At 40.2% G+C, this 144,179-nt stretch overlaps 2 protein-coding genes across 2 annotated transcripts; one reads left to right on the top strand and one right to left on the bottom strand.

The window, feature by feature from the left end:
- Positions 1 to 32,240: 32,240 nt before the first annotated feature.
- On the bottom strand, positions 32,241 to 33,288 carry GPR65 (G protein-coupled receptor 65; the record flags this gene model as incomplete). Its single annotated transcript, XM_082485661.1, has 1 exon — positions 32,241 to 33,288. The coding sequence occupies one exon, from the start codon at positions 33,286 to 33,288 to the stop codon at positions 32,251 to 32,253; it is 1,038 nt and encodes a 345-aa protein (XP_082341787.1). The 3' UTR covers positions 32,241 to 32,250.
- A 14,350-nt stretch (positions 33,289 to 47,638) lies between these two features.
- Positions 47,639 to 77,570, top strand: GALC (galactosylceramidase; the record flags this gene model as incomplete). The annotated part of the gene is made up of 14 exons (XM_082485433.1): positions 47,639 to 47,747; positions 49,147 to 49,286; positions 51,521 to 51,559; positions 60,739 to 60,869; positions 64,114 to 64,269; positions 66,369 to 66,493; positions 67,673 to 67,800; positions 68,265 to 68,354; positions 69,643 to 69,732; positions 70,072 to 70,216; positions 70,749 to 70,929; positions 73,695 to 73,858; positions 75,605 to 75,681; positions 77,427 to 77,570. The coding sequence occupies exons 1-14, from the start codon at positions 47,654 to 47,656 to the stop codon at positions 77,568 to 77,570; spliced, it is 1,704 nt and encodes a 567-aa protein (XP_082341559.1). The 5' UTR covers positions 47,639 to 47,653.
- Between the last annotated feature and the right edge of the window lie 66,609 nt (positions 77,571 to 144,179).

Genomic DNA, 144,179 nt, shown 5'->3' with positions numbered 1-144,179 from the left:
TTTTCCCATCCTTTATAGGCTTTCCCTCATGACCGTCACTATAATATTTGAGCACATTACCCACCTCCCAGTCAGGCGCCAGTGGTAGGATTGTGGAGAAGACAAATGGTCACACAGACATAATTGTCTTTGTGTTTTGTTGCATTTAAAGCTGCTATTTTGTTCTTACAGTTTAATTTCATTATATAATTCAGATCTGAAACACTAGCCTGCGAGTTTCCACTGGAGTGTGCTAAAAGGGTATCTGATTTCCCGTCTGTTTCACCCGCCTGCTTTATAACCGCCCAACAAAAACAGAAAATTAAGGATACGGATTTTGCAGCACAATGGCGGGGAGAAAGCTAAAACACTAAATGTGCCGAGGCTTCTTTGCTTATGTGAAATCAGGCATGTCCCTGCCCGTCGGCACGGGCTGGGGTCTGGAGCAGCTGCGAGTCACCTGCTCGACCTCCAGCCCCGCACAACTACTTACCCTACAGTCAGCGCTAACATGTTGTGACGGAAGGGTCACAGGTGAGATAGGAGACCTTTTTTTCCTAATCCAGGATAAATTACCTTTCCAATAACACATGGGCACAACCTTCAGGGCGTCAGGGTTTAACCGCGAAGATTATGTTATTCAGAATGCAGAAATTACAGAAGCAACGACACACAATTCATTCAAATAAGTGCATGTTTTCTAAGAGGGATGAATACTGCACCTCTGCTGGAGCCCAGCTGGAGTTCTGGACACTCATGAAAATCAGGCTTTTTATGCTTGAAGAGCAACCACAAAGCAAACCCAGGCATACTGAGCACAAATGCCGCTTTGTAGAGAAATGAAAAAACTTGGCTGAAATTTCAACAACTCAAGAATGAGATTTTTCTTTTGATGGAAATTCAGTAATTTTTGTTGGTGGTTTTCTGCCTCAGACCTAAATTAAGGATGATTGTCATTAAGCTTGACTAGATGTTTTCTGGCTACTCTCTAGAAAGGCAATTAAGACCCCTAAAAAGTGTTAGCACATGTGCAAAACACAATTCTAAACTCTAAAAAGGCTCCTACTAGCACCAGATAGCCTTTGGTCAAACACTATTTTTTTCTTGATGAGTTTTTGCTGTGTTAAGAAATGATCCCTTAGCCTTTTTATTCTGAAGGAGACTGGTTCAGAAAGGCAAAGTATTTCTCAGTAATTTCAGAATGTTTGAGCTCTACAACTTCTTTAACATATTCTTTTGGCTGCAGTTAACACTTAGGTGAGTCTCATTTTCTTATTTATCGGAGTATTACACAGTTTTCAATAATCTTTTCATAATACTGAAGGTTAGAGCACAGGGAGTTTCGTAATCTTGTGTGCTGTTTATCTGTACCTAGACAGTCCCAGACCATCTGCCAGGATTGCTTTTCCTTGATTATGGATCAGAACAATTATAGTGACAATGAATAATCATTTGCTATGATAAACGAGGAGGTGGATGACTCAAAGGACTAGTAATGCCTAGAAAACAAGGCTTGACTTCCAATTCACTGATTCAAATGCAGCTGGAGCCATGATGGACCAGGAATCAGGCCCAACTATTTCTTGGGGTACCATATCTTTGGTGGCAACATGGACAGTGGGAATGAGTGCATCCCCCGCAAGTTTGCTAAAGACCTCAAGCTGTGTGGAGCAGTTGACATGCTAGAGGGAAGGGATGCCATCCAGGGGGACCTGGACAGGCTTGAGAGGTGAGCCTGTGCAAACCTTATGAAGTTCAACAAGGTCAAGTGCAAGGTGGGTTGGGGCAATCCCAAGCACAAATACAGGCTGGGAGGAGAATGGATTGAAAGCAGCCCTGAGGAGAAGGTCTTGAGGGTGTTGGTTGATGAGAAGCTCAACAAGAACCAGCGGTATGGGCTCAGCCCAGAAAGTCAACCGCATCCTGGGCTGCATCAGAAGAAGCATGGCCAGCAGGTCAAGGGAGGTGATTCTACCCCTCTGCTCTGCTTTTGTGGGACCCCACCTGGAGCACTGCATCCAGCTCTGAGGCCTCCAACATAAGAAGGACACGGATATGTTGGAGTGAGTCCAGAGGAGGGCCACAAAGATGATCTGAGGGCTGGAGCACCTCTCCTATGAAGACAGGCTGAGAGAGTTGGGGGTGTTCAGCCTAGACAAGAGAAAGCTCCGAGGAGACATAGCAGCCTTCCAGTACCTAAAAAAGGCCTACAGGAAAGATGAGGAGGGACTCTTTATCAGGGAGTGTGGTGATAGGACAAGAAGTAACGGTTTTAAACAGAAAGAGGGAAGATTTAGATTAGGTATTAGGAAGAAAATCTTTACTGTCAATGTGGTGAGACACTGGAGCAGGCTGCCCAGAAAAGTTGTGGAGGCTCCATCCCTGGAAGTGTTCAAGGCCAGACTGGATGGGGCTTTGAGTAACCTGGTCTTAGTGGGAGGTGTCCCTGCCTATGGCGGGGGGGTTGGAACTAAATTATCTTTCAGGTCCCTTCTGACCCAAACCATTCTATGATTCTGTGATATGGAATAAGCTTGGTCATACTATTTTGGCTGTTGTGGCACTTTATGAGAATGGGTGGAAGAATGAGAAAAGAGTCAACAACCTCAGGACAGATTCAAAATCAAATTAAGGTAGATAAAACAATTTGAGGAAGGATTATGTATACCTATCTCTGTCCATCGTTTGCTGTCTCCTGTTTTTTAACTGAATGTATTAACATGCCAGGGCATGGGGTGATATGCAACCCACCATCAGACAAATATATACCAAGATGTCCCCCCACCCTGCAAATTATGACATTTTACTGAGTAAGAATACATTTAGGCATTTTTATTATCTAGCTTAGCAGAAAGGTATTGGAAATAGAAGGACGTGGAGAACGGACTTGTCGTTATAATGAGTTAAAGCTGCCCCGAGCCTGCACTTGTCCTGGGAGACAGGCAGACTAGAATACAGTCCTAATGCGGGCACCCAAAAATGCCTTTAGCCTGACCTCTCTACACGTATGAGAGCTGCAGAAAGAAAAGAGCTGTGAATATAGCTGGCTGGAGTTGCAGCATTGCTGCAGGGCGAAAGCACCAGGCTGGGCAAACGCCTGCCTTGGTGGGAAGGGTTGTCTGATATTGTTGTACTTCAGGAATTAGATCTCACGCATTGCTCTCTTTATCTCCTTTATTTTTTTTTTTTTTCCTCCCTTTAAGATCCTATTGTTAAGCCAATCGATTCCCTTGCCTAAGAGAAAGTCAAGGCAGAAAATTAAATTTTGTTTTCCCTGGGTTTCTGAGCAGATGCTCCAGCTGGCATTTTGTTAGCGATCCGTTTAAATCTGAACCCAACCCTTTTTGCCGTCAATCAGTGGTTGGCAGAAAGATTACAATAGTAACGTTAAACATCCAACTCCATGGCAGTAATGTGACGCATCAAGAAAAGGACTGCTCCTAGTGGCCATGGAAAAATGTCCAGTATTGAAGTGTCTCTCCTGGCACACATGGGAACCAGACAACCAGGCTGAGACTGCATCTGCTGAGAACCATTAGCAAAGCAGCTGAAATACAAGCGTAATAGAAGAGGCAGTGGGAAATCAGTCCTTGCAAATGGTTATGAAAATAATAACTATTTATACACTTAATGTATAAGCTTTCATCTGCAGGTCTCAAATGGTTTTATAAACACCGATGAATTAAGTTTCAATGCACCCTTGTGAGATATTTTACTCCCATTTTGCTCCCATAATTAACGCATAAATAAATGCACAGGAGGCTGAAGTGATCTGGCGATAGGAATGCTGTAGGTTTATGTGATGTAGTATAAAAATAAGGCCTAATGGTCCCAGCTCTCTGCACCACAGTCATCACATCTTCGGGCTTCCAAGGGCATGAGTTAATACACTCAGGGCTTGTCAGTTTATTCAGCTGCCCATTCCATAAAGGATGGAAAGAAACAAGGGAAATTATTAGAATTTCTGTGCAACAATTACAGATTATATTCCCATTGATTAACTGATGGTGAGCTAGGTGCATTTGTTTTCCTGGTTACTTAAAGAGCTATTTCCCCATGCATGATGATCTCTCTTATCCCTATTAAAAATACGGCCAGAGATACCTCTCCGAAATTGTTTAGAAACTATGCAAAGGTTAGAGAGAATTATTATATATAATGACCAGCAATTTCAACAGGGAGTATGGAAAGAAAAGACTCAGAGATTTATACTGAAGTCCTTTCTTCTTGAATTCTCACTGGCTCCAATGGATTTCAGGTTTTGAATAGCTACAGAAAAGATCTATTATAGGATGTCTCATTTTTGATCTAGCAAACAGGACAAGTCCTTATTCTTTGAAAAAATCAACTCTGAGCAAAACCGAAATCAGCTGTCTTCCAGTAAACAAACTCTCTTTTCCCTTTAATGATTGCTGTATATGTAAGGAAACTGTTATATCTCTGGTTTTGATTTTTGGTTCAAAGCTCTGGTTCACTTACAGGTGCTTTCCCCATCCTTCTGAATCGTTTTGTAGAGAGGACTTTGAAACAAGCTAAAATCCAGTTGGAGCAAATAACTGGCAAAAAATGCTGCTATCTTTTTCCCTTTTTTTTTTCTTAAATCCAAACTTCAAAAGATCTTTTTCATATTATAGCAAGTTTAAAAAATTGGTCATTTTACAGAGAGAGAAATGTGCTTTGTCTGTGGTTTGCTTTGTTCCCTCTACGGTTGTTGAAGGTTTTGTACTTTATCACCTTACCTGCTGCAGTTCAGGGTTGCTGTCTCTCCAGAACAGCTCTTTGAAAGACAGGTCTGATGATTCTATATGCTGTTTCTCTAGTCTTAACTCTCCTGCTGTTTTCCTGATTTCAGTAGAGTATTCCTAATTTACATCACTGGGGAAGGAGGAGTGGCTGGAAATGACAGCAGGGGGTTACAGGTATGATGGGCAGCTCATTAGCCCTTAATATCAGCTCTGCATCTCACTGACAGTCTTCGCTTTCTGTTTGATTCTGGACTTCAGTCCTAATCATGTAGAGCTTATCTTTAATGTGTAGATAATTAACAACAAGCACCGACTTCTCCCTGAGAGGGACAAAGCCCTGCCTTCTGCACAAGTAGCTTTGATTACAGTACACAGGGAGAGAGAAATTCCAACATGCACAGTTTGCATTGCACTGTCTTTCTCTCTTCTTCCTTCTAGAAAAGCAGGGATGATGTTAATAATTTTATTTTTAATGTTATTTTTCTCCAGTTTCACTTCCAAAATATTATCTGCTCCCACGCCCTTCAAAGCTTTATCAAACCTATACACATAGAAATATCTGCTTCTAGAAATGTGAAATGTCTTTTGGGGGAGATTGTCAAATGCATATAAAGGATTTAGAAGCACAAATTATTGGGCTTTTGAAATGTTTGACTCCTGTTTTAACCCTGTTTACTTATATATCTGGCAGTTTTATACAAGGCAGTACTTTTGTTTCAGTTTCTTCAGAGGTTGTCAGACTGGCCACTGAGAGAGCTGTCAGTCAGCTCAGATGATGGCACATATGGCAGACTTGTTAGTGTATTTGAAAACAAGACCCATCCCAGATCTTTCATATATTAATCTTTTTTCCACTCCTTTACTCGCTCATGCCACTGAATACTTTCCTTGACTCTCTCTTCTTCAGCTGTGAGAGCCACTGTCATGAGCACAAGGCTTAAAAAATAAGCTCTTACCTTGCTGGGTTCAGCGATGTATTAGGAAGCAGGATTTACTTGGTAAGGTATACCCTCATTACATATTTAACTGGAGAGAAAGGCTGGACTGGCCTCACATCGTTCTTTGAACACCCCCAGTGGAGATCCCTCAGTTACCGTGTCTCCGTATCTATATCTGCTTCTCCGTGGTGCAATATTCTCTCATAGCCAGTTGTGTCACTTGGTGGAATAGCTGTCATTCTGGGTGCAACTGGGGGATGGCTAGTGCAGGACTTCAGCTGTTCAAAGTCAGCTTACCTTCACCCTTTCTGCAAACGGAACTAGTTCTGAATGAAAGTAGCCTTGTGGATTGTTTGCGTTGTAGGTAAGTAAGACTGCGGCCTTGTTTGAACATACTCCTTCAGTCAAGTAAATTAGCCTGAACACAGAGTGTTTCCCAACGTTGGTCACAGGTTTCCCAGATATATGCCAAGGGATTGAAGTTTAGTCCAGGAGAGACTCCTATTTAATTGTATATTAATAAAATACATCTTCAGTGCTGACAGGGATAAATAACGAGCAGCTCTGCCTGCAGGGTAATTAGGCTTTATATGATAATGTGCATAAACTGATGAAGTTTTCTAATTACTACATTTCGCACACGCAATTAGAACTACAATGTGAACCTGAAAAAGAAACTGATTGAAAAATCCTTTTTGTGGCTGGAGCTTGGTGGGAAGTTTTCTCCAGCTCAGAGTGGCAGTGGCTGGCCAGTCTATGCTTCATGTCTTCATGGTTTCCTCCGTGGTTGTGTAGGATGAGATCGCAGCCTTGGATCTCTTTTGTCTGATAGTTTCCCTGCCAGGGAAAGGACCTGGAGCATTAACAACATCCTTGAGTTCATCTGCTTTCTCCATCTTTTTTTTTTTGGAGTTGTGCCTGTAGGTATTTTATTAAAGGTTTAAGGTTGTTAGAGGGGCTTGGGGAGATTTTTTATGGTGTGTGTAAGAGGGAACAGGTAACTCCGTGGATGTTTCTGTGCCTCCCGCTGTGCAGGCAAGTTCTTGGAGCTCATTTGTTCTCTTCTGGTCTTACGTTTCTACTGTCCCAGCATCTTTTAAATTGACATGGAAAGGTTTTCACATGTTTATGTGTCACAGAAAGCTGTTCCTGAAAGTAGAGTTTTTATAGGGGTTTCGGGAGTCTGAAAGGGAGAAAACAAACAGAAAGGGGACTGTGAATAGCAAAATGTACAGCTACAAATTTTAGATAGCAGGCACAAGCCCTTCTGAGATGCCATGATACAGGGGATGCTTGTGTTAAAATAAAGTGCCCAGGGCAAGAAAGCAAACGGCAATTTCTCTATTCATTGTAGGAACTGGACTTCCAAGGAGGTGAAGTAATTGAAATCAGACACTATTAGCCAGAAGGAAAAGAATAAATCACTAGCTGGAGGAGAATGAAATGACAAATGGATGGGAGTGCTGGGGAATAGGCACAAAAGTACAACTAAAATGACGACAACCACAACAAAACATAAAATCTATAGCGGTTCTACAGCCAAGTTTTGTGGGTGGAGAGACATAAGATAATCTTGGTTTAATTATTTTTAATAATTTGGACAGTTGGTTTCTGACTACACGTTTGCTACTTTTATTTTGCTAGTGCTTACTCACGCTTGTGGACAGATCATGGAGAACATATTTGGAAAGTCTCTTCTGATGTCAGTGAAGTTTCTTTGATTGGATAGGCAATGTGTGTACCTGAATAACCACCAGTATTTTCTATACATGTAATAATTTAATTCTGTTGAAGACTGTGGCCATTTTGCAGCATTGTTGTGTGTTCCAGACTTACATCTCTACTTCAAGCTGGGACTTTTTTTAATGGAAGCTGGACTCCAGACTTTTTAATCTGAAATGAGTTCTGTTTAGACTGCAAAATGCCTTTTATGATAAGAAAACATGAAGTAACAGAAGGCAAACTTCTCCTCAGTGGTAATTCGTACCTACAGACTCCACTATTTGAACTGCTGTAGTTGTTTCACCAAAAAAACCCAAATCCCAAACCCAACAATATCCATGTTTAAAGGGCATTATTTAGATACGCAAAGGCTGATCTGACACAGCACAGCACCTTCTACTAAAAGTGTTTTTCTCTGACATGTTTTAAACACAGCATCACATAAAAGTAAATACTTAACCTTTTGTCTCCTTCACAGGAGCCGGCATAAAGCATTTAGCATATACTTCAAAATCCTTTACTGTGCAGATTCTCCTGAATCTCAGGTGAATGCCCTATTTAATTCACAGTCAGCAATCTTACTGGGGAAACCAGCTCGTCCACGCTTTGGACCTCTGACTTCTGCTGTAACTATTCAATCTGTCTCTCTGTTTCTGCATGTGACATCTTCTGCCCTTTCATTCATTCCAAATAGGTTTTCTCTTTAACCTTGGGGTACCAAAACATTTCATTGTATTTGAAAGTAATGGCATTTGGTAATTGGCGATGCACCAAGTGGTAAAGGGCACCTCCAGTAATTTACTTGAATGCTGTCTGTACGAAGGCTGAAATAATTTGATTCTTCAGTGAAGGGGTATGAGCATACTAACAGTGGCTTCCGAGCCATTAGTATAAAGAGGCTGATAGCAGGCTGCCTTGGCTCTGCGCTTTCCCTTTCACTGCTGTAGTTAAAGTTAATAATCAACAGCTATTGATAAGGAGGATAAGCAGTAAAGGTTTAAAAGGGTTTAGGAGGACTTTTCACGGTTGTTTTTATTGGCTACGCTATATAGTAACATTACTGTAACTCTACATTTCAATATTTAATTAAAAATAGGAGCTTTTAGGGTTATGAATTACCCTAACTTTCTGTCTCTATATTTGAAAGTTCAAAATGTTTCACATGATGAAATTGTAGCTTTCTGGCCAATCCTAAGTATTACCTGTATGCACACATGGCAGAGGAAGAAAATGAAGTATAAATTTATAAATTTGTGTGTGGATATGAGTGGATACAAAAGGCAGCGTGTACAAGCATCATTGTGGATTAAAAGGCAGTGTAAGCCACGGGGCTGTGTAGAGGGCTGAGAAAAATTAAAAAGCACATGATGCTTGAATGAAATTATTGAAATGTATGGTTGACCATATGACTTTACATGAATTGTCTAGTGTGTCTTAAGTTTCTCCTTCGAAATGGAAATGATGGATTCATTCTGTGGAGCATTTTGAGCTCTTTATATATTTGTACCAGGCAAGGAGCGACAGGCAGAACAGGGAGTCTTGCTAGCTGCTATTATTTTCTTCTGTTGATATAAAAATGTAAAGATTCATTTTGACTCAGTCTATCATTTTTAAGTTAGTCTTGTTCACCTTAGTAGCCATTAATATCTAATAATTATCAAAAAATAAGCTAAGTATATGTTTTTGTTAAGGTACGGTGAGAATTCTTTGCCTAAACAGAAAAAGAAGGGAATAAGGAGAGAGGCACAAGTACGTGAAGCGACTTGCATAATGATCTGGCTGAGTACCCCCACCAGAAATAGATGATGTTTCTAGATAAATATTTTGATATGCAGTGCTTTCTCTTTTTTTTTTTTTTTTTTTGGTCTACTATTTCTCATTCAGAACAATTCTTACTCATTTGCATCTCATTATACAATGCTGATGGGCTTCTTAGTGACAAGAATTGCATAAGTCTGCAGGTTCAGCAATAGTTCAGCTGTACAGACAGACATTCGTTCATTCTTAATGTCATTAGTTTGGGTGACATTTGGCTTTCAGTGCACGTTATTCATGCTCAATTATGGTGGAATAGATAAAGAATTGGAAGACATGATCCCTTCCGTGTTCCTGAATGAAGAGTCATTGTGTCATGCTTATAGAGACTGAAGTGTCATCCAAGTGAATTAATTATAACATTCTGTTTTCCAATTCAGTCTGGCAATTATTCCCTTTTCAGAATAGTCAGCTTTGATTTTGTTTACAGATTTTGTACAAACTTTGCAACAGACCCATAACTGTGTCACCAGTTCACTGCCTCTTTGAGGGTATAGGGAGACAGCTGTGTGACTGTGGAGGTCACAGCAGCGTTGAGCCTGGAGGGGGGGGCTCCATTCCCTGCCATTGCCTGAGACCCTCAGGGCAAGTCTATTTATCTGAGTCCCGGATCAAATTTCTGAATATAGCTAATGAATGAGGTACCCCAAATGGCTCTGGTTCTCAGTCTTTCCAGTTCTGAGATCTTAATCTGTCTGTCTATAGTGCATAAGATCTACTTCGTGGAAGTGATAGCTGAATTGTTTTTCATAAAGCATTTTGAACCATTCATGCTGGAGTCTATAGGGCAAAAAAAGCTGAACGTGGCTCATGTCTATCAATGTGGATATATGGAAATAGTAACATCATTTCTTGTTAGACTGAAGTTCGTTTTTAAACTCATAACAGTGTCTTGCAATGTTGCTATGAGAGTTGTCTTCAAAGTGCAGCTGAATTTCACACATGCTGCCAGGGCGCCTTTATCCTCAGCTCCCTCAGAATGACATACTCCCGTGCTAACACATTTTTGGCCTCCACATCACAACTTCAAAACAACCCTGTCCCTTTGAATATTTTAAGGTTAATATCAACTATATTTTTTCCTTCTGTAAATCTAGATAGAGTAAGATATAACAATCATTACCACACTTTTCCATTACTGGTATATCTCCAAACTAATCCTACAAATAACTAGTACTAAACCTTGAAGTACTCAAGACAAATTCAGAGCAGGAATAAACAGGATCTGGGTTTACATATCGTTACAGCAAGTCTGAAACTTGCTCTTACACTTCTTTAGTGTCCAGCATAGTTTAACTAATGGTGGTCTTGAATCAAAGGTTGGATGGATGTGTGCATATAGGTGTACGTGTATGAAAGAAACTACATTATTTCTATCAAAAGATATTTCATTGGATTTTTCAAGAGGAGTGAAGAACTGCAGGTTGAGGGAGGAATTTTTTTTAATTGAAATATGTTAAGTGTCTCATGGTTGTTCAGTGAATTAATCCATCATGATAGTGCTGTCTCTGGGGAAACTTTGAAAGCTATTACCTAGAAACTCAATGAAGATCAGTTATCTCCTACCAGCTGCACATGTGCAATACGTTTACAGAATGGCAAGAACGTGTAATGGAAATAGTGGCACAGATAGGGTTTTTTCTTCTCCTTCATTATATCAATCATAGTAATCAGCTGCTTCTTTCTGTGTCGTAATAAATGAACGATGAGGAGAAAATGCTTTGAATACAAGGAGAGATGCTGTCTTGCCGGTGTATGTCCCTTTGCTATTTGATGTTGAAGTAACTTTACAAGTCTTTACAAGTGTGCCATCAAGAGCAATCTCAAAGCAAAGAAGGTCCCTTACTCTCTAGGTTCCTACCACAGAGCAGACTTTCTCTGATGGCTCAGCCAAAAGCTGTGTCTTGGGTTTGCTTAATCAGCAAGTGCTGCTAATTGCCAGCAATGGCAAAGCACGGGGAGATTCAGAGCCCTGAAGAAAAGATTTTTACAGGTGAAGGAACAGCATGAACTGCTGCAGAAGTGATTCTTTTAATGATTCATGTATCTAATGATTATTGTTATTAATGATGATACAGTGCTTAGAGCCATTAGTACAAATGTTAAATAAATGCAGGGCAAGCACTTTTTTTACAGCCTGGAATTACACAGTCTAAGGGATATTCATAACTAGAAATCTGCATTGTAAAAATATGCATTATGATTGTTACATCAGTTAATTCTGCGAATTTGTCTCATTTCTGGATTTGCTTATAAATCTTAATTAGCCACTGTGGAATTGAAAGCAAATAAGACATTACAGAAAAAAAATTAAAAGGTTTAGATAAAATCTGTTAAATTATGAGAATGAATTCTGTCACTTATCAAGAATAATCAATTAATTGACTTTAGTTCTTACCTCAGCCAAAGTACCCAAAGCACATTTTAGTCGTGGTTTCCAACATTCAGAGCAAGCTGGCTTTGTATTTGCATGGAGGCAAGTACCTAAGAATGTAGAGTCTTATGGAGATGCCATCAATATAGATAAGGCAAGGAAGCTGTGAGTTTGGCAATGATGTCCTACGTCCTCTGAAGTTAGATGGGCAAGTGTCTTAAAAAATAATTTGCTTATATAAAATGTAGACCAGCTTTGCCACTTTCAGCACTGAGGTGTTATATATACCAGCAAGTAAATATACAGTAACTGGTTCCTTTGAAAGTTTTGGGGTGTGGATGGGAGAAATCCCACCACCAATGAAGAGATCATCAAAATAACTGAAGAAATGCTCACCCTCAACAGAACTGGAAACCATTCGCTATATTCAGGGCACCCATCTGGATACCAGCACACACGCCACTCCTCACATTCAGGAGAAGCAACCAGTCTAAGAGAAAACCCGATAGCCCAAGGGGAACCGGCAGCTGCCAGTACTGCAAGACAAATGGAAACTCATGGAATGAGTGAGAGGCCTGGAGACCCACCATGCCCTTTGATTCTGAAATGCCTCGCCCCCCCCGCGCGTTAGCCTATAATATATTGCTCAAAAATACCCCGTAGCTCCAAAATAATCTGTTTCTCCTGCTATCTATTATTATAAATAGTCATAGTTATAGATCACTCATTGCACATACTGAGCCTCATGTTCTTTTTTTTTTTTTTTTTTTGCTGCTCTTGGTATTGAGTTACTGAATGTCAGCAAGTAGTGGCTGTACCTGTGGTACTGAGGGAGCAGCAGGAATGAAATTTCTCCAAGGCACAGCTGTTCTCCCCTTCATGTTGCACAGAGCAGATAAAGCACAGTCCTGTGCCAGCTGTGCAGGACAAGGGACAGCTTCAGCTCCTACAGCCACCCTAGAAAATCTCTGCTTGCATTCAGGATGAGTGGGGAGGATTAACCGACTCAAGGGCCAGCCCAGCCTAACCTGCTTATCTAGTTCGCAGCCTTGTACACAGAATTTTTACTGGAAAAAAATGGATTATAGATTTCTTGAAACCGTCTTGCACCATTTTAGAGGCTCCAAGTGACAGTGCTGCTGCCTCGGGAACTCAGTGATGTTTAAATGCCTCTGTCACAAAGAAACTTTGGCCTTTTTCGTATGTGACTGTCAAACTGCCCCTTCTAAGCCACTTGGTCTTGTGATGCCTTTCTGGCTAGCCAGGCAGAGAAGCTGCCTTCTGTCACACACACGTTTTCAATGTTTAAACACGTAAGGAAGTGATCAAATTACTCCTCAGCTTTCTTTTTGGGGTAGTCCAATATATTGAATCCTTGTGATGTGCAATATGGTTATCTAGCCCCTGGATAATTTTTGTGAAATTTAGACTGTGTAGCAGAAAGCAATTCACATCTTTTAAAACTTGACGCGCAGTTAAGATTTTATCATACAAAAAAAGCAGCAGAGAGATGCTTCTTTCCTATTGTGGACTCATCTGTGCTTCGCTACAAATAAATTAAAATCTCTGTGTTGACTGGTGTATTGCCAAAATGTCATATCTGTTGAACGTCCCATTTATTTAGCCTTAGTGTTGCTCATTAGACTTGCTCTCCCTAGGAATTACTCTGCCATAGTTAGCGGTACTAACAAAGATTTGGATTATACCTCAGGTATTGATTTCCAGTCAAACCAAGAGGAAATGCATTATTTCACAGTTATGCCTTCTCTTGTGTTACTAATGCAGACTTAAACTTTAGCCTTTTTTACCTGAAAGGTCAGTAATTTAGTAATGTCAGCTAGCCGGCTCTTTTCTTATTAGCTCATTAATATAACAAAGGGCAGCTATATCCAGAATGGTTATTATGGAATATATGTTATGCCCATCTGTTACAGTAGGATATCGAAAGCCTAGAGAGGATGATTCATAATTCTGAGGCAATGTCCTACAGACAGTATAGAGCACGGTGGCAGATGGAAAAAGATGGGTCCAAGCAGATGGATCTGGGTGTGGTTCACATCGCACATACTGGTTTACACTGGGGCAGAGCACCGGGGCTAATTTCTCGCCAGCAGGAACAGCCTGCAATGTGGCACTTGGAGCAATCACCGGTGATTACCAAAATAATTCCGCTGAGAAGGCAGGTGGGCTCACAGCGCTACGTACCCCGTCCCGAGCACCAGCAGCGCAGCTGCACGGGAATAGCCAAGGGCAGTATTTTACTTCCAGAATAGCATGGCAGAGTGACAAATTACGTAACGTGTTCCGGTATGACTGCTGATGGTGTCTAATGTTAATTTTGGATTGACTGATGGGGCTTCCCAGATGCCCACAGTCACCAGTCAAAAAAGTCATTCTGCAGTGACAGTGAGGTGACAAGCACATTGACGGCAGAATGTACTGTACCGTATCATCGACTGAAATGGTGATTAATACAGGAATGCCAGAATTTGCATGAAGAATGCGGCTCTTAGTAATGCTAAAGATTATAGTTAGATTTGCAATACAGTTTTTTCAAAACAATGTAGTAATACTTGAGATACTCCAAAAAAGCAGCCGAACCAGATGAAATCTTAAGCAATGACACTGTTTTGGAAAAGTGAATCACACTGATCAAATCCTATTTTCTATTTAAAATTTGAACTTACTAATATCACAAGTGCTACACATTCTATGAAATAGGATGTAGCCCAGGTCTCACCAAACTCACGAGGTATCTCTGCTCACAGTCCGATGGGAGCGAGCTCACGCCCTGTGTACACTGATATTGATTTCAGGAAGGCAGTTGCTCCATGAAAAACAAATTTACAAGCTCAGAGAAGATGATGAGAAATTGAAATAAGTAATATAGCTTACTACAGTTATTGTTAATCACTTCTCTAACCTGATTTCTGTTCAATTCACAAATTGCACTAAGTCTGGGTTTGAGAAAGGAATATTCCTGATGTACCTTCTGCAGGGGGTTTCAGGCAAAATTCGGTTCTGGGTAACGGTGTAAGTTTCCAGTAAGCTCACTTAATTGAGTCTTTCCACTTAGAACTACATTTTCATGCTTTTCTTTGATCTGCAGGTGGGAACTATCAGAATTCACCGGGTATAATTTAATCAATAGCGGGGTTTGGCAGTACAAACATGTGAATGGTCATTTCAACAGCCTTCCGGAGCCCTGTGAGGTTATTTCTTCACCACCATATCTACCTGCAAAGAGACAGCTTGAGGGAAGAGAGAAGTACATTTGAAATACGCCCGAAAGATACCTGCGCCCACAGGATGCCCGCAGAAGCCTGTGCTGGGGCCCAAGGGTACACCACGATTTAAGAGGCGTAAGTTCGGCACAGGCCTTGTGCGTGTTTGACAGTTCTCTCCCTAACACGCACAGAAAGAGCTCACATGTTGCTCTTTCCTCAGTGCAGGTCGCAAGAACCCATTTCTGCGAGGTCTCAAGGGTCTGTCAGGAGCTCAGCAGCCTCTGTTCCTGTTAGCACCATGTTGTCTTGGAGCCTGCTCTTCAAAGCATCTGGATAAGGTATAATAAATGACTTAACAGGATTTCAAGGACCTCTCAGGATCTTGGCAAACAGACTTCAGCTGGAGCCTCAGATGCTCAGAACAACTCAGAATTGTCTTGTAATGAAAAACAGCATTGTAAAATAGGCTTTACTCAATAACTTTGCACACTGACAACAGCAGTATAAGGTTCAAGAGACGTTCTGAAACCAGGAGGCAGGTGTATGTTGGTTCTACAGTCACATTTTGTACCTTCCTCCCTCCATTCCCCTTCAAGAGGATTTTTATAGCTACATTTCCCATTCTGTACCTTCTTCCTTTATGCCTATATTATAAACCCCATCGCCGCGAGCTGAAGAAATCAGCTGTCTAGCAGCCTTGTCTATTTTAGGAAATCGAATGATTTACCTATAAACAGAAAGGCACATGTCTGCAAGGTTCATCATAGTAAGCCTTGTGCTTCTAATAAAATATTGATTTCCTCTCATCCAATAATATATGTCTTCAATTGGCTTGATCGGGCACGCTGCTATTTTTTCACAAGACACAGCAATCAACAAAAGGTCTTCTTAGAATATGAATGTGCTGCTCGTTTTTTTTTTTTGATTTTTTTTTTTTAAAAGATAGTATATTCATACGCAGCTTTGAACAGAATGTTATTACAGATAGATGAATCCCTGCAAGGCAAATACTGTTGCCATACCCAAGGGAAACACAATTTTATTTTTACACTTAGCTGAATTAATTTACTGAATTGGTGCATGCTATAGTTAAAGGTCACTACGTACACATAATTTCTAATAGCTGCAACTTTTTATGTGAATTTTCAAGTGCCAGAGATATAGAAAAATGAAAGCCAGGCTGACAACAATGGGATTCTCCCATTCTGTGCTGAGTTGAAGACTTCTTTCATACCCTCTTTATAAAGGTCTTAACACCTCGTACTAAAACTTAATACTTTTCCACAAATGGCTGATAGCAAGGAAGAAATACAATTATCTCAGGACAAAGCTTCTTTTCAGAGCTCTGTATTGTCTGCTTGGCATCAGTTTTCTATAATACTTGATATTAACGTGACATATATAACATGTATATAATCGGGCTACTTGCTGCACTGTATTCAGACTCCGATCTTATATCTTTGCTGTAGGGGGTGTATATCCACATGTGGTGACTGACCAACACAGCCGTAGCCTTTTTTTACTGTTTGGTACAGTCACTGGTAACGCAAATGCTATTGGCAGCAGCAGTTCGCTAATAATGAATACAGAAGAAAAATGGGTATTTGGGAAAGAATGGGCATTAAAATCTATGTTTTTGTATTCATTAGAAAATAGAGACTGTGCTGGTGACGTGTAGTTAAGATGTCGTGATACCGGTTAGGTAGGGGTGGCCATGCAATATAGGATCTATCTTGTCATGTTTCCCCATAATTCAGGAAAGGGAATTTTATTGGCTACAGTAATTCTATGCAAAGCCACATTCCAGCAGTCTTAGGTGTCTGTCACTGCGCATGTATACCTGCACGCATATGCTGCTCCCCTCCCCACCACATGCAGTGCGTCCTCAAGAAGAGATGCCTGACACAAGAAAGGAGCATAACACCATCCCAGAGCGACAGCATGATAGGAGAGGGGAGAGCGTGGGCATAGCGACTGGCACAGCAGATGCCTTAAGCAAAAGTCCTGTATGTGGGTTCATACGAATGGCAAGTACAGCTATTGCTAACACTAATTACATAAACAGACAGCTCTGCACAGGATCGGGCCTGTGCGTTCCTTTAGTATCTGTTTCATTTGATCACGCTTCCACAAGACCAGAAATTTCAGACACCTTCCTTACTGACAGAACTTTCTGGCACATTCTGTCTTGAATGGCATACAGTGAAAACATTTGGGATGTCTGTTTTTCTTTTGGTGAATTACACAACCGCTTGTTCTTGAAGAAGTATTGTGCTAGTGGGAACAGGTAATGATAATAATAATAATAATAAATAATAATTATGTTGGTAGCCTTACCAAAACACATTCTGAGATTAAACGTGGTTCCCACACTTCAAAGAGTCTTGCAGTCACAGAGCCTGAAGCTGAAATCGTGTTTGCTTGCCAAGGATTTATATTCCCAGAAGCTGAATGTACCGCTAGTCCTCCTGACCCATTATCGATTAGTTCTATTTTTGTTGCTGATAAGCGTTGTTGGCATTGTTTACAACTGCAGACCACGGTGGAGTCAATACTGATTGAGGCGAGAGCATGTATCCTCCCTGCGGTCAGCTCTGGCACAAATTGCTATTCCTAGATTGCAAAAGGGAAGGATGAAGGACATTTTTCAAGGTTCTTGAAAAGGAAGTATAAATTGAAGCACTCAAAAGCCTCCGTTACCTTCTTTTAATTCCCGATTTCCTTACTTTGTCTGATTGACAGTGTGAAAATGAGTTTAGTCTGCAGGTAGGAATGACAAAACAATAAAGCAAAATCGTGTGTGCATTTTTAAAGCAATGCCCTGTTTTATGGAAAACACAAATGCCCACAAAGGAGCAGATGCACTAAAACAATCTGAGGACACACAAACACGTGGGGTACTGAAGGAGGGGTTATAACTGGATGGTTGCCTCCTCTTCCTCTTGTTTATTGGACTGGCTAGGGGAAATACTGAGTTTCAAGTTCTTTTATTCTCAGAAGACTTTGGTAACTTTAATTAAAGGAAGCTTTAGCTATGAGTGGTAACAGACTATATGCATACAACGCAATTCTGGAAATTTCTGTGTGTTTCTGGTGGTGCTCTGAGACCCTCTGACAGAAATTGTAGGCGGAGTATTCAATACCAGCTACGGGATCTAGAGATAGTGCCAACACATCTTTCATCTTTGCTACCTACGTTCTCTGCTGTCATGAAAGGACAAGTTCTGTCATGGCTCAGACAAGCGCTGTCACGACTTGGTATCTGAAGTCCCAGCGTGGAAGCAGAACAGGTTAGTGGCAGATGTCACCGATGTGTCAACAGATGAAGCACCCTCAGAAGCGGCAGCTCCTGAGCCTTTCCAAAGCTTCCTGTGGGTGTCCTCACTACTCACCATAGGAAGTTCTTCAGCTGTGTGTGCAGTGCTGTCCACGTGTCCACCCCACGGCGGCCTGGCTGTCCTTGTAACTGCGCTTCCTTGGCAAGCTGTACTTAGAGGATAAACAAGCAACGATGTGCTGACTCCTGAGGGAGATGGAAAGGCTTTTTGTGGATCCCGCATCAAGCTCCACGGTCAACAGCTCAGACAACTTTTAATTAGGTATAGCTCTTCTAATCCTTCGAGCGCCTCATCGCAAGGCTTGCATATCTATGAAAACATTTCAAAGCAAATAAATACATTTAATACTTTTCTCGTTGCTAATCATATCTGAGAATATGAAGAAAATTTCTCAACAATGGAAGCTGATTATAGATTAGCCAGCTTAATGATAGAAATTTCTTCATGTGGGACTTTTGAAATGAGACTAATGAAAAGACAGTGGGGAACAATTCCGTGGGAGAAGGGGATGATGGAGTCGTGTCATTATTAATTAGTGCTATTGTAACTCAAGATCTGAAATGTGGATATTTACTTTTATTTTTAAGAGTCTAGATGTAGATCTCATATTTATATGTTAGAAAAGCATTATTGACTCCTTAATTAGGTTTTCAATGGATTAATGAGGTTTTTGCCAGTGAATCTAGCTTATGCAAAACTAACTTGTACTGATATTCTCACAGCCTGATTCATGGCTGAATTTCTAAGCCATGGTTTCATTTGATACCCTAGCTTTTGTTAAATGTCTTTTACCTTAACTATCACTGCAATTATGCATTTCCTAAAATTCTCTTGTGAACTGTATATCAGTCTTTGCTGAGTCAGCAAAACTAGTGGAAGACTCTGAGCCCAAGAAAATTATACTCAGTAGATGGTGCAGGACAAAGAAATTTATTTTTTCATTTTAATGCAAACCCGCCTCATTCTCTGGCAATTCTTTTTTTTTTTCTTTTTCCTGCTTTTCATTGCACAGAGGAAAAAGCATCCTCTTTTAAACAGATAGTTGTTATTCCTGCCCAACATAGCACCCCACAGTTACTCATACTGTGTTTATTCCCATATAATTATTAATATGATGTAAGGGCACAGCAAGAGTCTTCTCATTATCCTTCCCAAATGAGAGCAAAATGAACTAGCAGCGAGCTCCCAAGGGCTAAAGCGGTGTGTGGGAGAACAGTATGGTGCTAAAAGGTGAAGGATCTGTCCCGCTGGCCCTCTGAGGATGCATATGACAATTTTCCAGTGAGCGTGCACCAAGCAGAGAGCTGAGAGGCACTGAGCATTTACAAGTTGGAATCTTTCCTGAAATTAAAGCCCGACGTGAGCTGATGGAAAGAGCCAGAGCTCCTCACAGCAGCAACAGGAGGCTTTACTATCTGAAGGCGAGCTTCGTAATACAAGTAAAGCTGCCCGGTTCCACTGAAAATATCTTCTCCTTATGCCCAAGATTCTTCCTTTTCATTTAAATATGAAAGCAGATTGAGAGCTTTAGGTGGGTTTCCTGGCAGACCACAAAATCAATTGAATAATCTTCTTTTTTAGTTAAACAGAAAAGCAAAAAAATTGACCGTAATGTTTTGTCTCAAATGGGAATGTTCCGTTGTGGATTTGAGTTTTATAATAGTACCATCTCCAAAAATATTAGCAAATTTTATAAAGAGGACACTCTTTCAAATAATCTGGCGTGCTTTTTTTTAGAAAATGCCAAAAGAAAGCAGTAATGTTTTTACAAATGTTGTCTTCTAAGTTATTTGGCTTAAATTGATATGAACTCATATTTTTTATTAATATATATTCATACATTTTAAAAAATAAATATTTTCTTTTGCCTATCTCCAAAAAAGGAAACACGTAAGAAACAGCAACAGTTACATTGCTCCCCCCCCCCAAAAAAAAAAAGCTACAAAAATAGGACTTTGGGGAAAGAGAGTTGGGCCAGACTGGAATCCTTGTAACCAAACTGGTACTAACTGGAACTGCCTGAATTCAGAGATAAACCCACTGACAAGCTGAAAAAGTAGAGGTAGGTGAATGCGGCTCCAGGACCCAGGGACATCCCAAACATGAGAGGATCACAGGTTTCTCAGAAAACACTTAATCGAGTCAGTATTATGTCTAAAGCCGTATTTTTCTGAGCAAAGATGATTTATCTGTGTATAGGAATTTCTTGAAATTCAGCGTGAATTTAGATCACGGTCACAGTATTCTAGGGTAAGGTAAAGACATGATGTTTGTTCTAATAAACAGCTTTTAATGTTAAACCCACATTTTGTAAGTTATTTCAGCTGTACATTAAGAAGTTCTTCAGAGAAGTAACTACCAGGGACAAAAATAACCCAAATAACAGGAAAAACAAAAAAGGGGAAAAAGCCCAGAAGGCTGCAGTAAAAAAGGAACCTGGGTTACATGACATCAGTTTGTTTTGACATCGCATGTACTTGAGACTTCATGGTGGTGGGTGCTGGAGTTCATTCAAGCTCTGAGAAAATTCTCCTGAATCCTGCTTGTGGCTTTCATTGTGGTAAATGTGTCCTTTCTGACCCAGCCAAAATACTGATACCTAGTGAGTTTTCAGGTTTTTTTTCCCTTCCCCAACACTTCCCTGTATTGTGCAGTGGCTCAGGGCTGCTTATGTTAGTCATAAAGATGTGAGGAGCTGAGCAGAGATCACTTTATAAATAGTCTTCTGGACATATAAAGGAGCAAAGTGGAGCAATATAGAAGAATGAACTTGGGAAAAAGGCAAAAGAAAAGATGGGAATGGATGTCAAGGACTAGTGAAATTGAGGCAGAAGGAACAGGAAGAAGAGGAGCCTAATATTTCATATTGGATAGACTTGTACAACTTAACTTCTTTTTTTCTTTGCTAAATAATATTTAAATACACGTAATTGAACCAGCAAAATGAGTGCTGATGGTGTACTACAGGACATTATTTGCATTTTAGTGGCCAAGTATGTCCTGATAGCAAAAAGGGAAGTACACAATGTTCAACGCAGGGTTTATTAGCTTTAATTCCTTGGTTTAGTTTCAGATATTTGGACTCACCTCAGAGTATCCCATTATTGAAATGTCATTTTTTCATATGAATAATATAGCTTAGAATAAAAACTGAGCACACAGGAGCAAAGTTAATAAATGCTGAGAATTTAATTCATTCCATACTGCTTCCTGAAACACATAAATCACTTTGAAAAGAAGACCAAAATTGTTCACAACGCTGGCAAATTAACGAATATTTTGACTTCTAGGGTTCAGAAGATTCATGGGTGTCACTGAAGTAATGCAAGAAGCTTGTGTAGTTGCTCTTTTGTCTTAATACACAGAAAGAAGAAAACCATGACTATAGCAAAGGAAAAAGGAATATTGATTGTAGCTACAGGGAAGAGAAGAAAGGAGCAGCATCAGCTAAAACTGTACCTGGCCTGCTGTAGTGGTTCGGGCTGCAATAAAGTTCATTTTCTTCTTAGTAGCTTGCCTGGGGCTATGTTTTGGATTTGTGATGAGAACAGTGTTACTAACAGAGGGATGTTTTAGTTATTGCTGAGCAGTGCTTACACAGCATCAAGGTCTTCTCTGCTCCTCACCCTGCCCCACCAGCGAGCAGGCTGGGGGCGCATAAGAGGCTGTGAGGGAACACAGCTAGGAGAGCCGACCCCAACTGACCAAAGGAATATTCCATACCATATCATGTCATGCTCAGCAATAAAAGCTGGGAGAAGAATGAGGGGGGGGGAGGGGAGACGACGACATTTGGAATTACAGCATTTTGTCTTCCCGAGGAACCACTACACGTGATAGAGCCCTGCTGTCCTGGGGATGGCTGGACACCTGCCTGCTGATGGGGAGTGGTGAATGAATTTCTGATTTTGCTTTGCTTACGCGTGGCTTTTGCTTTCCCTATGAAACTGTCTTTATCTCAATCCATGATTTTTCTCACTTCTACCCTTCTGATTCTCTCCCCCATCCCACCAGGGGAGACTGAGCGAGTGGCTGTGTGGGGCTGAGCTGCCCACTGGGGTTAACCCACAACAGCTGGTAATGGTTACCAGGAGGAGCAGGCCTAGTCCTTCTGGGAAGCGGATATGGTGAGTGTAAAGCACCTGAAAAGCTTTAGTCTAATGTGAGCCCCTGGGAGAAAAGGGGGAAGAACTAGTACTGCTCAGGACATGAAGCTGGATGCTGCAGAGACTGAAGAAGTGATGTGGAAGAACACAACTGCAAGGTCTGGTCATTGAGAGAACACGCTGATGAGAATGATTTATTGTACTTCAGGGAAGTGAATGTCTGCAAAGAAATGAAAAGGTAAAGCATGAATCTCTTCAGGGGTGTATTCTGTTGTACTTGGAGGCTGACAACCAGAGAGCTGGAGCCTTGGGAACTCACCCGCTATAAATGCCTGAGGAGAGGAGCTGACCCGTTGCAGGGTGAGTTTGAACTGCTGGTGAAGTGTCATACGTGTGCTGGTGTGATATATCAAATACGGTGTCTTAGCAGACACAGGGGAGCTTTAAAGCAGCTCTGAGTGAGCACTGGTAGTGCCCTGGAACTGGTGCCAGTCCCAAGAACAGAGCTCGGCTAGGACACGAGAAGGAAAAGGCTAATGGGATGAGTTTGGGATTGAGGGGCTCATCAGGCTACAGGCTGGCAGAGCCTGCTTTGTGTAGCAATATAGATGCCTGTTGCTTGTCTATGTATGTACAAATTTATACTGAAATAAATACGGGTAACAAATTAAATCAAATAATAATTAATTAAATAACTAAACAAAAAAAAAGTTGTTACAAAGAAAAGTAAGCATGAACCAGCAGTTATTAAATCCAGGCTGGAAGAAAGCTCTCAAAGCTCAGTGTTAGGCCTTTTGTTTTGAGGTCCCTGGTCTAATGAATCACAGCCCAACGGCTCAAGGCAGAGGCTGAAAGGCTTCTGGTGGCTCACCCCAACTTCACGGGAACTTGGGGCACAGTGGCCAGCTCTGTTACCAGGCTCCCTTTTCTTCTGTATAAGAAACAAGTCTTTAAACTAGGATTTTTATTTTTTTTTTCTGCTTTTCTAGAAAGCCTGGCTAAACAGGCCAAAATCGCCACCTAGTGAGGATAGTCTCTCAGCTCACTCATTTCAGACAGTCTGCTGTAAATACAATTGAGACAATCATCTCTATGTAATATTTTGCTGCACTTCTTTGACTGAAAATACTCCGTAATACTTTGCAAGAACAAATCAAGCATTTAAGGAAAAACTACTTTTCTGAGGTGACAGGAAAATGCCCGTTTTCCTAAATATAATGCATATCCGAACATAGGGATTCCTACCATCTCTTGCTGCAATCGTTAAGCTGCTTACTTTAATGACTGTGGAGTGTATTTACAGGGGTCTCGAGTAGTAAGCAAACTTAACACCTGCACTGGGTTTCTTATGCCTCCTGCACAGGAGTTCTCCGAGTTCTTGGTTGTGGTTTCTCTGAATGAATTGCTAAAAATAAATAAATTGCATAATTGGCTAAACCCCAAAGAAGTATCCAGAAGCGGTTTCACTTGTAATATGTCTGAACTGAACACGCAACAGAGAAAAGATAAACCTATGCGTACTCAGTTAGCAATTTTTTGCAAAGGCTTCCAGTTAAATCCGTTTTTCAGGTTCCTTTGGCTTCACCTGAGTGACTGAACAGGAATCTGTAGTCTGCAAAACTTTTCATAGCTAGCAAATAATTCTTGAAGTTTACTCTTTTCTATTGTTTCTACCCTAACACACTTTGTGGGTGGCTTCCTGTTACAGTGAAGAAATAAACTGATTGTTAAGCTATAAATAAATGCATAGCAAACCGCAGTTAAGATTTTATTAAAAAATAATGACATTTAAAACATACTATACTTTGGATCCTTTTTTTCCCCTCCTACATTTAGGCATTTAAAATTCACACTGTCAAAACTCTTTGTGCAGTGATAAACATGAAACACAAGAAAAAGTAAGAGAAAATACACAAGAACCTCCAGACGCAAGAGATGTGACTTTCAGATAACCACATGAAAAAATTCTAAAGAAGTTATGAGTATAAATAACAGTGAGACAGGAAGGATCACTTTTTTTTCTCAAATGAAGTTATTTCCCTTGACTCCCCTTTGTAGAGATGGAGATGTGGTGCTTACTGCTGACATATTTCTAATCTTTTGGAAACTGCCAGGCTTACCTAAAGTCAAATTTTGAATCTACTAGTCATGTAACAGTGATCCAAAAAAAACTTCAGGCCTGAATTTTTCCTTTCCAAGAGGAGCTAATTTTAAACTGCTAATGCTACTGCCTAAATTTATTTCCTGCTTTCCACACAAAAAAAAATCATCTCCTAAGTTGAACACAGACTTAGTGATGAAGTGTACTGCTCAAACAGAACACGGGAAATTACAATGGCTGCAAATTTCAATGCAAATTTAAATGTTGAGTCACTGGCAATGCCTTCAGAATACATTGCAGTATCTTACTACTTCTGTTATATTAGGAGGACTGATAGTGATATGTGGACTGGATTGAGGCACTGTATTGTGCACCAACAGCCATACAGATTGGGAAGGAAGACTGGTACTGATAGCATCAAAATAGGTGTCCAAGAAATTACATCCTGTGCTTCACAGATTTCTGGCACTAAGTCTGTAACAAATATGAATGCAGTATTGTTTCCCTGTACAACATCTCAGTATCAATCTTTTTCTTAGATTGGTTATGCTACACAGAACCTGTAGTAGGTTCACGTATGCTGACTGAGCTGCCAGACAGTGACATGTGCTCGTTCTCTGTGTGCCAAAAAAGAGAGCTCACTTCTGCCTGCATGGGGTTACCATGAGTATATCAGCAATCATAAATAACTTGACTATTTCTGGGGTTTTTCTGCTGCGCTGCGTTCTGAAAATGAGCAGAAACTTTAGTTTACTGAGGATTATTTCTTGTGTTGCACTCCATGAAGATAAGCAAAGAAGATGGGTGAAGCCATGTGTTTATTCCCTCATTCTGAGAACAGAATGAATCTCAGGAATTGCTTCATAGATATTTGGCATAGTTAAAGTTCCTCTTGCCCTCTAAGTATTGGGGCTTTTTACCTTACTTCCCATTCAGGGGTCCTTGGGTCTGCTAAGGTGAAAAGATACCTCAGAAGACGAGTTGCCATAAGCCAGCCCACTTTGTGAGACCCTGGAGATGTTATCTGTGAGACACGGTGCTTCAGACTAGGATATTAGTAGGAACAGTGGGGTGTCAAGGGAAGAAGAGAAAAACAGTGGGGAAGAGCTGTGTCCTGAGGCCATTGGCTGTCCACTCTGACACCCAGTAATCATCTGTTGTGTGTCTGGGTGGACTGCGGAAAGCTGAAGTGGAAGAGACTGTAAGAGTGGAGCCAGGAGGGTGACCTGATGTTGGTGCTGTACTGCTTTGGCTCAGTTTTCCATCTGGCATCTACAAGTCGTCTATTCAAGGCAATACGAGGCGAGGATGCATTTTCACTGAAGTTGTCTTTTCCAACCCTACCTTTTTTCTTTGCGTCCATTGGAGCGCTGACACTAGTCTCTGCAACTTCCCCAGAAGAAGTCAGTTGTGCCTCCTCAGTCTCATCAGTTAATTTCATTTAAGGATGTAAGCCTAAAGGATTCTGACCACACCACATTTGCATGATAAACTGCATCTTCCTCATGGTGTTTCTGCACAGATATAATTAAGTGTGTGAAACAAAAGACAATGTATGGACCTCTCCTTTAGACTGTAGCTTTCTGGATTCAGTACTTGTCGTGACATCTGCTAAGGTACCAGCTGTCAGATGAAGGAAACTGCAATGACAGTTTTTTCAATAGCTCAATATATCCCTGAGATAGGGCTGGGATCGAGACGCAAATAAACTCTGTGCTAAAATGCTACAAATTTGAAACAAGATTGTTCCTGGTTGTAGTTCTTCGTGTCAGGTTGGAAAAACAGCCATCGTTTTGCACATCTGTTGTTAAAAGGGAGGAAGCTTTTAAACAGTGAGAAAAGACAGGTAAAGTCAAAGTTCTACAAGAAATCAAAATAAAGCTTCAGCTGGGATGGAATATAGTACAAATTTGGGGATATTAGGACCAGCTCTTGGGAAAAGGTTGTGAAAGTTGTGGCACATTGCCTTTCAGATGAGATACTGAAGTTCACTTATCATAAGCAACATCTAGGTGATCTGAAAAACCAAAGAGAAAACCGTGACAAGGCATGAGCTGCACCCCTATCTTGTTTACTTTGCGTTCATATGTAATGAAGATAAAATGAAATGTGATGTTTTTATATATATTTATACATGATTGGACACTAGTACAGTATCTGGGTGTTCTTTTACCCAATCTGTCACCACCTCAATTGTTCATCCAGCAACAGATCTTGACTTTACAAAGAAAACAAAATGGTGGAAAATAAAAGAATCTTTTGTCCCTGGTATTGAATCTATAACCAAATAGTTGCTATAGCAATAACATCTCTCAAAATACTAAATTTAAAGTAACAGCTCCTGAGAATACCTCAGCTCTTGTGAGACCATCTTGGGGGTTTTTTTCATTCTCTCATACTCCATTTGTAGAAGCTGGGAGTCTGTGCTCCTGTCACCAAGCTACTCAAAGTTAATATCAAAAACAGAACAAAAAAAGGGATTGACCTATTTCCACACTTTTTTTTTTTTTTTTCAGATATTTCATGCTTCCCACTGTTTCAGCTTTCCCACTCCACATTAGCGATGTGATTAGTATGTATGTGTGCACTCTGATGTTCAGTGAGATGCTATGGGACACGGGTCCTAGCTATGCTGTGCACAGGCTGGACAGAGGCTGTAGGTGGTACCCTCTGCTGACAGTGCCTCTGGGTTGGCACAGATGAGGGTCTGACTCTCTTTTGGGCGGTGTCTTTGTAATTCACCCGGATCGGGCTTCTTACATGCCATTTGATACAGCCTTTTCTTTACTGTTTTCTGTTTGGTTTTTGCTGTTGTTGTTTTGGTTGGTTTGTTTTTCGTTTTTTTTTTTTGTTTGTTTGTTTGTTTTTCCCAAAGCCCCAGTCCAGAACAGATTTGATGTTTTCCTAGGATATTACAAGATTTAGGTGAAATAGCTTGGTTACTTTTAATTCATAGCTGAGCAGCCAAAACGTCCCTGTGGCAGCTTAGGCTAGCAATTTATCAGTAACAGCCCTTGTGGTGCAGCACAAAAGAAAAACCTTTACGATAATATGCACATGGTGTTTCACTCTCTTTCCCCTTATCAGCACCAGAGCATCGCTTATCAGATGCTGCCTTGGATCAGCGCAGTCGGGGGACTCTGCAGAGTAGGCGGCTTTGGGCAGGGGCACGCTGCCATCTCGCAGGGTTCTGGGACCACAAGGAGCTGTCATCTCATGCAGAAGGAAAATGCTGGCAATTGGCAGCACCGGCTCGTGGGTGCAGCAGCTGCCCCTGGCTCCTGCTGAGCTCAGCGCTGCGCTTTCCTTCCCCGCAGCCTTGTTCTGCGCAAGCAGATCTTCTGCCGTTGTGGTCGCGCTGGTGGTGAGCGCCCTCATACTCTCCCCCCATGCTCTCTCTCTATGCTGTGTCGAGGTGGGGAGCAATGGAACAGGTTGCTCCTCAGAACACAGAGAGCTACACCGATGACGACACTAACGAAACTGGTAAGTAATATGGAAAGTGGCACATGGCTAAACTATGGCCCAATGCTCCCTTCTTTACTGGCATTAAATTAGGACTGACATCGCTGAAGACTGTCACTAGACTAATCAGAATTACTTTAGTAGTAGCGTAATTTTCCGTGAATGGAAACAGGAAGTGGAATATATTAATCTTATAACTCAAATTCACACTTCCTTTCATCTTTCTCAGTGGGTCTGAAGTTAGACTTGTTAGAGATTAAAAAAAAAAAAAAAAAGAGGCTATGCAAGAATCTGTGTTAGCTTCCTACAATCGTGCGAGTCAGGACTGACCCCACTGACATTAACAAAGCAAAGCTGCTGTGTAGCTACATCAGAAAAGAATAATGATCTGCATCACGAATGCAGTGATTCAGGTTGTGGCTAAGATTCCAGGAAAAAAACAGATTAAATGAAGTCTGAAATTCCACCAGCTAGGTCACCGCAGTCCACTGCAAAGCTCCCAACTTACAAAGCTGAGCTGTATCTTTGCTGGACTGGTGGCAGCTGGATTCTGCTTTAAGTGAATTATTGACATATGAATTCACCTCTGCTGTTATTATGCTGACAATCATTTGCCACTGACATTTCATACCCTGTGGATATTAACTACATTACCATCACAGCCCTTTTAATTATCCATATTCTTATTGTATAGATTGGGAAGTGAGATAGGAACTACAGTGACTCACTGAGGCCGTACATTAATGCTTTTAGGCATTGTCTGTGAGGAAAATGGAATTTGAATACATGCATTTCTTCTTGCCACTAAACAGACATTCGGATTTTATAAACTTTTCTGTGAGGATTGTCCTTGCTTTGGGAAGAGTTCCTATGAATTTGCACTTGTTTTTTGCCCGTAGAGCCATCAGGAATTCTAAGTGGAATATTCAATCATAATAATACACAGTGTGGATTGGAGCCGGGATGAAGACATTTACTTTTCACTATGCTGTTTTTGCATAGTGAAAAGTACTTCTGCTGTCACACTGCAATTTTAAAAAGAACATAGATGTTCACACTCATATGGTAAATTCGGTCCAGCTGGGACAAACAAATTTGGAGAGAATAAAAGAAATGTGTAAATTTTTAGTTATGTAAGACTAATGAGGTAAATACATAAATGATTGAAGTACAGGACACTGTAGCCTCTACATCTAGAAGTCTCCTCATTTCTCCAGTGGGTTGTGATTTGAACACAAAGACTGAGCGTTTCAGACCAATCTAAGGGATTAGGTACCTACATTTCATTATCATAAAGTGATGGGATCTTGAACTTAGCTGAGCTTTTTTTGTGCAGCCCAGCCTATAGGCCAGCCAGCCTCACTGGTTTCCTTCATCCCAAAGTGCATCTTCAGCAATGCAGGGGGGGTAATATAGGAAATTAAAATCTTCCACACACCAATGTAAGCCAGTCCAAGCTATGGCTTTCATGTGCATTGGTGGAATACTAAAAAGTATAAAATCCCAGGGTCAAATTTTGTGGAAATGAAGCTCTTGGCACAGGGTCAGGGCCCTAAGTTTACCAACAGAGTCTGCAGTCTCTTCTCCCGCCTCCCTGGGGTTTGACTGCCTGTGTGGAGGCCAGTGCTGACATGTTGCAGCTGTGCCCGGCCTCGTACCTTGCTCATCCTGACCTTGCCCTCCTGACTTGTCTTCCCGGCTCGACCTCAGACCTGCCTCATCACTATAGATTTGTCTGGTGAGCACAGAGATGTTGGCCAACACTGGTTACCATCAGCGCTCCTGCTCTGTGTGCCTCACTGGGGTGCCGTGGTACTGCGTGGCTTCTCAGTGAGGATGCTGCCCAGCCTGCCTAGCTGTCACCCTCAGCTCCTGGCTCCCTGTCCCTTGCAGAGCAGCCAACCCTCACTACTCCCTGAGGCACAAGTTAAATTTGACTCGGTTTTGTTGCTTAGTTTTAGTTTTCATTATTCTTTATTCGAAATAAATTAAAAAACCTCAACAGAATTAACTTTCCATCCTTTCTGGTGTGTGAAAGGTCTAGAAATGAACCACTGAGTTGTTTTTTGGGTTTTTTTTGTTTTTTTTTTTGTTTTTTTTTCCCATGAACTTACAGTGAAGCTAGGTTCTGCTTTTATTCCAGCACTGCAGTGAAATTTCAGATTCTGTTGCAAAATACATAGGTCAGCACAGGGACAAATCTGGGCTGAAGTAACTTGCACTGCTGCTTGCATGCTTCTTCCTTCATAATACATAAGAAGGTATTACAGAAAAAAAAAACCACATCAAATCAAAACAAAATCCAGCAAATGGAAACAAAGAGGGGAAGGGAACATACTTGTTTAGAGGGAAGGCAACAGCCACAATAGTGACATACACAGTTCACAGGATCACAGGACAGTTCTGGTTGGAAGGGACCTCAGGAAGCCTCTAGTCCAACATTCTGCTCAAAGGAAGATCAGCTATGACACCAGACCAGGTTGCTTGGGACTTTGTTCAATTGGGTTTTGAAAACCTGTCAGGATGGAGCATGCAGAACATCTCGGTGTAACCTGCTCCACTGCTTGGCAGTCCTCGTGGTTCAAAAGTTTTTCCTTATATCAACTCTGACCCTTCTTGCTTCAAGTTAGGCATGTGATTTCTTGTCTTGCTGTGTACTCTTCTGAAGAGCTTGGCTCCATCTTCTCAGTACCCTCCTTGCAGGTATTGCAAGGCTGTCATTAGATCGCCCAAAGCCTTCTCTTCTCTGGGCAGAACAAGCCAAGCCTCCTCAGCGACTCAAGTTCCCCTCTCGGAACGTGAAATTAATTGAAAGTATAAATAGACACAAACAGGAACTCATGAAAACAATGAAAGTGGCTCTTTGTAATGGAAAAATTTTGTAACTTATGCACAAGACAGATTTTCTCATAAAGATTTCCATATTGCTTGTGACCACTGTATACTCATCCTCCAAGTATAGTGTCAGCCCTAGAAGCATGCTGGTCAAAATCTTTCCACTACACACACTTGCTAGAGGGGGATTTTTTAGATGGAAAGGAATTTTTTTTCCCTGTGAAACTGGACAACCACCTTAACCAAACATTCTTCCTGGCAAATGAATAAAAGTGAAAAGGTTGTGAGAGGAGAAAAAAAAAAAAAGACCTTCTGTGGTGTTTTAGCTTTTTTCAGAGGGTCGAGTGCCTGCTGGGAACCAAGCAGCCATCGCAGGGGCCTGCGCAGGAACAGGTCCCTGAATTAACGGCTGTGCTTTTGCTTTGTGCTAACTTCAACCCTTTCAAACTGTGGGTTCTTTTGCTGCCATACTTACTTTTTGCTGGTACATTTGCATTCTTTGCTGGTTTGTCAGTATTGCTTGTTGGTTTGTTGTTTGATTTTTTTAAAACTGGCAGGCTGAGAGCCCTGGAACCTCTAGCTGAGGCCTCCAGGTGCAGTTAAGTAAATGGGTATAAACCTTCTTGCTCCATTGACTCTGCAAATGTAACCACACTCCAGATTTCAGTCATAATAAGCAAGGCTAAAGGCTGGTCCTTTATGTTGTGGAGATGTGAAACCTCACCTTTCAATCCTTCCTTTTCCTCCCTGCATATATCAGGAAAAATTTCACCTGAGTTAAACCACTGGTGGCTATAATTTGGTTCCTTATAGGCACCTGAAGTCATGAATCTTCAACTGTCCGAAACCCAGTATTGATATTGTAATGAAACTGTATGACATATAGTTATACATTAGAACATACATTTTCCAAAGTAAACAAAAGCTGAAGCCTTAAGAGCAGGTAAGTACCTGTCCACACATGGGAAATCATTTTAAAAAGTGCCTGATGTCAGGGGTATGCTAAAGGAGAACTTGAGTTGTTACTGAAACACAGGAACCATCATAGCAGCATAAATTACACTGTGAAATTAGAAAGATTTACCACCCTCCCTCTGTCTGCTCCTTTGTCAATCATGTGAATGATCTCCATGTGTGTGTGTACTTTATTCACTTCTATCGCAGTACTGATTTAAAAAAAAAAAAATCCCTTTGGGGGATTCTTCCCAGCTAAGCTTTAAGTTTTTACTAAAGCTGGAAAACAAATGACGTGGTTAAGAGGACTTCAGCCTTCCTCCAGCTGAGTACATGTATGCCCAGGACATGGGCTCGCTAGCAAGCTGTGACAGGAGGCATTGCTGGGGGGGATTCTCAGTAGTTTTGTCAATGTGTCATGGTCATCTTTCTTCACCGTGTCATTTATTGACATTGATTTATGCACAATGCCTGATTTAAAGATACATATTGATGCTCATTGAGTTCATTGACTCTGTAATAAGTTCTTATTAGCTCCAGATACTTAGATTAGTATCTGTGACTTTTGTGGTATTTCCTAGGTACAGACTGGAGAAGATTTTTTCTTTCTTTCCCCTTTAGGTTATCCAATTTTACTTTGAATGTGCTCGCTCAGGCATTTCTGACAGTCTCTGTTTCACAGGAAGCTCTGTAGGTGATCAGTGCACTGCTCTTTGTAGCAGAGCTGCACAGAGCGTGGTGTTGCGCTTGGTCTCCCTCACATTTTCGTAGGCACAAGCAACACCTGAGCAAATTTAGTATGTCTGTTCGTGCAGTTTCACTCACAAAGCAGTAAAGAATGGGATCAGCAATGCAATTCAAACTTGTTAAGGCCTGTGTGATTCTGTAAACCTTATACATCAACTGCAAAAGCCGTGGGTCAGCGGTGTAAGGTTCTTTGATGCTGCGAATAAGCAGCATAACATGATAAGGAGTGAAGCAAACAATGAAAGTAACTGTGATATTCAGAATAAGTTTCCTCACTTTTTTCTTTTCTTCATCTACCGTGGCTTGATTACACCTTACTACTTGGTAGATTTTATGGTAGCAAAACATGATGATTATCAAAGGCACCAGGTACCCTGAGCATATCCGGAATAAATTTATCCCTGCCTGCCACCGTTCCAAGGGGTATTTATCATAGCATAAAGTATGATTAGTGAAATTGCAAGGATCATTGAATACTTCTTTGTTGACCAATATGGCTGAATTCAAGACGCTTTCCAGAAGCCAAACAATTATGCTGACAATCAATGAAAACCTTCTTGTGCGCAAGTGCTGGAGCTTCAAGGGGTGAACTAACGCCAGGTACCTGTCGACAGAGATGCAAGCAAGGAACGCGGTGCTGGTGTAGAAATTCATATACATAAGGAAGGCAGAAATCCGACAAAGCAAGGCAGAGAGCCTCCAGTTATCTCCATTCCAGGCATAATCAATCCACAGAGGCAGAATCAGAGAGTACAAAAGGTCAGCCAGGGATAGGCTGAAGAGGTAGACTGCTAGCTCATTCCTTTTCCTCACCTGAATGCAAGATGCATAGAGGGATATGCAGTTGATGGGAACACTGATTATCATCACAATGCTGTACACAAATGGAAACAAATACTTATCCAGCGTGTGATCATCATGGCACTTAGAAGTGTTGTTCATTGTCCACCCTGAGTAGTATCTTTGGGCTAAGTCCAGCCTGGATGCAATAAAAAACCCTCTGTAGTCTGATGGGTGATCATCTGTTAGTTCTTCGGGACCTGGTTGGTAAGATTCCAGCCTTCTGTTACCAAAAAGGAAAAACGTTAGCTATAACATTTTTGTTTGTTTGTTTGTTTGTTTGTTTGTTTTATGGGCTTCTTGATAGGTGTCTTTTTTTTAGAAGAAACTGCATAGGAGAGCAAAGCTTTTAAACACTCCTGAAGTTAAAAGTGTATAGGAAGAGGGACCCAAATGCCTATGGTGGTTAAGGTCAGTCAGATGCAAGCTTCCACAGCAGAAGCACAGTCAGATGCAAGCTTCCACAGCAGAAGCAGGATAACCAGGTAAGACATTTCCAGAGGTGTAGGGTCCTGCAATTCCAGGTGTGTCTTGTGGGAGAGTTGAAGGAGATCAGAAAGTGCACCACAAGTAACAGAAGTGCACTTTCTATTATTCTGGTGAGCAGAATAGGCATTTTGGCCATATGAATATGACAGATTTCTTATCCACAATAACCTCCTCCCCTCTAAGGCAACGGAGAGGCAAGGACAGAAAGACAGGGATTCAGGTATCACTAGATGTTGGGATCTGCTCAGAAGAGGAGAATGTGGGCGTCGGCAGCTTCAACATGAAAATACCAATAAAATAGTAGCCTGACTAAAGCAGTGGGACTGGAGGAGTTGTGTGCGTGAGCCTTAGAAGCACTTAGAAGAGCTGACCTTTTGAGTAAGAAAGGGTGTGCAATCATAGCTATGAGACCGCCGGTACTCACTGATTATATCACAGCTCTGACACTCACTAATTCTCTTCTTCAAAGATCTAATTGATAAGTTCAGGAAATACGAGAATGAGGAATATTTGTTGTGGTCCAGTTCTACTGCCAAATACAGTAACTGCTTCAGAGACTGCCTGTGATAACTAATCTGTGGTTTGAGCCCAGACTGTCAGCAGAGGAGGTGAAGAGGTTGTGGAATGAGTAGATTGCAAGATAGCTCTGTCTACAACTGTTCCCACATAGGAAACTGCTCAAACTGAAGACAACCTGGGTGCAGGGATTTTCCCATGTCTTAGGCAAATTCATTCTGCCTTTTATGAGTTTGATGTGTGTGTGTGTAGGTTTGTGGGTTTATCACAGAAACCCAAGTAGGTTTATTGCCTCTGTTGAGAGGTTATTATATGGATCTCTTTTCCATGAAAAATAAACTTTCATGCATATTCAGAAAAAAGGGAACAACGACAAAAATAGTCAGAAAGCACATATTTCATTTTACCAGCCACTGCTTTATTTGATCAAGTTGGCTAACTTTCCACAGTTAAAGCTAAATTCATTCACAGGCTTGAAAGACAAGGAAAATTCTTGAGAAGGACTGGCCAATTTGGTCCATTGAGCAGGTTTACTTATATGACGACTAATTTAAAAAGTGCAGTGTCTATATTTAAGACAAACATGAGATGTCTGCTTTTCAGTGTGGTTTAATAAAACCACATGGTAAATAGGTCATCATAAGCTTACCGGTATAGATAAGTATCACAAATTAAAATTCTAGCACTGGAAAAGTGGATCCCAGGGTTTTGCTGACCCACTTCTCACCAAAAGCAAAGCAAACACATGCAGACTAACCAGATGAGTAAAAGATAAAATACCTACTTCTTCTAATACATTTTAGCTTTTCTTTTCCTATGACAGGTCTCTTCATGTCTAGTAGGGAAATGTGCCCTTTCAGAAGCAGTGTATGAGGCAGTGTTTACAAGTCACATGACTGAGAAACTGGAATTCCTTCTCCCTCCCCCACAAACTCTTTCTCCATTGTTAGTTGACTTGTATTACAGACTCATCATCCTTACAATCTCTGGACTCGTCTCCAAGTTACTCACAACAGCTCCTCTCACAGTTATCAGCTCTTTCATATCTACTCACAGACCAACAGCCAGTTTCTTCATACCACCCACCTTTTTTTCTTCAGCTTTCTCTTTTTAGCTTGGTTTCTAAAAGTTTTGCTCTGTTGATATCATTGATCATAACGTAAAACACTTGTCCTTATATTGTACTTATCTGAGTAAACAATATGTTCTTTGGGGCAAGACCTTGCCGTGCTCTTCTGTCACCTGCCTTGAGGAACTAATATCTCAAGATATAACTGGCTAATGGCAGGCTGGGACACTGAAGATGGGATTCAAAGAAGGGAGTTGAGACCACATGAAATTTGCCACCTCGGCAATTTTTTTCTGTCCTTCGTGTTCACAGGTCACTGTACCCCACAGTTTTATTTTTAACCAGCATCTTTAATAGTTTCTAGGAACAAAGCCCTGGAAGCTGTCTACAATTCCCCAGGTAATCCATGTCCCAGCTCTGATGACACATTGATGCTACTTATACATGGACATGCTTTCAATGAGAATAATAACAAGAAGTGTGTCACTTTGGCATGTATTGATGACCTATACTGAAGTGTGTCAACGAGCCAGCAAATGCAGTATACCACAATGCATGCTGCAGTTTCTTACACAGAAACATAAAAGCAGAAAGCATTGTTTTCTTCCGATTGCAACACATTTCTTTATCTCAGGGGAAGTGGTCCATATCATAGTTCCTTGCTTAGTTTTTTTCTGAAAATTAGGACTACATAATGCAAAATGATTTGTCTTACCTGAATGCATGATCTGAAGCATTTTCAGGTTTTCTCTCAGCTACTGAGCATACCTGCTGCTTTTGCCCAGGAGGATGATATTGGCTTACAGCTATCCTAAAACACAATGTTTGATAATTTTCCCACTGATTATTATTTTTTTCTAAAAACTATCGAGGAATTTCTGTTTAACAATATAGTCTAATGGTTTGACTTTCATGGTCCAAACCCATTGTAACTAATTCTCTAAACTTGTGACTTATTTTACAGACTTGTTTTGGTATCAGATGTGTTTCAAATGAAAAAAAAAAATCTCAACAGTAATTTTATCTTTTAGCCACATTATTCAATGATTATCATTGTCCCTGTCTCTTTGTCATTTTGCTACAGGAAACCTGCTGTTCAAGAACTGAAAAAATCAGTCAGACATAAAACTTAAAGAAATGGACTAGTAAATGCTACGCTTCGAGCAATGTATGCAAACAAGCCTGTAAAGGAACCTTGTGAAAAATTTCTGGGGAAAAGTACTAATTACACATTGAATTTGTATTGATGCGTTTCTATGGTATCTTTTTCAGATTCAAAGACAGCTTTATGGGGTCTCTCCATTTATGGCATTTTGAAAGTAACAAAGTAAGTACAAAGTTATACTTTCATAAGCACAAATACAAAATGATATTCCATATTCTTATCTGTAAACAACTTTCTAAGGGAAGAATGGAATAGTTTTTTTATTTTTCAGATAAATGAATTCTGCTATAGTTTGGGAAATTAGGAAAGATGAAGATGACTGTACGGATTTTGTGTTATTAACAGAAAAGTTTAGTCAGTAATTAAAAAAATAATAAATCTTCTATTAGTTAATAAACACCAGTTTAATTTTGGAAACATCTGCAACTGATACATTTCACCCTTTATTTCAAATTCAAGTTCATAACAGGGTGAGTTGCTGTAAGCAATATTCATTATAATGTGGTAAGATTTTGTAAGTACTTTGTTTTTTACTTAAGTTTCAGGCAAAGAAAAAATGTGTGAGGTAGTGCAGTAGCTACTGTACTGGTGTTAGTGTATATCAGCCATAAGACGGATGGACAGAAAGTTTTCCTGATTTCTTTTTTCTCTCAAAGCAATTTCAACAAAGTCGATTGCTTTGCGTTCTCAAAATAAGTTATAGTGCCAAGCTGATTTCCTGAAATACAAGGAATACAAGGACCTTCCATAGCTGGATAGTTTTTTCTAATGAGCAGATGTCAAAATTAAATTCTGAAAAATTTCACAGTTTGGGAGAGTTGAAATACGCCTTTCAGTAACATGGATATTTTTGCTTAAAATTAACAGCATTTTTCCTCATGCAACACTAAATTTCACTCACAGGTCTCCATAAGATTCTACAGAGACTCAAACAGGTCTAAAAGAGATCAGTCTTTTAAACTTTGAGATACACTTTATAGACTTTTATAGAGCATAACAATTTTGTTAACATGAGCAAATAGAAAAAAAAAGCTATGATTTTTAGGATGTAGGCTGTGTAAGTGAGTACTATTTTGCTATATCTTTATGCGCATCATGTTTTCCTCTATGCATACAGAATAATGCTGTACAAAATATTTTCATGTACATGATACTTGGTATTCTAAGAAGCTACTTTTAGCATTGCTAAGTTTTAACTATCGTCTATATTCATATAAATAGCACTGAGTACCTTCTTAGTGCCATAAAATATTAAAGAACAATAATAGAAGAGTTATTGGACCCCCCTGTGAGGCCTGAGGCATTTTTTGCGGTGAAGGCAGGAGAACTCAAATCCTGAAAACTTAGCCCCAAATACTGTTCTTCTCCATCCTTCCCCCCTCTCCTAAGCAGCAGGTGTTTTGATCATGGCAACCATTATAGAAATGAATCAAGCTGGCATGTCTTTCTTCAGTCTTTTGATGTCATTTGCCCTTCTGTCTCACATTTCACTCGTGCTGGGAATGAAACACTCCTCCTCCCAAAACAATCTTTTCCAGCCCCTTTTGTGTCCCTTTTTGTTCTATGATGTCAGCATCACATTAAGGGAGAGCCAGACTCAAATCCGCACCAGAACATAAGTTGTGTACCTGGCTTCTTGGATTTTGAACACTTACCTAGGCAGCCATGTGTCCCCATGTAGCAGTTTGACAACGATGCCATCAGTAGTGTAACCCGTGTCTGCTTCTGAGAACTGCTTCATCAGATATAGTAACAGGAAGCTGCTCTTGGATACACCAATGAGGCAACAGCTCACATATCACTCATTTTTTTATTTATGTAATGTTTTTTTAGATCTTGTTAATCTAAACTTATCCACGGGAAAAAAGATAACATAGTTATGCAGAAATACACACAAAGAATGGTACCAGCCTTGGTAAATCTAGGAATACTTTTAGTAAGTTTATAAAGTTTTATTGAAAACATTGCATAATTACATGAGTGGAGTATATTTACAAACCTCTTATCTAGGACACAATACATTCTGCAGAGAAACAACTCCACAAAAAAAAAAAATACTGTGGAGTGTACATGTATTTATTTGTGTTTACTTGTATATGTTCAAAACATAGGGTCCTTTTTGACTGAAGGACTTTTCACTTGCCTTTTCCAACAATTTATCACAGAATCAAATAAGAATCCACCTAAGAAGAGCCCATAAAAATCTATCACAATGACTTTAGGAGTTTGTGCAAAAAACAATTAATTATTTTCACAATTTGTATTACTGTGTTTTGGGGTTTTTTTTGCCTGCTGATGGAAGTTTGTGAAGAGTTCTAGTTAACAAAGGATAACAGAATTTTATACACTGCAACAGGTTGCGCATTTATATAATTTCATATAAACTGAATCGGAGGTTGGATGTAGCTTTCACAGGAGTGATTCTTTTAAAAGATAATTCTGTTCAATTAGACAGATGGAAAATTGTTACATGAGCACAGTTTCTCTTTCCCCTCTGTGATCAGAATAATTTATTGTGGGCTCTGATTCTTTTCTTAAATTCTGTTTGGAACGATTCAATTCAGCTTCTAAAAAAACTGGGTACAATTTCCCTTTAAATGTACATCTATTGGGTAAAACAAAACCTACCCTGTTTGATGATTCAGATGCTAAGGAGAAATGAAACAGATGAGCAAATTTAAAAGCTCTAAAATAGGACGTACTGACTTCCTTGAGAACAATATCAGGCATCTCTATAATATTTCACCACTGGATGCAGAGATTTGGTTCCTTCTCTTTTCCAGCCAGAGTATGACTTTTTCATCCACAGTTTTTCTACTGATGCACTTGTTATATGAAGTCTGAATTATCAAATCATTCTATTTGTGGCCATTCCTGAACTGGTATGATAGCCCCCTCCAGTTTGATGAAAGGGAGACTTTCCAGCCACTTGGTTACAATAATTTCTATAATAAATTTCAGTCAAACATTTATTTTCACTGAGGGAAAAGACATTAGACAAAGACCCATTTTATCACTTTTTACTTGCCTTTTCCTAACATGGTACCTACTAAGAACGATGTCTGGTGAGCTGGTTCCGCTGCTCTGTTGAGGGTTCCTATACTTCACTGAAGAAAAAGCAGTTCTTATGATTATCAGAAATAGAGAAACATAGTTGATACATTTCTACAGGTCTTCACTGTAACAATTGATAGTGGGGCTGAAAGATCAAAGGAAACAAGAGGGGGCATGATGCATTTTATACATTCTGGAAGTAAATCTATAAGCAAAAAACATATGCCTATATGGAACAATTTAATTTCTCATGCAAGCAGCACAGTTTCCTAGGCTTGTTTTGAGATCTGGACATACATGGTATCTCAAATCCGTCATCTCGGAACAACAGGTGTTCTTTGGGTTGGCTGAGATTAAAGTACTATCAAGAAAGAACAACTGAAATAGAAAAGCGTTAACAGTGGAAAATTATCTTATCTACAAAAGAATCAATGAATAGTAATTTTATTGGTTATATTTGGGCTTACAAAGGGTCCAGATCACATGTCCTTGGGTCATGGACAAAGGTGTACAGAAAAAAATGGGTAAAAAGCAGGGCTGAGATTCCTAATGCAGAATAAAGGTCCTCAAAATCCTACCAGAATATCTTCTTTGCACCAAAACAGCTTCTAAGAATGCTTTTCTATACTGACTGAAAAGGGGAGGCACTCCGTACATCATAGGATGGAAATATGAGTTTTGAAAGCTGACACTTTTAGGCTCCGATGAGGGAACAAGAGACTGAATTCCAAAGCTGAAACCTTCTACCCGGAATAAATTGATGCATTGATTTAAGAAATTAACCAATTAATAATTCATAATAGTTTTGCAGACCTTCCAGGTGTGCAAAGCTGTACAGTCTGCTGGAATGAATGTGAATTAGGACCATGAGCATAATTCTACCTCTGCCACTGACTCACTGTAGCCTTGAGGAAGACACTCTGCTCTTCTGCATTTAATAATGACATCGTATAGCTCATTTGGGTGTGAGCAGGTTCATTAGTTAATGCTTGATATTGCTGTAAAGTGCAAAATGTTTCATGAGTGTTTGGTATTGTTATTAAAAAAGAAACAAACAGGAAACGTCAGTCAGATAATGTCATCACTGAGGCATTAGATCCCTCAATGACACGGACAAGAGAGGCAGCGGCTCGAATAACAGCATTCCTTATGGATAGAAATGTGCAAAACCTGGGCTTTTCCACAGCTGTAACACACTGCCCACATGATGTCAGCCACTGCGTCTCCCAGTGCCTCATTCCTCCTTCAGGCACATAGAGCATTGCCTCTGTAAAACACCGAGGTCGGCAGACAGACAGTTGCCCTTTAAGGAGTTTTATAGGAGAATGAAGCTGATCGCCGGCCTCCTGATTACTTTTCCTCTGAGCTGAATGCTTTCATGGGCTGCAGTCTGAGGGAACACCTCGGCTATCCTCATGGAAACGTTTTAACATGTGGCACAGCACCATCTCAGCTGGTCGCATTTTCACGCAGCTGCCCTGCAGCGCGCCCCGGGAAGGCTCGTCCAACCCTGCTAGCGCCACGGGTCAAAACCCACTTTCAGGATCCCCCTCCCGGGTCCTGCCCACGCAGCAGCTGCGGATTGTACTGGGGTCAACTGGGATTCCCAGGGAAACCAACCGGTGGGGCTGCCAGCACCCCTCTGCGGGGCAGGGCCTCTCCCGGCCTGGCCCTGTGCCCCAGGGCCGCTCCCTGCCGGTTCCTCTGCAGGCAACCAAAGGTCTTTCTTACGACGCGCCTCAGGCGCTGATTTTTGCCCACTTTGCGAGGGATTTGGTGGCGGACCGAGGGATGTGGTGGCGAACCGAAAGCAGGGCACAGGCAGGACACCGGCTGCTGGCGAGGACCTGGAAACGAGAGGTTCTCTGGGGAACACCATTCCCCTCCCAAGAAAACTGCCATGCCTTGCCAGAGGCCCCGAAAAAGCAGCCAGTTTGGCGTTGCTCTCGCAACCCGGCCGCTCGTACTGCACTACACACAATCTCCCCGTGTGCTCCCAGTGAAACCCCGTCCCGCCGGGACGCCCACAGCCCGCCTCGCCTCGCCACGCAGCCAGGCAGCTTTCCCACACCCAGGATGGCTCCGCAGTAGCTTCGCTCGCTATTCACTGCCCAATTCCAGCATGGCGATACGCTTCCCACTAACCGTGACTTGCCTTGCCCTTTCTCAAAATGGCAACCACTAACTTCAACCCGGAGGGGTGTACGGGTGTGTGCGGTGCGTGCCCGTAAGGGCTTAAAGCCTTCCCCTCTCTTCGCCTTTCCCTTTAGCAAAATGGCGGCGAAGGGCTCTCACGCCCCACCCCCCCAGGTGATGTCACGCGGTCACGTGACGGGGGAGCTGGGCAGTGGCGAGTTGCTGTAGGGACGGGGAGGCGCGCCCGGGACGCTGTCGGCGGAGCGGAGCGGGTGGGATGGGGTGCGCGGCTCTGCTGTGGGGCTGGCTGCTGCTTGGCTGCAGCTGGGGCCTCGGACCCCCCGCGGTCGGTGCCGCTGCGCTCTCGACGGCCACCTACGTGCTGGACGATGCCGGCGGGCTGGGCAGGCAGTTCGACGGGATCGGGGCTGTCAGCGGCGGCGGGGTGAGCGGCGCCGGCTGGTGTGTGTGGGGGGTCCTCCGGTGCTGTGGTGCTAATACCCTCCTCGGGGCGGCGGTGGCGACGGACGCTTGGGGGGAGGGTTCCGTCAGTGGGTGTGTTTGGTGGCTTCGGTGCAGGCCGTCAGGGTGACGGTGGGGCCCGGGCCGGGGGCTCTGAGGGGAGCCCTGGGCGCTGGGGGGGCTCTGACGGGAGCCGTGAGAGGCAGGGCGGGGGGAGAGCTCTGAGGGGAGCCCAGAGGGCTGGGGAGGGGGGGTGTGCCTCTGAGGGGAGCCCAGAGGGCTGGGGGGTGGGGGGGTGTGCCTCTGAGGGGAGCCCAGAGGGCTGGGGGGGGGGGGGTTGCCTCTGAGGGGAGCCCAGAGGGCTGGGGGGGTGTGTGTGTGTGCCTCTGAGGGGAGCCCAGAGGGCTGGGGGGGTGTGTGTGTGTGCCTCTGAGGGGAGCCCAGAGGGCTGGGGGGGTGTGTGTGTGTGCCTCTGAGGGGAGCCCAGAGGGCTGGGGGGGTGTGTGTGTGTGCCTCTGAGGGGAGCCCAGAGGGCTGGGAAAGGGGGGTGTGTGCCTCTGAGGGGAGCCCAGAGGGCTGGGAAAGGGGGGTGTGTGCCTCTGAGGGGAGCCCAGAGGGCTGGGAAAGGGGGGTGTGTGCCTCTGAGGGGAGCCCAGAGGGCTGGGGGGGGTGTGTGTGTGTGTCTCTGAGGGGAGCCCAGGGGGCTGGGGGGAGGTCTCTGAGGGGAGCCATGAGAAGTGGGGTGGGGGGAGAGCTCTGGGAAGAGCTGTGGGGGTGGAGGGGTAAGGGAGATTAGAGTGGGGCTCTGAGGGGGAGTCCTGGAGGCCCTGAGAGGAGCTGTGTGGGCAGTGGTCCTGGCTGCCAGGAGATTTGGAGCTGGGCTCTCCTTTGTGCCTGTCCTTTGGCTCTTTCTTGTCAGGCTGCTTAGGGATGCTGAGGGCCAGCCACATCCTTGGTGCTGTTGGAGGAAAGCTAAGCCAGAGTGGATTTTTTCTGTAGTGGGTCTTCCTAGCTACTTGTTTCGATGAGTTTTAAAATGTTGGATGAGCCAACAGCCAGTTGTATGCTTTCCTGTGGTCCAGCGAGAAGAGCCATTAGATCCTGTGAGCTCTTACCCATTCTTGGACCTGCATGGCCCGTGAGCTCCCATTGCCTTTGGTGTACGGTGAACCAAAGCAGGGAGGTTCAAGTGGAGCAGTAGAAATGGTGCTGGGAGGGAGCCGTGTTTTGCTTGCGATAAGTTTGTTAGATCTCTTTGTTTCTCTATTTTTCTGGACTGTCTTTGTAGTACATGGCAGTTACCCGGAATACAGGGCAATTGCAATCTACGCAACCAGAAATGCACAATTGAAGGGTTAGAACAGAGTTTTTGTAGAGGCTTAGCTGAGTTCCTGGTGCTATAATTATTTTTGTAGGTTTATTAGCTATGTGAAAGTCCTAGACTGACAAACTGGGATGTACTTACATATTTGAAAGTTAGGTTTTCATATTATCATGTTTTATTTCCATTTTAGGCCACATCTAGACTCCTGGTGAACTACCAAGAACCCTATCGCTCCCAGATTTTAGATTATCTGTTCAAGGTAAAGTTGGTTCCACTACTACAATGATGTCTAATTTTATGCAGAATTTCTTATTGTGTAATGTTGGAACTCCTATAGTATATTCAGTAGTACTTGAAATTAGACAAATCCCATTTTGTAAAGCATCTACTTTAATGTTAGTTTTTATCAGAAGCTTAAATTTTAGCTGTTGTTTTTGACAGCCAGTATGTTGTTCAGAAGCCTGTTTCTTCAAATTATTATGAAAATTCATTTTATGTTTTCACAAGATGTTGTAAAAATATGTTTTCAACATATTTTGATCATCCATGTTGGCATAAAGAAGACTAAATAGCTTTTGTGGCTAAAATGAGGGGTTTAGCTGTTCCTAGCAATTGCAGGAAGTGGGTCTTTGAGGAATTTTGACTTTTTTTTTTTTTTTTTGAGTACAGATAGATTCACAGAGTGTGAAAATGACTGTGCAGACTGCATCATTTCAATAGCATACCTATTTCAAACTAGTCTCAAGTGTAAGTGCAGTTACTCTAGCAGGTGTGTGAACGTTACTGGTTTGTAAGCTGCTTTAGTTAGCAAGTGTAACCTGTGGAGTTACCCAACTTAATATATGGTAAGATTATTGCACTGGACAGTAATAACTTGTTTTGGTACTGTAAATTACTCTGCTGGAAGAGGATGTCATGTCACTTTCAAGTAGTGTAATCCAGATGGCTGGAGGGGAATAATTTACTGTGTAGTTTAAAGAATTGGTTGTAAAGGGTAGAGTAGGGCATAATGTGTGATTGGGGGATCAAAATCCATGTTTTTGGAGACTGAGGCTGTGTGTTACAAATATGAATTTTCTGAAGTAATCAATAGGCATATGGTAAAAGAAAATCTAGCTGAGAGATCACGATTTTCAAAGAATTTTTCACGTGTTCTTTCACTAAAACCTCTTAAGCTGTCATGAGATACCTGGGGGGTATACCTTGTCTCATTCTTCTTGTCTTTTAATGTCAGTCAACTTTCATGATTGGGATGGGAAAGCAAATGTGTTAGAAGTTTAAAATGTCAGGAGGAGAAATGGTAAATTGGGAATATTTACTTCTTATTTAAAAACAAAAAAAATCCCAAACTTGTAAGCCAAGCAACCTATTGTCTATGCAGCATATTTTTTTAAATCAAATTGCATTCTTGCATCTTAAAACTTTTTTTGGATGCTAGAATTATACTTGGGTAATGCCATGAAGGAGACCAGCTCATTAGTGGTTATTAAAATAATGAGCAGTTGTAACTTCTGGCTTGAGCAACTCTTAAGCCACTAATGGCTGGAAGAACATACTAGGAGTAGGATCACCTGTATGAGCTTGAATATTACATTCTGCTCCACCAGTCAGATGCCAGGGGAAGAGGATAGTAGACTAGGTGGCCATTTGTTTTCCACTGTGATGTTTTTTTTTCTCTCTTGCCTTTCTGTCTGTAGTTAGCAGATTATTTCTGACCCGCATGTATGCTCTTTCACATAAGGAGTGTAACCCTTTACACCAAAGAATAAATTATTTGCAGAAATATTAACTTCAATAATATTATTTTAAAAGAAAACAAACTTGACTTCCAATAGCATTAAAAATACTATGTTCCTCATATAGCCCATATTCTACTTTAAGAGCGCTTCAGTATTTTCTTGAGCATAACCTTTTTATCTGCACAGTTGGAGAGAAGTGTCCTTAATGGTGCAAGAGTCAGTGAAACTGACTAAAGATAAGCGTACTGTTTATCTTGCTCAATTTCCTTTTGAAGAAGAATTTTGTGTAATCTCCCATTGCATCTGTGATGGGTGTTTAAAAAAAAAAAAGTACTGAATTTTTAGCATCCTCAAAATTGCACACATTTATTACATTCTTCTTGTTAACAGCAGGCTTCTGTTTGTTTTTCTGTCTCTTTTTGTAGCCAAACTTTGGTGCTTCTTTACATATCCTCAAAGTAGAGATTGGAGGTGATGGACAATCAACAGGTATGGATTTTGCGTGAGCAGAGTTTAACTTCTCATTGCAGTGATGCTGTAAGTAATGTGTCCTCTGCATGTCACTTTAGCTGAAGCATGGAGATGCATTCTGTAGTTGTCCTGATGTTGCAGTACATAAACAATGTCTGCTACCTTGTAAAAGAGAAATTCACACTAACATTCTGGAGCTGATTCTCAGTATCATATCGTTAACAGGTTGAATTCTAGAGCAGATCAGTTCTTTTGTTTTTTTTTTTTTTCCTCCCCAAGATTAAGGAAGCTCTAGTAGCTTTCTGAATTGCAGAACATTTCTCAAACACCAGTTTTGCAATACAAGCTGTAAAACTTATGTAGGACTAGGTGGTTTATGTCTTAAAAGTATGAAAATACAAAGACAGCTGGTCAGAAGCAATTATGTTTCTTTGGTTTAATGAGCTGCTACATTTCACTGGACTGGCATTGTCTGACAGTAGGCACTTTTTTTTTGGCCACAATTGCAAATGAAAATATCTTGGTGTAATTTGCCTAGGCTACTATATTTACATATAGGAGAAACTGTGTAGTAACTGCTTGTGATTGGAGGCTGAGAAGCAGTAACTAGACTACAGTTTGTATCTTCCCTGCTTCCCCCCCCTCCCCCCCCCAAGTAAATCTTGGTCACATCAAGAATAGGCTTAAAGCAGACTCAGTTACTAAACAGAAAGCATAGCATCAGTTTTTCTGGCATTTTATACATTTCTTTAAAATGTCTGTTTCTGTAATTAGATACTGTTTTTCGTTCTTTGGTTTAGGTTCCTTAAGAAAAACTAACATGGTGAAAAGTATTATACTGGGATTAAGAGCTCGGTATTTGGTAAATAAATTGCTGGTTAGAGGAGAATGGAGTTGTCTTCATGCATGCACAGACCTTCTTTTCAAATGCTCTTGCTGTTGGCTAAGGAGAATGTTACATACTTGTTTGATGGCTTTCCAGATTTTAAAATGACAATGATAAGATGCACATGTCTTAATGCACTAGACTGCAGCTCTTATTCTGATCTCAGAGGTGTGATCAGAAGTCTTAAGTTTGGAATATAATTGTTGTTCTATGTCTCTGACAAATAGAACCTCCAAATAGTAAGGTGTTAGTGAGGTCAAAAAAAGAAAAAATCAATCCTATTTTCTGTAATGAAATGTGCTGTTTCAGCATGATTCTTAAAAACAAAAAAAGTCTCATCAGAAGAGATCTCTGGAGCAATTAGGCATATAGTTTAGCATAAGTAATTGTTGCAATTGCACAAGTTATTAATTGACTTTTGTGTGTAATGACTTCCCATGCAACACTGATTCTTTCACACCTTTCTAGTTTGTTTACCTTTGCCTGAGGGAATTCAGTGTGTAGTCCTCAATTCCAAAAACTCTTCCTGCAATCACAGAACAGCACAGAAATTATAAACCAGATCTTTTACTATAAAAATAAAAAAAATAAATCTCTTTCCTGTCACTGAAAAACTTCATGGCAATTCCCTTCTTTTCTGTCTCTGGACTTACCTTGCACAGGAGAAACAAACTATAACAAACGATAACCTTATTTTGTGTGCCTTTTGGTTTAGATAAAACCCGCCTTTACAAGTGGTTGGGTTTTGGGTTTGTTTTTGTTCCCTTCTTGGTCTTAGTGCTGTATCTTTCTTAGTGGTTTTTGTGACCAAAATAACCATGAATATAGATTTAGTATTATCATAGCTAGGGATAGAAAATGCCCGATAGCTAATAACATTCTGATGTTAAAAGCAGGCATAGTCTCTTAAAAATGTTAAATTTATGCTAAGTTAATATATTAAGAATGAAGGGTGGTGAGTCTTGTGTATTCCCTCCCACTACTCATTTTGCTTTGAAATACATACCAAAGAACGTGTGAACCATGTTGGAGATATGTGCTTACATACTATGTCAGTGAGCAATACAGTTGTAACACTGTGTAACAGTGTATGACACAGAAGATAATTGTGAGTTACCCGTCTCTTTCCTTCCTAGATGGTACTGAACCCTCCCATATGCACTATGAAAATGATGAGAACTACTTCCGGGGCTATGAATGGTGGCTGATGAAAGAAGCTAAAAAGAGGAACCCCAAAATTAAACTGATTGGTAAATTGCTTCAAGCTTTAGGATTTAAATGCTTCCCCCCCAACTAAATTACATATCTGACCCTTAATTAGCCTATTAATTTTAACGGGCAGATGTTTTGATGTTGCAGTAGACAAAGTAGAATCTCTAATATTTAGTAAGCTTGCCTTGATGCTTCACTTAAACTTACTATGTTTTACTTTGTTACAGTAGCACAACATTCTTGTGTTGTGCTGGTGTAACTAGTAGCATAGGATCATTTGCTCGTGTTAAGTAACATTAATGCTTAGACTGTGTCACAGTAATGAACATAAATGATTTATCATGAGATGAATTTCTGAATAATAGAGTAAAAAAGTTGGGAGGGATAAAGTAAACTTACAAGAAGTATAAATCTGTAAATCTTATATGTGCTAATGTCAATTATATGTTCTTATTACAAACCAATTGCCCCCTCCCTGCTGTAGTGGTTCTTGTGTTCTGATTTGTCTTATGTATGTAGCTCAGTTGTGACAGGACTTTCCTGTCTCCCTGTTTTGATCACGGGTTGTGTGTGTGCTGTGACTGTAGAAATGTGGAACCCTAGATTTTAATTGAAACACTTTACAAAATGTATTTCACATGAAACAAGGTAAGAAATGTATTAATTAAAAAGTATCTAATCCTCCCTCTTCCAGACATCAGGCTTGCCATACCTAGCCACAAGGCATGACTTGGTGCAGGATTTGCTAGTCAGGTTCTGTTAGGCACTGTGACAAGCAGTAAGCTTACCATCTATGGCTAATTGTGATTATTAATAACCTCTCTCTTCCCTCAGATCAAGCTTTCAGCAAAGGAAGGAGGGTTTGCCTTTGAATTAGCCTATGGTGTCTAATACAAAATCAGTTGAAAACTTAGCAGGATCTGCTTAGGTTAATTTGTTGTTCTGATTTACTACAAAGTCCAGTAAACAGCTGAGACTCAGAAATGCTTTTTCATGCTCCTAATCTCTCTTCCTCTATTATGATCAGATCATCACTTCTGAAGTTCCTATTCAGGACGCTAACAATTTTTGGTGTTCAGTTTTGATCTGTTGTCTATAACTTTATAAATCTTTATCCTAAAATCTTTGGAATTTTAAACCTGTTTGAGCTAGTACCACACAACCGAAAGGTTGCATGTAGTCAGTTCTTCTCAGGTATTGAAGGTTTTCTAGCTTTAAAAAAAAGGCAACTATTAATATTTTTGATCACAATATATAGTAGAGCATTATGTCCAGTTAAGTAAGTTGTGTTTCATTGTCTTCACTGGAACTATGTGAATTTGAAGTGCATATCTGCTCCTCCATTTTGGTTAGAACAAATTACAGCTTGCAATTGAAGCTTACTGTGTAATGTAGACCAACCAATCTTATTCGTTTGTTGTTCTTCTCTCTTTCCAGGATTACCTTGGACATTTCCGGGATGGATAGGGAAGGGTGAAAACTGGCCCTATGACTATCCAGATGTCACTGCTTACTATATTGTTTCTTGGATATTAGGAGCTAAACTGTATCATGATTTGGACATTGATTATATCGGGGTCAGTAAAGCAAAATCTCCTGTATTTTTTATCCATCTTCATTCCTAACATCTTGGTCTTGTCTCTCTTTGTTGAGTACTGGAGGAGGGGAATGCAAAGAGAAATTGTTTTTTCATTGTAGTTTTGGCATTTTCTGTTGCAAAGGGAAAGGCAGAAGTTATGTTAATTTACAGTCTTTCTGCAATATTGGCCATTAAAGCAGAACCAGTGTAAAATGGCTAGTCTCCTGTCTTCCCATCTCTAGAACAAAGTTACCAGAGAATTTGAGAATTCTGAAATCTGTTTAAGTCTTGGGCTTGTCATTTTCTGCCTTGCTTGTTCTGCTTGGGTTTCAGCAGTTACCAGCTACCAAAAAGCATTAGTTAAGACAGAGTTTGTGACAGTCAGCTAACATGACTTCTTGGCATAAAGTATAGTTGCTGTTTTGCTGAAGGGCAGTCCTCTACAACTTCTTCCATTTTTACCTGCATAATTTATAGTAGATAAAGGTGCATGTGTTAGAGTACATTGTAACTAACTTACTGTATTACACTGCAAAATATGGAAGTAGTGAACAAATGTCTGAGAAAAATGTCATAATTTGGAGATAAGAGAGAAGCAGACAATCTGGAAAAACACTTTTCAAGTTCATTATTTGACTCAGATTCAACTATTTATTTTTTCTTCTGATTAAGAAAATGTGTGGCTAGGATTCCTCTAAAATCAGTCCTATACTTATTGAAACACTTATTTTGGACTTTTAAGTGCTTTGATATGAGAGAGTTGTTAACTGCACAAAAGCAGAAAATCATGTCAGCAGTCCAGAGCAAAACTTCCTAAACTATGGTTCCTATCCCTCAAAGGAAGTCTGACCTTTCTGCTGTAATGTGGGAAGGTATACGAGATGTATATCCCTTCTGGAATGCACCCCCCTTGATGTTGCTGACTTATTCCAGCTGTGTCAGTCTTGCCCTTTGGGTAACACAGTGATGCTTCAGCAATTCAACTGGGGGGATAGGGAGAACACCTGCTATTAAACTTTCTCCTTGCTATGCTCTTAGAGTAGAAGGTGAGTTCAGCACTTTATATATTTGAGTAGTGTCTGGCTTCTGTGTTGTTACTTCACAGTGATTGGCCTTCTGAATTTTATATTTCTAAGAAAAGGGAATTTCTGCTTCTTTGGGAAATGTGGTGACATTGCATATTGTCTGATTTCTTTGCGGGTATAATCTGAAATACAGGAAAGCAGTTTCTGTGAAGGCTCAGAAACTGTCAAAGCCTTTTAATGCAGTTCTGATTCTACATTGTTAGCCTCTACTGCTCTTTTGGTTTATAGCATGTGTTATATATCATGATTTCCTTTATGATGAAATAAGCCTTTCAGTAAATAACTTTTTGCTTGGCTCATTTCTGAAGTCGCATATTAGCACTTACGGAAAGATCTAGAAATATCAAACTCAAACGGACACATCCCACCTGCAAGAAACTGTCTGCTTGTACATGATTGGGTAATCTACACCTACAGGGGGATACCTTCACCTTTACTGGTGAATGAGTCACAATGTTCATGTTGTGGTTAGAAAAAAAATAAAGGTTTCTGACTATGCATTTTATTGGCCAGGGTATTTGGTAGAAAGGAAGACCAGCATTCCTGCTTTTGAATCTTGAGCTGTGTTTAGCTTAAACACTCTTTCCATAAAAGATGGAAAATCCACAACAACAGAAATGAGATCGTTTTATGTCTGTTTACTTAAACTATGCTGGGTGTTTCTTGTATTCAAGTATGGATTTAGTCCATACTGAGAAAGAACTGGGATTGAATAGCCCTCTGAAACTGTAGGCAACTGTAACTTATTCTAGCTCTCCTGTGTCAGTGTATGGCAACAGGGTCCATTCATTAGGACCACATCCTGAAGCCACAATGTTTTCTAACAAACTGTAGACCCATTAGTAGTAATGTTGTGTGTAACACTTCTACCATTGTAGAGCTCAAGCAGCTCTAGAGTTCTTTACAGCAAGAAGGCAATCAGTAGACCTTAGAGATAGATAATCAAGCAGCTATTTTGAACTTGCCTACAGAATTTTCCCCTGAAGAGCTGATAACAAAACCAATCGGAGCACTTTCCTCTAGCAAACTGAAACCATGGAGTTCATTAATGGATTGTATAATTTTACATATACGTAAATAATTTCTTTCATTATGCATTGACGTATCCTGATTTTTTTCTAAATGGCTTTTTGCTTTTCCTTTATAGATATGGAATGAAAGGGCATTTAGTAGCAAATATATTAAGGTATGTATTTTTTCTTATTTCTCCAAAGTGAAATGTTTGTCTTTGTTATCATATGTAGACAATTAGCTTTTCTGAATTTGCCTAGAAAAGGGACCTTAATCCTGCAACTATTTCACTTACTGAACTCTGTTTCTTGTAGTTGCAGGCATGGAATGCTAACAGGATCAGAGCTCCAGATCTTTATTTGTGTGTCTGAAACTGTTATTTTGAACTTTAAGTGTGTCAGTGTATGTCGAATGTTTAGGACCTCTACATTTTAATGGAAGTTCCAGTTGATGCTACTGAAATCATACAAGTTCATCATCTTTGTACTGACCTGGATATAGTTATAAGTTCAAGATCTAGAAATAGTTAAAATTCTGTAGCAAAGTTCCAGTGGATATAATACCCTTAAATTTTTGCTATAAAATTCCAGGTTCTTGTTTTATGGAAAATATAATAATGGCTCTGTGGTTTTGGTGGTGCAAAATTCAGTACTTCCTGTTCTAAAAGAGTTTGAGGAACACAGTATTTCACATAACCAACCTTAACGTATTTCTAATATCTCTCACTGCTGTCTGCCCTTGCTGCCCCCTTGTCCTTCTTTGAAAAGTCACTTCTATTTGTTACATTATGTTGCAGTGGAATCTTAAGTACAAGCTTCTGCTTTGTTCATTTCCTTATTGCTGCTTTGAGGCTAAGAAGCATTAGCATTACCTCTTCTTATAATTAAATAGAAGTTAAATTGAGTGTGTGAAAAACTGCTGATTTTTTTTTTTTTTTTTTTCAGAACTAGGCAGGGATTGGATCCTATCTGCTTAAAATTAGTCAATTAGTGGCTATTAGAAAAGTTTCAGTTCTTACAGTTTGTGTACACTGGATGAGGTTAGTCACATCGTTTGTCCTTGGCAACTTCTGTAGTTTTTTTTTTTTTCAGTGATTAGTTTTAGTAGAATGATACAGGAAATGGTGTACAACAGTAAAACTTGACATTGAATTAAGAGCAAAAAAGTATCTTTCATGAGGCTGGTGTATATAAAATTCTGCCTACTCCTGAAAACTGAGAATGCTGTCCTATAAAATGTTTCTTTTTAAAAGTATATTTCCTAGAATGTAGAATTAGGTGAATACCCTTATAGCTGTTTCCTATGATTTATGCAGTGCTTTGACTGAGGGAGGGCAGGAAGCACTGGCAGAAAGCCCTGTGCTGATCATACACCTTGTACAAAGAAACAGGAATACCTTATATCCAGCTTTATGGGTTTCTTGGTAACTTAGTTTCCAAGTTGTGTCACATCTTAGACCAAATTCTGTTATCTATACTTCACTCCACAACTAATGTCATTAAAGGTATTTTCTAGACTCTCACTTTTGTAGGCTGCGAGGCCATTAGTTCCTTTTGGACACAGAGGTTTGGCACTAGAATTTTTGAGTGACTTACAAAATCCCTTCCAAAGAAAACACAAATGCACTGAAGTGTGACAAGGCAAGATATCTGGGCATGTCTGGCAACATGTCTTGTTTCTTTGGGTATGTTAAGTAACAAAATGCTGGTGGATGTGTAGATGCTTCAGATTTTCTAGTGAAGCTACTTAAGTCCCTGTCTAAACTTGTTCAGTGGGTGTGCTTAGAATCCTCTTAAAATATCCCATCCTAATGTGTGTTCAGCACAAACCATAGCCTAACTTTTATTTAAAGCTAGGAAACAAGTTCATACGGTGCACTCTCTGCTACAAAAACCCCTCAGGAACCAGGAGTTTTCTGTTATATTTAGCCTCAGGTAATGTGGATTCCAGGCTCTTCTTTTTCAAAAAGAATAGTGATTCAGTAATTGGGTATAGGCTAACAGAGAAATCACTAAGTTTACTAGTAGTCTTCTAAAGGATAATCCTAAATTATGCTGATAGGGTAGGAAGGGGAGGGGTGTGTGTGTGGGGACTTCAAGTAGAAATCTCCAGTTGTTCAGTATATATGTTATAGAAACAAAACTAAACAGAACTGAAAACACTTGTTTGCAGGCTGGAATAAAACAATGCAAGTAAGATGGAAGATAAATAGTGAGTTGTTGTTTTTTTTTTTTTGCTTTTTTTGAGCTGTAAGTAAGTATTATTTCTTCGCTGACTAGATGTTATGTTGCTTGGCATGCCTATGAGACTGAACCCTTTGTAAAAAGAATCACCAGAGAGAGAAGGCAGATCTTATTATAAATAAAATACTCATTTCCCTAATTTCACTAATTGGCTCTCTTTTTAAAAATTGGGTTTCTGGCTTTCTGTATGTCTTGTAAGAAATAGAAATGTTCTGTTTTGCTCGGTCCTATGTCATGTCACCTGGAGGCTTTCTCATCTGCTTGTCTTGGCTTCCTAAGGTGGGGAGAATGAATGTGGAGAACAAACCATCAAGTATAGGTGCAGCATTCTACTTATTAGCTTTTTAAATGCTGTTGAATTGGGACTAAGCTTTTGGCTTCTAGAGCTATATATTTAGTTTAAAATTTGGTCTTAAAATCACCCAAATATTTGCTGAAAAGTGTCAGCCTTCCCTCCCTTCCCTCCCTTTCATTTTTTCTGTCTCTTATAAATTCTTATTCAAGAAGATCCTATTCTTCCAATTAGATTTTTAAATACTGTCATCTTTAAATAACCCTATAATTTAAGGATTATCTGTATGTAAACATGACTACTGGTTGTGGGGGAACCATTCTGCATATGTTATTATGGAATGCATTTTGAGTGTCTACAGTTCTGTGTCATAGAATCATAGAATTGCTGAGGTTGGAAGGGACCTTTGAGATCATCAAGTCCAACCACTAATCTACCCTGACTAAACCACTTCTAAAACACATCCCTAAGTACCACATCTACCCTTTTTTTAAACACCTCCCTCCCTAGGTAGCCCATTCTAATGTTTAATAACCCTTTCAGTGAAAAAATGTTTCCTAATATCCAGTCTAAACCTCTCCTGACATAACTTGAACCCATTTACCCTCGTCCTATCACTTGTCACCAGGGAGGTCAGCCCCCACCTCTCTACAACCTCCTTTCAGTACTTGTAGAGTGTGGTAAGGTCTCCCCTCAGCCTCCTCTTCTCCAGGCTAAACAACCCCAGTTCCCTCAGTCGTTCCTCATAAGATTTGTCCTCCAGACCCCTCACCAGCTTTGTAGCCCTTCTCTGGACATGCTTCAACACCTCAATGTCCTTCTTGTAGTGAGGGGCCCAAAACTGAACACAGCCCTCGAGGTGGGGCCTCACCAGTGCTGAGTACAGGGGGATGATCAGTTCCCTAGTCCTGCTCACCACACTATTCCTGATACGGGCTAGGATGCTGTTGGCCTTCTTGGCTACCTGGACACACTGCTGGTTCATATTAAGCTGGCTGTCCACCAACACCCCCAGGTCCTTTTCTGCTGGGCAGCTTTCGAGCCACTCTGCCCCAAGCCTGTAGTGCTGCATGGGGTTGTTGTGACCCAAGTGCGGGACTCGGCACTTGGCCTTGTTGAACCTCATACCATTGGCCTCGGCCCATTGGTCCAGCCTGTCCAGATCTCTCTGCAGAGCCATCCTACTCTCAAGCAGATCAACAAGCCCGCCTAGCTTAGTATCATCTGCGAACTTACTGAAGGTGCATTCGATCCCCTCGTCCAGATCACTGATAAAGATTAAAGACAACTGGCCCCAGTGCCGAGCTCTGGGGGATACCACTTGTGACCAGACACCGACTGGATTTAACTCCATTCACCACCAATGTCCTTGGTTCTTATCTTTCAACATGGAAGTTCTGCAACCTTTGTAGTCATGTTGTTGTTCTGAACGATCTCTGTTTCAGCAGTTTTCCCAAATGTCTAGCTAGCTAGGAAGATTTAAATTGCAAGGACCTTACTGTTAATATTTCTGCCATTGTCAATTTTTCTTCTGGTAAACTTCATGCTTCGAAGGCTTCAAGGAGCTGAACAGAACTTCATTGCTACTTTTCTTCTTCTTAATAAGTTTTAAGTCCTTTAGATCTAGGCTTTCATTGTCACCAATACTTGGACTTCTCATTGTGTCTATGCATCAAAATATAAATGTTCCCTATTCTCCTTCATGTTGCTGGAGGGCTATTACAAGAAATTGTTTAAGGATTCATGCCTAATGATCTTCAAATTGTTGGAAAGGTCTTTCTTATGCATACATACAGCACATAGTATATCAATCCTTTGTATCCAAGATTGAAAAAAGGATGTTAAACTGTGGACTGACATCCTTTTTCAGATGCAACTGTACATGGAAGCTGCTGAAAATACTTTTTGGAAGTTTTTTTAAGTGTTCAGATAAACCATGCTTGTATAATACCAGACCTGTATAAGCCAGGTTCATTCTTAACTGTTAGACCTGGGTATATTTTGCCCGTGTATATTTTGTTGAAGAAGTTCCACAGGCAGATGTGAGACGTTTATCATGTTTGACAGTGAAATAGTAATGAGAAGCTGGAAAGACAGAATAAGAATTCTGTTCTGCTGGCATGTTTGAATTCAAAGTTGACTGCTCTCAGTTTTGTTGTAAATATGGAGTTCCAGTTTCATGCATTAACTTCCTGAAAATTAGTGAGATATGAGAGCCAAGTAGTAGGTAAACTTAGATATCAGACACTTACAACATCAAGGATATTTTTGTTCAGTAAAATAGCCTGTGAAAAGAATGCTTAGATGCTCTTCACTTGAAAAGAACAGATGTTTGGCAAAGATTCCTGCTTTTGTAGAGAACTGCATGTTTACAAGGTCTTTTCTGTCTTAAAAACTCAATCAAAGTTTTCTCAACATACTTTTTTTGGGATCAGGGTAACTTTCACATCTGATCACTTGTGGAGATATGTCTACTTCCACGTTCCATCCAGTCATCGCTTTAAGATCAACTTAATGTGACTGACTTTATGATAAGTCCATTACTCATATGTAATGAATTATGTGCATGCAATGGATGGAGTCAGTATGTTGAGAGTGTCTGAGTGAAGTACATGTATGCACATGGGGCATCAAAAGTAATCCAAGTGATGAGAAGCCCATTTTTGTGTAATGGCTATCTGAATGTCATAGATAACCCTTCAGTGTTAAAAATACTTATCATTAACTTTGTCTTAGTTGTCATTATGTCTCTCCTTTGAGATGTGACAACTTTTCTTACCCATCTGGATCTGAAGACAAATGCTTCTACTGATTCCTCCTACAGTTCTTAAATTGTTTTCAGTATAAATTTTCATGTTGCCTGGTTGATGAAGGCTGTGCTTTAAGTCGTGTTATCTGTTACTAAGGTACTTCGACAATCTTTGGACAGACTGGGTCTAAGGAACATTGGCATCATCGCTGCAGATGGAGATTGGAACGTTTCAAAGGAGATGGTAGTTGATCCCTATCTTAATGATGCTGTTGAGGTAGTCGGGTAAGTGTGGGAGAAGGGAGAAGTTTTAGACACTGCTTATTGCTTCATTTCTGTAAGTCTTCATCTCCATTTTGAGAAGTCATATACTCTTATTTCATACTTCCTAGGTAACCTTACCACTCTTCCGTCATTTCTTTCAAGTGTTCAGTTAGGAGCTGTATTTTAGGCTTCTTAGCACTAGTGAATGACAGGAGACTTCTAGCTAATCTGCATGTGCATCTTCAAAGTCAGAAAAACTTTAGGACTGAATTCTTGGTCTGCAATCAGTTTTAATTTCAGGTGAACTTGAACTTTCACACCAGAACTTATCACTCTGGGACTTTCCATGCTTGCAGCATTCCCTGTTATGCATCCTTTGCTTGAGATTTTTCTGGTCATGTCCTAAAGCTAGGAGTTCTGTTTGTTGCTTATACCTGATAACACATAGTATTAGAAGCACGCACACAGACAGTGAAGTAGAAGTAAAAACAAGCATCCAAAGTTTGGTTTTAAATTAGTACAACGATCTCAATTTTAGCAGCTAAGAATGCCCACTGTTGTAGTTCTAGCAGATGGCAACTTGATTGTTTGCTCGCGCTCGTACTCCATAATACACTTTCTTACTACCTTGCATCTGTCAACTGGCTTGGTAATTATTCTGCTGCTCTTGCTTTTTTGGTAATCTCTGATTTCTCAAAAGTACAAATAGGTTTTCAAAAATTATGTCATTTCCACTGAGAACTTGCTCTATACGTGCGTAAATTGTTCACTTGTATTGCATTTTTTTAACTTGCTTACCTCTGTTGTTAACTTTACTGTGATAAGAACATGCTTGTGGTCCCTAGTGTACCATTTATCCTCATCTATACGTAAGAGGGTGCGATATGCTCGTAATTGTTTAAACTAACGCATGGTTCAAATGTTATAGCTAGTCAGTTAAGCAGGGATTTTATAAAGAAACTGCGTATCTGTTGAGCTTAAACACTGATCACCTGGACGTGGCTGCCTGATAAATACCAATTATAATGCCAGCATTGGTTTTAGAACTTGCGACTTAGGTTAGGCAAGATATGCACCTCAGCAAATTATAGTCCATTAGGAAATGTTTTAGTTATGATTTCCATGCCAGTGAAACTTACACACTCAGTGCATTCATTGTGAGTGCTTCTTATTTATCTAAGAGCTTGACAGAATCAAGGCTAGGAGTACCTGGTTTTGTTTGTAGCCTTTAGGACCATGGATTTGTTTTAGATGTTTTTTAAGATGAAAGTTCTTTTTGTCAGAGGTTTTTCTTGAATGTGATACAGATTTTTCCCCGACACCCCCACCCTCACTAATCACAAAAAATGAAGAGTTAGGAGAACATTTCCTGTGCGATAGTGTTGTTATCTATCAAGAAATTAAGGTTAGTACAAAATGAGAACACCATGTTTCTCAGCCAATGCTGACTTTAAGGCACCAACTACCAGAGTTCTTGCTGACCTAGAAAAAGATAATAGTATTTAGGTGTCTGTCCTTCAAATGCATGGGTTCAGAAAACTGCTGAAAGTACACTCTATCTGTATGTCTTTGAGATAACAGTGTCTAGTTGTTTGCAAAATCTGTTAGTCAATCTGTTTTCATAAATAGTCTTAAATTCATTTCTCAGAAATCCTTTCCTGTACATTATACAGTATAACCCTCTCTGTGAGGTTTTTCTTAGTTCTTGTATTTTGGAATGGAAACCTGGGATTAAATTTACATTGTTTTATTTAAAAATTATCAAGATAATTGAAATGATTGCTTTGGCATCCATTCACAAAAAGTAACTGACCTTTCCATTTCTTTGTGTTTCCTTTCATTTTCTTTTTTCCTTTCCTTTCTTTTTCACATTAGATAACTTTTACCTTGATACCATTGCTCCCCATGGAGCTCTGTCCCTCCCTAAAATACTGTTTGCAATCTGAAGCATATCTAAAGTAGATTTAAGGTAAAGCTTCTATATCTGTATTTTTCCCCTCTGTATTTGCTGTCTGCTGTCTTGTGATTTGAAAGATAGAGGACTTCATATTTTCTCATTAGAACAAAGGCTACCCAGCTATTATCATTCAGTGTGTTTCAATTTCATTGGTTGAAGGAGTGTTTGTCTTGAACATATTGCTTGCTGTCATTTCATACTAATGAGCTGCAGCACTTGCATTTGAAAACAGAAATTTTGTTAGAAAAGAAAAAAGCCTTTGTCTGCTACTAAATCAAATTACTTAGTATTCATGAAGTGGTTGAAAATTGAAAAAAAAAATTGCAATATAGTTAGCTCAAGTTTTAAACAGTGTTATATTATGCTTCTTTATTATGTTTGCAAGACCATGTTCACTACTGTCTTCCTATGATATTTTGATGGGTGCTATTTCTGTGTTTTTTATAGCATATATTCCACTGATTTCAGCTTGCCTGCTCAGGTAGTCAGCTTGTCATAGAAAGAAATAGTGTTTGTCAGGCATGATTGGCCTTTGCTAAATTCATGCTGCTGTTCCCAGTCATTCTCCTATCCTTGTGCTTGGAAATGGCTTCCGGAAAGACATGCTCTATAACCCTCCTGGGGACTGAGACTAGATTGATGGGCCTGTAGTTTCTCATGTCCTCCTTCTGGAAGACAGCCATTAAAACCGTTTTTCTCTGGTCATTAGGAACCTCCTCTAATTGCTAAATGCTTTAGCCTTTGTACATACGTTAAGTCTGCAAAACAAACCCTGCCTTATTCTAATGCAAGATGTATGAGGAAAATGCAATACAGAAGTAATACTAACATTGTGTTCAGACAAAGTTCTTAAGACTGTGGGGCAGGAAATCTTGATGTTTTAGGTTATTGTCAGACTGCACATAAGCTAGTTCAGACTCTGATCTGTGGAAAAAAAATCTTGCCGCACTGTTGCCTGCAGGTAGTGTTCCCTGTTAGAGAAGATTATATATGGTAGAAATATACAGGTTGATTTGAAGGTAGTTAGCCATTTGATGTTATCTGAATTTACAAGTAGAGCAAATGCTGTTTAGGGGACCTCTGGACTTCAAGAAACTACATCGTTAGGCTTGGTCTTGTGTGACATTTTAGATTTGTTTAGTTGACGTTCAAGGCTTTAAAATGTCTCTAGGGAACTGTACAGTGGTTGCAATTTTAAAACTTGGAATAAAACACAGTTGAGTAATAAGGTGTGTACATGTCTGGTGTTTCTCGTTTCTTGTGTTGGTTGTGTTTAGGAAGAGCTGATCTCATCTGCATTGCTTCACTGTTAAACTGAAATAGTTTATTAGCAGGGAGAATAGGGGAAATCAACTCCTTTGCTTAATTAAATGTTTGATGTGCTTTCATAAGGTTTTTAAGTTATAATTCAATTGACCTTGCCCTGTTTGTGGTCCTTGTAGCCTAACCTTCAGCATTGTAACATCTAACTGGCTGATCTGCAAACAGAGTATCTTGTATGAAATGTGGTATGCTTTGTCTTTAACTTTATCTGCAGATTTGTGTGTGTAAGAAAATAAGAACCAAATGTTTTTCATTTTTCCCTTTGTCATGTGCTTTGGTGTTTGGCATGGTAGAGGAAGAAGATGTCCTTCTTTGAAGGCACTTTGTGCTTGACAATATCTATTACATTTTGTTTTATGTAACAGTTGTTTGAGTAGAAACAAGAATTGGAACATTATTTGTTTTGAAATATGTTCAAATGGTGCTGAAGAAGATGCCTTTCCCAACACAAATTTTTAACAATTTGGAAAACATTTTTTTTTATTTCTTCCTTCTCTCTGTTCTTTGCTTTCCTTTTTTTTCAAAGCTGTTGAGATACACATTGGATAAGCATGGTCTGCAGCAGGTGAGGATCATAGCCAGCGATAGACTGTGGGAGCCCATTTCCTTTGTCTTGCTGCTTGACTCTGAGCTCCACGGAGTGGTCGATGTGATTGGGTAGGGGGTTCTCTCTTTTTTTTTTTTTTCTTGGTAGTTTGTTCATAGTTTGTCTTCATCTTGCTTATTTATAACTGGCAGAGCCAAAGCGTTACTTCTTTATACCCTTACCTGCAATGAAAGGATTGATACTATAATATTTCTTACTAACCCACATCAAATCATCCTGGCTGTTGTCCTGGTGACAGCCTCAACCCTTTAATTGAATCATGAGTCTCCTATCATGTGGAAGATTCCTATTGGCTGTGGTTGAACTTTTGATGAATTGAAGGGTTTTTGGACAAAAACGCTTTAGCTTTACAGCTTTGTATACAGCCTTGTATTACTGACCTCCACTGGTCTGTTACAGGAATGGGCATGATCCAGAAATGAATTTGGGCTGTGATTCTTTTTTTTAGTTACAATAATGTCTTGATTCTTAGTTCCCATTTTGTTTTGATGAGAAGGTTGTGTTTGGAAAGCACGGAACCAACTCACTTGTTTTTCTAGTTCTGGATTTCATCATATGGTGCTAGTATTTTGCTAAAGTAGAAGACTAAATTTGAGATTGATTACTGACTTGTCTGCTGAATGGATATGCGTCTAAGACTTGTGCATTAACTTTTCTTTTTATAATAGCTCTAAATTTTAATTATTAGGTTCCATAAACTTGCCTGACCCAAACACATTCTTCAAATGTGGCTGTTCCTTGCTTCAGTTTGAGTCTTTTTCATTTATCTTTATATGTCTGACCCATAGGAGGTGTAGAAATGAAGGTTTTCCCTACAAATAATATGCAGTCAGTGTCCCCCACAAATCAATCCCTACCCCTATTCTGAACAACAACAAAAAAAACCTGACTTTTTTTGCAAGTGGAGTCTTGGATCATTTGTGGATCAACAAGTGAAAGCAGAGTTAAACCAGTTATATTTTTGCATTCTATACAGTTGGAGACCAGGCTATTCTGACTGTACGTGTTGAAAATTTACACCTCCCCACCCCCTTGTTTTTCTTGCTGTTAACAGAAAGAAAATAGGAAGTGTTTAGAAAGTGTCAGTGAGTTTAGAGTAACAACTTTCATTTTCACCTCATATAGATTTAGTATGCCATTAGGTGACAACTCAGTCTTTTTGGTTAGCAGCATCAGTGTTCATAAACAGATCTGTTGTAAACACACATTTGGTTGAATTTAAGTGTCACAGAAAACCAGACCTTTTAAAGAAATTTGCTAGACCTAATTATGCCCAAGTTAACAATGTAAGTAAAACAAGGTGATGTGACATTACTCCATGATAGAATCATGCTGTGGTGCCTGTAGTAGTGGTAATGCAAACTGTCCCAAGTCCCTCCCAACCCTGTGTGCTGACGCAGACTGAGAAGTAGGAGAGACAGTGTTGTTAGCTGATGATTTCTGTTTTCTACAGTTTGAGAACTAGATTTTGAGGTTTACATAGGTAGTGCTTTTCTGCAAAGCTTCATTGTAGTGTATTATATAGACAGACCTTTTTTAAGATTTATTTTATTTCTACAGCCTTGTACTGATGCATGAGAGAAAAATGGTTGAAAAACCTGCTATTTCTATCCTGATTTTCTCCTTTGGACCATTGCTATATGTAAAACAAAAAAATAACACAAAGGTTTTTATTTGTTTTTTAACTAATTTATCCAAATGAAGTCACTGTGGGCAGTTGTGCAAAGCAGCATTTGCAATCCATAAGTAGAAGAACTTTTCTTAATTAATGTTACTTTCTTAATATAACTAATCTAGTTTAGCTGACCTATGCAGGCAACTGTGGATTTTTTTTTCCATTGGAGTTGTATTGCTCCACCATCTACTGTATAAAACATGCTCAATCTCAAAATAGTTAATATTTTAAGAATACTAAGTTACAACTCTAACAGCTAGAGACCCTGATGATGAACCAGCTATCTGCTGGTTCCAGAGAGACTGGAAGAAGGAATGAACAATGAAGATATTTCTTTAGTAAATGACAGTGGTTTGAAGAATTAAAACACTGATAGTAATAGCTGTTGGTAAATTCTTCTCTTGCAGTGATAAGAGGTTTAAACTTATGTGTCACTTTTGTTGTAATTCTGTTCCTACTATTACTTTTTCTCCACCAATATCGTTCTTCTTCCTCCTTTCATGATATATGTCACTTTTTCCTCTCTCTTTCAAATGGTCTTCTGTTATAGTGTGCCTGACTCTCTGCTCTTTTGAGCAGAGAATTCAAAGTCCTACTGCTTCTACTGAAGCATCACAGCTTTAGGAATGATGCATAAACTCTACTCCAGTTCATCTTTTCAGGCAACAAGAAAGGTAGGTGTTTAGGTGTCTGCAGTTTTTCCTGAAACATTAATCAGGATACTCAAGTCCCCCCAAATGGTAGTGGTCCTTGAGTGGACCAATTATTTCCTGAGGGTAATTGGAGTATAGTTGCTCCTTTGTAGGAGTTTTAATTTCCAGTAAGATTGTTTTCACTACTGAAGGAGCAGAGCACGCTGTTCTGAACACAGCTAATCTCTGTTCTTTGCAGCACACCTTTTGTTAGTTGTTGAGGCTGTAGAGTGGCACAAGAAGTCTGAAAGAGGGCAGTAGCATGATCTAGTCTTTTCTTTAAATATAAATCTCATAGAGTTCAACAAATCAGCACATACTGGGTGTGAAAGCCTTCACTATAATCTGATAGCAAATGTTTATTTTGTGCATTTGGGTGGGCCTTTTTAAAGTATATACTCTATTCTGCTATTAAAAGTTAAAAAAAAATTGTGTACTTATTTTAAAATAAGTTAGTTCTCATATGGAATAGGAGATACGCACTCTTTAGTCATGTCTTACTTTTTAAGGACTAATCTAGATATTAACGAAAGTAAAACAAAACCCCTTGGTTAACAGCAGTGTAAGTAAAAAGCAAATATAGTGTGTTCATTAGCAAAACCAGAAATTGCATCTAACAGCAGAGGAAAATGATTCATTTCTCAACTGGTGGTGAAACTGTTTTACCTGATTGCGTACCAGTGGGACAAAGCAAGAATGTTGTAAGTGTGTGGGCTTTAAGTGAAGCATAACTGTCAATAAAGATACACTGAAGGAGTCTGCCTCTAGAACCTGTTTGTTTTTCCTGGAACTTTAATCCCACTTATCATCCCTATTTTTTCCAGTTTATTTTCCTAGCTTTTTGTGAAACATTGCTTCTATTTGTACTTCCAGGCTTTGATTTTTCTTTTTGTGATAAGTGCTCTTTCTTTTTAAAATATTGTGTAGGGCTCACTATCCTGGAACAAAGACAGTGCCAAATGCTTTATTGACTAAGAAGAAACTGTGGTCTTCAGAAGATTACAGTACTTTCAATGATGAAGTAGGTGCAGGCTGCTGGGCTCGGATCCTGAACCAAAACTATGTGAATGGAAATATGACCTCGTAAGTGTTGTACGCTCTTGCTCGCTTTCACAATTTCATATGTAAGAATTGTTTCAGCTACTATATAACACAGCCATCTGCTATGGCAATATAGCAGGTAAACTGGAACTCTCTCCACTGTCAGTCTGAATTCAAATATAGTAAGGTATGAAGTGTTGTCTTTACCTCTTTCTGGGGTAGAAGTCCCCCAAGTTTTAATGTATTCTTGAGTTACTGTTCCACAGTGTCCAATGGCTTATGCAGCTGAGTTCAGATGCCTTTGAGACTGATGATATTTGTTAAAAAGGGAATGTTCTTAAGAAGAACTAACAACATGAAAAACATTGGTGGAAAATAAGAATAAAGATAATCTACTGTATTTTTCTTAGGGTCTTTATCAAGTTATTTGTTTTTGGTAGACAAAGTAGGTGCAGATGTCATTATGTAGTTTTTCCATACAACCTCTTTCACAGAATCCATTCTAAAACTTACTGTAGTCTTTTGATATGTTTACTGTTTCCTGCACATTTTTTTTCCAAACTGAAATCTGGAAGAAAGCTGTTCTATTTATTGGGAAATTACATAACTCGCAGTTTTAGAAGAGAATAGAAAACACACTTAGATGTTTCCAGTGCAACAACTACTAATCTGAAAGCAAAAAAAAATAAAATTTAATTAAAGACAATGTAGACATGGTGTAATCATAATTGTTCAAAGTTTTTAGGTTTTATGTAACTTCATTTTGGAACAATAATATAAATGTATTTTGTCTTAAATCCTTGAAACAGAACACAGCACTAAACACTTGGATACTTCTAAAGGGAAGTTTCTTGAGTCACGTGGTTTCTATGAATCTTCTGTCTACTCTGCAAGCTGAAATTTTGTAACAGATGAATAATTCCTATGTGAATTCCTGACCATTCCAGTTCCTTCTTGAGTCTCATATGCTTTAATATCTTGCCTTTGGGTTTTTCTTCTCCCATTTTTTTTTTTCATTTTGACAAGCTCTTTGTAATGATATATGCCCCATTTGTTTGGCAACCTGACAGCAAGACCTATGTATTGTATTTAGAAATTACTGTGGAATAGTTCCAAGTCCATATATCCAATATTGATGTTGTCTTGGCATCAGACTTCCTGATGAAAGGCATCTTATCTTTCTGCTAAGCTCATTTCCTTTGAACTTGAGTTCCCTACATTCCTTTTCTAAGTTGGAAACTCCCCAGGACAAGTTTAATGTGAACAAGTTGTTGAGTTTACGACTCAAGAGTTGTTTATTTTATGGGCAACTTTTGTAGGATTTCAGGATCACTTCTGAAATGCATATATAGTGTGATAAATCTATGGCAATGACTTTAGAATACAAGGCCTTTGCACTCATCTGTATGCAATGGCAGAACAGCATGATAGCTTTTACTTTCTACATAACTGCTTTATTAAGCTGCATTTCCATACTTATGGTGCGCAGGTCTTAAGTTTAAGGTCCTAGCAGAAGGTTTTCAGTGAAGACCAAATCAAAAGACCTGAAGTAATTAACCTTGTCAGTGTCCTGACAACTTCTTGAAATGGCAACACCTCCCAGAGGATGGCTGGTTAGTGTTGTTATCTGTTTGTTGTTTATATGGATAAAGGAAGGATTTTTTATTTTTTTTTTTCCAGTGGAACTTCCACTCTCTCACCCTTCCATCCCCACCTCCCTCCCAAAACATAATTACCAGTAGCAACAACCAGCCAACCAAAAAAAACCCCAAACCACCTCAACGAAAACCCGTAAACCTTGATAACCTATTTTCCCCCCCTTCAAAACAGGAAGAAAAGTAAATATGAACGGAATCTTTAACCCTCAGTGCACATTTCCTTTAATGTGCAACTTTTTATGGTGATATAGCCAGAGAAAGTATCATCAGTTTTGTAAGAAGTTCTCAACACTGGAAGTCGATTTGTTTTATTTCCCTCTCCTGTGTTGTGTGTTGTTTTTTTTTTTTTTTTTTTTCTCCTGTAGCCAGAAAGATTTTTTTTTTTTTTTTTTGTGTGCTGGAGAAAAGAGGAATAAATTATTGTACTAAGTTCATCTAATACTATCTGTATGAATGGAGCAAACCAACCTGTTTTTCTTGCAGAACAATTGCATGGAACTTGGTGGCTAGTTATTATGAAGAATTGCCCTTTGGTCGATGTGGGTTAATGACAGCAAAAGAGCCATGGAGTGGCCACTACAAAGTAGAAGCTCCTATCTGGATTACAGGTAAAAAGTTAGTAGGTGAAAGTGTGGCAATCTAACACAGAGCATAAGTGTATTTTCTGAGACCTTTATTTATTTAGTGCTTTTATGTGTATTATTTTTGTACCAAACTAAATTACTTTTGTGGGAAGTTTTGTGAATACTTTGAAGAAGAAGAAAAAAGCTCCTTTCAATAGAAAGCAGAAGGCGCTAGTAGCATGGGAAGTCTTAACACAAGACCATTAGATACAGCAGAAATAAATAAACTACTGGCTTTTATAGCTGTTACTATTAAAGTATTTTGATCTGAAGTGCACATAAAGGTTAGTGTACTTTCCTAGTTCCTTTCCATCTTTTTTTTTTTTTTTTTATAATCCTTAAGTAGACATTTGATATCTCTCAATTGGAACAAAGAACCTCTGTATTCTTGTCCTGCTTGAGATTCTTGGCTTGTGTAAGTCAGCATTTCCTTGTGCTTGGGAAAAGGGGAATTCGTTCACATAGTGTCTGTGGACACATGGATTCACTGGCTACTCTGTAGTCCTGTAATGTTTTACTGTCTTTGGCACGGTTCAGTAGAACACGTAACATATGCATTGCCATAAAGGAGTAACAAAGCAAATTCTTCCTTTAGTTACCCATATATGTAAAAACATTAAAAAACAATGGCAATACTGTCATATGAACAGTTCAGAACAACTGAGCAGTTCTTCCTGTTTCCGTGTTGCTCAGAATTTTCATGATCTAGGTCATATTCTTGTTTGGGTACTCTCTTACATGCTGAAAACCTTATTTATTTAATCCTGATGGAGATGCCCATCTAGGCTTTCTTTGGCTCAGCTCTTTATTTAAAAAAAAAAAAAAAGAAAAAAAAAAAAGAAAAAAAATTGTGGAAATCTAAACCGTGATGAATATTCATATTTAATGTAAATTATTGACTTACATAGTGGTGTTAATAGTTTTTTCTTCCTGTATAAATAATCATTATCGTTTTACCTGTTTGGTCTCCCACAGAGCTGATGTTTTTAATTGTGCTGTAGTATATTTCTTTAGTCTTTCTTCTTGTATAGGTAGAATTTGTTTTGGAAGTTCCATTACTTGCTTCCCAAAATCAAGTTTTTGTTGTGTAAGAACTACAAATGGTATTATTTTTTTATTAAGATTTAATTATTTTTCTCTGATTTTTGTTCTGTTTTGTCTCAGCACACACAACGCAATTTACTCAGCCAGGCTGGTCATACTTGCAAGTGGATGGACACTTAGAAGGAGGTGGCAGTTTTGTAGCTCTGACAGATGGCCTAGGAAACCTTACCATCATCATTGAAACTATGGTATGTGTATCAGCAATTCCAATGAACTAGAAAAGGTAAAGGAAATGTTTTGTTATGAAGAACCTGTTTTGATTTATGTAGTTCAGTATCTGTGGATATGTTCTTTGATGCTTGTAGCTTTGTTAGTGAGACTGCTAGAGGTCCTTTTCTGTGTCTAAACTTTGAGTAGCTAGTTGAATCTTCCTGGGTACCAATCTGTATGTCATCTTTATATCACAAGTTAGCTTTAATTTGATGACGCACTCTAGGAGGAAATTAAATCATGTACTTTTTTAAAGCAGTATTCAAAATAAAATTAAGCTAGTAAAATTGCAATTATCATTAAGATAAGAGAAATAAACAGTTGAAAATTGATCCTATGTTGATTTTTTACTTTCAATTTATGCTATGTTTTTCATGAACATTGCCATGTGATGCATCTCAGTAATGTATGTTCCTTCTGAAACATTTATTTTTTTCTTCAGACTCATAATCACTCTCAATGTATCAGGCCTCCACTGCCTCATTTCAGTGTGACACCTCAGAGAGCAACTTTCTACCTCAAAGGGTCATTTGTAAGTAGATCTTGAATACATTTGATCAGCCTTGTAAAATGAATTACTATCTGTAATCAAATACATGCAAGACAGTATCACAGGTTAGCAAGAAATTGGAGTTCTTTAGCTCTAGTATTAGAGGCTGTGACATACCCGGCAAAGATTTTAGTACTCTAGTTCTGCTTTTACCATGAGATGTAATGTCATAACTGAATTTGTAGAATTACTGCCTTCGTCTAATGATCTGTATAGTGAAGAAGAAATTCTCTAGAACAGAAATACAATTGTATTTTTCTTTAGGATTTATTCTAAGGCTGGGTGCTCTGACATGCTGACATAGTTTGACCAGCCAGCATGGCCATGACCTTTGAAGTTGTTCCCAGCTCCTTTACGAGGGAGGAACTGCAGTTGATTGTGTACTGTAGGTTATGTTGTTCCCTCTTATGAAGAGGTATTGTGAGGATCTCCCAGTTGTGTGTAGTTTTGTGTGTGTGTTTGTGTGTGTTTTTTTGTGTTTTTTTTTTTTTTTTTTTTTTTTTTTTAAAATCTTGCTAAACTGAATTTCCCTCTGAAATGTGAACGATGCTTTCACAGTGTAAAGTAGAGTGAATCTTTGTTAGTTGATTTGGATGATTGCTCCACAGAAGCTGGAAGCGTTTACCTATTAAGAATTTGATTTTTGGTGGCATTAGTTTCCTTTCATTTAGGAGAACACAGTTTGGACAATACTTTTGGCAATAAAATGGTTTGCTTAGGAAATGTGGTTAAGTGTCACTTCTGATATACCGCTCCCTTTGGGGGAAGTGTCAGACAGCTTATCCAAACCAAATTCTAGCTTGCTTGCTTTGTTTATCTGCCGTAGTATTGCAGAAGTTTGAAGAACTGTAAGCGAAGTACTTTGCTCAAAAATGAGTATCAAAGAACCAGCAACTAAACTAAAGGTCCTGTTAAAAAGAAATTAGCAGGAGACTATTTCAGCCTGGTTGCTCCTAGGCAGAGTTTGTATCAAAGGGATACCATTGTTGGTAATAGAAAAGCTAAAGATTGCATGTGTGATTGCAATGTTTTCTGTCTTTATAAGCAGCATTGCTGCATACTAGGACAATGACTTATTGACGTATAATCTATAAAAAGATAAGCCATGTGTAATGGCTAGCTGAATGGAGTGGTGGCCTGTAATGTAAAGCTCTAAAATAACAAAAATTAGACATCCTTGGAGGACTGATATTTCTTAAGGTGAATATTCCAGTTTTTTGTTATTGTGTTTAATTTTTTTTTTTAAATTTTATATTGTGTTTCATTGTAGTATATGGTGGAAACCCTTCAAGTGTGGCATTCTAGACTTGATTTTGAATCTGGAAACTCTAGTCTTTTCCAACAACTCCATCCTCTAAAGGTAAGTTGATCAGTTTAAATTACAGTCTGCAATTTCAGGTGTTTCTTCCCACTCTGCTGGAAACCCTTGACTTTCATGCCTGAACTGCCTAATTAGGGCATGTTTTATTAGCTCTGTTTAACTACAGTTTTATTAGCTATATGCAAGCTTACCTGGAGGTAATAAAGGGTTTGGAGGAAAGGGGTTTTCAAAATAGCTCAGAGATACGAAATGCTGAGGCAAGAAGATGAGATTTTTACTTTAAATCAGGACTTTAGGAGATCTTCTTCAATTCAGGAACTTGAGTATTTTGTTATTTAGCTGTTTGATTTTTGCAGCTTTAGCTTTCTTTAATTCCAGGTGTGGAAGGGAAGTTTTTCTTTAGATCTAAACATGGATGAAGTCTACACTTTAACCACGCTCAAGACAGGGCAGAAATGTGGTTGCCCAGAGCCTCCACCACCTCAGCCCTTTCCTTCAAATTACAAAGATGACTTCAATATTCGTAAGTCAGAATTCTCTTATCCAAAAACTTAATTCACACACAGATATAGTCTTAATGTAGAAAGGCAATAACAATTATGTTACTGCCTTACACCTCTAATGCAAGTGGTATGAAGAAGTCTGAATGCATACTTCATTTTTGTTTATTTATACCTGCTTCTCCAACAATGTACACCAGTATACTCCACTTGTAATGAGATGTATTTAATTCTATGTCTTAACTGGGTGGTCATTTACAATTTTAAAATTCTTTATGCGAATGATATAGCTCATAACTATAGTGAACTAGGTTTTGGAAGGAAGACAGGGAAGAATGTAATTTACATTGTTCATGTGTTTGCAAAGACTGGGGTCTGCTTAAAAACAAAACAAAAACGAAAATCATCTTGCAACTTTGAACAGCTTTGGAGACTGTGCTTTGATAGAGTAAGTCAAAATTATGGAGAATATTTTCAGATGAAATTTCTGAAAACAAGAGTACACAGGAGAAAAATAACGTTTTGGTGTTGATATGTATTTTATTTTCTGAACAGGTAATCCACCTTTCAGTGAAGCCCCAAATTTTGCAGATCAGACAGGTGTATTTGAATACTTCATAAATGCTTCTGACCCAGGAGATCATGTGTTCACACTCCGCCAGGTGGTGGTTCAGCGACCCATCACTTGGGCTTCTGATGCAGACCAGACCATCAGTGTCATAGGAAATTTTCAGTGGTATGTAAATACTTTTTTCTAGTGACATCTGGGGAAATGTTCTCCTTACCAGTTTATGATCAGTTAATCTGTCTCAAGCCTCATTTCTCTTGGACAGAGGGCTTTTGCATTCAGACTCTCTGTAGACATGTAGAAACAATGACTTAAAGGGACTTTGAACAGTCAATGAGCCCTGCTCGGGGCTCTCACCAACTCTAAGAGATCAACTGTGTCTTTGTCTAAACGAGTCTTAAAAATATCCAAGAATGGTGAGTCCACCACATCTCTTGGTAGCTTGTCCCACTGCTGCACTGTGTTAGAATTTTTTTCCTCATGTCCTGCTGGGCATATGTGTTCAAGCTGTTTTTTCAGAATAATGGACCTGGGTTGGCATAGTAGAAAGACCAAGTCAAAATCCTAATTCAAAGTGTGCACTGAGTTTCAATTATTTTTTTAATAGAACAAAAAAACCCGATCCAGTTTAAATGACCTAATTTTGAGTTGTCTTGCTTAATTGTTAGTGATTTTGATCAATCTCGAGTCAGTGAAAAAGTCTGGGAGTTAATTCAGTTAATTTGTTACAGACTGCCATCTTTTGAGCAGTTCCTAGAATTCCATGGATTTGATTCAACAGCTACTTTTTATTTCTACAGTTTTATTTCTGGGTAAACGTATCTGAGATTTACTGGTTTGATAAGAGTATGGTTATAATTGCAATTCTTTCTAGGAGCTATAATAATGGTAATTTAGAATCTAGCAGCATATTTTAGCATAATGTTTATTAAAAATGAAAAAATGTTCAGGAAAGAGCCTGTTAACTAATTGACTTTAGTAAAATAGTAAGTAATAACAAAATTTATGCTTTAAATATTTTCTTCTATTTGGAATTGTAGCTGAAATCCTCTGATTTGTTTTTTAAAATAGCCATTATGTCAGGGTTTGTTTTTTTTCTTTTTACTTTGATTTGATCCTTGATCCCCCAAATGCTTTGTCAGAACATGCTTCATGCTTCTAACTTCTAGCCTAGACAAGTGATTGAATCATTTTGCTCTGAAGCCTAGAAGAATACCACCATCTTGTAGCTGGAGGTTGTTCTTCAGTTACCTGTTTTCTTCTGCAGTCCTCTGTTAAGCAGAGGTTTGTATTCCCCCTAGAATCAACTTTCCCTCATTGAGCAGATCATATTCAGTGATCTCTATAACAGCTACACAGGATGTATTCTTAAATTACTGTACCTAGATTATTAAAACTTTCCTATTATTTCATTTTCATTCCGTTTCTGAATTTTCATCTTGTTTCAGAACCAAGCTTCCCTCCTGAATATTCAATTGATTTTTTTTTTTTTTTTTTTAAGTTTTACTCGTCTGTAACTTTTCATAATGATAGTCTTCAGTTTCAGGTCCTCTGATTTGTTTTTTTTTAATCCTCAGTTTAAGGCTCAATTTGTCCAAGGTAGATGTTTTCAACCATTAGTGCATGTTGTTGAAATACTGAACCAGTCTTGCACTGAATTTCTCTGTGGAATGATATTTGACTTCAGTCATCAATTCATCAATGGCAATTTATTATGATTACATTTCAGGATTATTTAGTTGATTTGAGTTTGAATTTTAATCTTGTGCTTGTGAAAGTAACTCCTGAATTTATTAGTGTTTTGCTCTGATGGTTTTACTGAACCTATCTGTATCCTGAAAATATAACTATTTAACTCATTCTACATTGCTTCCAATCTATTTATAATGGTTTAAGCAAGATGTGGGGATCTCTTAGTACATAGGAAGGCAAGAAAGAAATCTTGTTTGTGTAATGAATATGTATCAAAGAATCTGATACTTCTAATAGCATTACATTAGAATGAAAGCTGAGGTCGTTCTTACTATTATGTAAGAGGTGGGGAGAAGAGTTGCTAAAATATGTACGATTTAGTTGTCAGCTGAGCTGATGTCATAGAGAGTCTTTTCACATTCTATAAATAATTATAGATAATTAGAAACTTTCTAAATAGGTGACCTTGTGGCTGTATCCATATTGCAAGTCCTTTCAGACATGGGATATAGGTTTCTAATTTGTATGTTCATTAATAGAAGTAAAGAATGCCTTTAATTTTTATTGTTAAGAGGCTTGTAGTGCAACTTTGGGGTGGGGCAGTTGTGTAAATTTTTTAGGTGCCATTTGATTGTTCTGTTTTTCCTTCACTTTATTCTTCTTTACAGCTGTCACTATATGTATAACATGGTGCTTTACTGTTGAGCTGAAGTGCCACCTCAGGAAAATCAAATTATTTCAATCTATTTGAACATTTGGTTTGCAAAAGTTTGTTTTGGCTTTTGGGCAAGAGGTCTGGATTACTTAATACTTGGCCTGTATTAAAAATCCTGGAGAAACGAAGATCAAACTTTAGTAGATGAGGTGCTATGACTTTGAATCTTGGATTTGATTGAGTTATCTAAAAGCAACTTTTTATTTTGCAGACCTGAAAGTTTTTCTGTAGAGATGTAAACCTTTTCTTCTTGGGTTTTTTTTTTTTTTTAAATAATTAATTGAAAGTTGCTGACAATACACCTCATTGATAAGAATTGCTCTTCCTAAGAAAATCTGTGGATTCACAGATGGGAAACAGCCAGTCTAGTCAAATCCTGTGCATCTGACACCTGCAGGTCACAATTAGGATTGCTAAATCTTTCCTCAGGAAGGTTTCTGTACTAAATAGGGAATACTTTCTACCTTACTGCCTGCTAAAAAAAAAATGATTCATTGCTTGTTAAAACACTAAACTTCTCTTGTAGGGTAAACATGATAGTCACTTGCGACATCTACATAGAAAAACAACATGATGGGGGCGTATTTATTGCAGGAAGAGTCGACAATGGTGGGATATATGTTCGACGTACCAAAGGAGTTTTCTTCTGGGTTTTTGCAGATGGCACCTACAGAGTCACTGGTGACCTAGGTAAGCAGCTCTTCACTGAAGTGGATGCTGACATATGTGCATGTTATTTTGATAACCTTGATGAAAATGACTAACATTCGGATTTTGTAATTCAGTTGTCATCACTATGAATTTAACCCATTGTGCTCTAATGATGGCCACATTTTGTATGTGAAGGGAGCATCTGAAGGCTACTGGCTGGTCCACTTCTCAGTCTCAGCTTTCTGGATTATTTTTTTTTTTCTGCTGACAAAACCTATTTTACACTAGCAAATGTAAATTATTTTGTTTTTCCTAAATACTGATACAATATTAATTACAGAAAAGTTTGATCTGCATTCATATACTACACCTAAAAAGAAAATCCTGCTTGAAATGCAGTGGCATGTTTTGTAGAGCAGTGCAAGTCAATGTACATACATCTGGCTTAGGTGATGATGATGAGCAGCCTACTGTTTCCACAAATTACACATTCTACTGTTAGTTTAGCTCAGTGGAGTGAGAGCATATTCTACTTGTGATGCTAGCATTCATGTGCTCATCTGTAGAGCACTTGACAGGCACATGAAACAGCGTATGTCATAATACTTCATCAATAGCTAAAAGTTCTTTTTAATTTGCTTTAAAATAGTGGCAGGTTTTGTTGTTGAATTGCATTTCCTATCACTTCATGATCATAAATTAAAATTTTCAATGGTTTCTGATGAGTCAAATGCGACTTCTAGATCTACAGTATACCTAATATGAAAACAGCCTATAATGACCTGTTTCTCACTGTACTGGACCTAAATAATAGTCTCATCTTGTATTTGATAGCTGTATTTTCTCATTTCTCCTCACTTTGTTTTTTTTTGTAGGTTTGTTTTTTTTTTTTTTCCCCCCCTTTCCTTTTTTTATCATGGGTGGTTAGCATAAAGGAGGTTTTACCTTAGCTTCTCTTAACACACCAGTGCTCCCTAAGGAATCTTTGAAATGTCTAACTCCATAACAACTTAAGTTTCAGTTTCAGCTGTATGTAAAAACATAGTCGTGTTTAGGATTGACTCCAGTATTTACTTTTAATAAAATGTAACAACATTACCCAATTAGTTTCTCAGGCTTTCAAAAATAATTTTTCGTAGATGAAATGAAAGGATTTTGATTAACTACCTTGTTATTTCAGACTAAGACATTTGTTATGCAATATAATATTTTTTTTGTACAGCTATTTTCAATGATTTTTATAGTTTTTTGGAAGGGAGTCTGAAAGTTAAAATGAACTTGCAGCTAAAACTGTCTGCTGAATAATTGAAGTGCTACTTGCAGCACTTAATTTTTTTCAGGTCTTCCATCCAGGTGTCAGTCACACCTAATTTTTGCTTAGCTTAAATTTTGACTATAAGTAAGCAACATGATGATGTGGCAACTCAAACCTTCTTATTTAAGAAATTTCCAATACATAAACAAGGTCTATAGAACAAGCAATGCAATAGCTACTGTCACACTTCATGAACCCATACTCTCAATAGAAGGGAATCCTTATCTCAGGCCAAATTCCCCAGAGCATTGGAGATTTCAGTGAAAAAACAGTCCTGGCTAAACAGGAGAATGCACTAATATAAAAGAGTGCAGGTTTGTGTGTTAAGCTGCAGTTGAAAGTGGTAAGATGCCAGTCCTGAACACTTCTGAAAAACAGGTATTATTTTCCTTTTGCTGGATTGGTATTTATGTATCAGTCTCAGCAAAGGGGTGAAGTAACACTTTGCTAACCTTAAGCATGTTTTGCAGCTGGAGAAGAAATATTAATGAAAGGCCTTTCTGGTGTCCGGGATAATGCGTGGCACACACTTACTCTCAACATTCAGGTAAGTACATGGGCAAAATGCTAGAAAACCAGTAAGGAAACTTCCAGCACTAAATGGTTTAGACAAAACTATGCTATACTATTGACTGTCTACTTGCATTAATTTGCCCTATCTAAAACATAAATAATATCTCTGTAATTTTAAACCAGTATCAAAATATCATACCAAGTTGTGCTGCCTGTATTTTTTAAAAGATCTTGAGAAACTGGAGAGGGTATAGAAAATAAGTGGAAAGATGAGTTGAAAGCTGGAGATAGAGGGCTAGAGAGGCAAATCTTTTTAATCTAATGAAAAGATCATGACTTGACTTCCTCTTCTGAAGATGGTCAGTAAACTACTAAACTAGCCTGTTTTACAAATCTGGCTCCCACCAATTCCTTTTGCATGCAAAGGCCTTGTATGTGGAGGTAGTCAGGGACTGGAGAACTCGTATGAGCTGCCATCCTTTCTTGTACTGAAAAAGCATGGACATAGTGTTGCTGTAAAAATGGGTCACAGTTAATGAGAAGCCTGTCCACAGTTTTTCCTTCCCCCCACTCACCCCTTTTGGCCATAGTCACTTGGTGAAGAAAGTAGTCATAAGCTCTACTTTAAATGTACCTGTGCACTTAGCTGGGTGTGACACTGGTGCAAGTAACTAAAAGGTTTTAAGTTCCTCTGTTGAATGCATAATCCTTTTGCCTAATGTATCCTTTGCAACTGCAATGTGGCCTGAAATGTGAGGAAGCTTGAATCCTAACTGGGGAAATCTACTGAAGTAAACACTCCTTTAAAATTACGCACTGAGTCTTTCCCTCATCTTAAAATGTCAGTGAGTACTAGAAGCTGGTTTATGTCTTTTTGCTTTCACACTGGGAGACAAAGGGACACTCGTACCTGAGGCATTTACTGGAATGGATGTAGTTTAGTTTTGGCTTTTGGACACTACACTTATCTGTAAAATGGGCCAAGACATTTGCTAACCCGAATGGTGTGCTGAAGATGAACATAAATAGTCTTAAACACAAAACAATGGTGGTAATTTTAAAATGATGATGCTATAAACTTCCATCTGTGCTGTCAAAGTATTTTGTAGCAAATACACCTTTGATGTAATGACAGAAGCGCAGAGCCCTCTTTAAAGAATTCTCCCACTGACTGCTTCTTGAAAGGCTTTTACCTGTGTCTGTAATTGTCTTTCAGATTAAGAAATACATGTAAACTGAAGTACTTTTTTTTTCTAAATATTGTTTAGTGGAACACTGGCAAGATAAATTGTAACTTTTCCTGAAACTGTTTTTAATTTTAATGGTAACATGATACTTAAGTTCTGCTGTCCCCTCTTCCTCTCAGCTTAATGTCTAAAATAATCTCTCTTTCCTCTCGACTTTTACCTGATTCTGCAGAATCAGTGCTTGTTGTATCATCTCTCTTAAGACAGTTGCGCTGTTTGAGGGAGTCTGACACAAGTAGAAGAGGAAAACCAGTTTACCTTTCAGATTCTACACTGAATTTGCAAAGCTGTGAGTTAGGAAAAGATAAGCCCTTTGTGTATTCACACTAAAGGCATTAGATGTGTTTCACAGAGCTGATAGGCACTGGAGGATTCTATGCAATATTTAGAAGCGCCTCTGCATGGAAAATGTGAAATGTTTTTGAAATTTGACTTGTCATCTTTCTGCCTTGTCTCTTCTCCCATGTGAGTAGGCTCAATGTCAACACACTTAATCACTGGGTTTTACAAAGCTTTTTCCCTTTTTTGACAGGGCACTTCTGCCTCAGGACTGTTAAATGGTTATCCACTCTGGGAGAATGTCACCATTTCTAAACCAAGTAACGGCTGGGCTGCCATTGGAACTCGCTCATTTGAGTTTGCACAGTTTGACAACTTCCACGTTGAAGCTAGCTGAGGTGGCTTTTGCATTTGGAGAACCCAGTTCTCATATCACTTTGAACAACAGCCAGCTCAAACTTTGAGGACAACTTAATACTATGCTGAGATTGATATGTTGGCAAGGAATCTTATTTCTGTCGTTATTATTTGTTAAAAGTTTACTTGAGTAGGTATCAATGTGACTGTAACTTTATCCCCTGGTTGCTATGAGATTTTTGCCTGTCGATATTTGGGGGTAAATTTTAGTTTAAGGTAATGATGAAAACAAAATCATGGATTTAAATCTCTTAACATCTTAACTTCCCAGCTCACTTTTAAGATAACTTTAGAAGTTAACAGAAGACAGAGGCATCTCAAGCTGCACTTTTAACACTTACGTGATTGTGTCCATTCCTTTCACTCTGAAAGAAAGAATTAAATGCCAGTAAGCCTTATGAGCCAGTGGCCCCATACTTTTGTAGGTCTGTCATTGTCAAATTTCATTTGGATAAAGTACCTAGTTTTTCTATAGTAAAAAAATAAAAGGATGTTTTGTCTGTTTTTCTGCCACAGTCTGAGGCTAGACATTACAGTACTCCAAGTGCATTTGATTACTTCTTCCAACTTTCATTGCCAGCCTTGGAATAGATCATATTTTCAGTGGAATGGAAATGTGCCTTATGGCAGATCAGGCAGTGCAGTATGTGCCTTACTTCTAAACTACCTCCTCTTTCCAATGAAAGGGTTGAAATGGATGAAGAAATACCATAACTTGCAGTTTGTTAATGGTAGCCATGTGGGGTTTTTTGTATGATGCAAAGAATAAAAACTTTGCATCATGGTTGCTGGCAAGCAGAGTGCTTACTTTTGTTTCAGGTCGCGTGTGGAAAAACTAGCCTTTTGTACCTAGAAACTTGGGCAGCCATCCCTCACTTTGCATGGATCTAAAGCTTAGAGATGAAAATAATAAAGCATAACAATCTTATTTAGCTTATTGTATTACTGTAGCACAGGGGAGATATGGATATTATCACATCTTGGTAGAAAAGAAAACTTAAAAATAGATTTTGCCCTTAAGAGCTTGTAAAACCCTCATAAGGTAAGTGACAGCAGGTGGATTCAGACAGAATTGCTTGGTGTGGCAGGCAGTGGTATTGACACAATAGTGTCTGTTTTTAAACTTTTCCTAGGCATCAGGGAGTAAAGTTCAGAGGGAATTTCAGATCCCTGGGAAAGGAGGGGTTCTGTTTTGTTGTGTGTTTTTTTTGTTTTGTTTTGTTTCATTGTTTTTTTTTCCAAACTACTGTGCTACAAAAAAAAATAATTAAATGAGAATACAATGAGATACCAAATGGAATTTTCATCCCAGACATTCCAAATTCAGTTGGCTTCTGAATTTTTCTTCTTTGCTGTTGGTCAATTTGAATGAAGATGGTGTCTATTGGCATAATAAAACATGCCTCCTGTGTCCGTCTACTTTTCACATTCACATCCTAATTGACGAGCAAGTAGTGCCCTATCAAGACTGTGGAACTAATAGCTGTATGAGGCCATCTGTAGCAGGCAATATCTTATCTTTGACAAACAGCTTTGCAGTATACTTTGATTTATACAGATTATTATTCTGATCCACTTTATTTTGAAGGCTGATTCCAGTAAGCGTTAACTTCAGTCTTCGAAGTTGTCATCTAATATAGAGTTAATGTAATACCAATCATAACCTCTATAAAAATTTTCCAGTAATCTTCCAGATTAGCTTTAGGAGAAGAGATCTCAAAATTCGATTTCTAACAAGTAAAAATGTTTTATCTTTTAGCAATTATACTGATACTGCTAATTGATTGGTTATGAATCATTCATATGTGCAAGTTTCATAGATGCTAGTAACCTTGAAAAATGGTCCAAACCACTAAACTTTAAAACTCTTGTACAAAGCTTCCAGGTACTAAGTAACTATTTACTTAACTGGGTAAAAAATGAAAGCCATTTTTTCCACTTCAGTTTCATTTGATGGTTGAAGTATGGATGCAAATCTGTTCGTTACTTGCTTGATTTCAGAATGGATGTCACTGGTAACTCCAGATGTGAAGGAATCTAATTTTAGGTCCTCATATTCAAGTAATATGAGTATAGGAGAAGTAGTTCTCAGAATAAACTTATTTTAGCTGTGATGGATTTTCCTAGTAGGATACTTCTTGGAGACTTCCTGGTAGCTTGTGTGGCTGCAAGAGATCAGCAATGATGCAGTTATTCCAAAGGAGCTGTCCAGGTTTTTTAACTTTTAATGCACTAGTGTAATAAACTGTACTGTTACATTGTGTACTAAACACAATGTATTTTATCACTGGAAGTGTTGATTTTTTTTCTAATCTTAATTTATAATATTAGAGGATTAAATCGTTATGAACAGAGTAAGTGATTTAATGGTGATATAATGTTATTCATCTTTATATGTCTATAATTCTTCACCCTTCAGCAGGCTGTAATATGTTTGGCAATAACAAGCTGTCAGGTCTTTCACTGAGGGGTGGATTTATGTTGTTGATTATAAATACTAATCATTCCAAAAGGACAAATAAAACACTTAAAAACCCTTTATTTGTGCAGAGTGATTCTGTAAATGGGTCTTGGTTTTCTCCAGTAAGAAAGCTGTCAGTTTGTCCATTGTGATTCCTGATGAATATGCTTGGCATTAGCTTAATTGGGTTGGAAGAGTTTTTCTGACACTCTGAATAGCTAGACAGTCCTCATTACCAAATATCTCAAAATCCATATGTATTAGGATTTGTGCTGTTGATAAAATGAGGGTTGTTTTTTTTTTTTTTTTTTTTTTTTTTTTTACAGCATTCAATATACATTTTACTATTTTCTGGGTTTTATGTGTGGTGTTTTTGTGTTGGGGTTTGGTGGTTTTTTTTTGGTGTTTTTTTGTTTTTTTTTTTTTTTTGCATTTACTTAAGGGAATTAAATTGTATTTGGGAGCCAGTCATGTAAAACTACTGAGTACTAAAGTCTTGTGAGATGTAGCTGAAAGTCTTTCTAGGTATGGTACAGACAGTGCTTTACAGACGTACTTTAAAAGTTTATATGAGGCTTCTTTACTTTTAATACACTTTTGAATCTAGCTTCAAATGTGCTCCCTGCCCCTAAATCTAAGAGTTAAACTTTAAAAGGGGGAATGAAATTCCATAGAGCTAGTCATCTTTTCCAGGCTATCATGCCAGTAGATATGAATTACCCTTGGAGGTACTGTCTGTCAGTAGCCATGTATGTGCTACTACCTGCACAAACACTGCATCAAAATCAATTCTGTCCCTTCTCTGCCACCCCACCTTTGGGATTTTCAAATTCCTGCAAAACACCAGGACTCCTTTGCTTTAAAGTTACGGGAGACTCTTACTTTCAGCTACTGATGGTAGTTACTTTTGCAGCCACCTCCTGGTTTCACTGCATCAAAAGTAAATTTCTAGTTCAGGATTTGATTTGGAGTGGTAGTGGTTTGCTCTTTCCTTATGGAATCAGTTTTATTGCAGGGTAGCAGCAGGTTAGTTGTTTTCACTTAATAATTTTTTGTTGGCTTAGCTGAAGTTTCTATCCAGAGTCCATATTCTGGAGGGGTGTGCATATTATGAAAGTAGCCACCGTGATTATTGCTATCTTTGATTTCAGCAGCATGGCCAAAGAGGGACAGTGCTCAGAGACCTTATTATCCTCACTTCAATATTTTGGGGTTTATTTTTGTTGGGTGTTTATTTTGTTTGTTTGTTTGTTTTTGTTTTTTAAACTCTCTTCTAAGTACTACATTCATATGAGTCTAGCACATGCTGGGATTGTGTGTGGGGAAGGTTGTAAAAAAACAAACAAAAAACAAACAAACAAACAAAAAAACCAAAACAAACAAAAAAAAAAAAACAAAAAAACCCAAACAAAACAAAAAAACCCACCAAAACCAACAAACAAAAAACACAAAAAAACCCAAACAACAAAAAAAACCCCCAACCCTAATTTTAAAAGACTTGGTAGGCTTGTAGCAGAATCATCAGGTAGCTATTTTAAGGTTTTGAGCATATTATATTTTGATACTTGATGAGAAGAAATATCGTGTGCCAATTAATGTCAGGGCTTGCTGAAACAGAGGAATAAAATGCAAATGATTGTCCATTCTCTTAACAAAGCTATCTTGGGTAAAGGTTAAATGATTTTTATGTGGGTCTGGAACCTTAGCAATCATCCTGTCCATATTAGTAATACGTGAACAGTTAGCATGAGCAAGTTCCTCTTGCCACTAGATATGTTCCTTTGATTTATGCTCATGTGTCACTGAAACAATAAAGGTGGTGTTTCTAAAACTTGTGTTTAAGAAAAAAAAAAACACCACCAAAATACCTACTGGCAATTGAGCAGCTGAAAACGTGTGTTGCAGCAGTATTGCCAGGCTTTTGCTGTGTGCCAAGATACTTCTGTGTGGTTTTCATAGTTGCTAAGACAAACAACTGTAAAACAGTATTTTTGCCCTCAAGGAATTATGTCCAGATAAGGTTAGAAACAGATGCAGAACCCAAACATCAATTTTGTCAAGGGGCTCCAAGTAACTTTGCAACCAGTGCGCTAAAACTGTCCTTCGCTTTTGTACACCCCAGGCTAAACCTAGGCATATATCTGGAAAGTGGAGACAAAAGTAACCTAAAAGTATTTGTTAGTGTTGATTTTTTTTTTTTTTTTTTTTTATTGCCTTTTCCATTGATATCAAGTGTACCTGACTGAGAGTTAAAATTTCACTTAGAGCAGGAAAACAGACATCTTGGTTTTGCTGTGCTCATGGATGCATTTCAAAATGCAGAACTGTAGTAGAAGATGGTTCTGTACAGTACTAACTTGAGGGTCTGCAAGAGAAAACAGAACCTAGTACTCTAGGCTAATGTTGCCCAGCCATGGTCTAGGAGCCCTTGGTGGTCTAAGAAAAGATAACACAAAATGACTTTAAAAAAAACAAACCCCCAGACCACCACCAACAAGAAGAAACAAACCCAAAACAAACTCTGCACGTGTGTACCCAAATAATACTGGGAAAAGCAAAGAACAGTGCAGGTTTAGTTTGACTTGCTGTGTTCGATTCCTGCTGGGAAATGCAGTTATCTCCCTTGCTGTTTTCCATGAACAATAATTTAATTAAAATGCCTATAGAGAATACAAGACTTCATTGTTGCTAAAAAGCAAATGTTGTTTAGCTGATTAGAGACACTGCCATCTTCCAAGAACATTAGGATTAGAAAAGGTTAGAAAACGTGACAACAGGTTATGCAGCTGAAAGGCACGCCTGCGATGTGTGAGTCAGTCCTGCTCCTGGTTGCAGGAGGTTTCTTCTCCGCTAGCATAGCAGCAGAGCTGTAAGAAAAGGGAAAAATGTTTCTCTGTTGCTGCCACCCTCCTTCCAAGGTTTAGGAAGCTTCATGTACATCCGCTGATCTGAGATTGCACAGGAGCGGCTCTGTAGCCTCTTAGTTTGATTATATGGAGTTAACCAAGTCATTTGAAAGAACACATGGCAATGACGAACAGCAAACCCTATTGAGGATGTCCGTATTCCCTTCTGATATGATTGCTTTTGTAGTGGGAGCAATAAATGGTAGTGTTTGCTGGCAAGAGATCAGAGAGGTTCTGTGCTCAGTTGAGGTGCTCGCTAATGCCTCAGTGCAGAGATCTATAAAGCTGCATTGGGATGCACAATGTCTCTGGCATAAGCTGCCTCTTTCCTATTCAGTCTAAGATTGCTGCTTAATGGTTGAACTTCAGATTATTTTTCTCGCTGCTCAGCTGATACTTTATCCTAAAAAAATGTTTTGCCAGCATTATAGGAAATTTGCTCAACAGAGCAGGGCAGGTCTGTACCAGGAGGAGGAGCGTGAGAATACCCTGTTGATCATTCAGCCCATCTCCTTGAAAAATAAGATTTTTTTCCTGTTGTACGTTTTTGGGGCCTGCCTTAGTTGAGTGCTGAGGCAAAAGGGTGGGAGAGCTTCCACTTCTCTTCTGTAGGTGGCTATTCTGCTATTGATTTTAAAATGAACAGCATTGTTACTTTTGTTTATCATCTGTGTAAGGGGTGGAGGGAGCTAGTGCAGCTTTTCTTCCTATTTTTTGGCAAAAGCAAGGGTGATACTGCAGAATGTGTGTAATATTTATTGAGCTCTAGTATTTATTTGTGGGGTGGCTTGAGTCCTTCATGAAACACCCGTGATTCCACCTTGAGAGACAAAATGCTTTGATTAGATGGATGCTTTCATATAGATATATTGACTATGAATACCCACTTCCCAAGCCAATAGGAATTTCTGTTACAGTGTTGCTAACTCCATGGAGGAGACTCCTTTCCAATACCATAATGAGAAAGATGTAAATATTTTTTTCATAATGATAGTTCTAGTGGATCTCTGCAACAAAAATTCCGCTGTCCTCAAATGTAAACGTATTCTTTATGTCCCTCGGTTTCATTTTCATTCCCTGTTTTCATTTTTTAAATGTTGAATACTCACAGTAATCTGTCACCCTTCCCACTCAAATACTTAGCCAGGTGAAAATGCAATAACCTTCACCTTTTGTACAATTCAGTTAATTACAGCTAATTAATTTTTTTCGTGTGCTGAATCTGAATATTGTCACTTCACTGGATTTTCCCACGTAGTCTACAGTTAATGAAACTGAACAGGTTTTCACTGGAACCTGATTTTTGTAATAAATAGAATTTGTATAAACCAGGTTCTGCAAGGAGGCATCAGCAAGACCCTGTGGGCAACTAAACTTTCTTCTGGTGTTTTAGCTGCCAAACCACAAGTCATCTTACCTGTGTTTTTTCTTCCCTGCCTTTATGGCCCCACACGTTCCCCAGTGCCATATAGGGTGGCTACCAGTGTAATGTTCTCAATGGTGCTAGTAAGGATTGAAGGCAAGTGTTTTTCTTGTGTGATATGTGGTGACTTTGGAATGGTAGATGCCTATCTTCTGTGCCGCCTTTGTCAAATTCAACCTCCTAGAAGTCAGGCAGGTTTTTTACATATTTTTTTTTTTTTTTTAATCACTGATACAGTCAGGTGTTGGACTGTTAATAGTCTGAAGGATTTTCTTTCTTTCCTTTTGCACCAGGTTTCTATTTATCATTCCTCCTTTTACCACCAAAATGTTCATATTTGACTTTTTTTTTTTTCCTTCCCCAAGAGGCCTGATGCAGAAAGGCTTGCTTTTATTACATCAAAACCTGATTACAGCAATTCTGTGTTTAGCAGCCTCCCTGATGACCGTATACTGCACCCTCAGATGCCGTTGAAGACTTCTGCTGGGGGTAGTTATCCATACTAGGTCATTTCAGAAGGCAGTTTCTCTGAAAAAGTTGCCAGCTTCCACTAAAGTAACTTGCTGATTATCGGTGTGGTGATGATTATTTTCCACCCTGTGAGGTTTTAGCCTTGCATGGTCTAACTGAAAGGTCTCTTTTCTCCGTGTGCCTGCTCGTTTCGAAAGATTGTGGCCCACATCCCACTTCCTCAATCCTACAAGGAGTTCAGTACCATTTAAACATTACTAGTGCCCTCTACTGTAGATAAAAGAGAAGTGCGTGTTGCATGCTGTATGTTTCTGATGATCTGGAGAGTCTCTGTTTAGGTTTATCTCTGTTGGGAGCAGTGCTCTGAAAGCAAAATATAATGAATTTACTTATGAAGCTGTATTGACTTTTCAAAAGACTTTTCTGTTTTTAAGCGATTATGGAGTCTTGGGTAGTCCTGGATTTTCTTATAACATTTAAATTCACTATACTTACCAGAGCTTTAAGTGAGTGGTGGATGGAGATTTGGAGTGCCCCAGTCAAGGGACAGAAAATGGCAACTGTTGTTCAAAGTGCCTATGCAACTCAGAATGAATATGAGCAGTCTGAAGATGTGAAGAAATCTTGGATGCCATGGTATGGTATTTATTCCTACCATGGTGTCCTGGGTTCACTCCATACCTCTGTTTCCTCTTAGAAAATGGGTGCAACACAGGGATATAGTGGCACTGAGCACTATTCCTTAATAGAAATGAAATAGAGCTGCTGCTTTAACTTCCTTTCCTACAGAGGCTAAAAGCATTATCAGAGAAAAGCACTGATTAAAAGCTCATTGTCACCTCCTATAGAAAGTGGGAAAATGACAGTGCTCTGAGAGCAAGCCACTGCGAATGTGCCTCTGCTCAGCAGTTGTCAGCTTTGTGTTTGTGATGGTGGGGGACTGGGAGCGCTGGCTTTATTTCTTTTTGAATCTGCCACTGAACACGCTGCCATTTTATTCTTCGTGTCAGAAAGCTACAGTGCATAGGACAGTGATGATGCACTACCTCTAATGATAGTCACACTGAAGGTGTGGGTCTTTTCACAGGTTTGGAAGGGACTCCCTTGACTCTGTGTACCAGTAGTACAGTAGTGTCCTGTGGTTTCTCTGTCCAACAGCCTCATGGTAGGGAAAATACAGGAAAAAGTGATGGAGTCAGTGAGCTGAAACATAGGGACATCACCAACAGCTGCCATTGCCTGCAAGGAAATCTTCTGGAGAAGGTAAGGCAATGTGCTGTGCTTCACAGAGCTGCCTTTCTAGTGGAACCAGTAGAATGGAGATGAGTAGGATAGGTTGGAAATGGCCTTGTTTGGTATAGAAACATATTGGGGAGTGATGTAAAGCTTACTTAGTGTCTCCTTGGAGTTGTGTATGTCCCTGTGTACTTATCATGACTTAACAAAATAGGAGGAGTTGTGTTAATGCATCTATAAAATCCCTGAGGCCATAATATGCCCTCAGAAATGCTCCTCTCCAGGCTCTCTCCCTTCTTTTCATTGAAAAAACATGGTGTAAGTCATACCTAGCAAAAGAGCAGAATGGTGTGAGAGGAAAACAAGGCCAAGTCAACTTGTTATAACTGCAGTCACCTTTTCTCAGTGTCGTATTCCTGAAGCTAATGAACACTGTTCACATTATTGCTTAACTATAGCTACTTTTGTTCCTCCAGAGACCTAATTCCCTGTGAAAAGCCTCTCGGTCCTAACCAAAACCAGATAAACAGCAATGCTATTCCAGTTCACTGAGTGTGACTGACACGGTATTTGAAACCACGACTCAGCCCAGACAGTCGGGAGGGGTGGCTTATACTTCAGGCTACACACGAAAAAAAAACCATCATTACAGCAAGTCTGATCTGTACTCAGAAAAAAATCTATAGTGGTATCACAAAGATTGGTTTCCGAATGAAAAATTGAGGGTTGACATGAACCTTAGGACTTTTTATCTTTTGTGACAAGTTCTCAAAGGAAGAGGACCTTGCGGTCTGCGCCGGAGGCACTAGATGGCAGTGGAAGTACGACTAAGAACACGGCTGCCGTGCTGGGTTTGGGGCCAGCCTCTCCGAGCCACCAAAACAAGGAATGACGGCAGTTTTACTTGAGAAGAAAGATAAGGCTGCGACTACGGACGGCCTTCTGTGCACAAAACGCAAGGCTTCCCTTACGAGGAATACTAATTCGTCTTTTAATAATTTTGCATCTGCTTTAAGCAGATTAACCTATAAAAACCTAAATGCTTTCTAAAGCATCTATTACCTACAGTGGGCTGTCTGGATCAAAGTCATTAAAACAAGAAAAATCCCCGAATGTCCAATTGCTGCCGGTGGCATAGCTTTTGTGTGAGTCTCGGTAATCTTTAACTCGTGTGTTTAAGCTATGAAAGGATCTGCAACGATTATTTTTAGTGCACAATATGTTTGCTCTTCACTGATAATTGTGCTGCCACAGCCCGTATCCTGAAAGCCTTTTACACACCACAGCCCCGATATTGGAAGGTCTCCCTACGAGGATGCACGTGTGTACTGCTGCGTGCGTCCAGTCGTGCTCTACTGACACTCTGGACAGGAGAGCTGTGTGTGAGCACAGATGTGGTCACGGGATGAAACCCCAGACTAGATGTGACAGCAAATGAGAAAGGTGTATAGGAGCTTTTTAACAGCGTACAGCTGCGAGATTGTTAGTTCCTGTCACTTTGAGGTTTTCTGAGGTGTGGGGCTCATATTTTCTGCTTTAATTTTAAAATATCGAATCGATAGCCTGGGCAGCTGTAAGGCACACTGACACTTTGTGAGAAAGAAGCAGCATGTTTGCACTGGTAGAGGAATTGTCATCATCCAGCTTATGCTTGAACAAGGCAGTTCTTTGCTCAAAGAGGTCTGGAGACAAGGAGAGGCAGCAGCCCTCTAAACACGTGTGAAGGGGGGACACAAAGAGCATGTTGGAAACTGGAACATGCTGGCGTTGGGGTGATTGAGAAACTTAGAAAAACAAAGGGTTCAGCAGTGTGAAAGGAGAAAGGGAGGATGGGTTTGGCCATTATCAAGCATCTCAGAGCAGCATAATCAGAAATACGGGAGAGGTAAATGAGCAGTGATTACCGGGAAAGCAATTCACTCCCTCATGCCAGGTTTTCAAAAGCTTTATGTGCTGCAGGTTAATAGCCAGCTATTTGCTTTCACTCTGGATGGAGCCCCAGACTTCCTGAGGTGATGTCCTTCCCTGTCCCTCATGGGCAGTCAAGGTCAGGGAGCCCAACGCTGGGCATAAGCATGGACCATCTCAGCTCAGCCTCTCTGGTAACACCTTGCTCAAGGAAAGCCTTATTTATGGGTTGACAGTTGTTTTTATTTTCTGTGCCATTTGCATTGCCCCAGAAAGGGCCTACCCAGATGCGTGTAGTGACTGGGAAGTAGAAGGACTTTGTGGAACTTAAAACAAAGATACAAGATCCTGACATGAAAACGTATTGCTATTCCTTGCTGCCTGGAAAGCAAACTGAGGAACGTTTCTGATTTTGACAGAGATTATAGTGATGCCCAGAGGATGCGTGAAACAGAAGTGGGGACTGTTCTTCTTTAGTCCTGCTTTTATGTAAGGCACCCATGAGGTTTTTTTCTCTAAAGCGTGGATACGTCATTCATGTGGTGGGGAGAAGGCACAAGGTGGGGAACTTGGTGCTTATTTGTCTTAAGTGGCCTTATGACCAGCATTTCGTAGGAGTTTCTGCAGAGGAGGAGGATAATGTTTTCTGTGGGAGTATTGTGCCCCTCTGTCTAGTGAGAGGGAACATCTTTGAAGAACTACAGAAATTTTGCTTATTGGTTTATAACCTTAATACTGTCTGTGTAGGTTTTTTTGTCCATTTTCTTGATGAAATTCCTCTGAGCGTTTCTGGTTATCTTTACAGGTCCTTATGTGCTCTGTGCTGGCTGGGTCACGGCTCTTTTCCTTGTAGTTTGCTATGACAGAGCGTGATCTGCAGGAATATCTCGGGTTTTCATTTTGCCTTTCCTTGCTATAGCTTTAGTGTATTGTGCAAAAATGAGAAAGAAACCTTTCCATCAGGTGCTAAGGGACCGAAATGTGACCATTGCACCTTGGCAGGTTCTCCTTTTCACCCACAGTACTTTGAAGGCAAATTGCTTACGAAAAAAATGTGCTTGGATAAGTGAAGGTACAGGAAAGTGGAAGAGAGATCCCAAGATCTCACATGGCCTGTAGAGTACAGTGGTTATTTACAAGTATCTTTGGAGCAGGTGAGTTATATGGCCCTGTCTCAGCCAGCAGCGTAACAGCAGGACAACTGTGTTTCGTGTAGTCGGCACAGGGATGCACCTTGGCAGCCTGTTAGCAATATTTCGAGTCATTTTGAAAAGTTCCTTGTGGATTATTTAGAGAGTGAATTTACTTAAGACAGAGTCTTTAGCTCCTGAGAGAGAGGGAAGAGCCCGGACAAGCTGCTGTTGTAAATCTGCGCTTGCCAGTCGCTGGCAAGAGCTCCTCTTTCAGGCTTCCCCGTCCGTGATGACAAACCACCTGTTTGGCCTCAGTGCTGCAGCACTGGTGGGCGCTTGGGCTGCTTCGTGCTGCTTCGTGCTGCAACACATAGCACAGGGCAGTAAAGTTAATAAGGAGGAGTTCTACTAACAGAGCTGAGCCATAATCTGATGCCTCTGAGAGCCATACATAATGCTCGGCAGAACAGTCTTCTGAGAGCTGTAATGTGGAAAACGACATATTAAATGGAGGGCTCGTGCCAGCCTGTAGACCAAGGGAGTAAGGCAGGGTACCTGGGAATAGCTGGCTGAGGAGCAACCCTCTGTTAGTTATAAGATGTTTTAAGCGAGGGAATGGACCTAACTCCCAGAGGAAATGAAGATATGGAAGTTGGTGACCTTCAGCTGGAGCTGTGGGTAGTTAGCCCTTCTGCAGGTGAGATCCTTGAAGTTTTCTGGTTAGACTTCATTTGGGCAGTCTGTCCTTACAACTCACTTCGTGAAAAGACACAAAGGCTACTCAGATGATTGAGGAAGTTTAGGAAGTAGGATTTCACTTCAGACCAAGGGGACAAAATGCCACCATCTTAATCTGCTAGTGGCTTTTAGTACTGCTGATACTCATGTAGCATGATAGATCCAACACAGAAGTGTTGTCAACCCATTAGCAGAGTTCTAATACTGAAGAAAAGAAAAGCTTGTGTACCTGAAATTGGGATGTTTGTGAATTACTGAAGAATTACAACGTGCTTGCAATCCCAAGCACAAATACAGGCTCGGTGGGGAATGGTTGGAGAGCAGCCCTGAGGAGAAGGACCTGGGGGTGCTGATTGACAAGAAGCTCAACAGGAGCCAGCAATGTGCGATCGCAGCCCAGAAGACCAACCGTATCCTGAGCTGTGTCAAAAAAAGTGTGGCCAGCACATGAAAGGAGGTGATTCTGCCCCTCTACTCCACTCTCGGGAGACCCCACCTGGAGTACTGCATCCAGCTCTGGAGTCCCCAACATAAGAAGGACATGGACCTGCTGGAGCGTGTCCAGAGGAGAGCCACAAGGATGATCTGAGGGCTGGAGCACCTCTCCTATGAGGAGAGGCTGAAAGAGTTGGGGCTGTTGAGCCTGGAGAAGAGAAGGCTCCAGTGAGATCTCATTGTGGCCTTCCAGTACCTAAAGGGGGCCTACAGGAGAGCTGGGGAAGGACTTTTTACTCTGGCATGTAGTGATAGGATGAGGGGAAATGGCTTTAAACTAGAAGAGGGCAGGTTCAGATTAAACATTAGGAAGAAGTTTTTCTCTTTGAGGATGGGAAGGCACTGGAACAGGTTGCTCAGAGAGATTGTTGAGGCCCCATCCCTGGAGGTGTTCAAGGCCAGGCTGGACGTGGCCTTGGGCAACCTGGTCTAGTGGGAGGTGTCCCTGCCTATGGCAGGGGGGCTGGAACTCGATGATCTTCAAGGTCCTTTCCAACCTAAACCATTCTATGATTCTATGATTACCCAGTCTTGACACCAGTCCTGGAGTCGAGATTTTGTAGTCTTTTGCCACTGATGTGAGTTTCTTGTATATGAGATTCCCTGTCTGTAAAATGGTGTGCCAGTGACATTATTTCCAGCCTTGAAATCTATTCATAAAAATGCTATCACAAATGAAAAACTATGATTAGAACTCAGACAACAAATACAAGAATAACAGCTCTTGCCTGTTAAAAATCCGCGCCCCTCCCGGAAATAATAAGTTACATTATAGGAAGTCAGCATTATGTAATGGAATTTATCTGGAGAACTGGAATACTAAAACTTGGACTGTAGTTAGGTGATGGCAACTCAACAACTGAGAAATGAAAGATCAGTTGCTATGCACACAAAAATGGTTTAAGCTAAGCTCTGGATTCTGGGACTTGCTTCAGGCAGAGAATTGTGGCCAAGACCTAAGAGATATTTGTCTCCTGTGTGAAGTAAGCCTAAATTATTAACTTCATTTGGATGAATGCAATGATAAGGCTTCTTTTTCATATTTTATTTATTCACCTTTTTTTAACTGTCATGGAAAAACAGAATTTCCATCCTGTGACAAAATATATCTTCAGTATGGGAAAAAATTAACCTTGGAAAATTCTGGGGAAAAATTCCACTAGGAGAGAACAGTGACAACATGGTTATGACTTTTTCCTAGCTTCTGTTAAGGCAGCCAGATCTCTGGAAAAAATGAGGAGGCTGAGGAAACCAGTAGCAAAGGGATAGCAATGTGTTCCTTCTGAGGTTTTCAAAATTACTTCTGCAAGAGCAGAGAAAGACCCACCAATGGGCAACTTTCAAAGCCATCTCACTGCTGCAGCATCCTCTTGAGCATAATACAGGGTACCTGGGGTTGGAATGGGAGAAGAATGGTTATCAAGGCAGTAACATTTTTTGTCATGGTTATAAGAAAAAGGAATTTATCATTTGCAGTGAAATTCTAGCTTTAGTGACCTCTTTCTTCAAGCTTCCATTGATTGCATACAGATCAGGATTTTGACTCTAGGGGAATTCAGATTGAGAAGCCACACTGGATCCATTATGTTCGAAAAAAAAATGTGCAAAAGTGAGATAAGAGGTCTAATAACTTCCCTGGATTTGTTGCTTGAAGAGCATAAGAACTTCAAGAGAAGAGTCTTTTTCAGTATGGTCCTTTCCTGAATCCACTTGATGCATCTGGCATGTCTCCTTCTCTTGGATTCAACCAAAAGCACCAAAACAAGTGACTTCAGGTTTGACTTCACTGCTTCCTATGCATATTTCATGGCTTATAGTAGATACAGGCAGCCCTTCCTAATGCTGATTTTAAAAGGATATATTACCATTCTGGGCAGAAACAACCCCAGGTTCCAGTATAGGATGGGGAGCTACCTGTTAGAGAGCAGTGTAGAGGAAAGGGACCTGGGGGTCCTGGTGGACAGCAGGATGACCATGAGCCAGCACTGTGCCCTTGTGGCCAAGAAGGCCAATGGCATCCTGGGCTGTATTAGAAGGGGGGTGGTTAGTAGATTGAGAGAGGTCCTCCTTCCCCTCTACTCTGCCCTGGTGAGACCGCATCTGGAATATTGTGTCCAGTTCTGGGCCCCTCAGTTCAAGAGGGACAGAGAGCTGCTGGAGAGAGTCGAGCGTAGGGCAACTAAGATGATTAAGGGAGTGGAGCATCTCCCTTATGAGGAAAGACTGAGGGAGCTGGGTCTCTTTAGTTTGGAGAAGAGGAGATTGAGGGGTGATCTTATTAGCGTTTATAAATATATAAAGGGGGAATGTCATGAGGATGGAGCCAGGCTCTTCTCAGTAGCAACCAATGATAGGACAAGGGGTAATGGATTCAAGCTGGAACACAAGAGGTTCCACTTAAATTTGAGAAGAAACTTCTTCTCAGTGAGGGTGACAGAGCACTGGAACAGGCTGCCCAGGGAGGTGTGGAGTCTCCTTCTCTGGAGACATTCAAAACTCGCCTGGACGCCTTCCTGTGCAACCTCATCTAGGTGTTCCTGCTCCGACAGGGGGATTGGACTAGATGATCTTTTGAGGTCCCTTCCAATCCCTAGCATACTGTGATACTGTGATACTGTGATTCCAGAGCAGATCAGGATTTTTCAGATAGATGAGAGAAGAGTTTGCAATTCAGAGCAACACAGAGCCTGGCAGCCAGGTTCGTGGGTCTGAATTTGGAATAAAAACATTCAGCCTCCTGTTCTCTCTGATTTAGTCCTGGAAATCAAACTGGCAGTCTGTTTTTCCCTAATGCTGAAGTTGTTTGCTATTTTGGGGGGGGTGGGTGGAGGGGTAGTGGTACACGAGTGTTCACTCTGGTCTCAGCCTCATCTTACAGTGGTTTACAATTGCTGTCAGATGACTTGTGGTATTTGAGCTGAGCCATTGTAAAAACATATGTATGTTCTTAGCTTGCAACAAATTTTAGTAATTTAATGATGCTTAAGACAGCTCCAGCATAGAGAAGACACCCTATTAAAAACAGTAAATCAAGCTCTGCAAGCATGATAGCTGAATTGGAGTTTGAGCTATTCCATTGTCTTTACATTGTGCTTCCTTCCTGATATGCACACACAGAGACACATAAACTATTTGCATTTATAGTTTTGCAGTTCAGTTTGTTGCTTACAGCCACAATACATTTTAAGAAAGCAGCACGAATTTTGAGGACTTCACAACATTGGACCAGCTATCACCAATAATGCTAGTTTTTGCTTCATTAAATCCTCCTCAGTACATTCCTCCTTGTCCAAACTGAATATCTTCATAAACTACATTTTCAAGCACCTTGTAGAAAGACTAAATACATGAACAATGACAAAATCTGTTTTCCAATTACCGCTGTCTGATGTGGGGGTGTGGGGGGGAAGTAGTAGAGGGGTAAACCTCTTTTGCTTGTTGTGCACTGAATGTTTCTAGCAGTATTCACATCGCAATGAAGTGAACAAGGGAGAAATCTCAGCAAAGGCACTGTGACATGAGAAGGCATCTAGAACTGTGCTCAGCCCTAGATTCTGGTTTCTTTTATAGAATATGAATTTTAAACGCCAATCACAGTTCACTCTGACAGATGAGATTTAACTGATGGGGTCTCTGGTGAGAGATTGGTACCCATATTATCTCTGGCCTCAGAACATGCTCAGTAGCTACTTCCTTCAGCTTCTTGTATTCTCTTTGCATTCCGGACTACGGGTACGCAAAGTCCTTCCATCTTTTGCCTTTCAATTACGCAAGGCAACACTGCTTAAAATTCCAGAGGCCTGTCTTTCATATTCCATGGGCCCCTGGGAAGTCAATAAATGTCAAAGAAACGTTGGATTATTTATGTATTTATTATATCTATACTACATTTCTGAGAAGGCCTTGTGATATTTGGTCATCACATCCTTTGAAGACATAACACAGGGTAGCAGCACTGTAAATATATCAAAAGAATTTTGACGTTTCCCACAGTATGATAAATCTGTATCATTCCTGAGACATTATTGTGTTGAAAAAACACTTCCCTCTTCATAATTTCCTTTGCCAAATGACTTGGTCAGCTCTTTCTCTTTTTTGTTTTTTGGTGCATTTTTAAGGATCCATAAGCAAATGTTTAGTGCAAGAATGAACCAGGCTGGTCTTAGACTTTGCGTATTTCACACAGTAATTTTTCTCTGAATCAGTTCCAAGTTGTGAGTGCTCTTTCGTAACATATGCAAAGAGAAGAATCTCATCAGGATGATGCTTAAGCCCATCAGTAAGATTCAGGTAAAGATTTATGGCTGTAGCGTTGGTGATAGCATCTTTCTAACTGCACAGTTGGTAACCTGTAACAAATTGCACTCCCCACTGACGCTGTTTGACCAGGCAAACTCTGTCACTCAGCTTCGGCGGCTTACAGGTAAGGTTAGCACCATCTACCCCATTGCGCTTGAATCAAATGGTGCAGAGAGCAGCTTTCTCTTAAATCTGGATGTCCCACCCATGGATGTAATGAGCACTCTATTGTCATGCCCCACTGTGATCTCTCTGGAAGTCACACGGCTTCAACAGCCTTTGAAATAGAAATTATTTGTGGACACTACAGGACCTAACCTTGGTGTCAGGAGGTCCTAGGGGCCCCCCTCTCCCCCTCCAGCCCCCCCACCCCATCCCCACAACTTCTGCGTGCCTCTTGGTTTGACCGTGGGCTGTATTTTAGAGTTCAGCTGAATTTGGCTTATGGGTTTGTCTTTCAATTCGCATGGGAAAGACAAACTAACACTTTCTCTATTAGTGATGTTAGTTATAGCCTAATCTGGTAAATGAAATGCAAAGACAGAACCTGTAGCTTTTGTGCTCTGCACTAAACTTTCAGATCAGTGTGACAAGGCAAGGGACTGCACAGAAACAGAAATATGTGGTATGCATAACATGAAGAGCCACCGCCCACAGGTCTGCAATGAGCAGAAAGATATGTCATGCATATCATGCTTGTGCCGGACTTGAGAAGATTCGCCAAGGACACTGTTGACTAATTCTTCTTTAATGAAAAGCTAATAAGTGATTGTTATTATCCTGGCAGGGGAGACTGCTTTCTAAGTCTTATCTGCATTCAGTAAACATCATGATATGTGGCCTGTCATCCATAAAGGGACAAAAGGTTGTGGATTCAAACCAGTAGTTCATGGCTATTCAAATACTCCAAACACGTTATGCTCGGACTATTGAGGCATGTCTTCTGAAATCCCATGTCTGCTGTGGTGTGATAGTTAAAGCTGGTAAACTGGTAATACTCATTTAATGAATTCTAATCACTTTTCTTTATGACTAATCTGTTAATAGGCCCTCTTTTCTCTATGCATTTGTCTATTGATCTGTTTATGTGAACAGCTTTTGCTTTGTTATTTACAAATTATTCTCTGACTGTGTTCTCCTTTTGGAAAGTGCTGACAGCTGAGTGGACAAGATGTTGGTTTTGGTCAGATAATCGACAACCAGATCACTTACGCCTAACAAGAAATAAATCAAAGACCTTGCAAAATGGTCCCATGGACATTACTGGCCACTGGCATTTGTGGTGGCATGTTCTCCACAATCACTCGTGTGCACAAATACATCATTCTTAGCTACTTGTTAAAGTAGTAGAAAAAGCTGACATCATGCTAGAAGTGCAAAAATGTCTACTAATGCTTTATTGTTGTTCTGTATTATTTTTAAGGCCTCTGGACGTGTGTTGGCTGCTTAGCAGGTCAGACAGGGACGTAAGAACAGATTGCCTGGATGATTCTGCAATAAGACACAGTGTAAATAACATCTGGGGCAGCAACGAGAACTGTAAAGGGGAATAAAGGTTGCCTCTAAGACATTAGATTCAGGTAGGTCCACAGCTTGATGGCTAACTCACTTGGATGCAAACACATTCACCTAAGTGTGCATAAAGTCTTATTACATTTTAATGTGTCAACTTAGGACTAAGCCCAAGAATCCTAAGGTCAATTATTTGTATTTTTCATTACTGTAGATAATAAATAAGATGGCAACCAATGTCATTGGGGTACCATTTTACTGAATATGAAGGTGGAGTTCTGTAGGATCTGCAAGGGGGTGATAATTTTTGGCAACACAGGTCTGAAGCCAACTGGGAAAGGAGTTTATTACTGACAGAATTTTTATTGTGCTGGCTGTAAGTTTATTAAGCACTATACTGCATAACTTCTGTCAGCATATTGTATCATTTTCTGAGCCATATAATAATATTACTTCGAACTTCTACAGTGCCTTCCATTTCTGCAGCTTCCTAAAAAGTTATACCCATGTTAATTGCTATGGCACCTCAGAGAGGCAAAGAAATGTTCTCCTCCTCTTGGGATAATCACTATTGCTTTTAGTAGTGAAAGGGCTGGGCTTACAAAGGGAGGAACCTCTTGTGTTTTAGCTGTTTGGCAGGTCTCAAAGCAGCTGGTCTTGGGCACAGACTTGCTGCACAAAGGTTACTAAATCCCTTTTGCCTCAGTCCTGCAGATGTGAGTGTATTTCCTGCTCCTAGGCTTTGTCTTGACTTCCATAGGAAATGGTTCTTTGGGGCAATATGGTTTCTGAAGTGCGCTTTGCTCAATGAAGGTGGCTGGGTTCTTTGGATCAGTATGTTAATTACCAAAAAACCCCTCTCAAAATAGCAATGTATATTTACAGGAGTGTCATTTTCACCTAGACAGCAGCAGTAAAGCTTTCTCTGGATAGTAGAGCACAACCATAGCTCCTTCTGCAAGTGCTGATGGAGTCAGCTGAGGGTGGAACCAAGTGTCTTTAATTATCTCATCATGTGCCCAGAGCACCAACACTTGGGGACCCTGAACTCGTCAGTTTTAAGCTAGCCAGAACTTGGACAGGAAACCTCCAACAGAAGCCCAGGATGCTACAGGCCACTGAGCTGGAGATTTCTCTCACAACCAAAGGTACATAATGATGTTAGGATGCATGGTGCCTTTTAGATGTGGTATGAGATAAGGCTTGATTATTTGTAGGACTTAATTAGGCAGTATCAGGCTTTACAACACTAAGGCGGTGAGCCTTGTAACCTGTAATAATGAGCACTGCCTACCCGCACTGTTTCTCCATTATTGGTACACTATATCTTCTTCTGCATCACTGTCCCTCTGTGCTGGGGTTGTGTTTCAGCAATGGGTGTAGTGAGCTGGACCTATTTCATACAGAGTACTGTGATTACAGCTGTGATATGCACTAACTGCTTTGTGATGCTTTGTTCTAAACTACAGAAACAACCCCCCCACTTCAGGATGAAATGATCTTACTTGCTCTTCGTGGGAGGCTACTCAGCACAGAGTTTAAAAAAAAAATAACGTCCTCTTCTGCATCCTTCTTATCCTGTTGCCATAGCAGCTGCAAGCAAGGTTTCTACAGAAGATGACTAGGTCTTTCCAGCCCAGAGCAGTAGATCTGTTAGTCGATGCCTTGACTTTCCCGTGTGAGTGCCCCGGCTCCCTGCCTGGGATGCACAAATGCAGCCGAGGGCTTTCAGCCTCATTGCCTGTGTCTCCCAAGTAGGCACTTCTCATGCCTGTGGAGCCTTGGACTCCTGCTATGGAGACAAGAAATAAGAGGATTAGTGCTTGACTTCTGTTTACTATAGGCTTCTTTAAACTGCTGCCACCCTGTAGACATAAAACCCAGAAAACATGTATTCCTTTCTTCCTCCATCTAAACCCCTTCAGCCTTTGTAATGGGCTTAGAGCTGTGAACAGGTCAGTGGGACCAGTTCTATGCATGCGCAACTTGCTCTACGCAGGTCAGCAAATAACCATCCTATAAGAGGGTCACTATACCCTTGTGTCTATTATTTAGTCAGGACTGTAAGGGTGCCCTGCAGAATCAGATTTCTCCCCTTTTTCATATTATTATCTGAAACCGGAAACAACCCAAAAGGATTTTATCAAGGAAAAAAAAAGGGGGGGGGGCTGTTCTCTAAATTTCTTTTCCACCTCTGTCAATGCTGAGAACATTAAGATCAGGTTTTCTGGTTTGGCTGGAGATTTCCTTGGAGGGCTAAGGAAGGGATGAGCAGGGCTCAAGCAGTCCTAGAACAATCCTAATTGAAGAGGTAAGGTCTGGCTCTCTAATGAAGAGTTCTTCGTTTTCAGGATTTTGACTTCCGAAACACTTTCTCAAGAGTGTTGTTGACCCCTTTTTTACAGGAACAGAGCAGCCAGCAGCTGCTGTTCTGCTCTGTGATATCAGAGGGATAGGGAAACCTTGAGTGCTTTGGAAAATTAGGCCACCTTTGATTCATGAGCTATTTGTGGGATTAATCAAAAAGATAGGTTGAGCATCCACAACTCAAACAGACCTGAAGAGTTTTAGGGTGAACAGCAGCTCAGAATCAGTCCACATAAAGCTGTAGCAACTATATTGCGTCAGACTGATGCCTTGCTCTTTTGTCTTCTTTTTTTAACCTGCCTATCCTACCTATTTATCTATTTTTATTCTAAAGAAGACTATCGCAAAACCTGCACACAAAAAAATTTTTACTTTTGATAGGTCTTGTAAAAGCAGTGCATATATTTAATAGCACCACAGAAGAGAGGAAAAAGGCAGTGGGACCTGGTGTTTACCCATCAAAACGAAGAACAGAAGCAAATCCCATAGAGAATTATTCCCATTAATAGCCCTGCTTTTTACAGAAGGCAGAATTCAGCAGCCTAGCAAAGGGGGAAATACTCTTGGCAGATCACTGGTGGAATAAGTGAGTCAAGGAGATTGAACTGAGCCTTGAGGATGAAACACCTACGCTGATAAGAAATAGGTTAAGTAATGCTCTGCTTTTCAATTATGTTAGAGCTGTAGGTGCTGAAGCCTGCTCATTAGCTGAGGCTATAAAATGCCACATTTATTGTGCCATTATTCTTCCAAATATTTGCCTGATGGGCTTGTGAGATGTTTAGCTCTCGCTGCCTGAAATTCCCACTGGTTCTACCAAAGGAAGCTTCTCTGCCTGGCTCTATACTCAGAAATGTCAAATCCTCACCCGTTAGCTCTCCCTCTAATAAAACCGTGCTTAGTACTAACTTTTTTTGCCTAGTCCCTGAGAAAAGCAATATCATGTCCTACTCATCCTCATGCTGACCATCAATGCTGAGCTGACTCTCTAGGTTTATTTCTAGGTAGCCTTCCAGGTCAGTCTGGCCTAGTGTCTTACTCCTCACTGAACTCTCCAGACACCTGAGGCTATTATGCGAGTCAGTGTTTCTCCACAAAATGAGCATGTGGCAGCTTGGCTTTATTTCAGGGCCTGAGCTATTGCTTTATTAATCAAACAGTAACTCTGCTTGCCTTATATTTAGTACGTGTCTAAGTCAATCGCCATCAGACTTCCAGCACCTCTCATACCCTGAACCATCTCGCATGTTTTGCTTTGCTGGTCACAGGATATCAGAACTTCCTGTCCCGATACTCAGGGAACTCAAACAACAACAAGTCTTGTTACTGGTCTGTGCCTCTCTCCCTCTTACATGTATATGTCCTTTCTCTGGTGTGAAAAGATTGTCCTGGGGGGTTAATACTTGTCTCAGCTCTTGAGGTGTAAGTGTATGGCTGTTGTTTCTTTTTACAAGCAGTCCCTTCAATTTTCTAAGACTTTCCACCCAAATGACAATGTGTTTCCATAACAACCTGCGTGACATGTTACCGGTTATGCAGCATACGTGTACTGCTCCTTCAATATATTTCCAGTTCTATTAAAAACTGATAATTGGTTTCATAGTCAAGGTGCATTTTCTTCCTGCTGATATTTTCACCTATTGTGGGCTATAGGCTAGCTGAATATTACCCTTTAGCCTTTAACTGTTGCTTTCTATTTGCTTATTGAATTCAGACAACCCCATGATGTAAGAAACAGAGAGATGCAAGTGTTGCAATGCCTCCTTCATGTGTCACCTGATGCTTTTCCTGGTCTGATCATTATCTAATGCAGTAACAGAGAAACGGTCAGAGCTGTTGCATGTGGCTGCTTGTGAATGTAATTTTTCAGCTCATTTTGGCATGTCATATATATATAATCTCCTGGCAATGGATATTTGCATTTCACTCCTGAGATTTAGGATTTTTTTTTTTTTTTGCCTGTGCTTGAAATTGCTTTCGGTGTTCTTTGCAAAGTGTGCTTTGCAGCAATGCGATGTATTTTCTTGGAAGTTTGATGTTGGTCTTCCCCTTCACTTCTGGTATCAGTCAGTTGTGTAGGGGCAGCATTAAGGAGGTGGGAGAGTAGGAAAGAAGTACGTTGGTAGATGATTTGTAACTTAATAAGAATAAAATTCAGTTCATAATATCAACCAAAAAAATTAATTTCTCTGCAGGGATTAACATGCAGAGCTTTTTAAATCCATGCGCTTGTACATGCTCACAGTGAATTACTGATATTATTAAATCTAAGGAGGGAGGGAAGCACTGGTGAGGAAAAATAGCATTTCCCTGACTCCTCTGGATCTCTACAAATACAAACAAGCTTGTAGGACAGACAGCACATGCCATCAGAGGTGCCCAGAGATGCCTGTTTTGATAGTCATAGTGCCTGCAGTGTTTTCGTCTCAGAAGCAGTGTTAGTATGCAGGGCAAACGGTATAGCTGGTTTCACTCATATTGCCTCTGAGCCAGTCAGTGCCTTCTGGGGGAAGGTTTTGAATAGAGGAGATGGTAATAGCTTTATAAGTTGAAGACAGGATTTAAATGTATCTACAGGGGCATCTGTATGTCAGGTTTGTGCCACTTTGGGTTGAGACAATGGGCTCCCTTGTTTCCAGAGCGTGAGCCCACACGCTGGGCTGTGCAGACATCATGTGTTTTCGGGGGTTGTTTCTTCTTGCAGACAGACCTTGTATTGTCTGTCTAAACTATGGGTACTGGTGGTCCTGTAATGCAGGTGGTTGATGCCCCATGCCTGTTAGTGTCTAAGAGGCATTTGGACAATGCCCTTAATAATTCACTTTAACTTTTTGTCAGCCCTGAAGTGGTCAGGCAGTTGGACTAGATGATTGTTGTAGGTCCCTGCCAACTGAAATATTCTATTCTATTCAGAGTTGTCACATCTCTCTGCTTCAGATGAGCTGTTTCTAGAACTAGTCTATAAAATGATTCAAGAGGTTTGTTACGTGTTGTTATATCTATTGATGGTAGAAACAATTCCCTCCCTTAAAACTTGAAGTCCTAGTAGCAAATCAGTCTTTTTTGAGAGCTGTTCTCTTTCTTCAGTTTGGAGGGTTTGGTCATCCCATTTACTGACTATTATTAGTGTAAATTTTGTGTTTGCAAAGAAATACATGGATGTGATTGAAGAGAAGAGCAATGGGAGTAATCAACAGCCTAGGGAAACATGGGTTGTGAGGGAAAAAAATGAATGTGTGGCTGTTTGAACTTCTAATATATATACAAAACTGCTGCAAAGAGGAAGGCAATGATTCATTTTCCATGCTCGGGGCACAAGTAGTCATGGTTTCAAGCTGCAATTCTGCATCTCTCTGAGCATTCTCCATTGCCTTGTATTTCTTTCAAGTGACTGATTAGTCACCTATTTGCTGTTCTCATAAACCATGCTCCAGTCAGAGCTATGCAACATGATTTCATCTGTGAACTCTCTGTGACTCTCCAGACAGTGGTGCTGTGGGGCAGCTCTCTGATCTAAGTGCAGGTGGGGCAAAAATCTGGTGTAGATTGGGCAAGGAGCCCAGCAGCAGAGCTAGGGAAAGATGGTGGAGCTGGGAATCAGGCAAGAGACTGATACAGGAGGGGGCTGAATGTGAGCCTGCAAATGGAATCACCGTTCAGAAGTCCAAGAGCATGACTTCGGCATCTTCCTCTTTCTTTCTTCACAACCTCACTGATAACCATCATATGGCCTAACTCGCCTGACCCTAATCATGACGTGTGTACCCCTCTTCCATGGTCTGTAACAGGTCAGAAAACAGTTGGGCTATCTGCTCTTATAGTTAGTAACACAATTGTTATCTGTGACTGAGGAAAACTTCATACTGTTTTTGAATCTGCTGGACATCCTGCTTGGAAAGAGGAGTAATTTTTCAGCTGCAGGAAAACCATGAAAAGGAAATCTTTTGTTGCTGTTTGACTGATTTTCACTCTCACAAATGGAAAAAATCAGTGGAAGTTATCAGCCCAGGAACGCTGATCTTCACATTTTCCCATGTGTAAAATTCCCCAGCCTAGAGTGAGATCAACTTTATCTGGAAGCTGAACTAGAAATCAGTCGTTTGCACCTTCAGACCTCATCATTGTTACTATGCATTATGAACGCAAAATCTGAATATGGCTGACACTAAGGCACTTCTCTACTTCGTACAGCTTCCAAGACTTGTAATCAGAGCTGTCTGGATAATACTGGTATCAGTTTAACTCTCTTAAAACCTTCTTGGTGTGACAGAGTGAAGAGTATGTGTTAATTCGTGTAGCCACATCTGCCTTACTTGCAGTCCTAATTTTGAATATTTTTTTTCTTCTCTCTACTAATCACTTAAAAAGGCGGAATTAATACTGGGTATGTATTTAATGCTCCTGCTTGGGCTATTTCATGTCCATCTGGTAACACGTGGCAGAAAAAGTTTTCAAGGAAAGGGAGCTAAAGATGTATGGCAGCTTCTCTTAGTAACGTTATCCCCTAAAATACAGTATCTTCCATAATAATCATTCCATCTGCTATAGTATGGAAAATACTCTCTATACTGCATTTCCCTCTTAATAACACAGATGCCAGGTATCGCTTCTTTGGCTGAGGCTTTGGCTCCCATTACATTTCCTCTCCATCCCAGTCCCTGGATCTATCCCCACATGGCTCACATTCCTGCATGTCTGGCACTGGTGTGCATCTGCAGCTCTCCCCTTTCTCAGCCAAAGAGTTGGGGGAAGGGGGGTGTCTGTTCTAAATTACCACTTCTTTTGCTCTACCCTTGATCTGAAAAGGAGGCTGTATTTGTTCAGATGCCAACAGGAACTGAAGACTCTTTTCCAGACAGGGAGGAATATCCAGGCAGGCTTTATAGCATAAGGAGCTAGGCAGGAGACTTAGCTCCTTTGTCACACAGTGGGTACTCGAATTTTTGAATTCACTGTTAGCACTCAGTAACTCTGTTTGATCTTGTTATAATGTTATACAGATGGTGCATCTCACCAAACTATGATCCTTGTTGATTTTATGCCAGAAGTAACCAAAAGCTTGGTGCAGCCTGACAGCCCACAGTCTTTAGGCCAACACTTCATAGCACGGTTATGGGTGAGGTAGAAGACAGTGTAGATAAAGGGACCTGAAAAGCAGATCAGAGGAACTGCAGGTTAGTATTGACAATAGGCCTGTGCTCTGCAGCTCGCCATTTAACTGGAGCCTTGTGCAGAGAGGTCAGGCTCCTGTCTCAGTTGAAGTACATTCAAGTTCTGTACACAGGAAGTAGAGAAAGCAAATGTGCATTCATCATATCCATATAATCATATAAACCCAGATTTTGAGGTTTTGAATGTGGCTGACGGAGGATTTGAAGCTTAAATCCAGTCCTCATGGGTGACTTCATCCACCCTGACATCTGTTGGAAGGGTAACACAGCCAGGCATAGGCAATCCAGGAGGTTCTTGGATTGCATTGACAACTTCCTTCTCAAAGTAGTTGAGGAGCCAACGAGGAGAGGAGCTATGCTGGACCTTGTTCTTACCAACAAGGAGGGGCTGGTAGACAGTGTCAAACTCAAGGGTAGCCTGGGCTGTAGTGACCATGAAATGGTCGAGTTCTAGATCCTCGAGGCAGCGAGGAAAGTGCGCAGCAAGCTGACAGTCCTGGACTTTGGGAGAGCTGACTTTGGCCTCTTGAAGAATCTGCTTGATATGGTGCCATGGGATGAATCACTGGAGGGAAGAAAGGGCCAAGACATTTGGTTAATATTCAACGGTCACCTCCTCCAAGCTCAGGAGCGATGCATCCCTACAAAGAGGAAGGCAGGCAGAAAAGCCAAGAGGCCTGCATGGATGAACAAGGAGCTCCTGGGCATGACCAAAAGGAAAAAGGAGGCCTTTAGGGAGTGGAAACAGGGGCAGGTAGCCTGGGAGAAATACAGAGGAATCATTCGAGCAGCCAGGGATTGGGTTAGACAAGCTAAAGCCCAGATAGAACTAAATCTGGCCAGGGACATCAAGACAAACAAAAATCCTTCTTTAAATATGTCACTGAGAAAAGAAAGACTAGGGAAGAGGTGGGCCCTCTCTGGAAGAAAACGCAAGAACTGGTTACCTGGGACAGAGACAGAGCTGAGGTACTCAATGACTTTTTTGCCTCAGTCTTCACTGGCAAGGACTGCAGCCGCACTGCCCGTGACACAGAATGCAAAGACGAGGATTGGGAAAATGAAGAACCACCCACTGTAGGTGAAGATCAAGTGCGAGACCACCTGAGGAACCTGAAGGTGCACAAGTCCATGGGACCTGATGAGATACATCCGCAGGTCCTGAGGGAACTGGCAGATGAAATTGCTAAGCCACTAGCCATCATATTTGAGAAGTCGTGGAGGTCTGGTGAGGTTCCTGACGACTGGAAGAGGGGAAACATAACCCCTGTTTTCAAAAAGGGAAATAAGGAAGACCCAGGGAACTACAGGCCAGTTAGTCTTGCCGCTGCCTGGCAAGATCATGGAGCAGATCCTCCTAGAAAATCTGCTAAGGCACATAGAAAACAAGGATGTGGTTGGTGAAGCCAGCATGGCTTCACCAAGGGCAAGTCATGCCTGACAAATTCTGTGGCCTTCTACAAAGGGGTTACAGTGGCACTGGATAAGGGAAGAGCAACTGATATAATCTACCTGGATTTATGCAAAGTGTTCAACACTGTCCCACACGATAACCTGGTCTCTAAATTGGAGAGACATGAATTCAACAAATGGACCACTTGGTGGATACAGAACTGGCTGGACGGTTGCACTCAAAGAGTTGCAGTCAATGGCTCGATGTCCAAGTGGAGACCAGTGACAAGTGATGTTCCTCAGGGGTCGGTACTGGGGCCTGTACTGTTCAGGGTCTTTGTCAGCGACAGGGACAGTGGGGTCGAGTGCACCCTCAGCAAGTTTGTTGATGATACCAAGCTCTTTGGCAAGGTAGACATGCTGGAGGGGAGGGATGCCATCCAGAGGGACCTGGACAGGCTGCAGAGGTGGGCCCAAGCCAACCTCATGAAGTTCAACAAGGCCAAGTGTAAGGTCCTACATCTGGGTCAGGGCAATCCCAAGCACAAATACAGGCTCAGCAGGGAATGGCTGGAGAGTAGCCCTGAGGAGAAGGACCTGGGGGTGCTGATTGACGAGAAGCTCAACAGGAGCCAGCAATGTGCGATCGCAGCCCAGAAGACCAACCGTATCCTGGGCTGTGTCAAAAAAAGTGTGGCCAGCACATGAAAGGAGGTGATTCTGCCCCTCTACTCCACTCTCGGGAGACCCCACCTGGAGTACTGCATCCAGCTCTGGAGTCCCCAACATAAGAAGGACATGGACCTGCTGGAGCGTGTCCAGAGGAGAGCCACAAGGATGATCTGAGGGCTGGAGCACCTCTCCTATGAGGAGAGGCTGAAAGAGTTGGGGCTGTTGAGCCTGGAGAAGAGAAGGCTCCAGTGAGATCTTATTGTGGCCTTCCAGTACCTAAAGGGGGCCTACAGGAGAGCTGGAGGAAGACTTTTTACTAGGGCATGTAGTGATAGGAGGAGGGGGAATAGCTTTAGACTGGAAGAGGGCAGGTTTAGATCAAACATTAGGAAGAAGTTTTTCACTTTGAGGGTGATAAGGCACTGGAACAGGTTGCCCAGAGAGGTTGTTGAGGCCCCATCCCTGAAGGTGTCCAAGGCTAGGCTGGACGTGGCCTTGGGCAACCTGGTCTAGTGGGAGGTGTCCCTGCCTATGGCAGGGGGCTGGAACTCGATGATCATCAAGGTCCTTTCCAACCTAAACCATTCTATGATTCTGTACAAAATATTGTCTTTGCAACCCTATAGCTCATAGCTTCCCATTCTATCTTGCCTCTTTGTTTTGGAGGGAAATGGCTCTTTTTTCAGTTCAGTGGTATATAGAGCCGATGACTGAAGCTGGGATGTTTTTAGGCAAAAACAAGTACCCAGTAAAAAGAAGGATCCATACAAACAGCTTTGGCTACAGTTGTTCAGACTCCTGCAGCACATAAAGTAATTTCCAGAATACTTTTGTGGACAGAGAGACCTCCTCTAAACCTAATCCGGAATATGTGCCAGGCCTTGTAACTTTTTTTAAGATTTATAACAGTTTGGTTATCTTTCTTCTGTTTCATCTTTTCCTGTTTTACATTTGCACTTAGTTTATGCTGATGTGGAGAGCATCAAACTGGTGCAGAGGGGATTCTGATATTTTCATCCCAAGCAGAGGTGGTGGAAGTAACAAGTCTCATGTGAGGACCCAGAGTTTGCAGGTAACAGAAAAAGTCTGGAGGAAGCAAGACTTTCCCTTGCTTGATGAGGAACAAGTTAGAGATCAGTTACATAAACTGGATATCCACAAGTCCATGGGGCCCAATGGGATGCATCCTCAAATGCTGAGGGAGCTGGGGGAAGTCATTGCTGGGCCGCTCTCCATCATCTTTGAAAGGTCCTGAAGAACAGGTGAGGTGCCTGAGGACTGGAGGAAAGCCAATGTCACTCCAGTCTTCAAAAAGGGCAAGAAGGATGACCCAGGAAACTACAGGCTGGTCAGCCTCACCTCCATCCCTGGAAAGATGATGGAACAGCTTGTTCTGGGTGTCATCTCAAAGCACCTGGAAGAAAAGAAGGTTATCAGAAGTAGTCAACACGGATTCACCAAGGGGAAGTCATGTCTGACTAATCTGATAGCCTTCTATGATGGGGTGACTGGATGGGTGGAGGGCAGTGGATGTTGTCTACCTTGACTTCGGCAAGGCTTTTGACACTGTCTCCCACATCATCCTCATAGGCAAGCTCAGGAAGTGTGGGTTAGATGAGTGGACAGTGGGGTGGACTGAGAACTGGCTGACAGATAGAGCTCAGAGGGTTGTGGTTAGGGGCGCAGATTCTGGTTGGAGGTCAGTACTGAGTGGTGTCCCTCTCAGGGGTCAGTACTGGGTCCAGTCCTGTTCAATATATTCATCAATGACATGGATGAAGGGATAGAGTGTACCATCAGCAAGTCTGCTGATGACACAAAACTGGGAAGAGTGGCTGACGCACCAGAAGGCTGTGCCACCTTACAGCGTGACCTGGACAGGCTGGAGAGTTGGGCAGAGAGAAACCTTATGAAATTCAACAAGGGCAAGTGTAGGGTACTGCACCTGGGGAGGAATAACCCCAGGCATCAGTACAGGTTGGGGGTTGACCTGCTGGGGAGCAACTCTGTGGAAAGGGACCTGGGAGTCCTGGTGGACAACAGGATGACCATGAGCCAGCAATGTGACCTGGTGGCCAAGAGGGCCAATAGCATCCTGGGGTGCATCAAGAAGAGTGTGGCCAGCACGTCAAGGGAGGTCAGCCTCCTCCTCTACTCTGCCCTGGTGAGGCCGCATCTGGAGTACTGTGCCCAGTTCTGGGCTCCCCAGTTCAAGACAGACAGGGATCTACTAGAAAGAGTCCAGCAAAGGGCTACAAAGATGATTAGGGGATTAGAACATCTCTCTTATGAGGAAAGACTGAGGGACTTGGGTCTTTTTAGTCTAGAGAAAAGAAGATTGAGGGGGGATCTTATTAAGCCTTATAAATACTTAAAGGGAGGGTGCCAGGGGGATGGGGACCACTCTTTTTTCAGTGGTGCCCAGTGATAGGACAAGAGGTAACGGGCACAAACTTGAACATAGGAAGTTCCGTCTTAACATGAGGAGGAACTTCTTTACTTTGAGGGTGGCAGAGCACTGGAACAGGCTGCCCAGAGAGGTTGTGGAGTCTCCCACTCTGGAGACATTCAAAACCCACCTGGATGCTGTCCTGTGCAACTTGCTGTAGGTGACCCTGCTCTGGCGGGGTGGTTGGACTACATGATCTTCAGAGGTCTCTTTCAACCCTGACCATTCTGTGATTCTACGAGAAGTCCTCCCTGGACATCCAGAAACTGTGTCAAAGCCCAGAGACAGGCATGAGTAGCTGTACGTACTGGCACAAGGTACTACCCTGACATGGTGTCCCTGCCCATAGCAGGGGGGTTTGGAACTGGATGATCTTTAAGGTCGCTTCCAACCTAAACCATTCTATGACTCTATGAAAGAAGGCCCTGCAAAGGGTTGCTGTGCTGCTTTTGCTACAGTAAGAACGACTGAAGGTGTTTTCCTCAGAGGCTAGGTGGTGCTTTTCAGGCACAACTCTAGATATTGAAGAAATGTGTGCTTGTTGGAGAGTTTTACGAGATTTTATGCTTGTGAAGCTATGAGAAACAGCCCCTTGTTTCTGTACACTGCTATTCCCTCCCTGTATCCTCCAATTCAATGGGAAAGAATCTGACAATCAAATCCAGCCTTAAAAAATGCTAACAATCCCCACATAAATACTCAAAAAAAGAGATGTTCTACTTGTATGCAACCCTGCCCAAAGGAGCCTTAGAGGATCACTGTCCATTTTAGTATTAGGTTTCCTCCTTTTCTATCAGTAGAATAGTTCTTGGCCATTTTCTGTTTGGATGCACTGAGTCCAAATGAGAATGAACTCCCGACAATACGGTTAAACAAATAAGTTAATTACATTATAAACTAAAGGCAATAAATCTATTTTAAAGCAACTTGAATCAAATAAATGTACAAGCAAACTGTTCCGTCACAGGCATGAGTAAAAATATGTTTTTGATCAGAGAACACCTACACACGGAGAGCTGGTATTCCTTTACACTTGCTGAGAGTCATGCGTGCTGTACCAAAAAGCCATAATCATGTAAGATTTTTGGGGGGGTAGAAGTATCCTGTTGAGTTTCACCCCTGTTCTACCTAATTTGCCTGATCTTCTGCAGCCTGTATTATTTTTCTAAGTAAAAGGAAACAATTTGCTTGCTAACAATACTCCGGTTTAAATGGACCTTCAGGTATAGATTTTTCCATAAAGCAAGAAACCAGCCCAGCTTATCTGTTGGCTTTTAATTCTGAAATTTATTAGCTCTCCACATCCAATGCATATACAAGCACAGCCTTAATTGCTCCATTTTTATTCTTGCAGAAAATGCAGTAAATCTTAATGGTTGTGCTTCAAACATTAAGCGGCAATGTAGTAGCTGTAGGAGAAAAGTATTCAAAACACATTAAATTAGTAAGTGCTTAATAACGTTTTCAAGCTGTTCATCAGAATTTATTTTGTGTTTGAAAAAGTAAATGTCCCAAGAATTCTTAAAGGAGACATCCAACTGGAACACTTTTTTCCCCCCAACCTTGAGATTTCCTTAAAACATTGTCCCCACTCCTCCTCCCCTTCTGAGATTTTCAGAACTGTGAAAACAATATTTTTTTTACTTTAATTATAATGCTAGTTGAGAATGTGTTCTGTTATTTTGGCTACATTACCAGCTCACACACTGTTTGTTTATAGCTCTCTGAAAACCCATTTTAATAAGGTCAGATTTGCAATTTAAATTAACTTTAATATTTTTTGCAAACTCCAGCTCTGTTTGTTTATGCAAGGGGTAAACATACTGGAAATTTATTGTCTTAAAAATACATTCCTTTGTTTTATTTTCAAATTGGTACATGACAAGTAATAAACAGTCTTGACTTTATATATTTTTCTGTGTGCAAAAGAAGAAAACTTTTTTCTTCTTTGCAGAGAGAGAAGAAAAGAACATGGGAGAGTGAGAAAGGATGAATCCAGTTAAATGGAAATTTCATCTGGAGAAAAAATTCACAATGAACAATTTATTTTACAAATGAAGACCTTTTTCCTGTTGCAAGATTTCTTTTGGGGGGCTGTTGCTTTAAATGAATTTGACTATTAGGATTTGCTAAATCTTTTGTAAAAACTAATATCTACCCATAGATATCTTATGACTCTTCACTGGAAATTTTTATTCCCATACCAGAATTGAATCTTAAAATTGGGTAGTTGGTTATCTACAATATGACACTATTTCATTTTCTTTTTTTTTTTTTTTTAAATTAGATGACCTGAACTTTTTTTTTTTGTTCTTTCATCCTTAACTATATCAACTGGAGATATTTAAAGCCTAGCATCCTACACTTTTCACAGAAGACACTATTGCAAAGCCTGAACATGAAACAAAATTCAGTTTTGCAATTAAATGAATTTTGAAGTCAAGATTTCTTTTTTTTTTTTTCAGACACTCATATGAATATACTCTACATAATACCAATTAGATGGTAGCCTGCCAACAAGAATGTAGACATCATAAGATGAATTTCTAATGAGAAGGTCCTGAAACAGTAGAAATAATTGTTTCATTTTTACTACCTTTGTTGAGCAGTTAATATTTGATATTGGCTGGTTTTTACAAAACCTGTGTAACTGTCTCACCATACATCATAGGCATGTCTTCATTCCCACCACTCTGAGCTAGTGGAGTAACAGCATGTCACTGGTAGCAAGTTTTTTTTTTTTTTGTTTTCTGAGTGTTAGAAAAATATATGAAACACACTATTGAGTAGATTGCATATACAGAGACCTAGCTCTTCAGTTATGGTATATTGTTGCCTCTCACCTGATTTATATCCACCCATGAAGGCTGTCCCTTAAGCTGAGAGCCACTGTTGCTGGAGGATAACTTGTTTATGGATATCTAACCCATTGTGGGCAGATTTGAACCTTGGCAATGGCAGGCAGGCAGGTAGGTGTGACAAATGCACCCATGCTTAAGGGGCTCCTAGAGGTGATTCTACCCCTCTATTCTGCTTTCGTGAGACTCCATCTGTAATATTGCACCCAGCTCTGGAGCCCCCAACATAAGAAGGACAGGGACATGTTGGACTGGGTCCAGAGGAGGGCCACGAAGATGATCAGAGGGCTGGAGCCCCTCTCTTATGAGGATAGGCTGAGAGAGTTGGGAAACGAGAAGGCTCTGGGGAGACCTTATAGCAGCTTTCCAGTATCTGAAGGGTGCCTACAAGAAAGCTGGAGAGGGACTTTTTACAAGGGCATATAGTGATAGGACAGTCGGAAATGGCTTCAAACTGGAAGAGGGTAGATTTAGAATAGATATCAGGAAGAAATTTTTCACTCTGAGGGTCGTGAGACCCTGGAACAGATTGCCCAGAGAAGTTGTGGATTCCCCATCCCTGGAAGTGTTCAAGGCCAGCCTGGATGGAGCTTTGAGAAACCTGGTCTAACAGGAGGTATCCCTGGCCACGGCAGAGGGATTGGAACAAGATGATGTTTAAGGTCCTTTCCAACCTAAACCATTCTATGATTCCTGCAGTGTGTTGGACCCAGAGTAACTCTGTACTTTCTCCAGCTCTTTGCTTCCCCGCACAGATACATACGGTCCTCCCTCCTTTTCTGCTTTTTACTTAATGGTACTCCTGGTAGAGGTAGCAGTCAAGTCTGCAGGGCTCAGACACTTCTTGATCTTCAGAGACAGCCAGTGGCGAGGCCAGGGAGTGTGTGTGGTTTTGTGCCTGTGGACATTTGCCGAGCTTACCCTACACCCTCCTGCTAAGGAGGACAACTTGTTGCTAACAAAGCTAGCTATGAAAGGCCCTGTGTTGTATTGCCTATTTCAGAAATGCTGGCTTTATGTTTTTTGTTCCTGCTTGCTTGCCATTTTTAAAACAGAGATAAATACGGACCTTCCTGCGAGGTTAAATGAGTAAGAGTGTGAAAAGCCCAGCGCTTTTTTCAGGCAGAAGGAGGGAAGAGAGGACAAAGTTTGAGAAGCTAAAAGAAAGAAAACAGAGGATGCTAACAGCAGTGATGCAGAGGTTATGTTCTGGGTTTATTTGCCTTAAAGGTTATTTTGTTTTGTTAAGAAGAGATTTTCAACCTGCTGTGAACAAACAGAGCTCTTGAAATCATTTGTCTCTAGCAGCAGCAGCAGGAAGAAAGGCAGGCAGGCATTGAGTGGGATTTTCAAGGCAGTGATAGCCTTTGCCCTGCTTTGTCCTAATTTGTTTGGAAATGGCTACAACAGAGACATGGATGTTGGTGAGGGCAGAGATTTATCTTGTAGCTATTAAAAATGAAGACATTTTTCGTCCATGAGAAGACTGAGCTGGGCGTTTTCGGTAAAGTGTCTTTTTTAGAGACCTTGGTATGAATCTGAAATTCTTCATAGAAATACATGAGTTTTGACTAAATTATCTTTGTGAAAATTTCTGATGTGGAATTTGTGTGACACCACAGTGGAACAGTGAACCGCCAACCCTTGTTAGTGCAGCCAATAGCTTGGTGCTTAGGACACGCCTAAAATTTGAAGTTCTCACAAATCCACGCAGCTGAACTAATGCATGAGTAGTTGCATGTTCTGGGTAAATGCAGTGTTTAAAACATCCAGAACACCCTAAACACATATCCGCTTCCTTCCCCCCATTGAAAATAATTGAAAATCCATAGCTTCTCTCAATGTGCAACGAATAGTCCTTTCAAAACCTTGGTTGTTTGAAAAGAAGCATTGTTTTCTGATCAATCTTAAATACAAGCTGCCTCCACAGAGTTTCCTTCTGCTGTCGCAAAAGAGAAAAATTAGATAGGTAGGAAAGATAAATTTCCCAGCAGACTGTCTGGGAGTCTGACAGAAGCTTATGGGAGAAGAAGATGATTTCTTCCCTGGGGCTTCTGCTCTTGAAGAAATACCACTCTTCTGATTTTCCCATCCTACACCTGGTGCATCGCCGCTTGCTGTCACATGCCTCTGCATCTTCTTAATGGAGCATGGTAATTCTGTTCCTGGCTGAGTCTATTAATATATTTCATAATTATCCATGCCATTTTTCTTCCCTGCTCCCTGTCTAGCTGTGCATTGCTTAAGGCTACGGCACTGAAGTTTTCACCTGGTGGATTCTAACTGTTTGTTGTCAGTATCATTGTAGGATATATTTAATAATTTGTTCAGACTTTGGAGGTTGAAGAGAGAGGTTAATCCCATTTAAAATGTAACATCTGTCAAACCATTTAAAATCCAATTTAACAGCTCCACAACCTGACTCTTTCTGTGTACACAAATAATAAAAAAAAAAGTTACGTTAAACAAGATGTCTTGATGAAACATTACCCCCACTCCCCTCCACCCTTAATAAGTCAGTGGGAAATGATAGGTTTGGCCCTGGGAAACTGATACAGTGTAAACATCATTAAGGGAATAAAATTGGTTCAAACATTGTTACTGAAGGTTGTTGCAATGTGAAGAAATACAAAATGATCGAAATTACTCCTTGGTCAAGTTAGAAATCAAAATGAAGCATGGCAAAATGTCAATCCATGTCCAAACTCTTGAAAAATCTTAGGGTAAGTACATCCAGCTGGATCAGCCTGTTTCTGGGAGTGAGATAACCTGTAGAAAAGAGTTCCCCTGTTCTGGTATTGTATTTTTTTATCAAAACAATTTTTTTTGTTTCCTGGCCTCCATTTCCCACAGCCTTTGTGTATCTCTCATCTATTCTGGCAAGAGGGAAAACTGAAGCTGACAGGAAATATTTTTCTTTCACAGGATCCTCCTGGAAGGCTCATGCTGCTGATACATGGGAACAATGCGTAAATTTCTTCCTTCAGAATTAGTAGCTTAGGACCAACTCCTGCAGTGATTTTCCCCTTTGTCTGCTCTGCTTAGATTTTGATGTTTTGTTTCCATCAAAATCTCCTGTTTAGATCAAGCTCTGAGTTTGTTGATAACTGGGTTAAAAATTAGCTGTGTTTGGAGGGTCATGTTTTCAAACCAAAACGCTCTTGAAAAATTTCAAGAGTGTGTGCCTTCCTTGACTCAAAACTAAGAACTATCATCATATACCAGTGATAATGTCTCAATGGCTATGTGTATTACGTTTTTTGTTGTTTTGTTTTGTTTTTTTTCTTTTTGAACACTCAGTAATGTCCATTGTTGAGAGCCAAGTGCCAATCTTGATCAACCAGTAAAGCCGTTCACCTGAGGAAATGCTGTGTTTCAATGAGATAACTACCCATCTGTTCAGTTATCCGTTATTGCTCATGTTGTTACATCCCAATTCTCTCAAAGGGTTGGATGCAGGCTTTTTAATCTATTTGCTGCATGTTCTTCTCCCTTTCTGCCGGTAGATCACTAGTACTAATTCTTTTTACATGATTCTGCCTTACAAGATAGGAACACTGTGTGAGATTGTTTAGCTATACAACAGTAGAGTTTTGTTCAAGAAGTAACGTGCAGAAATCCTGTCTTTGTTTTTTGACTGTACAGTGTCCTCCCAGTGGAAATAGCCATGAGCTTTCTGCCTTTTGAAATACATAGCATAACCTAAAGTGATGACTATCAAGCTGAAGAATGAAAAGCGAGGAAAGAAGTGGTCATGACATTTGCATTAGCTGTGCAGCCGGGGCAGGGATTGGTATGAACCACCTCTTGCACTGGAATGCACGTGCCAAGATCCTCCAAACCCTGCTTGCAAGCAGAAGCTATTGGATGTCTTAATTCCTATCAGGTTAGAGTCTTGTTACTGTCTCCGGCCAGTGTCCCAGTGACAAGTGTAGAGTGAGGACCCTGGCATTGTGTTCCTGACTCTGTCATTGACTTGCTACATCATCTTAGAGTTATTTAACCTGTGCCTTAAATTATCTACAAAATGAAGATAATTTTACCCACTTTATATGGATGTTGAGGTTTATGTCTTTTTTGTTAATGACAGAGCTGTGTGATCCGTAACAACCAGATGGCTTGTCATTATGGTCTTGGTCTATATTTCATGAGTCTTCAGTGATAAGCACTATTGTGATTACTCTTAAACTGGGGATATTTTGGCCTTCCTTTCGCAGAGACACTTCTTCATTCGCTCTTCATCCCCTTGTCATAGCACTGCAGCAGTACACAATGATCAATCATTGCAATGTAACATATGCCAGCTCCAAAAGAAGTTGAGCCAATACCACTCAGAATAAGTGAGTTTCTTAATGTAAGACACGGCTGATAAAAAGGGAAAGATAAATGAAGCTCATAATTCCTTCACTTTTTGCACTTTTTGGTAGTGAGGCATACCAAGTTGCTGAGTAGGATTTTAATGAAACCCCCTTACTATTTGTCATAAAAAAATACCAGTTATAGAAAATAAAGTGAAAGCAACCTTTAAAAATGAAGTGTAACCAAGCACTACAATTAAATGAGATCACTTTCCTTTTAGGTTTGTTACTTTCGATCAGACCTTATGTAATGAGAATTGAAATTAAATTAAAAAATTCTCTGGTGCAGCAGAAAATATAAATGTAAAATGCTGTTAATGCTCTTTCACTACACAGTGGCTATCTTCATGGCTATCATTGGGGTTGCTACTGGAGCTGCTAAAAAGCTGATTAGATGAAGCATTGTTTCCAGAAGGACTATGCACATATTAATGGATTACTGTCCATTCTGTGGTCAAGCAATTCAGAATTCACTTAAGTACTGTGGGTTTGAAAGTCTGACAGAACCGCAGAATTTATCGGTTTCCTTTTTCAACCTAGGTCGGCTGTCTCGAGAAAGAGCAGAGGGGAAAGCAGAGTTACAGATGGCACGGAAAACTCACGACAGGATAGGAAGTGCAAAAAAATTGAATATGACAGAACTGTGCATTGAGAAAGATGGGTGAGGAAAAGGGCAAAATGCTAAGAGGTATTTCCACTATCCTCTGAACTAGAACTGTTTGTTCTTCCAAATTCTTTGGCCTTATTCTTCTACTCTAACACAGAACATAGCCCTTGTGTTAGTTTAAGAGACATACTGGTATTTGACTTCACAGATAAGACAATTTGGGTACCTTGTCTCATTTAGCAAATCCACAGTCCAAGAGATTGGCGCGGCTTCAGAGCCAAGGAAGTGCCCCTTCTCTGCTTATGGTATCATTAAACAGGAGCAAATAATATACATTGCCCAGTAAGCTGCAAATATCTGGTAGGAGTTGTGGTCTGGGAAATTTCACACAGCAGCTTATTTTTTCATTTACTCTTTCATGTATATAGTGCATTATTAGGTGTATTGAATTATGAATATTGAGGCTTAAGTTGGGAAAAAGACAGATTTTACAAGGTGAATAAAATTTAAAAAATGAAGGGCATTTCTAGACCTGTCCACAGACATATCATTCTCTTCAAGAGTTATTCTGTAAGATTTTGTTGAAATATTTTGCATAACAGGTCATGATAATTCATCTTAATGCAGCAGCATAAAAGAGAGAAGATAGAGTTTGATTTAAATTCATTTTTTATTAAAAATTAATAGATTTTTAAGGCCAGAAGGGATCATTATGATCATCTAGTCTGACCTATAGCAAGCCATCAAATTTTAGCCAGTAATTTCTATTTTAAGAGCGATACCCACACTTAAATTAGAGTGTGCTGCTTTTTTTCCCTTACATACAGGCAATCTTGATTTAAAGCAACCAAGTAATGGAGATGCTGATGCATTCTTTGATGAGCTATTCCAGCACGCCAGTTGAAAAGGCTCTGTTAACAGCAGCACGATTTGATGGGGTCGTGACTGATGTAGCCAGTGGCAGAAGGCCTCTTGGGTTAGCAGTGGTTATCCTGACTGACGCAGGGAATACATCTGTATGTGTGTGAGTGGACTTGCTTTGACCACACATTGCTGCCAGCCAAGCCTGGACTCCCAGGGCTAAAAGGGCTACCAACAATTAATTCCAGAGCTTATGCATATGCGTATATGAATGCACCAAGCACGGTGGGTCAAAACATATTGAAGGTCTTACTAAAATGTAACCTGCTTTCTAGAACAGATTTCTACCAGCAAATCAGTGAATTTAGTGTGAATTGGATGCTGAAGTCTTTCTACACAAGCCATTTCCTTTAAAGGTTAAAGCTTGTGGGGAATTCCTGTGGGGAATAATAGTTGTGGTAGGATAGTTGACCTAATGTTAACCCAGTTCCGAGGCTGTCTGTGTGTATACCACCACGTTATCCGAGTCCAGTTTAGCTGGTCATTCTCAGATTGCTTTGGGAAAAGGGAGATTTTTTAACCAAAAAATCCCACCTAATTCATACAAGCCTTACTGGGTAAGATGTAATTTAAGCTATGATTTTTTTTTACTCGTTTTTGAAAGCTGAATGCTGGTTTCTCTCTGACATTTAAGATCTTCACATACCAGCCACTTTAGTTGTGACCTGCAGCGCTTCCCATCTCAATGACTGAGCTTCACTCTATTGAACACAGCTGCACATACAGAGCTGCATCAAACCACTCTGTTATATGTGTCAAGTTGGGAAGGAGAAGGAAATATTTCCCCCTGCTTTTTACTTCTGGAGTATGATGCACAAACAACTCCACTACCATTTGTTTCACTTCTTTATTTCCTGGCAGGGTAAATTTGGGCTTTGAGGACCAGGCTGACAAAAAAATGTAGCAACTAGAAGCTCACTGTTATTACGCGACAGTGAGGATGTTTGGAAGCTCCTGGTGATACTTGGTGTAGAATTCTCATCTCAATTTTTTGTTTCCACCTATTTGGATATTCCTAGACACATGGTACGTGTATTGATAAGCTGACTTCCATATTTAGGACTTAATTCTGTCTTCAATTGTAACGCCTATTTTGTTGTACACAAAAGGGCCAACCGTGTCCTGGGCTGCATCCAGCACAGCACAGCTAGTCGGTCGAGGGAGGCGATTGTCCCACTCGACAATGCACTGGTGCAGCCCCACCTCGAGTTCTGTGTGCAGTTTTGAGTGATGAAATGACTGAAGCAGGAGAGAATAATTTTCTCCCTCTTCCTTCCCGTCTCTCATAGAAGAGGTGTCTTGCTCTATAAATTACATAATTAGAAGATAACTATGCTTAAGTGTTACATCAAAGTATGTCAGAGCAGTTCCACTAATGACAATGGCTATCTGAAGGAATATTGTCACCAGGGCATCATGTCAATAATGAGCTAGTTTAAAGTACATTTAACTGATGTTTCTGATGACTGATTACTTGGAAATCCGTGTCATATAATTGAGCTGTAAGTTTTATTGTTAAGGTTCTTGTCAACAGTATTCTGCGAAAGAGAGCAGAAAGCTCACCCTGAAGGGTGCTCTACTAAATGGATTTATAATATACTGTTGTCTCCCTGTGCATGCCTTCTGACTAATACATACTGATCTGATTAATACTGATTTTCACTTGCTTTTAAATTACATGGCAATGATGGATCTGTAGGAATAAGAATTGGGCAGCTCTTGTTGTGCAAGAACCTCAGAGAAGGAGCACTACAATTTTACAGAACTCTGTCTTGGTAGATCTTGTTGGCAGAAAGTTTTCTTCATCTAAAATACCCTTTGCTCACTTGCTGTTTATTACACTGTTTGATCTTCTGAAGCCAATGGAAAGTATCCTACTAATGATAATAGGTTAAGTCTCAGGTATGGCATTTGCTGAAGAATTATCATTATAAGAAGTAAGACTGATTTGCTTGTGAAGCTGTTTGTGAGCTTTTCCTTAGGCTCATCTTCAGAAACTCCAGGCCCTGTTCCATTTTGCAGTACTATGAACAATGTTTTTCTTTTTGCCATGTTTAAACTCTTAATATATTCAGAAACAGTTCTCCCTCTTTTGCTTTTTAGCAAGCCATAGAGAGTTCCCGTGTACACCTACTGTTTTGAAATTATGCATTAGAAACGGGACATCCCAGATGCCACCTTTGTGTGTATTAGCAGTACAATGTATTTTTTGAATGTATGGAAGGGTATCTTTTTTCCTGTGGGAACTCTGACTCATTCAATCCATGGAGTGGTGTTGAGTATTTTTCAGTATTTTATTTTCTTCTTGTTTGTTTTGTAGTATTATGTGTCATTTTCTGCTTAATCCTGAAAATCCTTCAAATCCTGCTCTAGCAATGGAATAACTAATTTCTCATATTTTTTTTTTTTAATGCAGCTTATCTTTAGACTGACCATACTTTTCATAGATTAGAATTAATTTATTTTTAAATAATTCTCTAATGTGAACACTTATTGTTAGCCGCTTTTCACAGATGGAGTGGTTCACAGTGAAGGAAGTGAAGTACAGGGAAATTATGATCAAAGTACCTGCTAATATGTGTGGGGGAGATAAGAGACTCAAGGCCTGTTTTTTTCAGGGACAGGAGGTGAGACTACTGCAAGTGACCATTTTTTGGCTAGTGTGCCTCATCCTCTCTGGTAGGGTGGGGCTGGAAATCTGTGCCAGGGCACAGAAGGACTCTGCCAGACTAGGCTTGATTTCAGCAACCGTAGCATGGAGATCACATAACATCTCTTCCAGCATTCCCTGCCTGACAGCACTTTCGGCTTCTGGCACAAGTTTGACAAAGTTTCTTACGCACCACACCCCACAGAGATGTTATACAGGCCTCAAATTTATTTTTGAGAAATAAATGAGAGAGAGACAGTCCTGTAGGAAAAAATCCACTACATAAAAAGCACTAGTAATACCAACAGAAATGCTGAACTGAGGTTCAAAAAACAAAAAATGGCTAATGGTTGGAACAGGCATAGTAGCTGGGGAGCAATGGGTGTGCCACAATACTGTAACCAGCTTTTTTTTTATCCTTTCTACTGTTGCAAACATTACACTTTGGGAAAATGTAGATTCAGCAGCATTTACAATCCAGGTATTGTGGCTTTGGGTAACTTTTTCCTTAGTGTTAATTCTGTTTCTTCTGGCAGTCAGGTTAGTTGTTATGTTAAGCCTAGGCTGGGTGAAATAGTGCGTGTGGTCACTACTCGTGTGACCCATTGGGAATGCGAGAGAGTGTGTGTGGGGGGGGGTAGGGGGTAGGGGCAGCTGCACTGCCAGCTGACCTCCTCAGTAAACCTGACTTTGGCGAAACTATGCTTGCATTGCTAGTGCCATGCACTTCCTAAAACAAGAAGCTGTGCGTGACTGCTTGGGAGTGCGGGGCAAGCCACGAGAAGAATCGAGAGGTGGTAACTGTAAGGTGGAGGGAGCCATGCAGCTCCAGCCACATTTTTGGTCTCTTTTCCTTTCCCCAGACTTTGTCAGGAGAATATTCTGGGGTCTTGGTATGTTCTGGGTACCCTCAAGGACACCATCAGCTAAGTTTCCATGCCTTACAAAAAGTGGATGAACAAAATTCTGAAAGCCACTTATTACTTTCTTTAATTCTTAGGAAACATAACTGCAATTTTTTTTAATCATTTATTTAAAATGTGCCTGTGAGTCAAACACAGCAGCAGCCCAGGAAAAGCAAAGCAAAGCAAAGCAGTTATTCAAGCTTCCTTGACATAGCGTTTTGTCCCTGAGCTTGACAGGACCTCCTTCAGGGATGAAAGCTTAGAGGAAGAAAAGACTGGTGTAACACACAGGAAAAGTGACTCGAATACACCCTGTGCTTATACAACATGAACAAAATACCTCCCTGCTATGAAAAGCTCTCAGTCTAAATAAGGAGAGAGGAATAAATAGGATGATCTCCTTTGATTACCTCTGTCTGCAGTGGGCAAAATAACATGCCATTCTCATGGGGCTTGGCTGGCTTTGCAGATGGGCTCTTGTCTGTCTGTCTCCATGAGGATGGACTGAGGCTCCTTGGGCACTGTTAAACCAGTGGAAATGAAGGACTTGGTTACAAAGGAGCACTGGCCTCCTTGAGGTTGACTGTAGTTCTTCTTGCTGTGACTTTCAGTGCTGTCAGAGGGGATTCAACAGAGGTGAGGCCACAGTGAAGATTTTTGCCTGGGTTTTGCCTTGACCCCATTTGACTCTCTGAAGCACGTAAAAGGACAATTTCTTATAGGGTCCTGGAGGGTGAGACCATGAGGATCATAATCCATTTGAGGCTCAAGTCAGACATGTAAAGCCATAATTTCTGCTCTGCAGAAAAGACTTGAGGATTTGGTTTAATCATAAACAGGTTAAAAATGTATCTAGTGAATGTATTTTGCTTCACAAAGGATATGTAAGCAAGACAAGACCATGCTTTGATTTAAAGCCATATGACCATGCTTGCATAGTACACAGTTTGAGCTATTGCACTTTGGATATATCAGGGCTTAGTGGCACCATATTACCATTATTAAAATATAGTCAAATAGTTTGAAGTTAGATCACAGATTCCTTCATACCCAAAACATCTGTTAAAAAGTGCTGAAATCTCACCTTATTGAAGGTTTAATCTCAAGCTGCATGTTCAGAAGGTGCAGCAGAGTCCTACAGAGATATAATCTGCACATCCCTTGATCCTTCTTGTTTTCGTGTGTTTACCTCCTTGCCACCTCCCACCCAATACTTCCTATTATAGGATACCGTGTAGTGACGGCTGACCCTTGAGCTAGAATGCGGACATCCATTTCTGGATTGACAGATCCCATGAGCTATGCTGGCCCCTGAGGCTGCTGAGAGCTGGGCTCTCATTCCATTTTCCCAGCAAAGAATTTCAATTTTGCAGAAACAATGTTTTTTATTGAAAAATCATTTTGACAGTGATGTCCCCGAGAGCCTCACCAGTCAGCTTTATGTGCAGAAGAATGAAGTTAATAACAGGGCAAAGCTCATCTAGCAAACAGGAGAAAGAAATGTAAGCAGTGCGGTTCAGGACAGACTGCCGAGTATTGATGGTTTGGGATAAGAAACATATAATAATAATCTGTTAGCCACAAGTGTAATAGATAGAATGCTCTGTTTCTCTAAGGATGTCTCCTGGAGCTGAGACATAAAGCAGAGAAACCTTACAAGTGTCTGTCAAACCAGCTCAACAGAAATAAGATGTACGTCCTGATAGCAGCAGCAGCCAGTCAGCTATGTGACAGGCTCTGAATAAATTGCTGTTTTCCAAAGATTTCTTCAAGAACAGAAACATAAAAGAAAAAGAAAAGAAAACAAACAAAAATCCTCCACACACAGTCTCCTTATCACCCGTGCCTGATTTTTAAGTGAGAAATACTGCTTCTGAATAAATGTATTTCTGTGTCTGATCTCTCTTAGAATTTCTGAATTTATCATCAGTATCTTTGCAAGCTGACCAAGCCCAAGAGCAAAGGCTAGACACTCTCCACTCTTGGATAGCTGTCATTTCTTCTGGGTCATCCGCAGCATGGGGGAAAGAATAAACTAGTAACAGCCTGAGCCCTGGAAGGAAGGGAAAAGTGACCTCATTTGTGCAGAATTTATTTTTCACAAGACCTCCAAGGGGGTTAAAAGGATGCATAAATTACAAAACTGTTGGCTCCCACATGAGGAAGTACTGGAAGTAAAGCAACGTGTGTGATGGTAACTCACATTCTCCCTGCTCTGTTTCTATAACCAGGCTCTAGCTTAGCTTCTTATCTCTTTTCTTATTTCCTTATGCAGTTGCTCTTCCTCTCCCTCCACCCTGCTGCTGCCCCCTTCCCCAACGACGTTTCTCAGCCCCAGGCTTCAAACTCCTTGTGCAGTTTCCTCTCTTTCCAGCAGCTTCTTGTCTTGAGGCAGTCAGTCAGCCAGTGCACGCCTGAAATCCTGGTCAAACCTCTGCTTTTCCTTTCTGGTCATTGCTTACACTGATCTCCTCGCCTGACCTTTTTCACCCTTGTCACACGCTTCCCAGTCCCAGTTTCTTTGTCCTCTTCTACTCCACCTGCTGGTTCCTGTACTGGGTGCTGAATAATAACATGCAAGGACCAGGAGCTGGGAACACACCAGTCGTGGAGAACCTTTTCCAGAGCAGCTGTCAGGCATGCTGCAAGTGAACAGGAGGACCTTCTGCCACCTTCTCCAGGTTGAATTTTCTCCACCACTGATTTTTTCTTCCAATGGTGGTGGTGTGTAGACGTAGAACTATCCCTGAACGATTCATTTTGGTATTGAATGCAGTTTAATCTCTTCTTCTCAGCTTTGTTAGCCTGCCTGTTAGTCTAGACAGACTGCCAGAAGAGTGGGGCCGTACAGCTTCTCACACTTTAGCACTAGCTCAGGTACCCCTAAAAAAGGTTCAATTTGTTCAGGCAACACCAACTCTTTGCCTTCTGACTTGGCCAACCTGTTTTCTTTCCGTTATACCTGAAAAGAGCATTTACAGCATAACAGTGGAAAGTCTCCCTGGTTTAGTCTCTGGTGTCTATTCTATATCATCCCAGAGCAACAGCTGAAGGGCAAATCTTCCTTATTTTCAGGCTGTGGCATTGTCAGGAGGGCAAGAAAACCCTCTGCTTCCTTGGCCTTTGTCTCCAAAGCTTATTGTGTTAAGAACAGCCCGTGTTTTGCTCTGCAGCAGCAGGTGCTGCGTGTATGGGAGTTTCTTAACAGCCGGGTTAATTTTCAGCTTCTGAATTAGCACAGGGCATAACCTGAGTGACAGTGTCACAGCAATAATAATCACGACTGCGTTAGGTTCCCTGCATCTAGCCACCAAGCTGCTGCACGATAGGCAGCAAATCACTTCCTCGCCGCTGCCTCAGCTTCTGCGGCTCTGCGTTGGAGGTACGTATCTGTACCGCTCCCCGGGAAATCCTACAGCTGAGCGCTGCTGACACGGGCAGGTACGTAAAAATCCTCCCGTAACTCACAGCAAAGAGGACATTCACAGGTATTTTTGTGTTCTCCCTGTGTTCGGATGTAATTAGCACCTCTAGCAAAGTAAGATATAACAGTATCTGGTTCTCTAACCAGTAATGTGGGTATAGTCTGTCCTCATTCCAGCTAGTGCCTCTGGAAGTTGTACACCTGCTGTGAGCACAGAGCAAGCACCAGAAACGTGTCCAGTTGGATGAGATGTGTTTTAGAAAGTAGATGTATGGTGGGATCCTGTCTTTTGTTTCTAATAGTTTTCAGGTCAGGAACCATCTGTGACTCCAGTTAGAACAACAGCAAAAGGGAAAAAAAAAAAAAAAGGAAAGGGAGGAACAGGAATGAAAACTATAGGAACTCTTAAAAATATTTATCTGACATCCTTCTAATCATATACGTGCCACCAAGTATTGCCTTGCATATCCTTTTCCAATGTTTTAAGCTTAGTTACAATAGTGAAAGTTGTTTTATTTTTCCTTTGTGCGTGGACTCAAAAATGATACTAGAATCTCCTAATGTGACTGGGGGATCACAGAGTTGTTCATTTGACTTTTGTGTGTACGTGCGTGTCTTGAAAACAAATAAAAAATAGTTTGCAAAGACTAGAGCCATCAGTTGTGACTATATTACTATAATAACTAATAGTGTATTGGGGTTAAGGGTATCTGATGAACTGTAGCATAAGTCTTGTCACTCTGATTTCTATTAGGGTTGCTCTCCATCCTCAACTTCTAAAATGAAGTTCACAACTTTTGTATTTCCTAAGGTTCTGTCCAAGTTTGGTTTTCAATGTTGTTTTTTTTTTGGGTTTTTTTTTTTGTTTTTTTTTTTTTGGCACTGCTGCTTTATTGCCCATTTTATAAGGGAAATAATGACAGGCTGGCCTAAACAGTGATCAGTGGCAAGACTCCTAGTGATTTCAAGTTGCAACAGAATTTAGCTTAATGAATTCAATAACTTTTAGCATGTCTCAGATGTCCGCTAGTGCTATTATTAATCAGGCTGCTGCCAGCTACTTGGACAATAGCTCCTTGTTCTTCAGAGTCTGTTGCTTAATCAAGAAAGTATTGTTGCCTGAGAACTTGGCAAGGACTTTAAGCCAGATTCAAATTTCATTTACTTCTGTGTGAACTTTGAGAAATGGTGTGGACATTAGTGGTGTTATTCTGGGTTTGCCTCTGTATAAATGCGATCGGTATACGGCTCTTTAGTTTTTAAATTTTTCTCAAGAGATTTGTCACATTCACAGGGAGCTTTCACAACAAGCTCTTTAGCAGTGAACAAACTCTTTGCTGTGGGTGCGCGCATGTGTGTGGATGTGCATGTGTTTATGAATGTTGCATAGAGCATTAAATCTTACCCTTTTCATTCACCTGGTCCCTGCAGGCAAACACAATACTAATTACCTTGGAAAATGATTGATGTTTGTGTTAAAGCCAATGTGCAGGTGGAATGTGTGTTATGATTTTCCATTCTTAAATTTATCTCCTGTTAACAGCTGATTGCTGCCTTGCACGTGGGACTGTGAAAAGCTTTACCAAAGGAAATATTTGGATACATACAAATTTAAATCACAATTGCGTGATGGAAAGGTCTTTTATTTTGTTCAGCATTTTGTTTTTAGTTTTTCCCCCATATGATTTGATTGTGTTCATGTTGGCCAATCTGAGAGGGACCTTTCAGTGAGCTGACAAGTGGATGTGCTATGAAAGTGTAACCAAGGGAAGAGGTGATTTAAGTCTGTTCAAACAATTAAACAGACTGTGGTGAAAAAAAACCCTTCCCATTTAAACCTCCATGTTAGTGAGCAGATACTGCAGGTCAAATAATATTAAAAAATAAAGTTCATTATACATAGAGGACTATATTATTTCTATCTCTAATATCCAGCATAATTCGCTGTAAAGTTTTGATTGTAAAGATGGGATTTTGGAAGTGGTCGATGTCACCAGCTCACTCTGTTCGTAATAGGAAGAGGAAGAAAGGAGGTAATAGGACTCTGTCTCCTTGGACTGACAAACTTTGTACGGTCCCCTTCGTACTTAACTCCCCAGCTACATGTTTCTTGACTTGTCTGGACTCTTTTTTCAAGAGCCTGCAAATTCTCACAAAACGTTCCTTTTATCATACAGAAACAAAGACAAAGTGCATAGAAGAATCAGAAATTTTACTCATCAGAAAACTTGATTGCATTCAAGTTTATGCCTCTGGACCTATCAGAAGATCCTTAACTGCTCAGACCATGTCTGGCAATAGGATTTAGCTCCGGTTTTACCAAGTGAGAGCATAGTGAGGCCTGGGTGATAACACACCTCTGCTGAAGTGGAGCCTTGAAGGTGTTTTGGCCTCCACACAAGGAGGGCTGGATCTTTCTGTCTGGTTCTCAGGTATGTGGTTTTTTTGTTTGAAAGGTCAGAAGGCAAGGGCAGACAGCTAATATTTTGCTTTTAGTGGCTTGCTGTATTTCATAGCATCAAGAGAACAATCTGTTAGTTCTCCAGCTTTTCAATGGATAAGGTAGAATCTCTTTCACCGTTTCTCTTCCTCGAGCAATTAATCTGAAATTATGTTGGTTCACAGAAAAAAAGAATTGGAGATGACAAGGAGGATGACCAATGTGATCCAGAGGTAAAATCCCACTCAGGCAGAGGAATCAAATGTGTCCTGGATGCATCCCAGCAGCTCCAGTAGATGAGGTGGATAGCTAGACTTGAACATACTGTAGATTAAGTAAGTAAACGCTAGAGCTATCACTTCCACATCAAATGCACCTATAATTACTTTATAGTACAACAATATTAGAGAAAAAATTTAATATTATTACCGACAGCAGTTTGTGCTACACTTTAGCTGTTGGACTGAATCCTGTAAATGTTCCACTTGAGAAAATCTCATTAAAATTAATGGCAGTCTTTTTGGTATAAGCATATTTACTACTCTCTTGTGATTGACATTTTAAAATCACTTAGGTTTTCCCATTCTTGCTGTAGTTCAGCAGTAAGGATCCTTTTCCAAAACTGTTCGCCTGAAGGTGGGGAGTTACAGGAATGTTTTAGGTAAATAAACTTTGCATAGCAACAGGATAGTACAGAATTAAAAAACCACAACCTGTGCCTGTTTTGTGGATTTACCGGCTAACCTAATTCATATGCTTGTTCACCAGGCTGGCCTCTGCTCTTCCAATCTCTTCTCTCATTTTCAGTTAGTGACACTTAAGGTGTTTTGTATCCCTACGATACCTTTGTGTGGTTCTTTTGTGTCGCCCGGCAGAGTTTCAGGGTTGGTTCTGTGCTTCTTATACCTCCGAATACGACTAACAGAGTAATTTTATTTTAGAAAATGACAATTAGTTATACTGGAACTGCTCTTGAGGAACTGACTTTTTCACGAATTTACTGCTCTCACCCTAAAAAATAAGTTCTGAAATAGTACCAGCCTCTTGTTTTCACTTTTTTAAAATGAAGAATTTCAATGCTTTGGGTCAAAGTGGCATTTCCTTGAAGTTTTCAGTTAATGTAAAAAATTGTAAATCTTGAAAATTCCAGATTGACTAAAAACCTTATTTTTTTTTTTATTGAGTTGATCTAATTTAACAGTTTTATTACATCATCTGCCCACAAAATTTGTGTGGCTTTTCCAATTTTAGAGCAATAAAAGAGAAGGTGTCTTTATTATTATGCATTTTAAAAATATTAAGAACAAAATTCTACCTAATTATTCACAGGGATATTGCTGTCTTTGACTTCACAGAACTGTAACGACAGCTTCCCATTGCTTCAGTCTTTAAGCTACATTTTTGTTTTGGGAATGTCATAAGTCACAGCTACTTGGCTTGCTTTCTCAGATGCATCACATTGTACTTTTTCCTACCTGGGTAATTAATAGCCAGTGTACTCCAGTGAATTTGATTACTGTCAGTGACTTTGAGGCTAAAGAGTTTATATCTCCTGCAGAACAGATATTATATTACTCAGTTGTGAAAACCAAGTGACTTCAGAAGGTTAAGAAGGTGGGTGGGAAACGCATTTTCCAGTAGTTACAATCCCAAATATTTAAGTGGAACATGTACAAGGTCTCCTGAGTGATGTTTGCATTATCGCTATGGGAGGAAAAGCAATAAAGGAAACACTTTAGTAGTGTTGAAACAATCTGTCACTGGGCAGACACGAGAATGTTGATGTACCTGCAGATATCTGTTTCTTGCATCCACTCGTAGAATTCCCAGGATCCTCCTCCTCTATGCTATCGATTTCTGCGCTATTTCTTTGATAGATACAGGCACCTCATGGTACTCTATCATTGCATGTTTATAACCCTGCCATTTCAGCATGACAGACAGTTATATTAATGACGAGGGTGAAGGGAAAGGTAAATGTTTAATTGTATTGAATGGAATCCATCTCATGTCTGATGGAATGATCCACACCATTTAATCATAGTAGAGAGATATTTCCTAACTAACAGGCATTAGCTGAATTTCTTCAATTTGTCCTTCCACACTGTAGAAAACAGTGGGTTTTAGTCCCTGTGTGAGTATCAACATGTAATTTAACAATACTGTGCTTATTTCAACTAGCTATTTACTTCTTTTCCTAATCATTCACATTTACATTTTCCAGCAGCTCATTAGACTAGAAACAAGAATGTAAAGCAGTTGTGGTAACTTGCATTTCTATCTTATTACTATAAGAGCTGCAATGGCTTTTTTTTTTTTCAAGGCTATGACTGTAAATATGAAAAAACATTTTCAGTCTGTGCTCTGCTAACATTTAGGATGGAGAGAAAGTGGGCAAACACCTACCACATGTGGAGACACTGCACTACTCAGCTTCTGCGGAGTTGATTGTAAATCTGGAATTTTTCTGGGGGATGAAAGAGTTGAAAACACATCTCTCTACAAACATGTCAGAGAACTTAAAACCTGGTATATGCTGCCAAAAGTGTTTTCTTTTTTTTCCAAAGATCTGATTAACAGGGGATGTAATATCATTCACAACTTTTCACGAGCTTATTTGCTATTTTGTTGGTTTTGCTGTTTAAGAAATCAAAGTGAATCGGATCCAAAAGGCTCTACACTCCACTATAGATGGGATAAGTACTAAACTTCAACAAGAACAATCCAGATTAGCCATTAGGTAAAAAAACAAATCAAAACAGTAAAAAGGACAGTGAAGCACTGGAATGGATTGCCTAAAGATATGGCATTCATATCCTTGGAGGCCTTAATTAGGAAAACATCTGTCAGTAATGATGCAAGTACACAGGATGCCTCTGTAAGCTGGAGAAAGGATGATTGTTTGAGGGCCCATACAGCCACGCTTTCTGTGGTCTATGGTAAATATTGCTATTCCTAACTGTAGACACCTCAGACTACAACTGCAAAACCAAATGCACTGGGCAAACAGTAATCTAAAATAGCTGAGAGAGTTTTGCGTTTTAAAGCCCAGGTCTAGACATCTGATATAGTTATTGGAAGCAATTTAGGTCTGTAAGCCAAAATTATGTTTTTCAAATCTCTGCTTCAGCTGCAGCCTAGCTTTAGAGTATCTAACCTAAATGTATGACACTAACAGTCCCTGTATCACCTCAGCTTTGACTGCTGTGTGTGCTCAAATGCTTTTGTGCACTGGCGGAGTGTGGCAGTGTGGTGTCATCCTGCCCCAGCGCCTGCTGTCAACCACATGCAAGGTGCTGTCCCTTCTCACGCGTGAGTGGTACTCTCATGCCGTGCTTACCAGCTCAGGCTCAGCACAAGGTATGGTGATACATGCTGTCCCTGTATAAAACCTAGCCTGAGATGAAGATGTGTTGTTGCTCTGTTGAGAGAAATAAAATATTTATGGATCTGAATAGCAGAGCAAAAAGCGTGGTAGGTCAAGTTGTTGTCAGGTAAAGCGTGAGAGGGGTCAGAGCTCTAGATGTTCTTGTGAAGGATGTTGTGTTTGTACATCAGAGTGATACCAAAGACACGTGACTTGATAGTTGTAAAACTAATGCCACTTTCTTTGGGCAACAGTCTGAAGGATCTGGCAAAACTCGCTGCTTGCTTAATGCTCCCTGCTGAAAGGATCTGTGTGGAGTTGCTGGCAGGTGCTGGAGAGGCTGAGAGGAGAGGGCTGACCGCTGGAGGGAGGGGAGCGTGTTTTGTACAGCAGGCCTCAAGGATTATCAGGGCTGGGGAGACGGGATTGTAGTCTGGGAGGGCGCTGTGAAAGGGGAATGGGATAGTGGAAAGAGGAACGGCCATCCTCTGCTACTCTTTCTGCTGCAGCCTTTGATATGGGATATTCCTCTCACACCTCCCTAATTTAACAGAGTAAGAGCACAGAGGATTTTTTTTGTTTTTTCTAACTGGGAGTTTTTCCCAGAGCTAATACAATTGGTGTACTTCTTAGAGGATCAGAGGGACCTCCTCCTAAGAGGACACGTGCCTAATAATACCAGTACAGTATAGCTGCAGTGATGCATTTTCAGCTAACTAGCTCCAAAGCCAAGAGCTTTGACAGCCTGGATCTTACCTGGAAAACACTCCTGCAGGGCAAATGGCTGGACTGTTTGCTAGTGCCGAGCTCCACACTGTCGCTGGTAAACTGCTGGCAGGTCCTGAACTGATTAACTCAGGGCAAGCTCGGATACAGCTGCGCTGTGGCCATGGTGCAGTGACTAGCATCAAGACATATACTGCTGGGCACATTCTCTCACCAAATGAGAACAGGATCAGTTTACTGTTAGGTGGAAAACAACCACCAACACATTGGTTAAATACCTGTATGCCTATCAAAACATTCAAATGGAAGTTATTAAACTTATTGAAGTTATTAGAGCAAGTATTGTGTACTTGGACAAGAGAAAGAAACAATGTGCAATTTCCCACTTTGTTTAGAAAATTAAGTAATAATTTGAAACTTTCAGTTTCTTATCATGCTTAAAAACTCCTTGACGTGGCAGGAGCTAGATATCAGAAGCTTTATTTGGGAAAACTGCTCTCAGCTCCTCCCCTCTCCTGCAACCATGCACTGCTAGCTCCTAAAGACATCTAGGGCCATTACTCGCTTCTTAGCTATTTAAGGTTATGCAGTCCATAATATACTTAAAATACCTTATTCTATCTGTCAGATGGTAAATTTAATTTTAAAATTAACATAATGAATTAACATAAAAACTTGACCCTTTTTCTCAAAATGTGTGATGTCAAAAATCTGATTGCACTAATATCTTTTAAGGACATTGGATACTTAAACGTCTTTATTACCTTGTCTGTACATACTTCAAACTAACATATTAACACATTACTCATTTCATTGTTTATTATCCCATTAATAAAACTATAAGCCCTCTCTTAAATTAAGGTCCTACTTTTATTTCTGTTATAGAAACCCACAAAACTCTTAACAAGATAGGCCTTTCAGGAGTTAATTGGTCTTTTATTTGAAGTGATAAGATTGGGATTCACATGCTCAAGCTTCATAGCTGGGATTCATCTCCCGTTTTAGACATTTTAGGCTGCTCTACGCGAGCAGGTGCCTGTCAGTGATTTAACATTTCTATAACATATTTGTTGCCTGTATCCCTCAGGTTTTCAAAGGTCCCTAAAGTCAATGGCACTCTTTCACATATGTGAGATTTATCACGTCATGCTCTCCCCTGTATGTCTAAGCATTAAGCCTTGCCCAGGCCTCACTGCAAGATGTCTCTCATGCCAAATTCTTGCCCTTGTCATCTACCAAGCTCTTATGTTCACTTGTGTCTGGACCACGACTAGCTCACATCGGCATGTTTAAATCAAAGACCTGGAAGACGGCATAAGGTTTCAGCCTTGATAACAAAACACCAATCTTGGATGCACAGTTGTCCTTATGGACTCTAACCATCAGTATGGGTGAAGAGAAATAAGAGACGAGGACTTCAGAAGCCTTTTACATTACCTAGTCGTCTCCCTCAAGTCAAGCAATTAAATAAGGATCTTGCTTATTTGCCAGCACCTGCCTACTGACTACCCTCGATGAGTCAATGTCCTCCTGAAATTTCTGTGCCATTTGTAGATGCTTAGAGGATGCTGAGCAATTCATTAACTTCTCCATGGACATCAGAAGGTGAATCCAGATCACTGAATGCCTGTTATTGTTCATCTGGTAATCTCAGGTTCAGATTCCCCACAGTGATGTCAACATCCATGAGAGGGCTGGTGTCACACACATGCATGACACACCCCTCTCTTAGGCTGCTTTTTACTGCTCTTTTGATGCTGGGATCACAATATAAACCACCCTGTCTTTTTAACTGAAAATTAGGGCTACTGTCTCGGCCCCTGATTCTTCTGTGTCCTCTACAGCCTTTAGTCCCTAGAGAGACGTCTCTGGAGGGCAATACCTGTCACCTGCCTTAGGTAAGGAACCTAATCTGTAGCCACCTTGGATTCCTAGCACACGCTCTTCAGAGACACCAAACATCCCCTATGCCCAGCTGCCTGCTGTGCAGGCTGTCTTCTGAAAAGTGAGCATTTCAAGTTTTCCGCCATGTATCTGAAAGTTCTACAATGATATTTAAGGAGATCTGTAGGAACAACAGCTTTGATCACGTATAGTAATGTGTCTCTGTCCCAAGCATAAATAAGGGCCTTTCACGGAACTTATAGGAAAGCATGGAATTACCTCATAAGACAAACTGATGTTGAAATAACCCAGCCCAGGGAAATGGGGAACATTTCAAAACTGTAAGTAGTTATATTAAAACAATAATATATGTTTAAATGTTTCTGTTTTATTTATTAAATGTTACTCTTTGTGTATGCCAAGAACAAGTTATCCTGCTTTCAAAATGGGAAAAAAAAAAATCTGTTTTAAAGCAGCAACCAAAAAAATGTAGGAGATTCACTTTTTTGATCTGATTGCCTCTGTGGTGTGTTTTTGTAGAGTTATTATAGCAAGGATTGGATTACTTATTAGACAGATAGCTTTGCATCCAGTGATTTTGTAAATCCATCCATTAATCTTTTGAATAATTATTATGTTTGTAAATAAGCAGGAAGATTAATAAAATATAAATTGGAGGGAAAAACAAGATACATCACAAAGATAAAATAACAAAACCGATATTTATAGTCCCTTTTAAGGAGGGGTTTCTGCCTACAGATTTAATCTTTAATTAAATTTATGTATTTTATTTATAGTTCCTTTTATTATTTTTTCCAGAACATGCTGACACAGGAGTGGTTTTGCTAACAGAATCTATGGCATTGCTATAATAAATACTATGGTAAAATCCCCTCTGGACTATTTCCCTAAGTGTTAGCACTTTGAGAGTGCATTTGGGTTTGGCCACCATGAATTCATGCATTGTATATTTGATTGTAAAATCATCATTGTTAAAATATATGGCCTTAATTGGCCTTGAACTGGCATAGAAAAACCAAAGGCAGAGTTAACAAACAAGGAGAGAATTATATGTATTTTGGCATAGAGCAGAGTTGCAGCCAGGAGCTCACCAACATTGTATTGGCCACTGACTGATATGATGTTTCTTAGTTTCGGTTTGGGGATTTTTTTTTTTTTTGTAATTAACTCCCTTGCTTGCTTGCTAGGGTTGTCTCTGGTAAGTCCGCCGTCGTTACCTCTTTTCCACCACCAGCTATGAAGATACTTAAGTGAAATAATGTTTGGGGCTGAGGAGGGTACAGGAAGAGGCTCTGTTGGGGGGGAAAAGGTTAACTTGCCTTTGTCTCTGATAGGCCAAGCCCTGAGGAAGAAATTCTCCTTTGCTGACAGACAGTAGACTAGGCTGAGATTCATAAGCAGCTTTATAGGCTATGTGACTACTTCATTTAACAAATGTAAGTAAACAGATAGACTAAACAACCTCTTCAGACTCCATGTAAGTACTTTCTTTTCCATTGGGGAGCTCCCCTGTAAGGTCCCAGACGATTACTTTTACTGGATAGAAGGATGATGAGGGTGGCAGAATGCGATACATCAGTAGAATAAAGGGCAGATACATCTTGTATATTGGTGGGACCCATCCCTCTTTACAGAAGAAACATTTTGAACAAATAAAATATAAAAGATGAAGACAAGCAGTAATGGCTGAAAACAAAGGAGTAATGTTTCAGAGGGTGGTGCCGAGAACAGAAGGGAATATTTATGAAGGAAGGTACAGACTGCTTGATTTGGGGAGAGTTTTTCCACAGTGGAATAGAGTTAAGAGGCAGTAACCAAAGACTAGTAATGCCTCAGATTGGAAGGAGTACATGGAACCCATTATCAGGCTTCCCCTCTTTCCTTCCCTTCCCAAAAAGCACAACCAAAGGACAGTTTTGAAAAGAGCCCAAAATGAACTGGGAAACACTGCGATTGTATAGGGCTACATGTAAATTTTTTGTACAGAGAGACAGATGAGAGACAGTTTCATTCTGTCTTGATAGGATGAATAAACGTTGATAAAATGTTGATCAAGGTTGTGAGAACAATAGATTTTATGAGTAGGTTTTGAATTCAGTCAAAATACCAACACACTTCTCAAACAACACAGCTTAAATCCAGGCTTCCCTCTTCTAGGTGGTAGCAAAAAGGAGAATTGCTTTGGATAAGCAAAGCTTTCCAGCCAAACAGGATACCTTCCAAGGCACTAACTTTCTTTTGTCTTCAAGAAAGCAGTTTCTTAACTGCCATTTTAACTCTCTTTAACCCAGTCACCTGGAGTGTGGTAGAAAAATAATTTAATTTACCACAGCTGACTAAGAGTACTAAAACTGGTATCATATCCCGGCACTTAGTGCAAACAGCTGTGACTTTTCTTTAACAGCAAGAGAAAGAAAGAAGGGAAAAAAACCAGGAAGTGAACTAGCACTTTCTTATTAATATGTGTCTCAGGTGACATGAAGTCTGTACAACTGGAATTTAACGAGGTCGAGGAAAAGGTGATGGATGCTTTAGATATGGTTGATCTTGATGTGAGAAGGGTAGATTAGATGGTTTCGTGATCTTCCAGGTCTATTTTGTACACTTCTACAAAATGATGGTGAGATGTAGCCACTCATGCTTGAAAATCCTGACAAGGTGGTAATACCGTTGTTACAAGAGCTTGTTTTGATTGTTTGTTTTTATCTGCTAGGAGTTCTCAAGACTAAACATATGAAGTTAGCTGAAATAGTTTCAGCAGTGTTGTATGATAGTGTATGACAAGATTTTAATAGTTCTGAAAACAATAGATAGGGAAGAAGAAAATAGTACATTTCTTGAATCTGAAAAATACTGGGAAGAAGTGAAGTGAGCAGTAGGTGGTGGTGCAATAATTAGAAACAGAGATCTGTCTACAGATTCCCCCCCCCCCTTTACTGATGTAATGTCTGAATTTAAGGTATTTCACTGACTGTATTTGGAAGAAAACTTAAGTAGTTTTGTCTTAAAGAAAGCAGTTTCTTAACTGCCACTTTAATTCTCTTTAACCCAGTCACCTAGACTGTGGCAGAAAAATAACTTAATTTACCACAGCTGACTAAGAGTTGTAAAACTAGTATCACACCCTGGGAATGGCCTGATAGGAATTAGGGCTTCCCTCAGCAAAAACCCAGCTGAAGTGCTTCTACACAAATGCACGTGGCATGGGCAACAAACAGGAGGAGCTGGAGGCTGTCGTGCAGCAGACAGCATAGTTGCTATCACAGAAACATGATGGGATGACTCGCATGACTGGAGTGCTGCAATGGATGGCTATAAACACTTCTGAAGGGACAGGTAAGGAAGGAGGGGTGGTTGGGTGGCCCTGTATGTTAGGGAGTGTTATGAATGTCTTGAACTTAATGATGGTGACAATAAGGTTGAATGTTTATGCATTAAGATTCAGGGGGAGGGCCAACAAGGCAGGTATCATGGTGGGAGTCCGTGCCAACCAGGGTGAAGAGACAAATAACATATAATGTAAGCATCTGGGAGAAGTCTCATGATTGCTAGCTCTTGTCCTCATGGAAGACTTCAACTTATCAGATGTCTGCTGGAAATACAATACAGCTGAGAGGGAACAGTCTAGGGGGTTCCTGGAGTGTGTGGGGTTGTAACTTTCTGACACAGCTGGTGAAGGAGCCAGCTAGGGAAGGTGCCCCGGTGGACCTGTTGCTTGTGAACAGAGAAGGACTGTTGGGGGATGTGACAGTTGAAGGCTGTCTTGGGCATAGTGATCATGAAATAACGGAATTTTTGATTCTTGGTGAAGCAAGGAGGGGCGTCAGCAGAACTGCCACCTTGGACCTCTGGAGGGCAGACTTTGGTCTATTCAGAAGCCTGGTTGACAGAGTTCCTTGGGAGGCAGTCCTGAAGGGCAAAGGAGTCCAAGAAGGCTGGATGTTTTTCAAAAAGGAAGTCTTAAAGGCGCAGGACCAGGCTGTCCCCACGTGCTGAAAAATGAGCGGTTGGGGAAAAAGACCGGCCTGGCTGAATAGAGAGCTATGGTTGCAACTCAGCGAAAAAAGGAGAGTTTATGCCTTTGGAAGAAAGAGCAGGCCACTCATGAGAACTACAAAGGTGTTGTGAGGCTATTTAGGGAGAAAATTGGAAGGGCCAAAGCCCAACTAGAAATTAATCTGGTTTATGGCACACCTGAGCAGTCAGAAAAAGAGGAATTTTAAGAAAAATGTTGCTGTGAGAAAAACAGTAATGGCATAATTAATTTTTGCAATGAGAAAAACGGAGCTGTTAGCAGCCTTGACCTTGCTTTGACTTATTGTAACCTTCCCTGTGTTTCGGTCAAAGTTCATGAAAATTGATATATTTCTGTATTTTTTTGGTGGACTGGCACTTTCTGATGGGAAAAACCCAATTTTATCAGAAAGTGCCATCAACTCTTGTGGGAAATATTTAATTTTTTCTATATGGTAGGGATTTTATTACGTGTTTTATTGTTATTTAGGAACAATAGCAAAACTTTTAAGTGTTTTCAGTTGAGAGTGCTGGCCTCCCACACTTTCTTTTCAAACCCAAACTACCACTGACTGGTTTCTCTGAAAGACTGTGCTTGTTCCTTTTTGCCTTGTTTAGGTTTAAGAAGCGTTTGTCAAGCAGGCAGCTCAGCGCTACCTCTCGCTGATGGCAAGTATTGTCTGCAGGTTTTACTTTCCTGCTATGCACAGCGACCGGTACTGAACCTTCACCCTTATGGTAACTTGACTGACAGCAGTGGAGAAAAAGATCTATACAACTAAATAAAGTATTTGAAAAGAAATACACCCAAGTCCGGATACTTGAGAAAGGGAAGAAATAGCAAAACATGCCAGATTTACGAGGGGCTGTTAGGGGTATTGTAGAGGTTTGCATGAGCAGTTATATAATTTAGTGACTCTCAGGTGATATTCTGCATTATATTTACAATAGAGAGAGAGAGTGAACTGCACCCAACTGTATTAAACAGAACTATTTTTTATCAAGGGTTGCTGGTGACAGTATTACTCCAACAGCTTGTGCATGTCAGCAGAACCCAGAGGTAAAAAATACCGCACTCTTTGGGTGTATTTTATTATTTCACTATAATTGGATAGCATGACACCTAATGAAAATTTACATTGGGTAGACATCTAGTGTAAATTTCACACTTTTTCAGTCTCATATCCTCTCTTGGCTGGCTCAGTTATACCTGTTCTGATATTTTGGAAAATATGTTTTTTGATGAATTCTTCTGAAATTAAAATATCCAGGGAGTTTAGAAGTATTTTTCAGCAGGAAAATAATTAATAACAGTTCTGAGAAAGAGTTCTTTGCTTTAAAGTCAGCAGGAGATTTTTATCATTAGCATATTTGGAGCAAAGGTTCAGAGAAATGGTAAAAAAGAATTTCTTAGACTCTGAGTCTACAAACAGTGATGTAGTTGCTTAAATTTATACGAGCAACTAATCTCACTGGAAACCCTCCTAAACCTGAGCACACATGTAAGCATTTGAAGAAGCAGCTGTCAGTTGGTTATAACTGACTCATCCGAAATCGATAAAAATAGGTTATTGAACTTTTTCTGAAATTTAAAAGTCCCTGTGAGCAGTGAATGAAATTTAAGGTTAGTTCTCATTTTAGCTGAAAATAGCTTGGCCTTTCTTAACGAGAATAATGTTTTATTTTCAAAATAATAATTTTAATGGAAAGTGTTAGGGAGTTTAACGGGATGTACTTTCTAATAAATAGCAGCAACATGTTGTGATTTTTATAATGCCTTTCATTGTAGGTTCTGAAAGTGCCTCATGAATGTTTTGGTCTCACTTCACCCTAAGTAGAATGGTATTGTGCTTGATTTGCAGGCAGGAGGCTGGAATAGAGAGATTGTGTGAGTTGTGAAAATGAAAATATCGAATGGAGTCCACAATGCTAATGGCTATTCACAGACTTATTATCCCACATAAATGCCTTCTCCCATATTTATTAGCCATGTTCCTTTGGATGTACTTTTATGACTGACAACTAATGCCTATGATGAAGATAACTATACCTTCAATTTGACAAACTGTTCCTGGTTAGAAAATGCTTACTCATAGCCTCACTTTCTCATTGTTTTAAACAGGACGTAACAAATGTGCTCAAAGCCAACCTTGTGCTTAAGTCCTTTTTGACTCAGCCCCTATTTGAGTACTGGAGATGAACTTTGGTAGACAAAGGGACAGGTTTTATTTTCTGAATGGAGACCAACAAAACCCATGTTCATCGGGCACTGACATTTGCCAGACAGATTAATGTAAATGTATGCAAAATGATTATTTAAATATCCATTTTCTGTAACATGGTAATAAAATCAGATTTCAGATCTCTTGTCTTTTTCTGTTCCAGAGAAAAGCCATTCCTATTGTCTTAAGTTGATGTGGTTTATGCTAAAATGCTGATAAATTCTGTATCTGAAATATTTTTTGTGCTTGTTTTCAAACTCTGAAATTGTTACAAGCCAAATGCCAAACTGAGAATTCTGAACAGTGCATATATTTTACTGTTTCACAGGAATGTTTCACTATAGTACCTGAGATTTTATAAAGAAAATTATCTACTTGTCTACAAATTTGATTTTCATTTCTGCTACAGACTGACTAAGCTTGAGTAAAATATCATATAATTACACAAAGAATAGATTTTAGTTAGTCACAATAATCCTATTCTAAACTTGCACGGTAACTCTGATAAAAAATAAATAAAACCACATCAGATAATTTGGAAATAAATGTATTCAGAGTGGTTTTTTAATTCCAGTGAAGACTTCAGTTAAACTGAGACATAATAATTGTCAGTATGCATGACCAGCGTTAAAATTAACAAATGGTTATTGTACCAAAAAAGAGTATTTCAAGCAAATAATTCCACTTAAAATATTAAAAAAGCACATTTTTCAATTTATACTGTTGGAGGTTATGGTGGCATGTTTGATTAATGAGCTGTTTTATTGGTGATGCAAATAATGTGTAATGTCATAAGACCCATATGTTGTAGATTAGAGAGGTATTAAACTTACCTTGGCACAAAGTGAAAAATCTAAAATATCCCTCTGGTAAAATATATCATTCTAGAGGAAAAAGACATATTGGCATTGCTTGTATTTATGCTTTTGATAAATTACATGCCATGTTTACTTAGTTTTAGTATCCAATCAAAATCTATTCTTTTTCATGCTTTTGCTTCTCTTTACTTGTCAGGTTCCTCCTTCACATTGTGTTTGCAATGGTCAGCAACCGCATGGTAAACCAGACTGTACGTTACCTGCCAGTTATAAACTAAGACATGAAGGAAGACAACAGTATCTAATTTTTCGTAAAATAATCTCGGTACTTATTTCCATTTATCTAGAACGGCGCGATGTTGTAGTTACAACAGAATGAGGAAGGCACGTGCATACAGGAAGCGTTGTGAGAAGGACCCTCAGCACAGCCCAAAGCCACACAACAAAAATTCACCTGATTCCGTATTGCATGGGAAACCTGAACCACAGGTCAGGATCTATTTAGAGATTAACTGAGATCCTGGGAGCTACTGGTGAAGTTCAGTTGGGAAATGATGGCCTGACTTATGAATCTAGCTGGAAACTGGATATAAAAACCCCAACTAAACCCAGAAACGGATGAAACTCAGTGGTTTAGGTTGAATTTTACTTTGAGGTTTTGAATTCTGTTGACAGTGAATGGTAGACTGGGAATCAGAAGGTGCACTGGAGCTTTGTGTGCACTGCAATGTAATGAAACTGCCAAGTCTCATGTTATTCTCTCCAGGTCTGTATCTGACCTGAGCAAAATCTGGCGCTCGGGAGTATTTGTGTATTTGTTCCAGGGCCGAAAATGGCTACTTCTTCTGGTGATAAAATTCCAAATGAGAACTACCCCTCAGAGGAACACAACTATCTCCTCTTCACATTTCAACTTTTCCTTCCAGTAAAGTAAGCCTGATTCTTCTTTCTTGTTTTTTTTTTTTTTTTCCCTAAATTTCTGTTGGCTTTGGTATCCCAGGAATTGCTTCCTTACTGATCGTGACCACCCCAGATGGGATGTCTTTTGCCACTACACTGGACCTTCAACTACCAAGGTAAAATACACCAGCGCATGGGACTATGCAGCCCATTTCTAGAATTTTTGCTGAGATGCATGTGAAAACAACCAACCATCTCTCCTTATTTAGAGTAAAATGTAAACAGATGTACTTTTTCTACAGGAAAAAGTCCTGTCTGAATGAAGAGGGAGTAGACTTAAAAACTGTAATGTACCTCATCAACATTTTTGATGCTTATGCTATACTCCGGTACTGTGATCATGAAAAAAGAGCACTAGAAAAGCTGACAATTTTGATCCAATAACTACAGTGGTTTTTCTTTGAGGGCAAAAACCCCATACCAAAATGTAGCCTGTGGATTCAGATAAAAATGAGCCCTTCAATAAGGACTGGAGTCACAGCTCATACCACAGGGACATAAATCATTTCCGCTTTGCAATCTTGGGCAGCAGCATCCCAGGGAGGAAATCCCTTTTGGTCTGCATGTGAGACCACTGCTCTTGTCTCTCTCAGGTTTCCTCTGAGGCTGTGTAGCATTAGCTTCTCTTCAGATCCACTGGCAAAAATTGTCTTGTTCTCTAGCTCTTCCAGGCAAAGATATTGTTGGGTGGTATAACCTTGGGTTGAATTCAGTTCCTTAAAGTTTCGTTCTTCCAGGAGTGCTGGTTCCACCACTCTCTTGACAGCACACACTCATCTGGAAACGATCATCTGGGCCCCAGTCTTGCAAACACTTATGCATGTTCTGCACTGTACCACAGTAGATTGCTTCAAGGAAATCAGTGGGTCTGTTTGAAAGATTAAGAATGTGTGTAAGTGTTGACAGGATTTGGACCCTAGTCACCGCAAGAGGATGTTAAAATACTAAGGCCCTGGCGGTGGGGGGAGTGCAGAGAGGAAGGGCTTCCTTAGCCAGAGATCTTGTTTTCATGCAAATGTGCTTAAAAAAAAATAAAATAAAGAAAGGGAAGAAATACACTGAAAATGCATTTTATGGTAAGTAGACCTTTCTCCCTTGGATGTCTCTCATAATTTTCCAGAAGGATCCAGCCATGCATTAAGCACAGGATTAGTTTTCTCATCTCGGTAGCATTGTGACAGTTTAAAAAACCTCTCATAACTAATGTAGCCTCCATACATTACAGAGTGATCATGTCCAAAGAATAGACATTGACAGATTTGAAATAATTATGTAAATTCATCTAGGGTCCTATTTAAATGCACATTTTTCAGACTTACAATCAAAAGAAAGAAAACACCCTCAACCAACCCTTAGTGATTGCTGAGGAAGCTATACCTACATGCCTACATTAAACCTAGCACAATATGCTATAAAAACCTCATTACAAATCCAAGCTGTCTTTGTATCAGCATTAAATGCGCTTCCATACACATTCTGGAAATTGGACACTTATAAATTACTCATTTATAATAGCTGCAGGCTGACGTCTACAGTGAAAATTGTACACTTTTTTTAAACTTTTTTTTAATGTGATTTTTGCTTATATGAGCACCTGATGATCCCGAACTGTCTGTTAATGGAAGGCAAAAATAAGATATAAGGAAGTACTCCTGATACACCTTCTTTTTCATGATTACCTCTACAATAATCAACAATGCCTCAAACTGGAAATTTGTACTGGCAGACATGATCATATCTTTCTTCAGCGTATTTCTGCTGGAGTTAGTATTGAATAGTTGTTAGGTCGATAATTTAACACTCAGAAAACCTGTTACAATAGCTCAGAAGGGCAAAAGACACTATACTGCTTGTTTTTTCCTTCATGCAGATCCTCTGGTCCACTTGTAAAAGAATCTGTCGTTGTTGGGACAGACATGACACTGAACATCAAGTTGCAGCAATCCAATTTCTTTATTTAACAAGCAGTGCTTTTTTATATTCTTTTTCCCGGGTGCTTATCTATGCATATATTCTAGCATTCTACTTTTGCCCAATACGCTCTCACATCACACGCCAGCCAGCTAATACAATTGTTGATCACGTGATGTTCATGCTCTGGTCAAAGCCAGGATGTTTGCCAACCCTTATCCCTGAGTAAAAAACTCAGCTCTTCTCAGGACTCCCCAGTCTCTTCAAGGGTACACAGATATCTGCTCAAGGTCGATGTTAAACTCGCAATCTGATCCCTCGGACCAGCCGAGGTTTCCCACAAGAATCCAGCCTTCAGAATGCTCTGTCTTCCAGGAGAACCTTCCCTGCAGCTACCCTTAAGCTAGTCTGTCTAAACTATGACAGAGAGGTCACCATACCATCCCACTTTGGGAGTCCACTCTGGTTATATGCCATTGTCACCTTTCTGACTCTCCATTTAATTTTTTTTGTATGATACGCTGGCTTTGGTGATGAAGCTGGTAGAAACATCTTTCACTAGATCAGGAGTACATACGTTTCTGTGCATGTGTACGCACACACAAATACATAGTCTTCAGAAGACTCTTATTAAGACTGTACGTAAGAAAGCTGAAGTTCTGCTGCCACAGCCATCAGTAAGGCTGTAGTCACACACTCTCTCAGTTAATGAGGAAGTGCCGCTCACTTCAATGGGCTCTAGATCAGGCTCATGATGCCACGTAGCGCATGCAATGGGCTGCAATTCAGACTCTGATGTTGTAGTATTCTAATAGCAGAAGATGCTGTAACAAAGTACAAAAGAAGATATTTCACGTATTACTCATATCATATGTCATAGCCTATTTGTATAATATGATGGGAATCTTGATTGAAGTGAAAAATTTCACATTTTAAGTCCATAAGAACGTATTATGTCCAGCTAACCTCACCTTCTGGTTAATGTAGGCAGCAGAATGCCACCCATTAACTCTCACTTTGGGATCACAAGCTGTGGCTGAGATACAGCTATATCTTTGACCTTGATTTAAATATTCAAGTCACAGGTATCTACCATGTCCCTTAGTCTTGTTCCAGTACTTGATTAGTTTTGTTGCATGTCCATTTTGTAGCAGGAATTTTCCAGCTTGGTTACGTTTCTAGTCAGAAACTGTCATGTGATAGAAAGATGCTTACAGACAATAATGAAGTCTTCAGTAATGAAGTTTTGAGGTGATTTGAGCTCCTTAGGCCTTTCGTTGTGAGGGGCGATCCCTCTGAAATATTGGAAGGAGGCACAGGAGAAGGAGAAAAGTGTCTCTGTCACCATGTACTAAGGAGAAAAAATAAAGTGAGAAAATGCTCAAGGAGGCTAGTCAAAGAGAAGGTGAAGGAAAATGGAACCAATGATGGAAGTCTGAGGAGACTGTACGTGAGATAGAACTGTACATTTTTTAAGGACCAGATTCACTTGCACAGAAGGGGGCAGACAAATCCTTCCACTTACTTTCTGTGGGCCCTTTGTTAGTTTTGATTTTTATTAAACATGTTGCTACTCTGTTTGCACGACCTGAGAATTTGTGATCCATACATACTCTAATTTTAGCAGGAGACGTTTCTTAGAATAACCTTTTTTCTCACAAATATGTGGAGAAAGCAAAAGTCAAATTTATATTTGAACTTTTTGACTTGGGAATTAGCTTTAAAAAGTTATATGTACACAGTAGAAAGACAGAAACGTGCAGTGTGACTTATGTCTCTCATCAAAAGTCTTGCGCTGCCTTTTCAATTAATAAATACCCACACAAAGTGTTTGGAAAGCAAAGACGCACCAAACCAAGAAAAAATCCAA

Source organism: Vanellus vanellus (assembly GCF_965231255.1).
Source record: "Vanellus vanellus genome assembly, chromosome: 6".
NCBI lineage: Eukaryota > Metazoa > Chordata > Aves > Charadriiformes > Charadriidae > Vanellus > Vanellus vanellus.
The sequence above is the reverse complement of the archived record's forward strand: the minus strand, read 5'-3'. Positions and strand labels throughout refer to the sequence as shown.